This window comes from Mus musculus, chromosome 4 (assembly GCF_000001635.26).
Source record: "Mus musculus strain C57BL/6J chromosome 4, GRCm38.p6 C57BL/6J".
In the NCBI taxonomy this organism is placed as follows: domain Eukaryota; kingdom Metazoa; phylum Chordata; class Mammalia; order Rodentia; family Muridae; genus Mus; species Mus musculus.
This window is the reverse complement of record NC_000070.6, coordinates 13,887,188-14,031,366: the sequence shown is the minus strand read 5'-3', so window position 1 is coordinate 14,031,366 and position 144,179 is coordinate 13,887,188. Positions and strand designations below refer to the sequence as shown.

At 38.8% G+C, this 144,179-nt stretch overlaps 1 protein-coding gene and 1 long non-coding RNA gene across 14 annotated transcripts in view; one reads left to right on the top strand and one right to left on the bottom strand.

Moving 5' to 3' along the window:
- The first annotated feature begins 36,173 nt into the window (after window positions 1–36,173).
- On the top strand, window positions 36,174–111,413 carry Gm11823. Its single transcript, XR_390418.1, has 3 exons — window positions 36,174–36,563; window positions 64,132–64,272; window positions 109,667–111,413. It is a non-coding gene; the product is annotated as a predicted gene 11823 (long non-coding RNA).
- Window positions 111,414–136,310: 24,897 nt separating this feature from the next.
- The window catches only part of Runx1t1 (RUNX1 translocation partner 1), a 152,429-nt gene continuing 144,560 nt past the window's right edge, over window positions 136,311–144,179 (bottom strand). For all 13 annotated transcript variants that reach the window (XM_030253116.1, XM_006537568.4, XM_030253120.1 and 10 more), the window contains one exon: window positions 136,311–141,755. In XM_030253116.1, the coding sequence (XP_030108976.1) occupies window positions 141,480–141,755 (276 nt within the window). In that variant the 3' untranslated portion in view covers window positions 136,311–141,479. The remainder of the gene's footprint in view (window positions 141,756–144,179) is intronic.

Sequence of the window (144,179 nt, the reverse complement as noted above, 5' to 3'; positions counted from 1 at the left end):
CCATGAATGTTAAATTTCTGAAATAATAGTATTAGTACAGAGGCACTATGATTGCATTTGTTCTCATTGAAATTACAGACTCTGAAGTATGCTGTTATCCACTAATTCGCAATCTATCCAAATGCCTTTATGTTTTCCTGCAAAAGAGCAAATACACCAATGGAAAGGATTGATGGAAAAAACAAAATCCCTGTGATCAAAAGTTAATTGCCAATTATGTCATTTAGCTAGAATAATAGCACTTGCCAAACTTCTCCAAAATAGAGTTTCTTTAAAAACAAGTTAAAAGCTCTGTTTGTTTTCTCTGTTTATTAAGATCTCCTGGAAGCTTCAGAAAAAGGGATATGTTTACACCTTCCCTGAGTACTCACTTTGGTCCACTTACCAAAAGCATGGAAGCCATGTGAAAAGTCATGGCTACCATAGTTTAGTCATTGGTATCTGACAGTGTGGAGAATAGAGTTACACTGTTATATAAGTTGTCCAGATTCAGACAAAGATTATCTATAGATTCTTTATAAAACTGTCTTAAATTTTTTTTATTTTCTTTCATCTTTTTTTTCCTATTGTCAATTGATGTTTCTTTTTCAGTTGGTTTTATTTTATTTGAATATATCAGCAATAATCTCATTCTCCTGGAGCAGCAGAATTTATCAAACAGTTCCTTGGGAGATTTCCAGTGTGTTCCAACAGCCCTAGAAGCAGTATTTGCCAAGTCACATCTGCTACTATGTATATTCATCATGATTTTTATACCATGAGTGTAATGCAATGTACCTCATTAAGTCAAGAGAGAGTAAGAATTGAAGTGCCATGATAATTCACTTGCAGTATGAGGTGAGCTTGGGAGATGGGAACAAAGGAACAGCACAAGGATAGATCCGCAGTCCAGTGGAGACTAGCTGAGCCCTGGACAGTAGGAAGCAGCCCTTTGGGGATTATTCAAGAACAGAAATCAAAGGATCCCAGAAAGTACAAACTAAATCCTAAGTAAAATGACCAGAAAGTTCTAGAATAAGCCCACTGTTTATAAAATAAGCAAAATACTTATGCATTCATTGGCATTATTTCTACTGAAAATCTTTTAGAAGTAATGACTGAAAGATCACAATATATACCTCAAATGCGTACCAATACTTATCTCACTGAATAAACGCTTTACCTAAAGACTTGAAGTCAAACCATGTATTAGGAGAAGAAGCAAGCTCAGGGGCTATGGCGAGTGTACACAATGCATACAGCACCACTAAAGTATGAAGCCCTCCATGGTGAACCAGACACAGCAGAGGTCAGCCTCACACAAGGAAAAACTCCCTGGGAATTTCTTCTCAATCAAGTCAATAGAAAACATGGATTTCCCCTTAAAAATTCTTTAGAAACTTTTGTTCATATAATATTACTGACAGGTTATTATATAGTCTTTTATGTTCTTAATGTTCTTTCATGTGCCTTAGATACTTTTGTTTCATATAACATCACTGACATATTATATAAAGCCTTTTGTGTTTTTAATGTTCTTTCATGTGCCTTTGTTTTTCTATATAGATTGCAGGCCTGTGGAGCACACTTCATCTCTCACAACTGCTGTGTAGACCATAGATACGTATGAGCTCAATATAGCACTAAATTTATTTAGAAATCCAATATGCTTATTTCCAACTTGAGGCTTTATTCATAGAATATGACTAATAGGCATTCCATAAATTTTCTTTTACTTGGATAAGCTTTCAAAAAAGTCTTGCTGTCACGATAAAACATGATATATAATTATAATATAGAATTAATATAATTAAATATATGAAAAAAATCTTGAAGAAGGAAGGTTCAGTTTTGCTTCTTTTTCCCAGTTGGCAGGAAAATCAAGGTGGCAAGAGTTTGCATAAAGCATAGGGCAACATTGCACCTACTAGAGGCAAGGAGTAGAGACCACTGAGTGCCGGGGTCCATCCACCTTTCTTCATTTCACTCTTCCCAAAACTCTAATTCATGAAGGAATGTCACCAACATTCAGAAAACATATATATGTATCGAAAAGATTGTATTTATATATTTAAGAATACACGTTGTGTGTGTGTGTGTGTGTGTGTGTGTGTGTGTGTGTGTGTGTGTGTGTGTTACAACAAAGGGGGAAAAGCCATGAACTTGAATGAATTCAAGGGACTACATGGGAGGGTTTGGAGGAAAGGAAGTAAAGTTGGGAATCTTTGCAACCACATTTTCCTAGAGTCCAAATGATCTCATGATAATTCCTGATTATTTCTCCCTGCCATTTTTCTGTTTATTTTTAACTTGTTTGCAGTGCTCAGCAGGCACTCATAGTTGGGTGTACCTAATTCTGTGTTGAGATCTAGAAAAGTAAAGAGAACAGAGCTACCACAGATCCCACCCTCATAGGACTGACACTATGCAGGAGAGTCATAGCTACCAACACTGGAAAAAATGAGGTGCTATAAGAGCAAAAACATCATTTAGTCTCACAGACAGTTATCGTGGAATGTTCTAGAACCTGAATAAAAACTTTAAATTAGTCAGAGAGAGAGAGAGTGTGTGTGTTTGTGTATGTGTGAAAAAGAGAGAGGGGGGGCAAGGACAAAAGCAAGAGCAAGAACAAGAACAAAAGGAAGAGAAAATATCATGGGACATGGATGTAAGGAAAACTGAAACTCCAGAGATCAACAAACCTAGAGAGGTGTTTAAGAGGTGGTCCTTTTAACTCGATGCCATATGTAGGGAGTGAGATTGGAGCTGGGGCCAGGCTGACACACATCAAACTTCAGAATACAGATCAGGGGTCACGGTCTTTGTCTTAAAGTCATCCATAGACAAGGATTCAAGTTGAAACAGTTCGGTGTTTAAGAAAGAGCACTGTAGTCCTCTCTTAGAGAAGTACAAAACTGAGGCAGAGATTTGAGTAAATAGGCATGGTAGTGATACAAGTCCAGGCTCACAGTGTCTACAGTTATGTTCTTAAGACTGAAGCAGATACTTAAGCTGAGGAGTTTATTGTCCATAGACAATGATTGGGAACAAAACTATGATACTCTGGAACTCATTTGGTTACCTCAGTCCAGTGAGCATTTCTCCCTTCTGGGACTTTAGAAATACCTCATATCTGAACAAAGAATTCTCACCTGAGGAATACCGAATGGCTGAGAAAAACCTGAAAAAATGTTCAACATCCTTAATCATCAGGGAAATGCAAATCAAAACAACCCTGAGATTCCACTTCACTCCAGTCAGAAAGGCTAAGATCAAAAACTTAGGTGACAGCAGATGCTGGCGAGGATGTGGAGAAAGGTGAACACTCCTCCATTGTTGGTGGGATTGCAAGCTGGTACAACCACTCTGGAAATCAGTCTGGCGGTTCCTCAGAAAATTGGACATAGTACTACCGGAGGATCCTGCAATACCTCTCCTGGGCATATATCCAGAAGATGTCCCAACTGGTAAGAAGGACACATGCTCCACTATGTTCATAGCAGCCTTATTTATAATAGCCAGAAGCTGGAAAGAACCTAGATGCCCCTCAACAGAGGAATGGATACAGAAAATGTGGTACATTTACACAATGGGATACTACTCAGCTATTAAAAAATGAATTTATGAAATTCCTAGGCAAATGGATGGACCTGGAGGGCATCATCCTGAGTGAGGTAACCCAATCACAAAGGAACTCGCACAATATGTACTCACTGATAAGTGGATATTAGCCCAGAAACTTAGGATACCCAAGATATAAGATACAACTTGCTAAACGCATGAAATTCAAGAAGAAGGAAGACCAAAGTGTGGACACTTTACCGCTTCCTAGAAATGGGAACCAAACACCCACGGAAGGAGTTACAGAGACAAAATTTGGAGCTGTGACAAAAAGATGGACCATCTAGTGATTGCCATATCCAGGGATCCATCCCATAATCAGCTTCCAAACGCTGACACCATTGCACACACTAGAAAAATTTTGCTGAAAGGACCCAGATATAGCTCTCTCTTGTGAGACTATGCCGGGGCCTAGCAAATACAGAAGTGGATGATCACAGTCAGCTATTGGATGGGTCACACGGCCCCCAATGCAGGAGCTAGAGAAAGTACCCAAGGAGCTAAAGGGAACTGCAACCCTATAGGTGGAACAACAATATGAACTAACCAGTACCCCGGAGCTCTTGTCTCTAGCTGCATATGCATGAAAAGATGGCCTAGTCGGCCATCACTGCAAAGAGAGGCCCATTGGACTTGCCAACTTTAGATGCCCCAGTACAGGGGAACGCCAGGGCCAAAAAGGGGGAGTGGGTGGGTTGGGGATTGGGGGGAGGGTATGGGGGACCTTTGGGATAGCATTGAAAATGTAAACGAGGAAAATGCCTAATTAAAAAAATTAAAAAAAAAAGAAATACCTCATAAGCTGTCCCTGCTTGCCATGTGAGCAAACTCTATTTTAATTCTAGTTATCTATTTATACCTTTGTATTTAGCTAATTCCATACTAATAAAATGTAATGATACCTTGATTGGTATATTAGTTGAGTGTCTTTCATCTGTGTTTTGATGTTGGCCATTTCCTATTTGAAAGCAGTTCTGACTTCACCAGCAGACATAGGTTGTCTTTCCTCTAAGTTCATTTTGAATTGTACAAACTTCCATCATTACAATGCTTCATTGCAATTGTCTGAGTCTCTGATCTATTTGTTATACAATCTTAAGGGACAATATCTTCTTTTTTCCTATATATCACGTATTAAATCATATGGTAGAAACACACTATGCTGATTTCATATATACTTTGATAATATTTCTGTTGTTACTGCTAGAATCAAAAAAGAAGACTTTTCCTGTGTGAAGGAAGGGCTATGGTAATAGAGACTCCATGTTTCTCAAGTCTATTAAAGGTTTGTATTAGTTTAAAAAGAGTAAAACTGTGACAGGAAATAATGCTTATGACTTTCTATAAGGCAAGCCCTTTGTAATTCTCTTCATGTCTATGTAGGCCTTGCCAATCAGAAGCTAAAGCTGAAACACTATGATTCATTCAAAGTAGCTCTGACACCCAAACCATTCAGAAGTCCTCATCTGCATAACTGAACGTGTTATTCATTTTCTCTCTCACTCAGCCACTCCTCCCTCTCTACCATAGTAGACCAGAAGCCTGAAAAATCAGAGTTTGAGGGTCTATAGAAAATCCACAAACGAAAATCCCTTGATAGAGGCATCCCTGTCTTCACATCCTTTCCTGCCAGCCTGGCCTTCCGTTTATGTCTGGGTGCTCTTTCTATCAAACTTCTGTCTTGTATCAATTTTTAGCAGCATGGATAATTTATTGCATCTAGGATGATAGAAAACCAGCTTTATACATCATTCAGCTTGCAAAAGATGTGTAGCTTCAGCTCCTTAATGGTGTCATTTTGGCTGAATGCTATTAACAGATTACCCCTGCCTAGGGCAGTGGAGCATGTGCGGCAGAAAGATAACCTTGTGTTCGTAATTTAATATTAACTGTTTTCTCCATAGTACCTCTTTCCAGTACATTAACAACAAACCAATATGGCCTTGTCCCCTGCGGTCATAGTCTTCAGAAAAAAAAAATGGATTACATGATAGCGAGTTCCTGAAGATTTCCAGTGAAGTATTACAAATCACTCAACACCCGATCTGTAGAAATGAAAAATAAACAGGCTTAGATTCAATCAAATTTAATTCCTCCAATTTAGCTTTACCGCACTTCAAAGGGCGCTCTTATTAATGTCTTGGTGAACAAATTTAACAGTCATTTCCCCCTTCTTATACAAAAGCCTCCAGTTGTGTTCAACATATAGTGAGATCAAGAAACTGTTTTATTTTATTTTATTATTTTATTTTATTTTTAGCAAGTACTTTGTCACAGTTTGATGTAAAAGTGTAAGCCATTTACAGAAAACTCTTTATGGAATTTTTTATCCTATTCCATTCCCTGGAGCTAAATTTATATCCTGCATTAGCTATCATAGCACGGGAGTATTAGTCTTCTCGCTCTGCAAGCAGTTCAGGGCAGTCGGAAGCCCTATCGCTTGCCACCACTCACATACACAGGCATTATGAATTTATCTCATCTTCTGCAGCAAGTACCAGGTCCAATTCATTCCTTTAGGCTACTTTACTAATAACCTATTCCTTATCAGGGCCTCTCCACCTCAGCTTGTGATCAAAGACCCAATTAATGGAATGGAGAAAGGTGAAGCATTCAAATAATGGAGACAGCTGTTTTTCTCTGTTAGAGAAAAATCCATTTGTATTGTTATCGCACACGCATGTTCCATGGCTCCTGTTTAATTCAGCCTTCCTTCTATTCCTGCCACTGATTTTAAAAAAAAAAAAAAAAAGACACAATGAACTCTGAAGAGAATGGCAGACACATCCCTGTGTTTCAACTCAGCCTGGGAGTTATCAACTCGAAAGTAAAACACAAGGTGATAAAGAGAAGAAATATCCAACAAAAACTGTATCAAATTTTTCTTTTTTAATCTTTGTAAGCAGCATTCTCTAGCCATCGTTCAGGGGATTTTGTGGTTCTTCAGTTTCTTCCATAATGTTATGTGGCTCAGCTGTCTACTTCAGCAGAGCAGACACTGATAAGATCTGGGGTTCCACATCAGTTGAAAAGTAATTAAGGCAGAGAATAATCATAATTGGTCGTCGAGGACATTTTTATGAATGTTATGCACTTCCGGGCTCAGGAACCATTTTTCATCTGACTTTAAGGAGACGATTTCTCCTGTACTTATATTATTTCTCCTAAACTAGGTTTTAACTTCTGGTTCTGTCTTTAAACATCTTAAACATTTCCTACCCCTCAAGGATGCAAATGACTTTTTTACCTGAGTCCCAACATGAAAATATTTTATCAGTGATTCTCAGGGAAAGAAAAAAAAAAAACTTGACCAGAGCTGTCATTCCTCTGCTAAGAAATTTGACTTTTATAAGTGTTTTTTCCTTCCTGCCTGGCAAGGGAACAGGAAAGATCTGACCTCTTGGTTTTAGAGTGAATGCTACACTGTCTATATTTTCTCTTGATAAAAACAGGTCAGATGCAAACCTTGGAAGAGAAACAAAGACAGCTCTTAGCTCAGACTGCTGTGGAACATATTTCCTTGTAAGGGTCTAAACCCAGGGTTGCCTCTGGTTTTGTCAAATACGAAAAGAAACATGTGCATTGTTTATCTCCCCTCAGGAGAATTCCCTTGGAAAGCTAGAATGAGAACCACATATTTGAATTCCTGCCTGAACACATATAACTAGCAAAATAAACATGTACAAAGCTATAGTGTATGCAAGGAATAGAGACAGCAGAATCTTAAAGAGATGTTCTCCCAAGCTGATAGCTCACAGGGGATTCCCATGTGTGAGAGAGGGAGTGTGTGTGTGTGTGTGTGTGTGTGTGTGTGTGTGTGTGTGTGTGTGTTGTATTTGCCTGTAAAATGAACATTTAAAACAAGATTTGGAGGGAAATAAAGAATAATCTGTACACAACATGAACTGGTTTTCCTATTTTTTTTCTTGATTTCAGCCTTTAGAAACAAACGAACACAAATTTAATTGGCCTTTTAATCTGTGTTGCAAGAAAGTAAAACTTCCTTTATTTGAAGGCCATGTGTTAGTTTATCATTTTCTTGTCCTTAAATCTAATGCAGATAAATAGAAAATAAAAACAAATCACCTTTCTAAAAAGACATAAAACAGTTAAAGCAGAACTATCAATAATTTCCCTCAGGTATACTAAACTACAGAAACACCGATGTCAATGGAGTAGAAAACGCAAAAGCAAATATGAAGTGAAGCTTCAGTCGCTTAGCAGCAAAGGAAACATCTGTAAACCTCTGGATGTATTTTAGCTTTACCTTTATGAAGGCAATAAAAGATATATAATCCATTTTCTCTATCAATCAGAATTACAGGCTAGGTGCCTCCTTTTTTTACTGGAAGGATCTTATCAGTTATGAAAGCTGGTGGTATTGGGTGACAAGCACCCACAAAAATCTCAGTGCTTGAAAACATTTGTTTCCCAGTCAGTGGACTGAAAAGGGTGTGTGGCTATGTGTTAGGGACATTAAAAGAGCAATGTCCTGTTAATCCATGATGTCATCTTTCCTACACAATGCTTTGGGGTTCATCAAAACAGATGGAAGACTGTGGCAGCGTGTCAAGTAATAAAGAATACTCAATACAGAAAGGATCAACATCCTTCCCACTCACAGTTACTGGTCAAAATAAGTCATATGGCCACAGTGAATGTCCAGGAGAGCCTAGGCCCTAAGGTAGAGCCAGGAGCGTTGGTGAGTAATCCTGTCCGCCAGAGGAGCTTCTTGTTCTTGTTTCAAAGGTTAAGAATGGAGGACAGACATGAGAGTCTGACTTCAATGTCCCATCACATCAAGATGGCATAATATCATGATTTTGAGAGAGCCACATCCACATTTTCTCTTTTCAAGATAGATACAGGATATTGAGGAGATGGGATGTTAGTCACTACCACCTGCTCAGTGATGAAGAAACAGTCTTTGTCTTGCAGCTCTGCCTTCCTGAACAATATGAAAACCTTGAGTGTGCGTATAGAGATGTTTCCTGATTCAGATCTGCTTGGTTTATTGAATAAAATCAGATCATGCTCTCTATAATTTTAGCTAGATAATACCATGGTTGTGAGGTTGTAGAGTGTCCTGGCCTAGAATACTGAAATCTTAAATCAATCATTCCTTTGCTCCCGTCAGTGCCATAGACAGGACTAAAGACCTAGCACAGCTAGACACTAACTCATTTTCCATATCAAAGATCAGAGAGAAGTGTGTTCCCAGCCCTCAAGAAACCCAATTTAGGGAAAGAACTAGAATGCAAATGTCAACTACAATGTCTGAAGAAAAAGTGCAGAGCACTGAGCACCACCTGTTTTCCACTCTGCAGACACCACCAGTGATGGCAGCCAGAATCCTAAGCTTTCAGCATCAAGCAGCTCTGTCCATGCTCTTGTCTGATTTTCTTATGTCTATCTTTCATTTTTTATTATGTAAGTGATGAGAAACTTGAAGAAGTATGAAAATTTTTCTCTTCCAACCCAGGTCTATGTGCTCTTTCTCTTTGCTCCCCTCAATGGCTCTCCATCCAACCACTGACCAAAGAATACAGCCTATCACCCACATACTACTGCATCCAGCCTCAATTGCCTAGTATCTGGTCGTCCTATGGCTCTAACTTGATCTTCTTCTCTAGTTCTTTCTTTTATCCTCAATCCCAATATATACTCTGGTCTCTGTAGATTATAAAGTCTATGAAAACTTTGTTTATATTTCATTCATATGGTTCATACGATGTCTTGAATCACATTTTTACCCAACTTTACAATGTTTAGTTCAATAGAATCACACTCTGAATTTGGATTTTGTCTTAGGGTTTCTGCTGCTGTGAAGAGACACCATGCTCAAGGAAACTCTTATAAAGGGCAATGTTTAATTGGGGCTGGCTTACAGGTTCAGTATGCTATTATCAAGGCAGGAAGAATAGCAGCATCCAGGCAGGCATGGAAGTGGAGGAGCTGCGAGTTCTACATCTTGTTCCAAAGACAAACAAGAGAAGACTGACTTCTAGGGAGCTTGGAAGAAGATCTCTTGAAGCCCACCCTGACAGTGACACATTTCCTCCAACAAGGCCACACCTCCTAATAGTGCCATCCTCTGGGCCAAGCATATTGAAACCATCACAGATCTTCCTGAATTAGCAATGTATAATCCAGTCCTGTCTGGTGATGCTGAAAAGTGGCATCAAGTTGAAGTTATAAGTCAGCTATACCAAGATGAGGGGAAAATAATTTTTGTGTCTTACAGCACTGTGCTGCAAACTGAAGTGTGATAGAGGTCAAGAATAATGAATGCTCCTTTGCCTTACAATGGTTTCAACTTACAGTTACTTGAACTATAATTTTATTATACGTGTATGTGTATTTAGTAATATACAATTATTAATTATAACATAATGTTATATAGTTATTACTTATATTGTTATTAACATAATATGTTAAAAATGATTGTCTACTGACCATAATTTATATGGTCTTTGGTAGCTTAAGAAGCCAAATACGCTTTATGTCTTTTTCTATCACAGTATAACACCTGGTTATGGTCCAAGATCTAAGTATTATATTTTATCTCCAGTTGCTTAAATCTATTCTTGAATAGATGAGATTTTGAGGGTGAATCAAATCAGATAATCTTCCCCTATAACCAGATCTTTCCACAAAATTCTTATTCTTCCAGTGTGTCATCCATTCATGAAACATGAGTCACTTAATCATTTGCACCTAATTGTCAAATACTTTGAGATCCTTCCTATAAGTTATTTTTCTGACTTTTCTTCCATCTACCATTACTGCCACCCAAACTTAAATACTTTACAACTCTATTTCTAAGTGGGCATGTCATCATGTTTTATGCCTTTTATTTTCCTTATCCCTAAATACCTACCCTATTATGCAAATTAAAATTTCCTTACAAAAAAGTTATGTTACGTCAATTGGATTATATTCATATCAGTGGCTGTGATGGTTATTAATATGTGTTCATGTTGCTTGGCTTTGGGATGCCCACAAATCTCATAAAAGGTGTTTCTATGGTGTCCGTGGAATGCGTCTCTAGAAAAAGATAGCATTTGAATTGGCAGGCTGAGGAAAGCAGTTTTCCCTCCCCCATGTGGACAGACATCATCTAGTTTGTTCAAGTCTGAATACAACGCAAAGACAGAAGATGAATTGACTCTGTCTGGTTTACTCTTTGCCACATGCCATTGGGCTTCAACCATCCTTTAAGGAGACTTACATCATTGGCAGCCCTGCTAGTCAACCCCTCAGACTTAGACTTTAGCATATGCACCAGTCTTTCCTGAGTCCCTCATCCTACCAGTGGTAGATCATGGTGGGGAGGGGCACATCTCAGCCTCCATCATCACTTGATACAATTTTTTGCTGTAAACCTTTTGGATTGGTTCTATTGCTCTAGAATACCCCTACTAATGCAACAACTGAAAACAATTTCCCATTGTTTAGAAAGTTAAGAACAATGTGTGTGCTCATCTCTAAGAGCATCCCTTCTGACATCACCAGGAGTTTCTCTTCCTTTTCCTTTCATGCACTCAAACTCCCTATACCATCCAGATTATTGGCTCTATTTGAGTTGGTTATTAGAAAAATGGAGTTTATGCTGTGTTCCATTCTACAAGTCATTGCCTGTGCCATTTTAGGGGTTGAAGAATTCCACCCCTTCTAAAGTACAGTTCAAACCTACTGTTTAAGAATCTTCTCTATATGGAGTATTAATTTTGTCCATATTGCTTATGGACTCTACTACTCACTGTCATCCAGATCCTATATTGGTTCTTTCTTATTCAATATTCACATCTTAGTTATTTCGATGCAAGCCTGTGCTATTTATATAAGCTATGAGACGCTAATAGGTTTTGCTCAGTAGTTCACATTTCTTTCTCACCTTTTATAAGAGCCACAAAATACTCTACATGAGATGCATAGCGTTTGTTGAATGCATGCTAAAAAAAAACCATATTTTTCAACATTTGAATCACATTCCCATAAGTCACGATATTTATGTTTAATTTTAATTGATGAGTATCATTTGAATCAGTTAAGTATACTATCATATCATCTGCAAATAGTGATATTTGACTTCTTCCTTTCCAATTTGTATCCCTTTGACCTCTTTTTGTCTAATTGCTCTGGCTAGGACTTCGAGTACTATATTGAATAGATAGGGAGAGACTAAGAAGCCTTGTCTAGTCCCTGATTTTAGTGGGATTGCTTCAAGTTTCTCTCCATTTAGTTTGATGTTGGCTACTGGTTTGCTGTGTATTGCTTTTATTATGTTTAGCTATAGGCCTTAAATTTCTGATCTTTCCAGGACTTTTATCATAAAGGAGTTTTGGATTTTGTCAAATGTTTTCTCAGCATCTAATGAAATGATCATGTGCTTTTTTTCTTTGAGTTTGTCATGATTACTATTTGAAACTACACTCTTTCAGCTGGACATGTTGGCTTACAACTGTAATCCCAGCATTTGGGACTCTTTGACAAGAGGATCGAAACCCCTAAGCAAGTACTACAAAATGAGACCATGTCTTAACAAACACATAAAAATATTACAGTATTTTTAACATTAAATGGGGACTGTGAGAATAAAATTTAAAGTGTATAAATACAGTGTGTTTTAAATAAAGTTTTTAATTTATATGTATACATAATAGATCTCAAACATACAGCTCTCCCAGGACACCCCTTCCCCAAATTCATACCATTTTTAAAAAGGAGCTACTGAGTCCAATTACTATTGTACATATGCACGTAGGTAAGACCAACCACTGGGGCATGGGTATCCCATAAAGAAGGACTATACTCCCAAAGAAATCTGACTCTGTTTCCTACCAATAATCAACTTCAAATAGCTTATCAGATGAACATGGGCCTTGGAAGCCTCTAAATGATCATGCTAGAATTTTTAGATGTCAAATCCTGTATAGGTTTGGGGTAGCTAACCACAGATGAATTCATGTTTACAATAAGTATGTCATGTCATGTCCAGAAAGTAGCATTTCGCCACTTTCCTGTCCAATGCTTGGCTCTGCATTATTTCTCCATTCTCCTCTGCAGTGCTTCCTGAGCCTTGGAAGGGAACGCTACTGATGCTCTGTCTATGTCTGAGCACTCACCTCACGCTCACTTGTTCTTGTTACTTTGAAGAGTTATGACTCTCTACAATAGCAAGTGTCTCTAACTAAAGTTGAGAGCCAAAAAACATATGATATTATGTTTTTGATGCATGCCTGTAAATATAAATAGTTTGAACTTAATTTGACAACTTGACAAGTCTGAAAAACAGCAACCATAAGTTGACCTCTTGACACTAACCCCGAACAGCTGTCTTTCCTCCCAACTGTGGAAGTCACTCTTTTACTAGATGGACAGTGTCCAGTATGAATTTTCTATTCAAAGAGTCTCAACTCCAATTAGAAAGCAATTGGTAACTCCTATAATGGTCAAGCAACTATTTCACCAGGGGACATATCATACTTACAATATCAGAATGGCACTATATAGGTCCAGGACTGACTTTGACCATTGATGTCTTCTGCCCCACCTCCAGTAGCCTCCACAACACCTTCCAGTACTATGAAAGCTATCCAGATGGGAGGGGATTTCCTGGTCAGTTTTACATTGGCTTATCTATGAACTGAATCTAAAGTGTGCATTGTCTTCAGCAATAACGGCTTACAAAGAACACAACAAGAATATCAATATATTCTAGAAAAAATATAAAAATAAGATATTTGCTACTTGGGATTGGCTCCAAATATCTGAAGTTTCAGATTTCTGTAACACCTCCCTTCTGTGGTGACAAAAGTGACAAGAGAACTCCTATCCCCAATACACCATGGGAAAGTCATTTTCGTGTACAGAAAACTGACAAACAAGAGGAGCTTGGAGTTTGGGACAATAAAGGCCATTTTTCTTTTAAAGTTAGATATTTATACATTGCTATAACTGTTCATTTTTGTTTCTATCTGAATCAATTTTCTTTTCTTGTGGCCATCACACTGTTATTTTAGTCTTGCTCATTTCTAGCAAATTATTCTGTTCTCTTTAAGAGCCTAAATTTGTTCTGGACACTTTTATACCCGGTGTACATTTCCATATACATACACAGTCATGTATATTTAAATACACCATGCATTTATTATTGCTTGATTTTTACCAAAAAAAAAATGTATGTCACACAACCATCCTATTTCATCTAGCAACAGACATGGAAAGGATTTCTTCCTACACACAATCTGCCTCATGTCAAGGATCCCATCCTCTGTCAAAGAGACTGGTGTATACTCTGGGGAGATTAAGAACTAAGTCTCAATATTATCAAAGCCTGGGAAAGCCCCACTTCTAACACAAGGCATTCAGCTGTCAGTTGATAGGCAGTTGTCAGTGGATAGTCCTATCAGACTCTGCAGAAGAAACTGTTGTTGTGTCTCATTAGCCTAAACTATATTTGGAGACCAATGGCCATCAATGGATTCTGTCTTTGGCTCTATTTGGTCCCCATCAGTAGAAGGCATGAGATTCACTATTCTTAGATACCATTTTGCATTCACTACTTGTCCATATTGCACTTTCGAGCAAATCAGAATAAGACATGCATCTTTGAAAGAACTTCTTTTATTTTCTAGTTTTCTATGTCAGAGATTTGTAATACTCTGATTTCGTTAGATTAGCATATTCTTCTGAAACCTTTAAAACATCTTCCTATCAAATACACAATTTAATGTCTATTATGTAATCTTTCATACATATTCTTGCAAAGCATACAACTGCACATCCATGTGTGGAGTGCTCCTGAGTTCAGGCATTATCAATCTTCTCTGGAATCTTGCATCATTCCGCTCTCTCATCTTTACTGAGCATCTCAGTCTTGTTCTTAATAAAGATGAAAATTCTACTATTTCTAATCAAGCAGAAGACTAGCTTTAGGTTCAAGTTACCCATAATTTCATAACAAGTCCAAAATTTCTATCAAGACTGGTTTGGTAGTAAATTTTCTTTAAAAAAAAAAAGGAAGAGAGATTTTTTAAAAAATTTTATAATTTGTAAAAAGATCCATAAATAACTTAGAAATACCCATTAATAGATCATATATATATATAAAACCAGTGGCCCAGGAATTTAGGTATCAGATATTTAATCTAGAGATAAGTAAGCATATAAAGATATGTCTATAAGTTTATGCAATATAAGTGGAGACACTCCAAATTGCTTAAACACTCTTCATTAATGGATTCATTAAACTAATTGTGTATATCCACTTAGTAATAAGCAAGCCTTGGGAAGACTAAATCATGACAGTAGTTGTAAATCAGCAAAGATATTTCAGGATTCTTTAATACATTCATTTACTCATTTATTTATAGTTACAATAAATATCTATTGAGTGTCTTCATCATGATAAATACTTTTCTAGGTATGGTGGTGTTACAGAGAAAAAGATAATTAGAACCTCTGCTAGGTCAATCTTATACGTCATATCTTATACATCATGAGAAAGGAGGAAATTAATAATAATATAAAATGATGTGTAGCGATATATGGTGAAGGAAAAATAATGTAGGGTGAGCGAATTGAGAGGGAAGGAATCAACATCAACATTGCTCTGGGTAAGGTCATAAGAGAAGGCCCTAAGGGAGGACTACATCTGCGGAGACTTGATGTAGATGAGGCAGTGGGCAACAGTGCAAGGTATGGGTGGGAAAACCAACTCAAAGTCAAGTAAAGAGGAAGCTCCCCCAGGTAAAACAGTGCAAAATCCTGTATTGGGAGCTTATAGAAGAGAGTTTAGATCAGGAAGGGAAAGAGAGTTTGATATGTTTTATTACATTATTTGAGAATTTCATATATGAGTGCTATTTTTATATCATTTTATAGTCTACATTCTCTCCTCCAGATCCTTGCATGTTCAGTCTGCATCCTCTCAAGCTCTCTCATATCAACATAAATATATGAATCTCTTTAGTGTTGCACATACGTATATGTTTTAAGGGTGAGCACTCGGGATTAGATAACCTATCAGGTGGCTCGTCCTTGGAGACTTATTTTCCCTCTCTTAGAAGCCATTAATTTTCTGTACCTTTTCATCTAGAGGTAGAAGTTTAGAACTTTTCCCTTCCATACTTGGATGTCTGTTGATGTTGAAGTTTGGTGTGTTGTTTTTTACCAGAAAACTTAATCTCACTTTAAAATGCATAAAATAATTACATATGAGTCAAACATACGTAATTCCAGTAAAAGTTACTGATGTTTCTTTTCATTCACGTAAGGGCCACAAAGAGCACCTGAGGGTCTCATGTCAATGCTTCTCCATCAACATCTGCAAATGTAATTTTTGGACTAGTAAATAATTGTATGTTTGCTAACCTGTGTGTTTAAGAGTGCGTCTGTAAATAGGTGGCAATCTATTTGTCCATGTGCTTGCCTCTCGATGTCAGTGGAAATTTTTGAGTGTCCTTCTCTATTCACTTTTGCCCTTAAGACACTGTTTCTCACAGAATCTGGAGCTAGGCAATGTTACCACGGTCTCTACCTCCACCCAATGCTGTGTTTACAGCAAGCATATAGCAGATTCTTACAAGACTGCCTGTGGCTTGGTTTTAGTCCTACAAGCTTCTGAAACAATTGCTCTGAATGACTGAGCCATCTCTCTAGCCCCTGCTATGGCCTTTGAAATTTTAGATTTTAAAATAAAAATCGAGTTTTATGACAGTAAATGTTTTCTTCTGTGTATCTTCCATTTCCTAACCTATAAAATAACCAAATTAATATGTACCTTCTATATGATACCCAAGCGCTTCTGAACCATCAAATAGAAAACTGATTAAAGAATTGAGTGGTATGCTGGAATAAACTCATTGGGGCTCACAAAAGTCAACTGTAAAATTTTCATGGATTCCTTAAACAGTAGCTAAACCATTTGTGTTAAAAAATGCAAATTATCAAACACTTTTTATCAGGGCTAATTTTTTTTAATATAGTTAATTTTACCAGCACAGTTCTGACTCTGGATCTATTCTTGCAAGTTACATAATGGTTAAAACTGAATTGTTGCCCCTGAGGCTCATTTGAAAAAAATCACAATTCTTCACAGAGCTCATGTCTTCCATCTATCTAACCACTGTCAGAAATTCAGTCACAATTAGCCAGGGTAGGAATGGGTACGCCTCATCTCGCCTTGCTTCGCCTTGCCCAGTCCCCCCTCCCCTCCCCTTTCCACCCTTCTCTCCTCTCCACTCCTCTCCTCCTCCTTTTAATTTCTTTCTCTTAAGTGCTTTCAAAGGAGAAGAGTTTAAAAATCGTAGTTCAGTGTATAGTTCCTTTTTGAGGCATATATTTCTTTCTTCTGCCTCTGCAATTGCTACCTGAAGGTTATATTGCCTTTTAGATTTTGGTTCTCTGTATCTTACAGAATCAGAGTGCTTCTAAGTAGAAAAAAAAATTTTTTTTAAATAGGTCATTACTGAAAGTAACCTAGGGTCTCTTGGGTAGGAAAACAAGGCAGAACCAGGTAACAATACCCTTTACTCTTCGTGTATTTTCAAAGTATATAGATAAAGAGTCAGAATCTAGAGGGTGTGCCTGAAATTAGCAACATCTTATCTTCTAAAAGCCAAATTGATTAAGACCAAATCTTTGCTACCTGGGAATATGACCCTACTCAGACAAAAAAAAAAAAAAAAAAAAAAGCTTTAAAAGATACAATTACACTTAGATTAGTTTATTCTAAGTGAGGATAGTTTCTAAACCCAATGGGTAGTCAGTTTATTTACAAGAGAATTTACAAGGCAGAGTGTTTGACACATAGACAAGAGGCTACAGAAAAGATACATGAGCTGTCCTTTGATAGGAAGGGACAGAGTACATTGCCACAGTCACGAGCCAGACATCAAGAATGCTTGTCTAATTCCAGAAACAAAGACCAGACAGGTGAGATTTTTCACTACAGATATCTCTCAGAGGCTTTCTATAGAACAGTAAAAAGCCGTGGCTTTAGACCACAAAATTTGTGGTTACATCTTCCAGGAGCTAAAACGACTAATAAGTTGAACAACTTTTTAACTTTTATTCATGAAGAGACCAATAAACCTCACAAACTAAAACTGTGATTGATTTTCATCAGGCAGAGCATGCTTTCCAAAGGAGCTGTAAAAACATAGTTTATGCATTAGATTAACCTGAGTTCTTCACATATTATAAATAACTAATAATTTGAATGAAAAAAATTTTTTGTCAGAAAAGTGCTGAATCGCCCCATGTTAAATATCACTTTAAAGTCAACCATGATTGAGATAAGAAAAATGGAAAGGAAAATGTAAGCCCACTTTGGTTTTCTGGGGGAGAGGGAGAAGGCATGATAAAGGTTTATTTGTCAAAACAGAAGTATAGCTAAAAAGAAATCTGTTTTTGTGAACTCCAGAGAACAGAGAATACGCAATGACCAGCACAACATGGGTTTCCAATAACCAGGGGAGGGAGCCCGACTATGTTCCTCTCAGCTGTGTTACATAATTACTGCACTGAGGGAATCTTTTTTATTTTTTTTAAGATCAAGAATTGTTTATTCATTAGTCCAATGCAAAGTTAGGCTTTATTGAGACACCACCACAGCAAGTAAGACTTTTGCAAGACCACAGCGGGAAAATACCCATGTTGCTGTTAGAGCGGTAACATAGCAACATTGTTCTCAAAAAAAGTTTGACATTTCTTAAATCATGAAACTATCCTAGAACCCAGAATATGTACCCTTGGAAATTTATGTCATCTAAATGAAAACACTCTTGCACCAAAACCTGTACATAAAATGTATAGTGGTATCATTACTAGTAGTTTGACCTGGAACACCCCAGGCACCACGCAGTTGTGAAGAATTAATCATTTATAGCCCTGATGTTACCCAGCAAATAAAGGTGCAGACTATGGAATTGTCCAAGGGCTTGGACCAGGCCCAACTGAGAAGAACTTATTCCCACTGGCCATGTACTGGATGGAACTATTTATATAACATTCTTGACATGATGAATCTAAAGAATATAGGACAGATTTGTGTTTCCTGGAGCTCATCGTGTAGTAGGCACTGGATATTTGCCCATTAGAAAAATACTTAATTGAAACTCACGAAATCTTGCTTTAAGACTGAAGTAAAATTGGCTGGCTCACACAAACGGCAAATGGGTGAGAGGAATATATACAGGAAAAATGATAAACAGTAATAGACTGAGTGTGAGGAATAGGTATCCAGGGGTGAGTCAAAAGACTGAGGTTTAGACTGAGTCCCATTTAATACCAACTGTAACAATTTGCAAGAATAGCGTCCATTCAGTGGGGTCATTAAATTACTACAAGATACTGATTAGGTAATGCCTAGAACCCTAAGGAAAGTGGTAATCTTGTGGGCTCACTGAAGTTCCAAATAGAGGCATTACAGAAGATAAGCTTTTTGCCATGAAGAGAAGCAAAGATGAAGTGCTGGTGTGTAGGGATGGCTGGAGGAGGGTTCAAGCAGCAAGGGAGTCAGTACTTAGTTACTAGCAAAATGATACACAATGGTGCTAAGACCTAAACAAAGACTTGGTGATGATTTAGCAACCTCCAATTGTCTTGTAGTGCTGGAAACTCTATTTAGCTGTGTAAATAAAGTCAAGTAAAAAAATCAAAGAAGTGGAATTTCTCAGATTTGCCTCAAGAGTTTAACAATCAGTGAGAACCATTACAATTTATGTACCTCGTCAAGATCTTCCAGGAGATTATAAATGGAATCATTGCTGCCATATACCTTAAAGAAATATAGTATGCCTTTCTGGTGAACAAGGGAGGGTGCTTATAATGAGTGCTGTACAGATGGATTCAACTCAAGAATCTGCTCGAGATATATGTTGAATAGGTGTTCACCGTATATAATAAACATTTATGTAGTTACAGGACATTTATCAGAGAACAAAATGTAAGTTCATGCTTTCATGACAGACATTGGAAAAAGGTCTAGAGCACAAACAAACTAGTTCAGAACAATAGGTAGGCTGGGGTGGGCAGACTAGTCAGGGAGAGCAGGGGCATAAAGCAATAAAAAATTAATGGCAAATTAAAATTAATACAAACCATACATAGAGGTATGGTCACTATTTTCCAAGAGTATGAGACCATCATTGTAAAGCTGTGATTTTGTGGCATGTTTTGATATGTACAGGAAACAGCTAGGAGGCCACCATGAAGGCAGAACAATGGCTTTTAATCTAAAGTCATCAAAGCCCCCCCTCCCAAATATATATAGGACAGTTTAACTATTATCTCTCTTGAACTTATTTGAATCATGATCTAACTGCAACTACTTCGTAGCATAGAGGTAGAGGAGTTTTAAAATGTGGAGAGTTCTGAAATATGAAAATGTTGATTTTTATACCCACAATTCATTTGATTTAATGTACCAATGACTCATCAGCAGGTCTTGGGTCCTTACTTAAAATAAGAACATTTTCACCTAAGAATATGACATAAGGTATTTTTTGGTACATCTTATGTACAGTCATCTCATGGATGCTGCACGAAACAGATTTTAGTTGTGGGAAAAACAAAACTTAGAGGAAGAGAAGCCAAATAACTTACTGATAGCACTGACACATTTTGGTAGCCTAAGCCAGGCCCTGGAGTCATCCTGCATCCTGGCGAGATCCAAGAACAAGGGGAAGGCTGTGGCTGCTGACTGCCAACACTCTGAGAATGGTTGACTCTGAATGAATTCTCTACCAGACTTACGCATACAAAGACTAGTTATAACAGGCCTTCTGAGCAGTAAGGCATACTTTCAGGGCTCCAAAGCAAGAAGCAGTGCTAATAAGTGTATATACTTAAGACCAAGTTCTGAACTGGTTCTTCCTGAAAAGTGATACCAGCCCAATGCCTTGCTATCTCTTTTCAGTTAGCTGAGATGTCTCTCTGTTATGCCACCAAAAGAAGATAACAAATTAGACTCTAGAGCCATTTAAATGTGTCATCAGCTACATGGTCCCTAACTACTACACCAAAACAAAACAAACAAACAAAGAAAACCATAAAAAAAAATAGCGATCTGATGGGCTTCCATTCATTTGCTTTTCCACACAATTTTATTTACATTAATATCTCTCTCTCTCTCTCTCTCAGCCTCTCTCTCTCTCTCTCTCTCTCTCACACACACACACACACACACACACACACACACACACACACACACACACACACACACACATGTATTCAACAGTCAAGAAACAAACATATATGATTAAAATCCAGGAATGCCTTAAATCAAGCTCCGGGCTAATTCACAGATTCTGAGAAGTGGGTATAAGCTTGTCTTGTCTCTCATCTCTGTACCCCACTAGCCATGACAGTCTCAGCATTCTACTTTAGATGAAGAAGACTCGAGATCTGGGATGGAAGATTCTTTTTTTTTATTAGGTATTTATTTCATTTACAATTCCAATGCTATCCCAAAAGTCTCCCACACGCTCCCCCACCCACCCACTCCCACTTCTTAGCCCTGGCATTCCCCTGTACTGAGGAATATAAAGTTTGCACAACCAATGGGCCTCTCTTTCCACTGATGGCCGACTAGGCCATCTTCTGATACATATGCAGGTAGAGACACGAGCTCCGGGGTACTGGTTAGTTCATATTGTTGTTCCACCTATAGGGTTGCAGATCCCTTTAGCTCCTTGGGTACTTTCTCTAGCTCCTCTATTGGGGGCCCTGTGATCCATCCAATAGATGACTGTGAGCATCCACTTCTGTGTTTGCTAGGCCCAGGCATAGTCTCACAAGAGACAGCTATATCTGGATCCTTTCAGCAAAATCTTGCTAGTGTATGCAATGGTCATACAGTCAGCGTTTGGAAGCTGATTATTGGATGGATCCCCGGATATGGCTGTCTCTAGATGGTCCATCTTTTCGTCTCAGCTCCAAACTTTGTCTCTGTAACTCCTTCCATGGGCGTTTTGTTCCCAGTTCTAAGAAGGGACAAAGTATCCACACTTTGGTCTTCGTTCTTCTTGAGTTTCATGTGTTTCACAAATTGTATCTTATATCTTGGGTATTCTAAGTTTCTGGGCTAATATCCACTTATCAGTGAGTACATATTGTGTGAGTTCCTTTGTGATTGGGTTACCTCACTCAGGATGATGCCCTCCAGGTCCATCCATTTGCCTAGGAATTTCATAAATTCATTCTTTTTAATAGCTGAGTAGTACTCCATTGTGTAGATGTACCACATTTTCTGTATCCATTCCTCTGTTGAGGGGCATCTGGGTTCTTTCCAGCTTTTGGCTATTATAAATAAGGCTGCTATGAACATAGTGGAGCATGTGTCCTTCTTACCGGTTGGAACATCTTCTGGATATATGCCCAGGAGAGGTATTGCAGGATCCTCCAGTAATACTATGTCCAATTTTCTGAGGAACCACCAGACTGATTTCCAGAGTGGTTGTACAAGCTTGCAATCCCACCAACAATGGAGGAGTGTTCCTCTTTCTCCACATCCTCAACAGCATCTGTCACCTGAATTTTTGATCTTAGCCATTCTGACTGGTGTGAGGTGGAATCTCAGGGTTGTTTTGAGTTGAATTTTCCTTATGATGAAGGATACTGAACATTTTTTCAGGTGCTTCTCAGCCATTCGGTATTCCTCAGGTGAGAATTCTTTGTTTAGCTCTGAGCCCCATTTTTAATGGGGTTATTTGATTTTCTGGAGTCCACCTTCTTGAGTTCTTTATATATATTGGATATTAGTCCCCTATCTGATTTAAGATAGGTAAAGATCTTTTCCCAATCTGTTGGTGGCCTTTTTGTCTCATTGATGGTGTCTTTTGCCTTACAGAAGCTTTGCAATTTTATGAGGTCCCATTTATCGATTCTCGATCTTACAGCACAAGCCATTGCTGTTCTATTCAGGAATTTTTCCCCTGTTCTCATATCTTCGAGGCTTTTCCCTACTTTCTCCTCTATAAGTTTCAGTGTCTCTGGTTTTATGTGGAGTTCATTGATCCACTTAGATTTGACCTTAGTACAAGGAGATAGGAATGGATTAAAGTCGCAATCTTCTACATGATAACCACCAGTTGTGCCAGCACCATTTGTTGAAAATGCTGTCTTTTTTCCATCGGATGGTTTTAGCTCCCTTGTCAAAGATCAAGTGACCATAGGTGTGTGGGTTCATTTCAGGGTCTTCAATTCTATTCCATTGGTCTATTTGTCTGTCGCTATACCAGTACCATGCAGTTTTTATCACAATTGCTCTGTAGTACAGCTTTAGGTCAGGCATGGTGATTCCACCAGAGGTACTTTTATCCTTGAGAAGAGTTTTTGCTATCCTAGGTTTTTTGTTATTTCAGATGAATTATCAGATTGCCCTTTCTAATTTGTTGAAGAATTGAGTTGGAATTTTGATGGGGATTGCATTGAATCTGTAGATTGCTTTTGGCAAGATAGCCATTTTTACAATGTTGATCCTGCCAATCCATGAGCATGGGAGATCTTTCCATCTTCTGAGATCTTCTTTAATTTTTTTCTTCAGAGACTTGAAGTTCTTATCATAGAGATCTTTCACTTCCTTAGTTAGAGTCACGCCAAGGTATTTTATAATATTTGTGACTATTGAGAAGGGTGTTGTTTCCCTGATTTCTTTCTCAGCCTGTTTATCCTTTGTGTAGAGAAAGGCCATTGACTTGTTTTAGTTAATTTTATATCCAGCTACTTCACTGAAGCTGTTTATCAGGTTTAGGCGTTTCCTGGTGGGATGGAAGCTTCTACAGCAAAGTCATTTTCATCACCTTCTCTAAGGAGCAGCACGGAGGAAACAGAATCTCTCTCTGCAGTCCAGGCTGACTTCGAACTCATAATCTCCCAAGGACTGGAGTTGTAGGTAAGTGCCACCATGCACAGCCTCTGGATATTATAACAACCTTTCAAAACATATTGAATATTTGTGTAGTACATGATTTTTCTCAATGTCGTACAAAAATAAATTCTATGAACTAATTAATCCTGTACTCATAATAAATGTCTAAGAAGGAAAGCACCACTCCATTCTGCAGAAACTTGCCTGATGTTGAATTCTTCCTAAGGGATGAGTAGAGAGTTTTTATTGAAAAAGAATATTCAATCATGTTTTGCCGTTGCTGAGGACTGCCCCTCTTCCACTTCCAAGCTGCATGAGCTCAGTGACGCTTAGATTGCTTGGATCTCAGTCTCTTCATCTATAATATGGCATGACAATAACAATTATAACAGATAGTGTAATAAAAACAGAAAATTCTTTAAGAACCCGCTAGGTTCTGTGAAATTAAACAACATTAAACAAAACAAAAACATTTACCGTGGAAATACACACCAAATAAATGTTAGCTGCTGCTACACTGTGTTATAATCATTTCGCTATCTATATTCCCAAGTGTACAATAAACTTTCTGTAGCCCCAGTGTTTGACAACTAGTAATCATTCAGAAACTATTCATTAAAGGAATGTTTTCTTTTTTCTTTGGAAGAAATTCCTATACATGCTTCTTTGAGAAGTCCTGCTCTCCCTAAGAGCTCACAATGTTACACTTAATGACTCCAGAGAAGGCATCGATACAAAAGCATCCCCAGTATGCATTGTGCCATGATGGACCAGACAGCATGCTCTGCCTCTGCACACATGTCAAGTCCAGGCTTTCTTTCTCCACAATTCTTCTCTAACTGCTGCTGCTCCATGTACAATGTGCCTGTTGAATACAGGCTGAAAGGGGAGACTGAATGGAGATAATTTGCTAAATTATTTTGTAGAATATAAAAGATAATTCCCACATTCCATCCCGGATGTCCACACAAAGTGAGGTTCTTTTTTCCTATGATATGCTTGTCAAAATGTTATTTTTCTGCATATATATATATATATGTATATATGCAACTTTTCAAAGTTGTTTTTCATAGAGGAATGATATGGCTCCAGGGAAAATAATGGGAGATGCCAGGTTTAGATTTTTGTTCATAACCAGTTAAGGACAGCTCAAGTCACCATCTTAATATTACTGTTAAAACCAGTCTCTAAAGTGGGACAAGATGTAAGTCTTCTCTCTCCCAGTCACTAGCTATTTCCTGTCTTTGATTCTAGTACTTTGCTAAGGCTTTACTTATGAGTTTCTGCTGTCGTCTCACTAATGGGATGAACTGTACTCTGACATTTGGAAAAAGTGTGTGTGTGTGTGTGTGTGTGTGTGTGTGTGTGTGTGTGTGTGTGTGTGTGGTGTGCTTGTGAGTGTGTGTGTGAGAGAGAGAGAGACAGAATGTGTGCATGTGCGTATTTGTGCATGTTCTTTTGTGTGTGTGTGTGTGTGTGTGTGTGTGTGTGTGTGTGTGATTGTTTACAGAGTCTCTTTTGGGAAGTCAGGTGTTGGAGAGAATGGAAATCATTAGTGTTGCTTTAGCTTCATGAATCATAACAAGGGAAGTTTCCCGGCTCCACTGCAACTTGCACACTGTCCTCACTGTCCCTGTAAATGAAGATTAAAACAAAAATGCTTCTTCCACTAATTTTCAGACTACTCCTTTCAAAGAATTTAAACAGACATTGAGTGCAGAGGCCCTTCAAAACTGCAGTTTCTGTTGCAAGGTCATTTACAAAGTTTATCTAAACTTTTTTGCTGATATGATCTAATTTGATTATTTGAAATGTTGGGCCTCTTAGATTGCAAATGAACACTTAATCACTGGGTTGTTTAAATTGTCTTTTGCTATGTAACTTGGCTGGAAGATCCTTGGGACTAGTTCCGAATGAAATGTCGATGTTTATGAGACACTAAAACTCAAAGTCAGAAGTAACATGTGGTAATAATAGTCAGGGTGGACAAAGCTTATAAACATTGGTGCCAAAAGCATCTATAAGTGATATTAAACATTTAACAAATGCATTTACAGAACAATATAAAAGAAATGAAAGCACAGAAAACCCTCCTGGTGCTCTTCAGGAGGAATGCCTGACTGCTCCTTTATCATGAAACTTACTTGTGAAAATGGTTGTTACATCATGCAGTGCTGCTAGTAAATGTGGAAAAGCAAAGCTCTTATACTCTATCCATATTCCAGACTTTCATTATTGCTCTACATTTAAAGGTCAGGGTGGAATTTTGTTATCTCAGATAGTGGATCATTGTAGGATGCTCTAACAAGGCAAGGCCAAGAATTCCTGATGGAGCCAGAATACTGAATTGAGGAGACAACAACCTATTTAGGCAGAAAGATGTCCAACAGCAAGTTATGAGTTACAAAGACCCCACTGTATCACTGATCTAAAGCCATCTGACTCTATCAAATAATTTATCTCTTCATACAATGCTTTGTCCTCTACACTATACCTCAAAGCACCATATCCCAAATCCTAACCTCATCTCTCCTCTCCAAACTGACCTGGACCCCTCTCCCTCTCCCTCTCCCTCTCCCTCTCCCTCTCCCTCTCCCTCTCCCTCTCCCTCTCCCTCTCCCTCTCCCTCTCCCTCTCCCTCTCCCTCTCCCTCTCCCTCTCCCTCTCCCTCTCCCTCTCCCTTTGTGTATAGTGTCTGTCTCTCCATTTCTCTCTCTCTCTGTTTCTCTCTCTGTTTCTCTCTCTGTTTCTCTCTCTGTTTCTCTCTCTCTCTCTCTCTCTCTCTCTCTCTCTCTCTCTCTCTCTCTCTCTCACACACACACACACACACACACACTTTGGTTCACAGTTCAAGATTAAAGTCCATCATGGTGGGAAATGCATGGAATCAGGAGTGGCTTGGAACATGTGTTGGCTCCATTCTCTGGGATATCTGTACTATTTCCTCTTTGAAGCAAATTAGTCCAATGATTTTAAATTCAGTTTCTCTAACATATTCAGGACATCGGCAAATTTTAGCCAAATTCTTTACCAGAATGTAACATAAATGATCTCTAACTCAATTTCTAATAGCTCAATTCCCTGGCCATTATTGTCTATATTACCATCAGCATTCTGGTCTTTGGAATTCTCACCAAGGTGGCCTATTCTGTTTATAATACTCTAGGGTTTCTTTGGATAATACCACCCAAATCTTTCATATTCTTCCCTTAAACCAGTTCCAAAGGCCTAAAGACAACATAGACAACTTGATTACTAAGAAACTACCCTACTTCTCAGTGCCAATTTCCCAAGCCTATTACTTTTTTTCATTATTGTGAGGACACACCTGACAAGAAGCAGCTTAAGAGAGAAAGGATTTATTTGGGCACATGGTTTGAGAGCACAGTTTATCAACTGGGCACTGAAGAGGCATGGCAACGATACCTCTGGTGGTGGGGAAATGAAGCTGATGCTTACACTTCATAGAAGTCAGGAAGCAGAAAGCCATAGCTGCCTTCTTCCACCTGCTGAAAAGTCTTATCCTTCAGTATGGCATGTACAGGTAATTACTACTGTGCAAAATATTCCAGGGATTTCCAGTCACATAAATGAACCCTTCCACTGAGCTCTATCTCAGTGCAGACTTGGATGTAATTGTTCTTTAGTTTTCTGTTTCTCTATATAAACAGAAAACAAATCTGCTGAATCCTTTCTCAAAGCTAAATGCCTTCATTTTTGTCATTAATTGTATTTACATATATTTATTTGCTTCTTCATTAGGTATTATGACACAGTCTCAATGTAAAGTTTATCTTTGCTTTGAAAAAGGTTTTATATTGCCAGAACTATTGTTGATCTTTGGTCTCCATGTTGCAGATTGAAGAGGTCCTAGAGACTTTAAGAGGTCTTTAGGTTGTTAATTAGGCTTCACCTTGTTCTTGGAGTAAGCGCTCTGTAGCACAGGATCAGATTAGATTCTATAAGAGGAGGTGGATATGAAGTGAGATTTATTTTCCCTCCATTGTCATGTGACCTTCTGCCAAGACCTGCTTGCTCTTCTGTTCTTCTTGCTATGCTAGAATTATGAAATTGTAAGCTCTCAACCAATTTTCTCAGCAGATCCTGAACTTCTCAACCTTGAACAACTGCCCTCAAATACAAATCAAATCCTTTATAATGTGCCAGTCTTGGGCACCTTGTCATAACTACTAAAGTAGTCTAATAATGTTTGGTTTTTGTTATGTCTCCAAAACTGGATGTAATATATGACATGAATATATAAGTAAATGTTAGAATTGTGACTAAAAGAATAAATGTTAAATGGTGACCAAAAATAAATAAATAAATAGATAGATAGATAGATAGATAGATAGATAGATAGATAGATAAATAAAGGCATAACAGCTTATATGGACATCTTATAGTCAAATTTGTCCATCCTCTACAGAGTTCTCCAGTCTTCTCTGATAATGGGGCTTATATGGGAATTTCTTTTTCTTAAGTTCCAGGAAAATACAGGCTACCTCAGACCAACTGAATCCATGTCTTTGGAGTAACATGCTCTATGGTCTGATCATGTTAATAAATATGAACTATATCAAAATATCCAGGAGTGCTCACTAAGCCAATAGGTCCCAAGCTGCAGCTGAGGAACAGAGAGCTACATAGTAAAAACCACTAACTGATAAGCTTATGTAAACACTAGCATGCTCAATTTCCTCACATTTGCACAAGGTAGAACACTAGAAGGAGTATTTTTGTGGAGGGAAAGAGAACTGAAATGAAAATATCAGGCTGCTTTAGGCATAGTTTCCAAGCTCTTCCATGCTTCTCAAAACTGAGAAGAGATGCCAGAATCACAGGAAGCCATTCAGCCAATGATGAGAGCCTATTCAGGAGAGCCTATTCAATGGCAACTGAGTGTATGGTGAAAATAATTACAAGAGTAAAAAACCCAGGGCAGGTTAATGAATAAAAATAACACCAAGAGTTGGTAACATATCACACCTATAACAGATAGCCTATAACATCTCCACTAATGCAAGCAACGATTGAATTCTTATATCATTGATATTGCTCTACCTTTGAACAAACTAATCTCTGAACGTGATTCTTCAGAAGTGGCATTACAGTACACAGCATGTTGGTTTTTGGAAAGTTAACATGCACTTGAAGAGGCAACTGCCTATGCCTCTGCTTTAATGTATTCCTTACCACTTACTATTTATGCCTTATTCTGAGTGTTTTGGCAATTTAAGGAGGTCGTTTTCATGGGCAAAGGCAGGGAATGTGGTACACCTTGGAATGCAGCCGACCTGCTCACTTAAGAGCCTCAGTACATCATTTTGCAATCACATAGCTCAGAATAATTTATACAATCAATTAAAGAGCATTATCAAGGGATGATTTGACAACTGTTGCCATGCCAACCAGTGAAGTAGACAGTGCCTCCATGTTTAAAGGCTGCACCTGGTGATGGATGTAGCAGATTTTGAGGACTCAGACAGAATCACAGATGTCCAAAGGTGTGGAGGGAACATGATTTAAAACTTTGATGTTGTGCCATTTTTACTGGCAAAAGGGTGTTGATGGCATGTTGTTCACTTTCTCATTAAAATTCTGTCATTTTTCACAGTGCTCTGCATTCATAGCTGAAAGCTGAAGTGAGAATGCACTTTACAGACTGATAAAATATGATAGCAAAATGGATGATGTTCATTTGCAGGCTGAATTAATTTTAAAAAAAAAGTTTGTGTCAGTGCATTTATGAAAAGCCTGTTAATCAGGCACAACTTTACCAGCCTTAATGGATATATTTTTAAATACTTGTACATTAATAATTTAAATTTTGGATGGCAAATGGCTTCCAGTGCAGTGAATAGAGCAGACAGTACTTTGCAGTGCGAGATGTTGCCTGGCTTCCTGAAGCCAATGGATATGATGAAATCGCTAAGCCTTAGTGATGGCAGGAAAGACTGGTGTTTCCTCTCCCTGAGTTTTCTCTGAAACCTAGAAAATGCTACATATATTCCTGAGTATAGACCCTATAACTAATGAGCAACAGAGAGGAGAACATAGCCTATATCAAAATGGGTGGTAAACCAGAATGCTATACATTACCACTGTATTACACAACACTCAGGTTGTGCTACGCTGCCATGATATTGGTTTAAAATTGGGATGGTTGTAACTGGGATTCACAGGTACTCTTTGCCTACTCTATACTTGCTTGATGATATTGGCAATTTTTTTAACCTCTCTGTTTTTGTTATTTCATCTATAAAATGGGAATAACCATGTCCACTTCTCGCAGTAGTCGTGAGGCTTCAGGAAGTTAGAATGTATAATGGCTTAGGTCAGCACCTGAAGTGTTTATTTTCATGGTTATTGGTAATACGATGTTCATCATCATTATTTGATACAACCTTTCTGTAAATAGTAGAACATTAGTTGAGGTTCCCTATAGAGTAAACTAATGATGTTCAGAAAGAATCGAGTGGTCGTAGGAAGTGACATTGGTATAAAACCATTTCCTGGAAATTAAATGCAGTAGAAAAGGGTGTGTATGGGGAGAGGACAGAGAAATCTATGATACCATGGTGTGTTGTTCTATAGTAAAAAGCTTTCTTCCCAGCACCACTTCCTTTCTGGGCTATAATTCATACCACACAAAGACAATAGACAGGAGTGTTTTGTAGGACAAAGAAACAACATGGACTTCTTAAAATAGAATATCTCAGAGTTATGCTCAGAAGTCAATTTATCAATAAAAGATGATCACTGAGCAGCTTAATCTGAGGTTGGATCCTGAAGGCCTTCTGTGTTCTTTGTCCCCTACTCTCAAGAGTTCAAGGACATTCTTCTCTACTAGAGGAAGGGCAGATGAAACCAAAATATTGATACACTCTGGCTTGAGACTGAGCAGTAACAGACCAAAAAAAAAGAAAGAAAGAAAGAGAGAGAGGAAGGAAGGAAGGAAGGAAGGAAGGAAGGAAGGAAGGAAGGAAGGAAGGAAGGAAGGAAGGAAAGAAAGAAAGAAAGAAAAAGAAAGATCTAAAACCTTCCCTGAGCCCTACAGAAAGAGTGGGGCATTTTCAAGGGACCTCATGTAACATATTCTCGTCCATGTACATGTAGCTAGTGAGAATATATGTGCATCTTAGGACTCACAAGATGATTTATGATTATTTAATAAGTGTGTTATATAAAATATTTCTCTAGAAATTAATTTCTTCTAGCTTGAGTTTTCTGCATATATAATTTCTCTTTTTCTCTTTGTTTTAATTTTGAGCAATTATTTTACTTCCAGTATTACTTCTATGACATGGCCAAGATCCATATTTTTTCTTTGATGCAAATAGAAGAAAATAGATACCTGATTCTTTGTGCCTGTTCATCAGTGGTATAGGGTTTCTCTGTTTAAAGCCCTTGGACAGGAAGTTTCCTTCCTACATATTGGTTGCTTTTTCTATGATAATTGCCAATACCTTTTCATGTGGGAATAGAAACTTCATTCATTTATTGAATAAGCAAGCATTTACTGAAAACATACTATGCAATGAGCATCAGTGTTATAAAGAAATGTCAGCCAAGTCTCCTGCCCTTGAGGAATAAGCATTTTAAAATAGAAACCAAGAATGCTTGCAAAACAGATATTGATCCTCAGAGGCCACTGCATTTTTGAATATTTAAAAGTATCTCTAAATATTCCAACTCTTTTGGTCTTTATATTGGCTCATTAGTGTTTGTTTGTCTCTCCAAATTTCTTGGCAACAGTGAAAGGTTTACCAATTATGAAAATTGGAGTCAGGGCCTTCAGTATTTACTCATTCTTTCCCTTCCACCATCTTCCTGTTTCTTCTTGCCTTTTTAAGCCTTTCTTGTCCTTTCAGTGAATCATTAAAAATACCTCCCTTAATTTGTGGAAAGACTAAGGTAGAAAAGAGGTAAGAACCGTCCTGAAGTGAGAGACACAATTCCTAGAAGCCACCCTGCAAGGAAGGAGGGATGTGCTGTAGCAAAGGCCTGGCTGCTGCTGAGATGAATCGGTTGTTATTCATGAATCACCAGTCTCTGTTCAAGACAAAGAGATCATATGCCTGCAAGTCAGTGTCGGGGAGGAAGGCACCAGACCAATGTGAAAGCTCTAGGCAAAGGGATTTCAAAACCAGTGGTTAAAGGAAATGAAACACACATGGAAAGATATAGATAAAGTATGAGTTTACTTCAAAGTTACTTTACAACATACAGATGATGTGACTTAAAGAGAGCTGAAACACGGGGCAATTATGAATTTGCTCATAAGACCAAAGTGTGCAGAAGTACTAGCAAAGATGGCAGGCAGCCTGCTGACTCTATCTCTCCAACTCGTGGATTTTTCTTCTTTTAACTTCAGCATAGCTTGGGGGTGGGGATAGGAGACTGTATGACTGTTTCATTATTCATCTCTGTAACCTTTGCTTGATTTTTTTTCCCCTCAAAGATTAAAGGTCATGAGTACTAAAAGTCTTAACCCATTTTCAACATCATCATACCAGGCATATCTAGCAGGTCCTTTTAATTTCTAAACTGCCTCTGAAACATTATGACTAAGTCATGATTTACTAAATGCAATTTGCATGCTTCCCTTGGCTAGTATAAAGCTGGAGCTTCCTGGCCAAAGAGTTCATGTTTGACATCTAATGGATGTAATATTTGCCATCTTAATTTATATGCAGAATTTCGGGCTCTGCAACAGACCCTCTTACAAGTGAAGTATATCAACAATAAATGAGGCATTAATAACATACATTGAGCATTTATGTACAGTGTGTTAAGCATTGTGCTTGGTGTTTTCCTTATATGGACATAGTAAGTCCTTATGCTAAACCTGTGAAGAAACTTTTATTGAGGCCACTGTTTTACTCTATAACTCTATTTACTTATCTAAAACTGTGTAATAGTAGTAGCTTACTTGTGTGTGTGGTGGTGGTGGGGGATGAGGATAAATTGGCTTATATAAATGTAATGTGCATTTATGTAAGAGTTTTTAGGATAATAAAATTGCACAAGAATGCTAGGTTCTTAGGGTACTTCAGTATGTGATGTATATTTCTCTTGGTATTGATGTCATCTTTCAGATCTCCATTTTACACATGGAGAATTGAAGCTCAAGGAAGCTAAATAATACAAGTAGATTAAATAGTTAAGTGAAAAGTTTAATCCACATCTAACCAATTCAAATATCTGTATTATTATATCTTCTGAAATAAAGGAGAAGAATAGTATTTATTAACTAATTTAACAAATATTGAGTTCTTAACTTTTCTGTTTCTAAACTTGACACATTGGTGATTTTTTAAAAAACATACAAAGCACTGTTTTAAGAGACTCATGCACCAATGTAAATAGTAATAATGTATGTTAAATGACAATAAAATGACAGGTGATACATATTGCAAGGCAGGACAAATTCATGTTTCAGTGAGTGATGGAGACAATGTGTTCCAATGTGTTTCAATGTGCAACAATGTGTTTGAAAATAATGTAGGAGAGAGTTTAAATTATTCTGACTGTTGAAAATAAATTTTACCATTACTACAGCAGCATTGATTCCCAGAAATACTGATATAATAAACCATGACAATGTTAGTATTACATAGTGCATTGACTTACTCCAATTACAAGGAATTGTTATCAAATATATAAAACCTAGAAGCTTTGTCTTAGTGGAATGGCCCATGTTCTGTTCTCCAAAAATTACTAAACAGCAAACAGGCAAAGAGTTCAAAGGCAAAGATTTAAAAAAGAAAAGACTGGAACAAAGTACACTTCACAAAGAACAAACGATAAACAATAAATGGTAGAAATCTCTTACAGAAATCAATGCCCCAATGGGTGGGCATGATGGTCGTATTTCATGTGCACAATCTCCTAATATTGCAAGGGTCTGTAGCAAGCAATGGGTAAAGTTAAGGACAGGGAAGGGTAGACTAAGGACTCAAGAGGTTTTCACCTAAGTCCCAGGAACAAGGAAGCAGAGACCCTTCTATTAAAGTTATGTCAGAGGAAATGATGTTAAGAAGCTTGCTTTCCAGTGTTATTTTGCTAAAAGTGTGACAGGGAAGCTATAGGATGCAGTCAGGCTTGCCTAAAGTTTGTGCACATGAATGTCCCATAGGGAACTGCAGCTTCCCTTCTTTAAACAGAATTCATTATCCTCACCAAGAGTCCATATGTTTGTCCTTAGCACAATCCCGAAATATTTCCTCTCCTCTTCCTCATTCTCTCACATGGTGTAAGTATTTGGGCCCATCCTCTCTGTTCCTGTATGCCTCTCTCTTTGCACATCTCAAGTCCCACTCAGCAGGCTATAAGGGCAGGGAGAAGGTTTTTTGTTGTTGTTGCTGTTGTTGGGTATTTTTGGTTTTTCATATTTTTGTTGTTGGTTTGGTTTGGTTTGGTTTAGCTTTTTTCGAGTCAGGCTTTCTCTGTGTAGCCCTGGCAGTCCTGGAACTCACTCTGTAGACCAGGCTGAGCTCAGACTCAGAAATTTGCCTGCCTCTGCCTCCCAAGTGATGGGATTAAAGGCGTGCGCCACTACTGCCCCGCTTTTGGTTTTGGTTTTGGTTTTGGTTTTGGTTTTGGTTTTGGTTTTGGTTTTGGTTTTGGTTTTGGTTTTGGTTTTGGTTTTGGTTTTGGTTTTGGTTTTGGTTTTGGTTTTGGTTTTGGTTTTGGTGGTTTTCGTTTCCGTTTTCGTTTTTGTTTTTTGTTTTTTACTTTTTGTTTTTTGTTTTTGTATTTGTTTTAATCAAATCATGAACGAGACCATCCCCGTTTGCTTTGTGATAAAACCTGAACCAGTACCACTGCCAAGAATGTTCACCACTGGGCTTCTCGAGAGCCATCTTTCTTTCATAGCATAAGCAACTCATGCCAAAAGCCTGGCCATGCTCCAAAGGGGCCAAGGGTTTTTACCTCTGCTTTGTTTATCCAGCTCCATTGGTCAGACTGACCTTCCCCTGTGTGCATGGTGATGAGGCAGTCAAGTCAGTTGTAAGACTCAGACTCCTTGCTGCTCTTAGCTGTCATCCCTCACTGCCCATCTGCTTCTCTGCCCTCACTGTACCTCGAACGTATGTCTGCGATTGCACTTTAGTAGACTTTAAATTTTTTTTTCAACCTATATTCTTTGAGTTCCTTGAGGTTACAAGTTTTACTTATTCCAACTTGCACCCTTGATATCTTAGAAAGTCCTGAACTATTTCAGTTATCAATAAATATGAATGAAATATTCAATAAATTACGAAATTAGACATGTGTTTGAATATTATTCATACTGTAGATGCACATATATTTATGTATGTCTGCATGTGTGTGTGGTATACAGATGGATATGTTTCTGGCTTGTGACACTGTAAAGCTGTCTCATTCCAAAGTATTCTGAGGGGCTAGGAGGCATATTATAACAGTGTAATAAAAATTAATTTGTTCATAAACATGTAACTACAATGTGTTTGGTCATTATAATGTTACTTATATATGCACGATTTCGGAGATGACTACTTGGTATTAGATAATTAATTGGGAGACTCATCCTGGGGACGACTATTTTTCTCCCACTCACAACATTTAACTTTTAAAGAAAAGGAGGCCAGAGGCCATGAATTTGAAAAAGACCAGTAGGGTGACTACATGGTAGAAGATGTTGGAAGGGAAGGGGAAAAGATGTAATTACAGTATTATTTCAAAGATAAAACAATTTAAATGGGCTTGTTAAAGGAAATTGGGAGTTGTTTAATCATAGCAACCTGAGGAACAAGGCTCATGTGGTCAATTTTTAAAGGCAAATTGTTGCCTGAGAAAACCTACGGGTTTACCTCGCAGAGTGACCAGAAGATAACGTAGCGTCTTCCTCTGTTGATGAGAAATGAGATCTGAGGACATGATGAGAAAGTTTGAAATGTTTCCACAGTCTTCCATCATGCTGCATAGCAAAGGAGGTCTCTCTCCAACTGGAATCATATCACACACAGGGGAGCTGACTCATTCTGGGAAGGATTTTCCAGAGAAGGACCTGACTGCAAGGAACTGGGTTCATTTAAAGAAAATGGAGCAGAGTTGATCTTGCCCTGCCAGAGAAGCCCTGAAACACTTCCTTGCCTTGTCAGCTCCCTGCTGCTTTCTCTGACTTCCTATTTCTAAGAAATAAGGTTTTTTGGTTTTTTTTTTTAAAGGACTAATGTATTTTTTAAAGGATGCAAGAGGGTTCTTAGTCATTGAATAGCTCTTACAAAATAATATCATGATGAGTTAAGTGAAAATTAGAACCACGTGCCCGAAAATTCCCCGAAAAATACACACACATATCCTTTAAAATGGAGGAGGAAAGTGCCAGGAAAAAAATATGTTTTTAATTTGTTTGAGTTAAAAACATTGGAAACATATTTTGAGGAGTTTGCCAAGGATTTTCCAAAAGCCATTGGATTTCTCATAAACTCTGAAAGATGTCTTTCTTTTGAGGAATAGCAGGGTTTAAGCAGCTCAGGTTCTCCAGGCCTGAACTCCCATTTCTCTCAACTATTACTATCTCTTTCCACACTTCTTAGTTATAAAGTTGGGGTCAAAACTAAATTATATGTAAAAATCACCATGGGAATCGAAAGGAAAAGACTTCATCTTGTTGCTTTTTCATTTCTAAGACAGAAAGAAGGACTGATCTTAATTCAGAGTCAGAGCTAGAGATACATGCAAAGAAGACAGCAGTGGCCATGTTTATAGATCAATCAAGTGTTAAGGATAGACGTGACAGTTGCATGCTTCCCAGAGCTGCCATAAACTCAGTGGTTAAATTTCTACCACCGATTGTCTGATTTTTAAGTTTCTATGATAACTATGAAAAATCAGAGTAACAAACCAAAAGGAATGTTCGTCAGAGAAACCTCAGAGAAACCTGCTGTTGGATTTTCATCATCTCCAGTTTTTTTCAGAGAACAGCTCCCAAGCTTAAGGTTTGATTCTGAGAAGAATGTTTCAGAGTCTTTACATTGCAGATCTACATAGTTCTTCCAAGCCATGGTATGGAGAACTCTCAGAATAACTTAAGGACAGCATATGAAATGATGTGAGTATGGCATTATGTGTTGTTTATGTTTAAGGGTAAAGGCTCTTGAAGGAGTAAGGGATTGGGGGGGGGGGAGGATAAATGACTTCAAGGACAAAGGATAACTCTACTTTTTAACTTCAGGAATGTCTGTGAATAGAATCCCATATTCTCTGGTTTAATTAAACCGAGGGCCTCAGAACCCAAATTAATTTCTAATTTTAACAGCATAGATTTGTCTATATTTATCTTAAATATACCAGCCATAATAATTCTTTTTCCATACACATTATCTTCAAAAGCATGCTGCCCCACGCCAAAGTCTGTGGTGGTCAAGTAGCACTACAATTTGGTAATTTATTCCCCTTTAATGCAAGTTTCTGGGCCAGAAGTAAACATTTGATCCAATGGCAACCAATCACAAGAAGACTCACAAGGCCTGCATTAAAGAAATCCGGTAATTTCTGGCTTATTCCCAAGAGCCTGGCTTAAACAACTAAGATGTATCAGTCATCTCTCTCAGTTTCCAAAATCAGCCAATCATTGCTAAGAGCCAGTGCTCAGCCTTTGCATATAAAGCTGAAACTGGAAGAGCTCTAGGAACCTCAAATTGTACTAAAGGATGCTATACACGGTAGATAAAGGAAGGATAATGGTGTCACATAGCTTACAAAGCACCTGAGCAAGCCCTCCCTCTGATACCCACAGATGTACAGCACAATGCTAAAATCCACTTTCATGACCCCAGTTAGGAATTTAAGGACTTGAAGTTCTTTGTTCATCACAAGATTTTTGTTGCCAATCCATGTAGATCTGAAGAATAATTCCTTCTAGTTGATATTCCTATGGGGCTAGGATTTTTATTCATGACTATATACTTCATAATAGAATGTCCTTTCAGTAAAGAGACTGTTTCAGACTTTGGAGGCAACCATGTGAAGCAGGTCGTGAGTCTGCTGAGGCAAGGTTCCTCCCATGAGACTGTCAAACCACAGACTGAGTTCAAATATTTAGCTAGCCATCTTTCACTTTCCTGCTTCATGTGGGTTTAACCTCTGCTCCCTGAGATTTCTTGGAGTCTTGTCTTTGTTCAAAGATTCTTCCATTTTCCTTTTCTTTCTTTGCTAGTCTCTCTTCTACCAGCCTTGAGTGGCTTGGGCTTGGGGGCCTTCCCAGACTTCATTCTTTCATGCTCTTGTACATTCTTCCATGCAAGTCAAGACAGAGGATGACCCACTCTGAATTTGCCTGGAATTATCATTGCAAGAACAAAAGAATCAGTGACACTCCTGTTTAAGGACTGGATTTTTACACAGACAACTCCCAATCTCACATTTCTTTGTGCTAAGCACAGAACCCACAGCCTGGCTAAGTAGCAGAAATTCAGAGGAATCATAACATTGTTCTAGTCTTTAAAAGAAAAATAGATAGTCACAGCAACAGCAGCAACCAATTGAACTATCTTAAACTATCTTAAACTGTACATATGACTAAGCCAACGCATATGTCATTGACTTTTCACACATTATTAATGAATTTGTTCTAAAATGAGGATGTATTGATGTGAACCTCTAAACCTAACTTCCAAACCAGGAATTGTAATTTTAGCTCTAAATTAGTTCTCTGGTTAGCTTTTAGATTTACTACTGAATTGAGTTTTTACTTTATTTTCTATTGAACAGTCACACCCATTTCTTCAAAGGTTTCTGGCACTAGCTGCAGTGTCCAGATTTCACAGACAGGAATAGATTTCCCTTGCCTTTGAGGCCCTGTATTCTAATAGAACTGGTTTCTAAGCAGTCTGTGAATTGCCTACCCTTTGACTAATAATTATAACCACCTAACTGCCTGTTTAACCAATGATTCATGCAATGCTATGTTCCCAACAAATGTTTGTGAAGCATAGAGACTTGAAGATAGCTGAAGTTAGGAGTCTTCATGTCTTCAGTCTCTGAACTTTCAGGAACAGAATGGGGGAAATGAGACAAGAAGAACTCTCAAAATGGTCCAGCACTTTACGGTTTATAGCAGTGGTCTTCTTCATCTTCAAATTAGAATCACCTAGAACAATTTAAAACAACTAATGTCCATCTTATCCATAGAGTTACTATTTATGACCCAAGGATTAAGACTTTTAAATGTCTCCCATATAATTCTGCGTTGCAGCATTTGGGAACCTTTCATTCCATGTTTCTCTACTCCACTGCCTAGACATTGCAGAAGCTAGCAGATACTGTTCCATGTCTTATATCTGAATTAACCAAGCAAATGCATTGGCTTTATAGTCAGCTATCCTGATTACTATAGTCATGAAAGACTTGATAACACTTAGTATTTGTAAAACACAAATAAGAACCTATCTGTTAGGAGTCTTTGGGATTTTAAATTAAAGATAATTTTACCACTGCTTTGAACAGTAAATGTTTTATAAAATGTTAAGTATTTTTAAAAAATATTTATTGTGTTTATTTACAGTCTACATGTTTAACAGAAACATCCTTTTAGGTCATCCACAGTGTACTGGCTAGTTTTGTGTCAACTTGACACAGCTGGAGTTACCACAGAGAAAGGAGCTTCAGTTGAGGAAATGCCTCCATGAGATCCAGCTGTAAGGCATTTTCTCAATTAGTGATCAAGGGGGAAAGGCCCCTTGTGGGTGGGACCACTCTGGGCTGGTAGTCTTGGTTCGATAAGAGAGCAGGCTGAGAAAGCCAGGGGAGGCAAGCCAGTAAAGAACATCCCTCCATGGCCTCTGTATCAGCTCCTGCTTCCTGACCTGCTTGAGTTCCAATCCTGACTTCTTTTGGTGATGAACAGCAGCATGGAAGTGTAAGCCAAATAAACCCTTTTCTCCCCAACTTGCTTCTTAGTCATGATGTTTGTGCAGGAATAGAAACCCTGACTAAAAATAAATTTGTTTTGGTGATTTTAACCAAATTCAAAGAAGCAATTGTTCAATATTATATATATATATATATATAAACAATTAATGTATTTAAATCAATAGCTATTCTATTTATATAAATATTATAATTAATATTTCAATCAAGCATGGCTAGTTATAGTGTCAGTGTGCACTCAGATCTAAAGTTTTGAGCTTCCTTTTATTGGTGATTTACTTATTGTGTTATTAGCAATATTTATATTTATTTGCTATTATTAAGTGCACATTCAAATTTACTTATTGAATGTCCTTGGGTATGAACCAGATCATATGTTTTGAGTCCTTTTCAGATAAGTCTACATCCTGCCCCGCACTACTCCAAATCCCACAAAATGATGTTTTATCAGGATATGCATTACCTTGAAAAACTCTGTTTTTATAACAAGCTTCTTGTTCCATTTTGAAAGTGGAAGGTCACTGGGCTCCAGGGTGGACCTGAAACAGCAGCGTCTACCCTGCTTCAACCATGCCACACACTGAGAAATGACTTACTCTTGGAAGTAGGAAGAATGCTGCCCTACACATTCATCAAGGGAAACTGATATAGTAGGGGCACAGGTGTATTAAAATCACATCAGACAAGCCAAGTCCAAGACATTATTGGACATGTCAGACACAGGAAGGAGTGTAACCCTCTCAACTGGCCCCCATAAAGTGGTATACTAACAGTCTAACAGTCAGACAATATCACATATCATATAGCCTGTGCCTCAAAGATGGACAGGCAGAGAATTCCTCTAGATGTTTTATAAAGTGTTAGTATTATTTAACTCTATCATAACCACATTGCATTTCAATTGTACCACCCATTTCCATCACTATCTTTTTGGGCCCTCATTGTGGTAGCTTTTATGTTTGTCTTCCTAGTAGCGAGCATAGAATTTGTTCCAATAAAGGCAAGTAATTGTAACACCTCCTGTGAATAACTTAATAGATAAACCTAAGCCATAAGCAGAATAAGTAGAAAGGGCAGTGTGAAAATCAACTGCTAGGCTTTGATCTGTGCCTCTCATTTCTTACATCTGTGGATACTGAAATTTCTACTGCTATGTGAGGACTTGAGGATTGTTTTCATTTTTTATTAGATATTTTTTATTTACATTTCAAATTTTATCCCCTTTCCTCATTTCCCCTCCAAAAATCCTCCTTTCTTATTCCCTCTCCCCTGCTCATTAATCAACCCACTCTCCCTTCCATGTCCTGGCATTCCTGTAACTGGGGCATTGAGCCTTCACAAGGCCAAAGACATCTCCTCTCATTGATGTCTCACAAGGCCATCCTCTGCTACATATGCGACTGAAGCCTTGAGTCCCTCCGTGTGTAATCTTTGATTGGTGGTTTAGTCCCTGGGAGCTCTGGGGCTACTGGTTATTTCATATTGTTGTTCCTCCTATGGGGCTGCAAATCCCTTCAACTCCTTGGGTCCTCTCTCTAGCTCCTCCATTGGGGACCCTGTGCTCAGTCCAATGGATGGCTGTGAGCCTCCACTTCTGTATTTTCCAGTGGAGAAAAGACAGCATTTTCAACAAATGGTGCTGGTTCAACAGCGGTTAGCATGTAGATGAATGCAAATCAATCTATTTTTAGCTCCTTGTACAAAGTTCAAGTCCAAATGGATCAAGGACCTCCACATAAACCCAGATACACTGAAATTAATGGAAAAGAAAGTGGGGAAGAGCCTCGAGGACTTGAGGATTTAATCCGTAACTGACAGATAGTCAATGACTCTGCTCACTCAGTTGGTGCCCTGCTCCATGCTAATATTCATGTTGTAGATATTAGAGACAATAAGATGAGCTAGGCACGTGTCCGTTCAGAAGTTATTCCCTATATCATTAGGAGGAAAGTTTATTTCCACCACTTCCCTTCTTCCTGGGTGAGGAGTGTTAGATCAAAAATTGCTAGTAATAAAAAAAACACTAAGACAGACAGACAGACAGACAGAATTTATATCAAGACTCCTGGTGCCATATCTTATCTGCCATCCATTTTTCATAATATTAAAAGGTAGCAGAAACAGCACAGTCTGAGCTCTGTGAGATGCAAATATCTCTTACACTAATCCTGTGAATAAATCATAGTTTTGAAAGGACCTTCCATATCCATTTCATTGGAATGAAACCTTCACATTTTTATTTTCTGTGCATAACAAGACAATAAAACCCACACAGTGGTTTCATGTAGAGAATGACTAGTTTATAAGAAGTCTACATATTCAAGAAAAGGTCTGAAGATACCTGAAATTTTACCTCCAAAGAACTGTCATCTGGAATCAGTAAATATTCAGTATTACTTACTCAAATAATTGTTTAAATTACTAAAGTCACGGGAAAGAAAGAAAAACGAGTCATTGGCATCTTGACTCTCTTACATAAAGCCTGTAAATAATTTCAAGTATGTTTTGGTCATGCTGTTTGTTTTCCATCAACAGGATTAAGGTCTGTACTTAGAAGATTTTCTTCCTTTGTTTGCCTAATATTCCTTCAACAGATGTCTTAGAAAAAAAGCAGATTCAAAACCAGATTTGAATCCAGGCTCCACTCCCGATTTTTTGCTGTCTAAGCAACATCATCAGTGATATTAGAGCTTACCACACTGAGGTAGAGTGACTATGTATAATGAAAAATAGTGCAATATTTAATAATTTATTTATATAATTTAATAAAGCACACATCATGCGAAAACATCTGAAGTGTTCCACAAACATGGATGCTTTTTTCCATAATGAGCTCCTTAAATACTTCTCACTGTGTCAGATGATAAATGTTTTCTTGTTTGTTTCCTTGTTTGTTGAGACAATCTGGTGCTCCAAGAGTTAGCCATGAACTCACTGTGTAACCAGTAAGGATGGCCTTGGATCCTCCTGCCTCCACATTCCCAGAGCTGGGACTACAGATGTCAGCCATTACACCTGGTTTGTGCCATGCCAGAGAATATATCCAAACTCATGCATGCTAGCAAGCACTCTATCAAATGAGCTTCATCCCCAGGCCTGAACTTTCTTTAATGGATTGGTTCACCCAGTGTCTACATGATTTCTGCCTCGATCATCAGATCATTGACATTCTCACATCTGATCCCAAACCACAGGCCTCCTCAACTATAGCTCACAGATTTTTTCCTCCTCAGAACCTGTCCTTTGCTTTACATATACCAGATATCTGGGCTGTCCACCCACTTTAATATAGTCTCTATCTTCTGTATATCTATCTATGCTTCTTTTCTTGTCCTTGTAGCTTCATCTGACATCTTATGTAAGACTAGAGTTCATCATGTAACAAGAAAATATATACATATGTATGTGTATATGTGTGTGTGTGTGTGTGTGTGTGTGTGTGTGTGTTCGTGTGTGTTTGAAACAGTGTTACCAGGATCTTAAAAACAAAGATACTGTCTTAAATCTTTTTGTGTTCTTTCCACCTCTGAGCACGGAATATCACATGATCTTGCTAGACAGCTTGCTGAATTCAAATCATTTGTTTGACATTAAGTAAGCATATCAATAAATCAAACACATCTTCTTCATTTTTAAATTAGTTTTATGAGTTATATTAACATTGACTCCAAAGTTTACTTGTAAGTAGTATACTTAAAAGTAATAGGACTAAAGAAACGAATGATCATTGGCAAAGGGGCCAAGAGAATCTACCTAGTGTTATCAGAAGAAAGAAGGGGTCCTGGGAAAATGGCTAAGTTTCTAACTTGCTTGCTGTGTAGGCACAGGGATGTGAATTTGAGCCACGGTACCCATGAAAAACCTGGATATGGCAGTGTTCATCTATAACCCCCTCACAGAGAAAGCAGAAACAAGGATACCTGTAGCTTGTTCCCCAACGGGTCTCGCTAAATTAATAAGTTTCAAGTTCAGTGAGAGACCCTATCTCAAATAACAACAACAACAACAACGTCAATGTGGACAGCAACTGAAAATTATATCCAATGTTACCTTTAGCTTCTTCCTCTACCTGCCCCTACATGAACACTCATTTATATGCATATATCATATACATAATTTTATACATGTGCACACACATACACGGGCAGGAAAAAAAAAACGCACTTATCTGCTCTCTCCTTTAAAAAGACATGAAGTTACCTGGGGTGAAATGGAACATAGGCTGGTAATTTGTTACAGGAATTCTAGAGCCATATTGCCTATATTTAAATTACTCTACTAGCTACTGCTCAGAACTGTGGATGGGTGACTGGACTGTGTATCCACTAGCTACAAGAATGAGATTTGGATGATGAATAAAACGTTGATGTGTGTGAAGCATGCAGGACAGTGCCAAACACACTGAAAGTGCTATATAAGTGTTTATAAACAAATAAGGGACATGTGTCCTAGAGGAAGTCCCCTAGGAAACACAAGTCAAAACACAGACAAAGAAGTGATAATTGATGAAACAAAGATATAGAGGAGGGTTGGGATTTTTATATATAGTGTGAGCTCCAATCTATATCTGAATCTTCGTCAGGCTTAGTGAATGCAAAGCATTGGGCCCAATACCAGAACTACTGATTAGACTTTATAAGAGGAGTGTGCAAATTTAGGAAGTTAAGTTTGAATAACAGTCCCAGGGAGTCTTGATAAGCTTTAATAACATCTTGGTCAAAGTCATGCTGGGAAGAGTGTCTCAGGACCAGGCACATCATATCAGCATCTTTTTAATATTAGAAAATCAGAAACTCTCCCAGATTGGGAAAAGATTATCAGCAAATTAGCAGGATATTAAAATCAATGGCCAGAAATCAGAATCTTAGATTAGGAAATGGCTCGGAGAATGAAGGGCTTCTTATGGGTGTGATTACACCCACATCTCTAACCCCAGAAAAGGGAGGAGGTGGGGTGAAGACAGGTGTTGTCCTAGTTTGCTATTTATTGCTATGTTTTTAAAAATGACCAAAAATAACTTGGAAAGTAGAGGGCTCTGCTACATCAACTCCAGTAGTGACTTGCTTGACAGGTTTAGAAACCTGGAAGCAGTCCTGAGGAAAACTTAGTCTCCTGGAACTGTGGCATCCCATAGCATGTACGCTCCAATTTTGTCCTTGCGAATGAATCTGTGTGCTTCCTTTCAGTATTGTTTTGTTATAGGTGCCTCCAAGCAATGACTTGCCAAATACCTAAGCAAAATCAAACTTTGCTTCCTGGCCTTCATCAATGCCCTAGGTAGTCCTTGAGCCGACCCTGGGCTTGGAATTCAGTAAGAATGTTGCCTATTCAGTAACATTCAGAATTGCCTCTAGTATTGTAAGAGAGATAGTGAAAGAAATCAGGCTTTACTATCTACTACATAGTGTTAGAAATCTCAGGGCAAGCTTAGCAAAGTAAGTTTAGAATTCTTATTATAGTTATGTATGGCAGACTACATTACTTATTAGTAGAAATCCCCCCCCCCACTATCACTTAGAATAAAAGCCAAGTCAGTCGCTCCCATATACAGGAATTTACAATGGTTTAGGAAGTAGATCTGGCTGTGGTTTTAAAGTATTGCATTATTCATGAGATGGTTAGCTAGAGCGGAACTCCCTAATTAGAACCATGACTTGGGCATGAAAGCCCTTGCCCTGGAGTGTAAAGACCTTACACTTGGTTTCTAAGACTATAGCTGACCTTAGATAGAGCTGACTTTGTCTCAGTTGTTTTATTGCCCAGTTCCTGCCAGTCTTTGTGTTTGCATTTCTCTGTTTTGTTTAAGAGTCATTAAGCACCCAAGGAACTAAAGGGAACTGCAACCCTATAGGTGGAACAACAATATAAACTAACCAGTACCCCGGAGCTCTTGTCTCTAGCTGCATATGTATCAAAAGATGGCCTAATAGGCCATCACTTGAAAGAGAGGCCCATTGGACACACAAACTTTATATGCCCCAGTACAGGGGAACGCCAGGGCCAAAAAAGGGGGAGTGGGTGGGTAGGGAAGTAGGGGGTGGGTGGGTATGGGGGACTTTTGGTATAGCATTGGAAATGTAAATTAGCTAAATACCTAATAAAATAATGGGGAAAAAAAGAGTCATTAAGCATCCGGTAACCTTATTGTACCTTGCCAGTGTGTCACCTAATTTCCCTATTTTCTCCTGTATAAAAAGTTTGATGCTCAATTTGACATTACATTCAGATCCACACTCCCTTGTGTTGAGTCTGTTTGTTACCCAATTCTTGCTGACTCTATGTCCATCTGTCTAAGACCCTTATTCCCACAGATTGAAGGGGGCTGATTGAGCCCGGTCCGTGGCAGGGCTCATTTCGCTTAGGTATCTTGATCATATTCTATTATTGAAGGAGCAGAAATTAATGCAGAATTCTGAAGGCATAAATATCAAGCCATAGAAGAATACGGCTTACTAGCTTGCTCTCCAAGAGTGAATAAGTGGATATTCATAGTCATGCACACTCCCCTACACACACAACACACACACATACACACACATATATTGATTAAAATTAAAAGCACTGAAGTAATAAAATGAAGGAGGTGCTAGTAGATGAGAAAAGCTTCCATGCTCAAAAATCAACAGCATTAATTTTCCACAAATGGCTATATTACCAAAAGGCATTCACAACTTCAATGCAATCCATCAAGTTCCCATGTCACTGTTCAGAGAATTAGAAAAGCTAGTCCTAAAATGCACATGAAAGAAAACAGAACCAAATGGCTAAAGCACTTCTTAAGCAGGAAAAGCAACACAGGAGATATCAAAATATCTGATTTCAGGTTACACTACAGAGCCATGGTATTGGCACAAAACAGACACATAGACCACTGGAATGAAATAAAGGCCTTACAGATAAATGCAACTAAAATACACTGACTTTCTGGCAAAGGTGTCAAAATATACAATAGAGAAAAGACACCTTCTTCAACACATGGTGCTGGCTAAAATAGACATACACCTGTAATGAACTTTTACCCCTTTCATATAACTGCAAAAATAAGTATGTAATTGAATACAATTGATATAGCCTGAAATTCTGAAACTGCCTGAGGAAAATACAAGCCAAACATTTCAGTCTTAAAGGACAGATAAGGAGTTTTTAAAAAGAACACTATTAGTACAGATATAATCCCAAGAAATAACAATGGAAAGTACATGAAATTACAAGAAAGCTATTGCACCATCAGAAGAGGGAGAGACACCTGAGAGTGGGAGATCCTTTCCAAGTACATACAATGATACAATCATATCTAAACCATATAAAGAACTCAAAAATTTTGAGTGCTCAACAACAAAACAGTTGATGAATAAACAAGCAAATACAATGGATAATTCTCAATATGAGAAATACAAATAGTCAATACATACATTTAAAAAGTGCATTATCTTTTAGCCTCATGAATATAAATTATATTAAACTACATTATATAAGAAATAGATATATGCATATATATACTGTATTAAATGCAAAAAAAGACATTTGAGAAAATTAAACTAGCTCATGAAAATGTTTTAACAATATCCACTACTCCTTCACATGTTAACTTTAAATTTTAATTTAAAAATAATTACACCAAGATTCCATCTCAACCTCAACGTGAGTCCTTATGTGGAAGGAAACAAATGATACCAAATGCTGATAAGGATGTGGGTGGAAATAATTTTTATGCATTTCAGGTAGGAAAGTAAATTGTGTAATTACTATGGAAACCAATATTAAAGTCACCCCCCTCAAAAAAAGCTTAAGATAGAATTATCATATAATTCAGCCATATCACTTGGGTATGTACTTGAAAGATTCTAAGTAAGTCTACCACATATAATTGAGTCTCGCTACTGATAATATAGCAATCAATAGATGAGTGGATAAGGACAAATATGATATACACATAACAGGTTTGGTGACCTCTAAAATAAGGCAAACTATAACATTATATAAATGTAGTTGAAGTTATATCATGTTAAGCAAAATAAGCCAGACTAAGAAAAGCAAATATTTCATCTTTTCTCTTGCATGCAAATTCTATATTTAAAGGACATATATTTTATACTGATATGTATTTTATAAATATATGTGATATGAAAGTATAAAGAAACTATTGGGTGAGAAGAAGGGTTCAGTAGAAGTGAGAAGACAAGAGAATGTAATGTATAATGATTGTGAGCAGAGTACAAGAATATATATATGAAGCCTTCTGGTCTGTTGGGGCCGGCACCCTGAGCAGACCTTGGGTGCAAATTCTGCAGCCAGCCCCACAACACCCAGACACAGCTCTACTCCCAGGTGCTTTAACATGCCCAGGATTAGAGGATTACAGGATCACAGGAGCTTGGCACACCAGGATCTCAATGTCTCAAAGGAAGCTTGACTCCCAGGAGCTCGGACACACCCAGGATCTCAGGATTGCAGGATCCCAGAATTCACAGGATCACAGAGACAGCTTGACTTGAAGGAGTTCGACACAACCATGATCACAGGAAGGACAGGCTTCAGTCAGACATAGTCAAGTCAAGTAGCACTAGAGATAATCAGATGGCGGGAGGCAAGCATAAGAACATAAGCAACAGAAACCAAGGTTACTTGGCATCATCAGAACCCAAGTCTCCCATCATAGATCCTGGATACACCACCATACCGAAAAAGCAAGATTCAGATCTAAAATCACTTCTTATTAAATCACTTCTTATGATGATGATAGAGGACATTAAGAAGGACATAAATAACTCCCTTAAAGAAATACAGGAGAACACAGATAAACAGCTAGAAGCCCTTAAGAGGAAACACAAAAATCCCTTAAAGAGTTACAGGAAACATAATCAAACCAGCAAAGGAAAGGAACAAAACCATTCAGGATCTAAAAATGGAATTAGAATCAATAAAGAAATCACAAAGGGAGTCAACCCTGAAATTAGAAAAACCTAGGAAAGAGATCAGGAGTCATAAATGCAAGCATCACCAACAGAATACAAGACATAGTCGAATCTCAGGTGCAGAAGGTACCATAGAAAACATTAACACAAGTCAAAGAAAACACAAAAAGCAAAAAGCTCCTAACCCAAAACATCTAGGAAATCCAGGACACAATGAGAAGACCAAACCTAAGGATAACAGGTATAGAAGAGAGTGAAGATTTCCAACTTAAAGGGCCAGTAAATATCTTCAACAAAATTATAGAAGAAAACTTCCCTAACTCAAAGAAAGAAATGCCCATGAACATACAAGAAGCCTACAGAACTCCAAAGAGACTTGACCAGAAAAGAAATTCCTCCTGTCACATAATAATCAAAACACCAAATGCACTAAACAAAGAAAGAATCTCAAAAGCAGAAAGGGAAAAAGGTCAAGTAACATATAAAGGCAGACCTCTCAGAAGTACACCAGACTTCTCATCAGAGACTATGAAAGCTAGAAGATTCTGAGCAGATGTCATACAGACCCTAAGACAACAGAAATGCCAGTCCAGACTACTATACACAGCAAACTCTCAATCACCATAGACGGAGAAAACAAGATATTCCATGACAAAACCAAATTTACACAATATCTTTCCACAAATCCAGCCCTAAAAAGGATAACAGATGGAAAACACCAACACAAGAAATGAAACTACACCATAGAGAAAGCAAGAAAGTAATCTTTCAACAAATCCACACAAACATAATTCTACCTCTAACAAGAAAATTAACAGAAAGTAACAATCATTTTTCTTAGTATCTCTTACCAACATATCCTAAGAGATTGAAATTCAAAAATATGAGGAATTAGAACTTTGTCAGCTGTCATCCCATGGTCTCTCTAATTTGGTAATGGGAGAAATAGGTCCAATATTGTACAATCCATATACACTTTCTGCTTGTTTGTATATGACAGGGTCTTGCTGTGTGCTACATAATGGTCTTGAAATCATGCTTCTCCTATCTCAGCCTCTCTATTAGTAGGATTGTTTATTTGATATTTTCACACTATACTATGGTTAACAGAACAGCTTACATATTTCAAAATTATTTATACAGCCAAAAAATAATGTAGACAAGTAATTTGGGAGGTGGCTTGTAAGAGAACAGCAAAGAGTGAGGCTTTGCTTGATATTTGTAATTATTGTTATCAATTTTGAAGAAGAGGACTTTATAAGTTACTCTTATTCTGAGATGAATGCTTTTCAAAATCATCACAGCCAATGAACCAGAATCTTACCCTCACCTAACATCTGTGTCACCCTCCAAGCAAAACCATTCTTCATTGAAACAGTTGATGAATGACTTCATGGATAGACCATATTAAAACACACACCATTTCTTAGATGAATGTAACCTGTTCCCTGCTGGCTGAGAATGACAACAATCACTCAAGTCAAATAGCTTTGACCATAGCAGGAAATCTGTATCCAAAAATCTTGCCTACAATTCATTCCTTGGCACAGCAGAACTGTCAACTCTTAGCTTATCTACTATGGAGGTAAAATCCTTTGGTGATGTGAGGGACAAGTACAGCCTCATAACAATGAACTTCTATGTCCAAAAACTGTTCTGATTTTGTGTTTGTATACAATAAGCTAAGATTTTAAGCTCTACTAAAAACAAAACAAACAAACAAACAAACAGAAAGACTATCTATTTATGTTCATTTAAAAAAAACCTAAGAGTGATATATTATCTTACAATGTCATAAAGTTAATATATTTGGAGTTATTTAAAATTTATATTGAGAGAAACATATATATTTTCAGTATTGCTGTAGACAAGTATTTACATAAGACTGTTCAATTGATTGTTTTTTATCAAACAACTTTTATAATACTCATTTTTATTGTTACAATATTTTATAAATTTTAAAGAATATGATAAAAAACGAATGGAATTGCAGGTTTTGAAGGGGGGCTCTCTGGGAAGAGTTGGGATACAAAAGGAAATGAAGAATGAGATGTAAGTCTATTTACTCAAAATATGTTTTTGATTGTTAACAAATTCAGATAAATTAAATGCAATAAAACTTGAATCAAAGAAAAAAACATATATATATTTATATATATAAACATCATAATAAAAGCCATTATTTGTTATGCTAACGAGAAATAAATACATAGGCACAGAAATGCAGACCTTCAGCAACCACCCAGACCTGCTATATTGAAATCTTCATTTTCACAAACTTGAATAGTTATAGGTATATTAAAATTTGAGAAGTTGTCAGTTCTAGAAGATAGGTACTTTAGAGACTTAAATGTGTTAGTTAGCTGGGATATTATCATCTTGTACCACTTCATTCCCATTAATTTACAGAGCAAATGCTGTCTTCCTCTAAGCTGGAGGGAAATAAGTGATAGGAGTTTTCCATGAACACTTATCAACTGATGTTGTATTGGGTTTCTGATCCAATCCAGGCACTAGCTCTGTTCTGTAAGAAATACCAGTCGAGGCATTGGTATGAAAAATAAATCCTGAAGTCCCAGAGATCAAATCTGTACAAGTTTATTTCTCCATAGAATCTAAGTAAATGGTCCTGTTCAACAAGTGGGGTTGTGTTGCAGTAATGATATCATTTATCTAAGGACTCCTCTATGACTCTTCCCTTTAACCACTAGGTACATAGTCCCCTTCCGTTTCCCCTGCAGAAAGCAGGCTGCTAGAGAAGCAGAACTTAGGGATCTCATGGGTGGTATCCACAGGCCCTGACTGAAGATGGTGTGCATCCTTTCTCCCCAGATGCTGTTGACCACAACTCAAACACATGGTGACCATATCTGAAGCAAGGAAACAGACTTACTATGTGGTTCCAGATGGGGAGACAGTGTAATTGGGTGAAAATGTGCCAATGTTTGTCCTGATAAACTTCCTATGTAAAAGATAGGGACACAAGTAAAGAACCAGACAGAATAAAGTTAGTATTGGAAGCCCTTAAGAAACCTGAATGAATTGACATTTGATGTATGATTGAACACTTAGTATGAAGAAAAAATTAAAATGAGTAGTTCATCTAATTTTTTTTCTGAGTATCTAGAAGGTGACAATCAGTACTTTTTTGGTTGAGAAATGGGAAACCCAAGATCCAAAGATATTAACTACCTCACCATATTGATGCCAAGATTCAGATTTCTCAGCACATACAGCTGGGGCTGTGTTGATATCTGTGGCCAAGGTTAGAGCAGATGTCCATGATCTGCACTGCTGCTTAAAGCCATATTGATGTTTGTGGACCATGCTAACCCTGAGAGCCATGTCTGGGTCAATGATCCTTCTGGAGCCAGGGCCTGTGTTGTTGCTCTTGGTCCTTGTTACCAATGAGGGCATTTGTGGCTATGTGTGGTCTACGATGTCACCAAAAACCACATGGAAGTCAATGGTCCTTGCCTCCCACTGGCTAAAAAGAGCAAGAAAGCTACCTTTGCAATGGTATTTATCTTTATCAATGACTTAATCACAGTTGAGAAAAAGGGACATAGAAGGCTTCTGTGACAACCACATATCCCAACCCTACCCTAAGTAATAGCTTAGACAGGAAACCAACTGTCTAAGAAAACTCTTTAAAAATGTGATAAGGATGCTGAAGTGTAGCTCTTCACATCAATGTCTTCTGGCAGGGGTGAGGGTTAGGAAGGACTCAGTTTTCTTTTCTCTACTAATCTATCTACTTATTCACTCTACATCCCAATTGCAACCCACCTCCTCCAAGTCGCCCCATAGCTCCTCCTCCTCTTACCCCCTCATTCCACAGATAATGGGAGGTCCCTGCTGGATAACAATCCACCATTGTACCTCTAGTCACTGAAGGACTAGGCAGTCCTCTCTCACTGAGGGTAGACAAGGCAGCCCAGAACAGGATCCAAAGGACAGCAATAGAGTCAAGGTAAGCCCCAGCCCCAGATTTTTGGGGACCTACATGAAGACCAAGCCGCACATTCATAGTACATGTGCAGGCTGGAGGGGGCTGAGTGGACTAGGTCCAGCCAATGCATACTCTTTGGTTGGTGGTTCAGTCTCTGGGAACCCCCATAGGTCCAACTTAATTGAGTCCATTGGCACTCCTATGGAGTCCCTATCCTCTCCTGCCTCTGAATTCTCCCCACTGCTCTTCCACAAACTTCTCAAGTTTCATTCAAGGTGGGTCTCTGCTTCTACCTCAGTCAGCTTCTGTGTGGAGCTTCCCAAAGGACAGGCATGCTAGGCTCCTGTCTGCAAGCACAACAGAGCACCATCAATAGTGTCAGGGACAGGTTCCCACCCATAAGATGGGTCCCAAGTTGGGCCAGCCATTGACTGGTCATTCCCTCAGTCCCTACTTCATCCCTGTCCACATGGTTTTCTTTAGGGGTCTAGACACTGGGAGTTCAGCCATGCTCCAGTGAATATAAGGGCAACACAAGTTGTTCTTGAGTGTTTTGCTTTTTTTTTGAGGAGAGGGGTGTCACAATGGTGGGGGACAGACATGGAAAGACTGGAAAGAGAGTTTGTGAACAGGTGAGATATTTGCAAAAGAAGCAAGGAAACAGAGAAAGATAATAAAATTTGCTATCAGGTTAGCTAGTATTATGAACCATGTCTAAAGAAACCATAAAAGTATTTCAAAGATCCTTACTTGAAGGACACCAGGATGGTACATTTTCATCTTCCCTCTTTTAGCCAAGAGTAAGAGAACCTCATGAGAATGGATTTTTCTACTTGGTAGCTATATCCTAAGTTAGGAAATCCTAGGTCAGAAGAAAGAAGAACATCCTATAGACTAAAGAGATGATTCAGGTCACAGCTGACAGGTAAGATAGAAGCCATAGACTTTCTACTTCAGAGAACAGAGAGGAGAAAAAGGATGCAAACTGCCTTAGTAGATGTAACCAATATAATCTATAGCCTGGATGGAAAGTAATTACTGAGGTTACCAAGCAACTAGACTCATTCCCCTAATTGAAGACAGGGAGAAGATTTTTCCTTGATGGTACAGTGGTCAGAGAGAAAATAAAGACATTTGCAGTAACCCCAAGGAGTCAGCTAAGTGGTGGTATCCTTCAAGATGAATGGATTAAGGATAACCAAATGTCTTCTTTTCTAACAACATTTCAACCACATGAATATTGATTACTAAACTTCTGGTCCCATAAGGTTATTATATGCAGTGCTCAACCCTGAATGACTAAAATGAATGCCATTTTTTCAACATCACTTATCTTCAGTCTCTATACTTTTGTCCCTTGATTAGAAGGCTTAACACAAAGCTCTATGCATACATAATGCACACAATTTTTTCATATGAAGTGTTCTTGATTACAGAAGGATAACAAGAAAGATTTAAATAGTGCAGGGCAATCTCTCTGAAAAGTCCACTGGACAAAGATAATTACTCTGCAACTTAGCATTTGAGAAAAGTGTAGCCCTATGAACTGAATGCACAATGAAATAACTGTTTTTTCAACTGTTAAACCATGGCTGAGCACATCTGGAAATCAAAACTTAGAAGAAAAATAGATGGAACCGTATTCTCTTAACAGAGACCACGAAGGAAAGGGCCAGAGAAGGGACAACTGGGAGATATTAATCAATTTCAGAGTTATTGTCTCTGAGTGGGTTGAACCTGGTCAAACATATATTCCCTCTTCCACCTTTACATATCTGACTATAAACATAGAATTTCTGGTCTGGTCGTGGAAGTTTTGGAATCAGAAAAACATCCCCTTACTTAAAGTAGACCTGTTTGGATATATAAAATATATGTAAGAACAGCTACAAATGGCCTCAGTAAATTTGAAATTAGGATACCTGGTAAATTATAGACACTACCTGGGTTCCATAGAGTCTGTGGGACAGGAAACAGATGTTTGCATCAGCTCTCTGTGGGCACCAAGCAGAGGGTTGTTTATATCAGAGCTCGCTGTGCTGACCACAGATGCATAAAGGGTACTGCATTTTCCAACTACTTTTTTTAAGGGGCAAAATAGTTTTGTCAGATAATTCAATTATATGCATGAATGACAATAGCAAGCTCCTCACAAAGAACCAAGTATAGGTACAAATTTGATATTGGGAGGGAGATCACAAGAGTAAAGCTGTCTACTGTTCTGTAAGTCTTCTGGGTTCCAACCGTTCACACATTTTTTCCATTTATTTTAGTATTGCATCCAGCATTTTGTCTCACCTGCAATATAAATAAAGTGATTTATCTATAAAATGACTATATCAATACAAACTACAAAAGAGAGGATTGAAAAGGGTCACTGACCGCATTTTCCTTTCTGTTCCAGAAATTATTCTTCTCAGTCCTCAACAGATACAATACAGTCAAAGGCTAGGGACAGCCACTTCTTTTTATTCCCTGAGCGAGGCATCAGAGCAGGAGAAGGTAGAGAGAGTACAGGAAAACCTCTCACACCCAAGTCTTATACATTTCATAAAGATTTGAAATACTGTTCTTCCTCTATTAAGGTAGAAACCCATGAAGGTTTTTACGTACAGGATTGACATAACATGATATATCTGTCCACTTGTATGGAAAATAGACTTTCAGGTGCAAACACTGGAAGAAAGGGATAGCTATTATGGTGGCTCAGGTGAGAATAAGAAGAGACTGGAGAATTCCTCTGTCACTTTCCTCAAATGAATTTTTTTTCCAAAATTAATAAATCATACTGTAACTGCATTTATGTCTGTTTCTTTGCAATCTATATAAATGGGAGCCACTAATATTAGAAGTACAGTTCATATTCTAACCCATCTGAAGACTCCAGCCACAGCAACCATCTGACTGAAACACGTGAGACTCAAAATAAACAGTGACCATAAGAACCAAGCAAACTACAGCCCTGAAAGGCTGTGACAGTCAGCTTTGGGTGCTTTGTGGCATGCATAAAAACTATCTGAAATGCACAAATTATAGGACTTTTAGTTAATGTTAACACTCAAATCTCTGTTATTGACTACTCTCCACATTGAGATCCATTCATTTTTCTTTACCATAAACTGTTTTTATAACAGATGAAGACAAAAACAGAATGATGTTGAGAATTTTTTATTACACTTAACCTGAGAAATAAGTTAAACTTTGAGACATACATTTTTAATTGAAAATATGTTTTTTCATACATGGTCCCGCACCCAATTCCTTCCAAATCTTTCCCATCTTCCCACACACCCAAATCCACACCTATTCTTTCTTTCTCATTAGAAAACAAATAATCTAAAAACAAACAAAAGCAAACGAAAATGAAGAAACCAGAATAAGACAGCAAGCACACAGAGAAAGAGAGAGGGAGAGAGAGAGAGAGAGAGGTGCATAAAGATGCTCACTAGATACAAGAGGACTGATATACATATGAACTCACAGAGACTTTGGCAGCAGCAAGCAGTAGGACCAGAACAGGTCTAAACTAAATGGGGTCCTGATTCTTGGAGGGGAAGGACTCAAGCTCCCACCTTTAATCTAGAAGCTATCTTCAATTGATAACCATTCTTTCAATCTATGTGTTGAGTACTCACAGGCTACAAGTACCAAATGGAGCAAAACAGGAAAGGGTCCCAACTTCCATTTCAAGAGAACTAAAAGAAACTGAAACAAGGAATAACAAAAATACCAGGGACACTGCTAAGACTCAGATCAGGAGTGGTCTGATGGTAGTGAGTGGTCGAAAGATGGGTAACAGAGCATGCAGGGTGGGATCTCACTAATGTGACTTCTACTGAGAATGACAATGGTCACTGTTAAAGTTTTCATAGTAAGCTGTAGGCCATGATGGTGCTTGCCTGTAACCCCAACCTATTCTACCTTCCGATCATACCCAGAATCTAACAGTTTGGATCACTGTAACTGCCACTACGCTCCCAGGCAATACTGTCTTTTAAAATTCCTCCTAACTGACCCACCCCCCACCACCAGAAGAGTCTTGTGAACTTTAAACCTTCTGTATTGGTCCTTTCCAAAAGCTGCTGTAACAAAATTTTACAAACTGAATGTTAAAGCAGTAGCTTTCTGTGCTTCCGGGGCTAGACATGAAATCAGAGTGTGAGCAGTGAAGACCCTCTGAGGGCCTTAAGAGAGAGGCATCCATATCCCTTTCGCGTTTGTGATGTTTACCAGCCCTCCTTGGCATCCATTGCCCTGTGGCTGCATCTCTTCTGTCTCTTCCCTATCTGCAGATGCCATTATCATCTCTGCATCTCCAAATTCCCATCTTCTAAACTTCTACACTAGGGTTTACAGCCTCATCTATACTTGATTAGGCCTTCAAACACCAAATATCCAACTATTTGCAGAAAGGGCTATCTTTGAGAGAGATACAAGGCACGATTCAACCAATTGGATTTAGCTTAGCTCAGTTGTTTAGTTTGGTGATGTGTTTCCTTCTGTGTTCTTTTGAAACAACATCTCAATATGTATCTCTGGCTGGCCTCAAAGTGTCTATGCAGTCTAATTTCACGTAGGGGTTTGTGATCCCCTACAGGATTCCTCCAAGGACTGGGATCACAGGCATGCACCACCATGTTCATTTTATTATGCAAGCTTCATCAGTGTCCGAAGTCAGTCATACTTACTAGTAGTCGCATTAGTGAGCTCACACCCTCCAAGCTGTATCTGAGTTACTCTTCTTTAGATCTCTTAGTGCCACCCTCCCTTTATGACATACCTGTTTCCTTGGCCTTTTATCTTCTTTCTTGAGACCCCCTTGGTTCTCTTTCTCTTCTTCATGCTCTGCTCAGCAAGGCTTTCTCAGATTACTGTTTTTTAAAATTCCTAGGCTAACCCCTCAGTCTGGCAACCCTCTGTCCCTCTTCTTGGGACCCCTTTTCTCCTCTCTACAAAGCAGTGGCTGTCACCATTATCTCTGCCCAGGAAGCTACAGTATACAGCTCAAGATTACAAGGCAGGAAGTAGAGAGGCTGCTCCCAGGAGTTACTCCGGGGCTTGGACTCCTGCTCTGCGCAGTCCCTGAATGATGACTGTCTGCAGTTTATTCGTAACCCACCTGGCTAGGTGATAAAAGCCAGGATCAGTGACAATCAACAGATGTCCTCATATTTTCAGCTCTTTTTGTTTTGTTTTGTTTTTTGTTTTGTTTTTTTGTTTTTTTTTGTTTGTTTGTTTGTTTGTTTTTTTTTTTTGTTTTTCGAGGCAGGGTTTCTCTGTATAGCTCTGGCTGTCCTGGAACTCACTTTGTAGACCAGGCTGGCCTCGAACTCAGAAATCTGCCTGCCTCTGCCTCCCAAGTGCTGGGATTAAAGGCGTGCGCCACCACGTCCGACTAGCTCTTTTTTTTTCCTTTTTTTTTCTTCTCTCTCTTTCTCTCTCTCTCTCTCTCTCTCTCTCTCTCTCTCTCTCTCTCTTTGGTTTTTTTTTTTTTGGTTTTTTTTTTTGTTTTTTTGGTCAATGTTCATAAAAGACTGGTTCTTAGGGAAAGCCTTGGGGTGGAAATTCTGAGGTGAAGGCATAAACCAAGGTTGTTCTTTTTGACTAATGATCCAAAAAAAAAAAAAAATGCTCACTGGTCAATAAAGAAGATTTTTACTTTTTGGAATTCCCTTTGCATCTTTGAACCCACGAGATGCTAAGGCCTGCAGAAGAGTTCAGATGTTAAAGTTACTTTATTCAGCATACATGTTTATATAAAACAATCAGATATAATTGTCAGCGATATCATTCCCAAACAAACTCATCTAATGCTATGATGTCATATAGACACACTTTTATTTTATTTTTATAATCACACACACACACACATGGGTTTTTTTTTAATTTTTGTTGTTGTTGTTTTGTGGGGTTTTGATATTGTACAAAAAAAAATCAAAGAAACAAACAAAAGAGAATCATTTGTAGAAGAGGAGTTTCAGAAAATTACCCAGTGCTAGGCTTAGTCTTCAGTTCTGAAGGTGAACCTTCCGGTAGGGCTCTACTTAACTATTAGCCGATTACTGTGGAGAGTGCTTTTAATGGAGTACTAATTTGTTCTCCATAGCCATGCAAAGACAAGAATCTTATCTCTGCTTTCTAGATGAAGAAACTGGGTATTTGGAATATTTAATGACAGGAACTAATGTCAGATGACCAGAAAGGATGTGAAGACCTTTCTATAAGACTACACACTAGTAGTATGCAAAGATCATCAAATATATTCACAAGTCACAATATTATTCATAATTCACAATGATATTCACCAATTCACAGTGCGAATACACACATGCAGGAATCGTGGTGTTGACTGCTTGTACACACTGTCTGCTCTGGAGCACATCTGCCCTGGCAGTTAATTCTTCAGTCTGAGTGCCTCTCAGCTAAAGTTCTTGAGAATGGAAAAGTTTCGTATTTTTCAGAGTTTTAAACACCTGTATAAATATAATAAAGTACATTGGAGATGAGGGAGGCCCAAGGTTGACTTTGAAATGTGTGTGTTTTGTATACACCTCCCCCCCCCCATTAATTTATTTATTGACTTCACATTCTGATTGTAGCTCCCTCTCTTTCTAGTTCCCCTCACATAGGCCCTCTGCCATCTCACCTCCTTTTCACCTCTGGGAAAAGGGAACACATACCCTGAGTTACCAACCCACCTGGCACCTCAAGTAACTACAGAGCTAGGGATATCCAATCCCACTGAGGCCAGACATGACAGTGCAGGTAGGGGAACAAGATCTACGGACAAGATTTTACTTCTACTTCTGAGTGAAATTCAAGCATCCTCCCTTGGGTCTTCCTTGTTATTCAATTTTTGGGGGTCTGTGGACTGTAGCAAGTACAATTGGATCAACAACATAAAACTGGATATACTAAATCTAATAGAAGAGAAAATGCGAAATAGCCTTGAACCCATTGGTACATGAGACAACTTCCCGAACAGAGCATCAACAGCTCAGGCTCTAAGATAAACAATTAATATAATAAATGGGAGCTCATGACGCTAAATGCTTCTGTAAGGCAGAGGACACACAAATAGGACAAAACAACAGTCTACATATTGGGAAAAGATCTTCACTAACCCTATATCTGACAGAGGGTTAATATCCAAAATAGTTAAAGACCTCAAGAAGTTAGACACCAACAAACCAAACAGCCCAATTTTTTTAAAAAGTGGTGTACAGAGCTAAATAGAGAATTATCAACAGATAATGGCCGCTTCTCTAATGCTTCTCTAATGGCCGGGAAGTACTTAAATAAAGAAATGGTCACTGTTCTTCATTATCAGGAAAATGAAAACCAAAACATCTCTGAGATTCCACATGACACTTATGAGAATGTCTAAGATAAAGCAAAACAACATCAACAAACAAACAAACAAATAATCCTCAAAGGACAGATAATGTTATCCAACATGTGGAGCAAGGGGAACACTCCTTTTGCATTGCTGATGGGAGGGAAAACTTACACAGCCGCTCTGAAAAATCAATTTGGCAGTTTTTCAGGAAAATAGGAATAATTCAACCACTAGTCCCAGCTATACTACTCTTGGACATATATCCAAAAGATGCTCCATCCTACCACAAGGACATACGTCCCACTATGTTCATATTAGTCAGAAACTGGAAACAACCTATATGCTCCTCACCCAAAAAATGAATAAAGAAAATGTAGTTTATTCATACAATGGGATACTACACAGCTATGAAAACCAAAGACATTATATTAATCTTTTATATACAACCTAAAGGTAATTTTATACAAGGTTTTAACTGTGCCTGTGTTTTCACCATGACCAATAACAATAAGTAAAGTGTGAATTTTTTCATTCAAAATAATTGGCAATCCAAAGGTGGTATTTTGAAGCAGTTTGGATTTCAAAGTTTCAAAATAATGGTTTTTAAACCATTGGAGAAGAAATGACTTTCAAGAACCCCAGGGCGTTCCTATCTTGAGCAGTCCTCAAAAAGAATTAAAAAAAAAAAAAAGTGGCACAAACATTATCCTTCCATTATTTTGCAAGTTATCTCAGATTACAACTTTCTATCAAGAACCCAGTAATGTTTCCAGGAAAAGGATGAGTTGTCAGGACTGAATATGGGACATTAAACCTTCCATGTGAGGAGGGGTGTGTGTGTGTGTGTGTGTGTGTGTGTGTGTGTGTGTGTGTCTGTGTGTGTGTGTCTGTGTGTGTTGTGTGTCTGTGTATGTGATTATGCAAGTGTACATAGTGTGCTAGTGTGTGCATGTGTATAGAATAGGATTCAACCTATTCTCTGAAGTCCTCTGGAAACATCTTTTTTATTTATTGTGACAGAATTTCTCACTGGAACCTGGGGAGTTTAGGTTATGCACCCTGGCCAGTGAACTCCAGCGATCTCCTTGTCTACATGCCCAGAGACTGGCATTGCAAGTGTTTGCCACCAAGCTTGGCTCTCTTCTCCTTTCCTTGGGTGCTAGGATCACACTAACTTGGGTCTTTATGATTGTTCTGCAAACATATTGTCATCTGAACTAGCTACTTATCCTCACACTGGACCTTTTCATAAGTCACATGTGAAAAACTCTTTCCTCACACCAGGTTTACAAAATTCTGTACCACAACTGGCAGTACAGATGGCTGATCTCATCGGATTTGTATTGATTTTTATTAGCTTCAACACAGAGCATTTAAATTATCATACCAGTGTCCCACAAATCTGGAAGACTGCTTTTTCAGACATTTGAGTTTTCATGAACTGACAACATGTCTTATGACTAAGAACCAACCTTGGTATGTGAAGAAGCTAATTAAAATATGCTAACTGGTCTGAATTCTACTGGGTACTGTTCTGTAACAGATTTACAAACAGTTATTCTTTTGCTGAAGGAAGAGAAAGTAAACCTCTTTGAAGAATTATTATCTTTAAACCCATGTGTCAGCTGCTACGGCTCCCTCAACAAATGTGGCTTTCCCCAAGATAAGACCCTATCATTCATCATTATATTCTCCACACATATCAATGAAATTAGCACTTAATATGCTCTCAGTTCGCACGTGGAGATTAAATGTAATTCTCTCTAGAGGCACTCTCTCTTTCTGATTCTTGGATGCCATGAACAAGAGCTGTTCTACTTTGTCAAACCCTCTCCACCACGGTGAACTGAAACCAGGAGATAAAGTGAGCCTCCACCTCCAGTTATTTATATCAGGATTTCTGCCACAGTAGCCAGAAGCTCACCCAGGAATGAGAAAAATAGAACATTATTTTTGTTGTTACCTTTTCATATTGTTGGATCGGGGATTTTAAAATGGAATAACTGTGACTCAGTGATTTGTTTCAGTGTAACCAGCAATATGGTGATTTGTTTAAAATAGAGTCATGGAAACAGAAGACGTGGGGTTACTTTAAGTGGAGGCTGGCTTGGTCTGCATAGTGAGTTTCATGCTAGATAGCAATACCTAATGAAACATATCTCTAAGGAGAAGAGGAAGTAGAGAGGAGGGGGAGGGAGGGGATGAGAGGAGATGATCAGATGAGCTTAATGATGCATACTTGAGAGTTTGTAAAGCAACTAACGGAAAGACCTAATGCTGACCCTGACCGAAGGCAATACTAGGATGGTCATACAATTAAGGCCATTAAGGGATGAAATGGGCAACCAATAGGGAGAAACAAGAGGTTCTCAAATGGCAGGAGGTCTCTGAAAAGAATTTACAAACCCCTTGTACTTAGGTAAACAGTAAAGAGTCTGGAAGGCAGAAGCCTTGTTAGACATTGCTACTTTGTGGTTTTAGATCTTCTGGGTCTGAGCCTGAGAAGATGACTAAAAATGTAAGAGTAGCTGCTGAACAACCATAAGACCATTTGCCCAAACTCCCAGCATCCAGGTAAAAAGGCCAGAGTTATGTGTGCCTGTAGCTCCAGTGTTTGGGGTATAGATGTGAAAGGGTCACTGCAGCCTGGCTCCAAGCTCAGAGAGTACTTCTGTCTTAAAGAAAAACTTGTTGATGGTGGGGGGGTGCGTATTATAGAGCAAGACAGTCCTCCTCTGGTCTCCACACGTGCACAGGCATACGCATGTTCACACACACACACACACACACACACACATAGGCATGCACAAGCTTGCACAGGTATACACACATGTACACTAAATAAAAGAAAAACAAAGAAAAAAATTCTTCAGAGTTGTAGATGTGATAGCAACTTTTTATAGGTGAGAGTTTACATTTCCCGAATAGACCTCTATATAGCTCTCATTTCTGACAGCTGACAAAAGGCCAAGTGCTTTTTGGAGCAAGGTGAATGAAATGGCACATGGTTATCTTCTGAGTCTACAGGGCTATCTGAAAATGTGGCAACCATGACCAATTGACATGTGCAGTTTCTGTTTCATCAAAAACTTTTAGTGAATACATCCTCCAGAAGAAGTGAGCAGAGGAAAGTCTAAGAAATACATTAATCAATACTGCAATGTGTTCTTTCCTTCACCATATTGACAGTACACTAAGTAGTCCCCTGCACAGACAGGTTGGAGATTTTCATCTGTGTCGTTTCTCTTTTCCTGGGGTATCTTGTGACACAGTTTAAAGCCATTCTTCCTCAGGAGTTTTTTGGCCTGATCAAGGTCAGCCTCCCATATCTCTTAAGAGAAATCATGGACAAGACATGTTTATCTTCTGAGACAGTCTGTGGGGAAGCAGAATGTGAGAGCTCTGCCAAACATTTGCTAACAAGCAAACGGTTGAGACACCCAACCTTTGTATCACAGGCGATTTTCTCTGAAACATCATCTTTGGATGACTATCAATTCATTGAAAAGTTTTAGAATAACTGCAGTTCCCTTTCGGAGAAAGTTCAAGGAAAGTGCTTCTCGGGAAAATGAAGATTAACTGTGCACGAAGAGCTCATGCAGCACTGGGGAAGTAAGAAAGCAGTTTCCATCCATGCTGTGCTTGGGAACTGCTGTAAAGCGGCTGTAGTCACAGCGTGGATGGAAGTAGATAGCACTTACAAATCCAGAAACCGAATGCTGCCCACGATGCAAAAGAGATAACACACGTGATTTAACTTAGATATATTTGCTCAATGCCTACAGCTGTGTCTATATTGTTTAAAGAAACTGCTTGTAAATTTTAACAAAGTATAAGATGCTAAGACAATAAAAGCTTTACCATTAATTCTGAATGGTACAGTCACTAAGAAATTAGTTTTTAAAAATGTTATCACGTATTAATAATAGATATTTCTTCAACTAAGCAAGTCAGTTCTTCCATACATACAGCTAGCACACACTGACCATATACAACTCCCATTTTCACACCCTCATATACACCTGCTTCCTTAACACCTTTCTGAGTCTCTAGTGATCACTGTTCTACTTTCAGATTGACTTTTTTAGTTTCCACACATGTTACTTGCCTTTTGGCATGTGGCTTATTTTACTTAACATGGTATCCTGCAGTTCAACCAACTTTGTGACAGGTTATAAGACTGCATTTTTCTTTATAGATGAGTACACTTAGTTTTACACACACACACATACACACACACACACACACACACACACACACACACACACACACACACACTCCAAATTGATCTGCTCATCTGTTGAGGAGCACGAAGGCTAATGCCATACCTTAGCTAGGGTGAGTACTGCAATAAACATTGGCAAGCAGGCATCACTGCAAATAGTAATTCTAGGTTTCCAGGGTTTATTTTATTTTTGACTACATATATTAGTTATGTATTATTTATTTATATGTACTTTTATATGTAGATATGTAGATATGTATGTATAAATGCATGTGCGTTTATGTGTATGTTTGTATGTGTATGCACATGGAAGTGCAGATCTACAGAGTCCAGAAGAATATGTCGGATCTCCTAGAGCTTGAGAGCTGCCAGCCTCTTGGAGAGACTTATAGGCCACCTGACATGAGTTCTGGGAACTGAAGTTTTGTCTTCTTGAAGAGCAATATGTCTTAAAATCAGGTACTGTAATAACCCCAGCCAAATGTGCTTGTGTGTGTGTGTGTGAGTGAGTGTATTGTGTGCGTTAGCTATGTAAATTATTTTTTTGGTTCCATATTAATTTTATAAAGTTTTTTATAGTTTTGTGTCAGTATTTTAATGGAGTTTAATATGTAGATCACTGTGGATATTATGAACATTTGGGAGTATTCTTTCCCTTTCAATGTTACAGAACAGTTTGAAGAATTGGTGTTAATTATCTTAAAGTTTGGTAAAATTCAACAGTGATACCATCTGGTACTCTTCCTTGGCAGAAGTATAATTACAGATTTAACCCCATTCACTTGTTATTGGTTACTTATAATTTTGTTGTTGTTATTTCATTTAAGAATTTAATCAATCACATTAAGACATTCAGGCTATAAAAATGCCTATGTAGTATCTTAAAAAGCAGTGCCCATTCCTGCCAAAGTGACTCAAACACACAGTTTGCACTCTCATTCCTAAACTCTGCTGCTCACAGCCCACCTCACACAAATAATCTTTGAACACAAAGATGAGATATCCCAGAGGCCTTCTGCCAAATGCAGAAGTCAATCACAGAAACCACTGATTGTCTGTAAAAATAGTGTGTGTGTGTATATGTATATACACATATGTACATTTTATACACACACACACACATATATATATATACATATATATATATACACACACATATATATATATACGCATAAACAATAGCATATATGTGTGTGCATGTGTGTATAGGTATATAAATATATGTATATAGTACATATAAAAACAATAGCATATACATATATAGATAAATATATATATATATATGTGTGTGTGTGTGTATGTGTGTGATAACTGTTTCACAAAATATACAAAGTGCTAGCATAACAACAAGCATTAAAACCTACATCTAGCCGGGCGTGGTGGCGCACACCTTTGATCCCAGCACTCAGGAGGCAGAGGCAGGCGGATTTCTGAGTTCGAGGCCAGCCTAGTCTACAAAGTGAGTTCCAGGACAGCCAGGGCTATACAGAGAAACCCTGCCTCAAAAAACGAAAACCAAACCAAAACAAAACCTACATCTAGAATTTTCACATACTTCAGAAAGAAAAGCATATACAGTGTCCTAAAGGATGGGGCACAGTCACATAATTGTGTAGTGAACAATGGGACAATATTTTCAGTTGTGTCTTCAAGAGTACAAAGTAGGCTTCCCCGTCTCCTGAATATCCCTGGGACAGTAACATTTGTAGCAATTTCAGAGTTCTTGCTTTGACTGAAGGACTTCATATGGGGCTGGAATGCTATATACATTTCAGGTAAACATCAGTGGCGGACCACTCTCTTGTTGGAGATATTAACGGCCCTGAAGCCTTTGCCAAGAAATGGAAGCACCCCCTGGGCATATGTTTTAAAAAGAAGCATAGCTGCAGAGGTGGCTCCTTGGTAGAACACTATAGTGTGCAAGAGTCCTTGAGTCCCATGCCAGGGCTGAAGAAATTGCAGTTCACTTGAATCACGAAGGATGTGGATCTTTTCTATAGCCACAGTCATGATTATGATGTCTTCATCAGTCTGACCTGTTTTCTCCTCAACAGTTTCATATCTCAGTTCGTCAATACTTGTCACCCGAGGCTGAAAACGCAACCTAACATAAGCTACAAAAACAATATTAAATAAGAACACGAATGAAGAACTTACGTGTATAACCTGAACTGAAAATGTGTCTAGAGATAAAAGTCCAGAGAGCCAAAACTGGGCTGCAGTATGTACCCAGAGCAGACACTATGTGTCCTCATGAACAAGGGAACCAGGTATGTCAGGCATTTAATAAGGACTAATCGTGACCCTGAAATTGGCAACTCCACCCAGCCACCATTATCAATGTCAAATAATATACATCAATTTTGGCTTAACAAGGGCACAAGTTTAGACTAGGAGATGTAATTTGAGGGTGACAAGAAAAGGATAACTCTGGCTGGAAGGCAAGAATCAAGCAGAGGAGCAAAGTAACCACATTTGCTCCTGAGATTAGGAGAATGAGGGGGGGGGGTGCATAGATGCAGCAGTACCTGTGAGCCTGTCGCTGGCACTATTGACTCCTACTCAAAGCCACTTGCTTGTCCCCAGTCAGCTCTGTCTTTCCTTCCTGCATTCAGTGGGGCAAAGAGCACACTAGAATGAGAGGAGCTGAGACATCTTCCTACCTCTCCAGTCTTTCTCCCCACTTCCAATGGGAGGGGCAACACAAAACAAAACAACAAAATCCATGGGCACCACAGTACCCTGCTTTGCTAAGTCAAACAAACATATAAAATATGCTGGGTGGTGGCTCTTCTTAATTATTTATTTTGTTTGTATAAAGCATCTTCATTCTTTGTGGTTTTTTATTTGTATTTTTTATTATTTTGGCTTGCTTTTCTAGATCCTTGATAGAAACAGTTAGCCTGCTTGTTTGAAACTGTTCTTTTTTAAATGATTATTTATTTATTTATTTGTGTGTTTTATGCATATGACTACACTATTTGCACATATACCTGCACACCAGAAGAGAGCATTGGATCCCATTATAGATGGCTAAGAGCCACTATGTAGTTGTGAGAATTGAACTTAGGACCTCTGGAAGAACAACTAGTGCTTTTAACAACTGAGTCACCTTTCCAGACGTCCTCCTCCTCCTCCTCCTCCTCCTCCTCCTCCTCCTCCTCCTTTTTTTCAAATCAGACACCCATTGCTACCAATGCCCTTCTTAGTGCTTATTTTGTTGCATCGTACAGGTTTTGTATGATGCATTTTCATTTCTATTTTAATGTTCCTTCCATTTCTTCAATGATCCACTCTTCATTCAAAAATATTTTTTGAATTCCCATGTTTTGTATAATTCCTAAAATTCTCTTGTTCTTACTTCTAGATTCATTCCAAAGTGCTCAGAAAAAAATGTATTTAGGATATAACATCATTTTAGAGTTCAGTTCTCTGAACATAACAGTCATTATCATCTTAATCAGAGCAGCTATGGTAACTATAAGTGCTCTTCAAGAACAGATCAATTGATGTTCCTTCATAGAGAAAGAAGGGCGCTGTTAAATCCTCACCTGAGGTTCCAGCCACATCTTCCTAAACCTCCTTCCCAGCTATATATAATCACACTAGCTGCCTGTGGTCTTTTGGTCTTGGGGGTCTATGAAGGCAATGGAGTCTATGCAGATGTTTAACTGAAGTGAGAAACTCCATCTATGCAACTAAAGGGAGGCCATTATCCATGAGGAGATGAGACCTTTTGGTCATGTTTGGTTGGGTTTCACACACACTGTCATAAGCAAGCCCCTACATATGCTCCTATAACTAAGTCCAATAGACTCCTTTGTCTACTGGTGGTATCCTAACTGTAGGCAGCAGACAGGTATTCATGTCTCCCTGGAAAAAGCTAATGCAATATATTGTAATGGTTTTGAATTTGTTAAGAATTAATTTAATTTCTAACATGCAATCTATTCTAGAGAAAGTTTTATATGCTGAGGAAAAGAGCATGTACTCCATGGCTGTCTGAAGCTATTGGCTATCATGTTCTACACGTCCATGTTAATTCCATTTGCTCTATAGTATAGTCTCACTCTGATGATGATAGAAATCTGTGGCTTCTGTATTAGGTGTTGTGGCTTTTGATGAGTGTAGGCTATAGAAGCCCCTTCCTTCCCAGTAGTCTTGTATTTGAGCTTATCTCTCTCTTTAATCATATACTGGTTTTTCTGTACAGCTGGGATCTCTGACATTAGACTCAGTAAGATTTACAAGGATTAGATCTTTGTGCATAGTGAGTCTGGGTATCTTAAGTACCAAGCGAAAATGGGTAGACCTACTATCTCTATGGATCATTCAAAGTGTGGACACTCAAAGTTCAGGAAATCATAGTACAGACGGAAGAATACATAAGATACACACAGCTTGGCTACTCTTAATGTGTGAGTGGTGTCCTATACCAAGTGCTGGGGTATCTACATGATGGAATATCCTAAAGCCCTGTTGAGGCTGACTCTGGAAGGTAATTCACTAAAAGGAAGATCATGGCACCCTGATGCTGGATGGTATGCAGAAATTTTATGCTCTATCTTATTGTTCTCAGCTGAGTAATCAAGTGATCACAAGATTGATCTAATCAAATTGATGATATAAACTTTTTATTCCTATAGCTACATGACATTCAGAAAACATTCTAGGTATTTATGGATGAATAAAGTAAAAAAAAAATCTTACTTAAAATATGGTTTTTAAAGTATGAGTCAAATCAAGTTTGTAAAGAAAAATAATTTTTGATGTGTGGCAAGCTCCAATTCCCTGTATAAAATTAAGTCATTCTCTTGTCTGGAGTTTTGTTATTTTCACTAATGGCTGTCTAGGTTGGCTTAACATAGCCTCTGTGTATCTCAGTGAAACACACTTACAGCTACCATAGGCAACTGGCATCTTTATTTGAAAACCTTCCAGATGAAAATGTGTGAATGTATCAGTCTAGTTGTAGTCCATAGAATTACAGACTTTAGGACCCTGGCTATTGATAAGCATGAAAGATTAAGAGAACCTAGAATTTTTTTGAACAAAATCTTGGGCATCCTGAAGACAGTACTTTAGACCACCTTAATGTTGGTACCCAGGGTGTGGCAGTAGTCATCAGCTTAATTATTTACTTCTCCTATAAGGCGTATCTTATACGTCTTATATAACACATATATATGTGAATGTACTCTTCACACCATTCATCTGAGATTGAACTCAAGTCTCAGCTTGCATGGTAAGTTCTCTTTACCTGCTGATCCATCTCTTTACACCATGAACTCATTTTTTTCCAAAGTGGCATACAGTATAATGGGATTAATTACAGATATTAGTATTAATAGCTTTATAAGATCTTGTGGGATGAAAGAGACTCCTCCACTGTTTTAGATAACATCTGAGATTCAAGATAGTCACGCAGCTTTGTAGAAGAGTAAAATTCCATAATTTCTTTCTCACTGCTTAATATCGCCACTATTCCATGATGCCTTTTGGGCCAGAGGTCTCTAGTGTTTAGGACAACAGTTGCTGTTTTAGTCATTCGACCACAAGGCACATCTGCAATTCTGTCGGATGCAATGTCCAAAACCATGAAAATGTAGATTTCTGTCTCCGCCCTTAACCTATTCACTCATCTGAAATTTTTCTATCAAAATTTTGTTTGATGTAATCCAGAGACATATAAAAACACCCACATGAACTTTCAAGTCTGACTAATGGAAAAAGTGTCTTTCAATGTTTGAAACACTCAAGCCCACACCCAGGGGCTTACACTTGAATTGCCACAGACATCAAGGACCTGAGAATTCTTGTAAGTACTAGTAGCTGGCAAGAGAATGCAGAGAGAGACTCCAAAAATATAGACACTAAATCCATGGAGAGACTAATCAGAAAAGGAAGCGCATCTTATTTCCTGATAAAGATTTGTGAAGTGGACAGCAGCCAAGAAGATTTTTTTTCTCCCTTCCACCCCTATCCAAAATGATGCGACTAATTCTGGAAGTCTAATGGGGCTGGCCACTTTCTGGATCCATCTGTGCTATGTCTGGATTCTCTCAGCCAAAGAGACTTGAGGTCTGGTTCTATTCAATTGTACTTTGCTCTGTGCTGTCTTTTTATGTATGCTTTAAATAGTTATTTTAACCATAGCACTCATTTGGGGAAAAAAAGATACCTATCTTTTATTATTTGGAAATATGGAAAGAATGTTTCTTCTCTCACTGCTTCTCAGGCATTTATAGCCATTAAATAATGAGAAGAGAAATTCCATGGGGTTCAGCTACAATAAACATGTGCAAGTTAAAGATACCTGAACATATTTTGTACTTGATATAGGTGGTTTAATATCTGAAATGCCTAAGTAAATCCGTGATATTTTATTGCAAGCTATGTGGCTTTTATAGAGTCTGGAGAAAATATATTCTAACTTTGCTTCTTTAGATCAAAGGTATATTGAACTGAAAAAGATAGCTTACTTTCTAAATGCACCTTGTCATATTGAAAGTATAAGTATTCAACAATATTTTAAGGTATATTCTTAAACTCAAAGGTGAATTTGTTCACATATATCTTTTCTTGATGTTAAACATGGGTAGAAATCTGCAAGTCTAAGGGTGATAAAAATGAACTTCATGTTGTCAGTGTATGGTCACATGAGCTCACACTTGGAGAGGTAGAGATAGGGGTGAAATGAGCAGGGGGGAGGGCATAAATGCAGTTCTGCTGGCCTGGAATATTGGACACACTGCTCTCATTTCAGGAAGGGGAGCTGTATGGTTTTTAATGCCAGTTCCATAAACATAAGAATCATGTCCACTCAAGCAAGCATTTAACTTTTCAAAATCCCAACAGCATCCCATGTAAGTTAGGAAAAACAATTGTATCAGATGGTTGAGGTTATGACATAAGGCACCAAGCCTGAGTTCTTATTTAAAGATGGCTTTATGGAATCATGGCTAATAATGTCTGACCTGAGAACATCTAAGATACCAAGTTATCTTTGCTACTTGTTGTCTGTAAAATTATCTGACATACTGGGTTGTCTATGCTGCTGCTGCTGCTGCTGCTGCTGCTGCTGTTTCGAAGCAGAGTCTAATATAGTCTAAGCTGCCCTCGAACTCACTATGAGGCCAAAGATGACCTTGAACTACTGATTGATTCTGATTCTCTGACTTGTACAACTTCTGAGGTTACACACATGCATGACCATGCTACATGCCACTCTGAACCTTATCTTCTTTAAGCTTTGATTTCCTCTCTGGAAATGTAGAGATTGTATATAAATGTAGCACTGTTTGTGAGTTGTATCAGATAACTCTCTAAAGCAGAGGCATGCCTAAGGTATAGCTAGTGCTCAAAGTGTATATACCATTATAATAAAATAAAATATTAATATTGTTATTGTTATTAGAGTTTCTAAAATTGTTCTTGGAAAGCATCAAAGACTGATAAAAGACACACTTATGTTCACTTGTTTACCTGGCTTGCTCCCATCATGAAAGCCAAAGAAATATCCTTCTTCCATCCCTTTTCCTTTTAGCTTTCTGTCTTGTCTAAAGCTACTTGCCAACAACAAACACATACTTTATTAAACAAGGATACAATGTAGCCTTGCCTCTGCTCAGGGCTGGTCCATGTGGCTGTGCCTCAACCTCATTCACTTACATACAATTTGGCTGAAAGAGGAAAGGAAATGCTTGCACTCGCTTTAGTGGTGGTTGGGTGAGGAGAGATGCATATTAAGCTGGCTTGCATCATGAGTCACCTACCTAACCATGTCCCCTCGATACAGTATGCAGTGCCTTGCAAGCTGTGAAACCAAATGGTTGCAGGTACATGCCTTTTCCTGACGGATGTTGCAAAGAGCTTTGCACGTCAGTCTGTTTCTAAGAGATCTTGCTTGGGCTTTCATCTTTAGTCACAAGAACAGTGGATGTGGTCTCCATGCTGAGGAGAAGTCATCTGGGGTTCAGCATTTGGCAAAAGGGATTTTACTGGATCATGTCTTACTGAATAGTACAACTAACAGCATAATTGTCTATAAGTGAGTAGTGTTTGAGGCACAAACACATGGGCCAGTCCTGAGGAGAGACAATGCGGCACTGCATCTTATCAGTTGAGTAAAGCATATGTTCACTGTCATCAATATTTATTTCTTTAAAAAATACATATGGTCAAAGGCATGGTTCTTTAAATTCTAGCATATTAAGCCATTGAACACAGAGATTCAGTTGTATCAACATAAGGAACATTTTACACAAATGTTAGCCTTTCCACTCATCACCCAAGGACCTCTTGAGTAACAAGCCTGGCTGCCTGGCAAGTCTGTGTCAGTCTATACTGCTGCATATATAAGTCAGGGTAAATACAGGAGAAAGGGGGCTACAGAGACCTGTGTAGAGCTAGGTTTCAGGAGAAATCAACTGTGTAAAGAACTTTTCTCTCACCGAGGTTTCTAAATTACAAAGGTCTAATTCCTGGAGCAATGGAATCAATGTTCTTCAGAAATTGGATGTCGGTATCTTTTTTTCCTAACAGTCTTAGCAGCAAAACCCATTCTTCATCTAGGGGTAACTATCATTTGCCCAGAGTAAGAGAACTTTTTATATATTGGTCTTACTCCATGACTTTCAATGCTAAAAATGCAAGACCCAGGTTCTTTAACCAAACAATGAGATCATATTGTGAAGTGAATATTCTGGGGTGATAAAGTAAGTCATTCCATATGCACACGGACCCACGAGCCCTTAGCACTGGGCTCCTGCTTTTCTTATTATGTCCTTGGTCTTTTGTCTTTTGATTCAATTAGGCCAGCCTCAAGAGAATTTGTCTTTTTTAAAAGAGACAGAATGGAAAACAGACTGGAGTTGAAGTCAGAACACTCCAGGTCTGTCCACTTGACATATGGTGTTTATAGATCTCGCAGAGAGAACCAGGAGGAACGCTTCAGATTAGAAAGGCTCTCCATGTCAGAGATGGTTTTAATTTGTGATCGTTTTTAAGTCCTTGGTCCTAAACTAGTTCTTATTAGTCAATAAAGTGATTAGTGAAATGAGGGTAAAATATAAAACAATTACATCCCTTAAGTAAGATTTCTATATCTCCCTTGGTATGCAAATATCCTTCTTTAGATTTGGCTTTTACTTGCTTTCTCCTGGTGAAGGGGGTACATTAGCCAAGAAGAGGGGGCTTTTCTGTACCTAGGGGCCTTTTCTAAGGTACATCTGGGGAAGCTGCTGCAGTGGTTGAAGCTACCTAGGAAATCTTCCCTCTGAGGCAGGGTGGAGAGACAGGCCTTTGACTGCAGAGGAAAGCCCATCCTCTTTTTTAAAGCCTTTTTGGCCCAGACAGTCCAGCACAGATGGTGTGAGCAATTCTGCCAAGCCAGCCGGCGAGAACAGGCAGGCAGACATCTGCAGGTAAAGGCCAGGAGGGAATCACGGCTGGAAGGTCATTGAAAGTCAGTGCACAGGAAGGCTGTTTCCCCGGCAGCAGAAATTAGCCTGCAAGACCTCTGCAGGTCCACACAGGCACTGGGCCAAGAGCACTGGACCACATCCTTAGGCTGTCCTAGGAGGCAAATCCTGAGCCTGCTGTCTGTTAAAGCCCTGAACCTGAATGGTGTCTGAGGCTAAGATTATAACAAGCTTCCACCTGAGCTTCTGAGAGCTTCACAGCCCTAGAAATGAGTTTGTTAGCACATTAAACTCAAATGAAAAGGGGTTTTCCTCGTAACTAAGTTCAGTTTAGGACTAATTAAGTATCAGCACCAAACTCATCAAAAAAGATAATTCTCAAATACAAACCTGGTTGTTACTTGACACAGGGATTAGATGGTATATACCTATACTCCCAGACTCCAAATGATACAAGGAGGAACCAGAGTTCTAGGTCACCATGGGTTACATAATAAACTCTTTGCCTACCCTGGAATGTACAAGATCCTCTCTCAAAAAATTATACATACATATATATATAATATTTTAATATATATTTTATTATATATATTATAAAATATAATTTTAGGCCTGACCACCCAGTTCTCCCAGAGTCTAGATCACCAAGCAAAGAATGGACCTGGAGGGATTCATGACTGCAGATACATACATAGCAGAGGATAGCCTCACCTGATAGCAGTGGGAGGGGAGGCCCTTGGTCCTGGGGAGGTTTGATGCCCCCGCATAGGTGGTGGGGCAGGAGAGGGTGGGGAGGGCACCCTCATACAGGCAAAGGGGAGGAGGAAAGGCAGATGTGGGATGGGGTGGTGGTGGAGGGGTAACCTGGAAGTGGGGTATCATTTGAGATGTAAATGAATGGAATGATTAATAATAATAATAAAGAACAATGTGTTCCTGTTGAACCATCTCTCCAAATCCACTTTCAAGTGTCCTTTTTGAAAATAACCTGGAATTCTATATATAAAGTAAAAGCTTAAAATATTTAGAGCTTTACTGAAAGTTCAGTAATGCCTAGTTTAAATAAAACATTTCTGAGTATGGATGAGATGGTATTTCCAGAAATGATTAGATTATGAGGGCACAACTGTAATGAACTGGCCAATCACTTGATTGATTCGTCCTTTGATATCATCATTAGAAGGTGCAAAAAGGTAGGCAGCCGGCCTGAGTGGGTGAAGCAAGTTATTAGGGCCTGTCCCTGCAGCTGTGTCTTTCCCTAGCCTCTGCCCATTTGATCTTTTCTCTACTTCCCTGGCTACGGTGAGTTGAGAATTTTCTACCCATCACCATGATGTTCTGCAAGGTAATGAGTCCAGAAGACCAATATAGCCAATGGAGCTCTCTGAAACTGAGCCAAAAATAACTTCCTCTATAAGTTATCAGGCACATGGTCACAATGATTTTAAAAGTCAGCCAATGCTCTCTAAACATAGAGGTTCTCTGTAGTCCCTCACCCTAGAAACTTTGATTCATTTTGTCTGACATGTAAAGTAAAAATCATTTCCTCTGAAGTTCTTTGAGATGATTCTGATGTAAAGGCCTCTCCAACTGGTGTCTCCCATCAGTGACTTGAAACGTTTAGCATATTCCTGAACCAGCTGTGGGGCTTGTCGAAAAAGATTGCAGTCCTTCATCTAGAGGTTATGATTCAGATACTACCGACTAGGACACATGAACAGCTAATATTTTCCCACACTGTGCAGGCAACTGATGGTCTTGGACATCACTTCAATAAAGAATCCCTCAAAGAATCTTGTGTGCTGCTTCATAGTTTTCTTAAATTAAGATCCTTACTAGTAATTAAAGCTCAACATGATGCAAGATGATAATCTTACTACCAAAAACCAGATTGTATTGCTTTCCAGTGTGAATTTACCTAAGAGACATGAGTATGTTTTACCTTTTATACACACTTTTCTGCCATAACTCAAACTGTTCTTAATTATAATAAAAATATTAGAAGCATGCATTATAACTTGCAAAGCTTTAGTATTGAAAGACTATTATAAAATGTAGCCTAGTAAGGGCTGGAGACATCCCTCAGAAAGGAGGAAATGGTTCCCAGGCATGTAGGGGCTCACAATATTCAGTAACTCCAGTTCCGGGGTAGGGGAGAATCCAGAGTGAATATCAAAATACACTGTTTGAAATTCTCAAAGAATTAATAAAATGTAAAAGAAAACTAGTATTTATAACATATACAGAAGTATTCAAACTCAGTATAATAAGAAAGGAAACAACCCAGTTAAAGATGGATAAAAGATTCAAGTGGATAGTTTCTAAAGTAGACACACAAATGTCTCTATAAGCACATGAAGAACTTTCCAGTATCATTTACCTATAGAGAAAGCTCCACTTTAAAGCCACTAAGATGGCTACAAATAACACATGCACACACATACACACACACACACAGAGAGAGAGAGAGAGAGAGAGAGAGCACATGCATATGCAGTGAGAATGAGTATAGTGGAGAATATATATATTTTATATATATATTTTAACTTTTACATCACTGGCCAGAATATAGAGTGGTTCAGACTCACACTGGGAAACACTTTAGCATTTTCTTTAAAAGTTAACAATAGTCCGTTTAAAACCTATGGGCCCAGGATAGTTGATTCTATAAGTTTTCTTATGGTTTCCTTGACCTCTCTGGGTGCTTCAATCTGTCATCCCCCTTTTCCAAAGATTCGCCAAGCTCCACCTAATGTTTGGCTGTGGGTCTCTGCATCACTTTCCATCAGTTGCTGGGTGAAGCCTCTCGGATGACTTGCTCCTGTGTGCAAGCATAGCAGAATATCATTCAAAAGGTCAGGGATGGCTTTCTTTCATGCCATGGCTCTCAAACTAGGGCCAGTTATTGGTTGGCCATTCCCTCAATTTCTGCTGCATTTTTATCCTTGCACAACTTGTAGGCAGGAAAAATTGTGGGTCAACAGAGACTGAACCACCAACCAGAAAGCATGCATGGAACAGACCTACACACATATGTAACAGATGTGCAGCTTGGTCTTCATGTGGGGCCCCTAAAAGCAGGAGCAAGGGCAGTCTCTGACTCTGTTGCCAGCCTTTGAATCCCTTTTTCCTAACTGGGTGGCCTAGTCTAGACACAGTAGGAGAAGATGTGCCTAATCCTACTGCAACTTGCTATGTCAATGATTGTTGCTATCCGTGGGAGGCTTCCCTTTCTTTGAGGAGAAAGGTGGAGGAGATGGAGGAAGAACAGATGAGAAGAAGGGCTGGGAGGAGAGGAGGGAGGGAAGCTGTGATAAGACTGTAAATTGATGCACTAATGGAAAAAAGCTAAAGATAGTGTTACCATATCACCCAGTCAACAATTGTATCCCTATGTGTGTAGTCAAGAGAAACAATGTATATGAACACAAAATCTTAAGTATTATTGGTTGTGGGTACTCTCCCATTCACATAATAAAGAAAGAAATTGGACTTGGTTTATTTTATCTACAAAAATAATTTCAAATTGTATCAATGATTTATATATGAGAGGTTAAACTTGTATTCAAATCTTTAAAAATTTAGGTGTCTTTGTGACTTTGAACCAGGTAATAGTTTCTTAGATATAGCAGAAAAAAATAACAGAAAGAAAAAATATATTAAGAGGGCATTGTCAAAATTAACAACATTCAGACCTCAGAGGAAATTACAATATTATGAAAATACAATCTTCAGAAAAGTCTATTCAGCTCATAAAACAGGTGATTACACTCCTACATGTACACTTACGAGAAAGTATACATGTTCATGAAAGAACTTGCATAGACAGGTTAATAGCAACATTAGTACAGTAGCCCCAAATTTTTCCTTTGAAAATATGTTCATAAATGTACATTGCATTGATCCTTCATTGCTTCGTTAGTGTTTTGAGTTTGCAGAAAAACTACAGTTCCACATATTTCCACTGTTGGTGCAAACAAGCAGGCTTTGCTTCAAATGGATGTTTCTATTAACACTGTGCCTAATTATTGAAAATAAACATGTGCAAATGCAAGCTTGTGCTGACTGCCTCTCCACCTATCTTTTCCTCTTGTTGGCTCATGCAGGGGGTCCTCAGCTTATTGAAATCTGCCAGAGACCCCGATGAGAATGTGCCCTTCATCAGCAGGAATGTGCAAGTCCACCCCGAGAATTCTAATTTAAATGACATGTCCTGTCTTCCAAAAAAATACACATGAACATGTACTACAGTAAAGCAAATGAAGAAATTTTTATTCAAAATAAAAATGTCTATTTTCTGCAAGTCTGAGTTTTTAAGAATATTTTCCTTTGATGAATATAAACAGAGTTTCAAATTAAAGATTCCAAAGCTCAAATCATGAATTTAGGGGACATTGTGTCTCCATAACAGAATAACTTATACCTGAATATAGAAGCGTGTGATTATAATTTCAGATTTGGGGATGCAGGCTCCTGCAGAATCATGACTTTGAGGCCAGCCTAGAGACATAAGGTGGAAATGAGCTCATTAGAGAAACTGCTAGATACCTAACCAAGTATTGTATATGCTTTAATCACAGCTCTGGGGACAAAAGATGGAGGGTTTGAATGCAAAACTAGCCTTGGGTAGATAGTGAGTTCTGGGCCAACTTCACCTATATAGCGGGGAAGATACTGTCTCAAAAAACAACAAAGGAGACAACAAACTCTTGAGATTTAGTAAGCTCTGATCAACTCCTGTTGGTTTCCATGCTTCCACCATGTCAACCCAACTCTGTATCCTATAATCTCCAGTTTAAATTACCTCTGAATATGCCATAGAATGCTTCTACCTCTGCTGTCACATGCTGTGTCAGAGTACTTCTAATAATAATGGCAATAACCATCAGAACTCTCTAACAAAATGTTCTGGCAGGCATAGTACATAATCCTTAGGGGCTTTCACCAAACAGAAAACAGATAGCCCTTTGTAACAAGGAACCATGTAAGTTATATAGAAACAAGAAGCAATCGAGAGCAGTTTCCCTTCAGTGTTTAGATGTTAACAACACACTGGAAATGAAACATTCCTACAAATTATAAAGTAACAAGCAAAAATTAATATTTGTAGTAATAGAAGAAATAGTTTCTGGAATATATTCATTATTTATTTGCATTTCATGGTCTTTGGTAATTCTTCAAGACTAGGATGGCTGCATGATCCTAAAGACATAAAAATAGAAATCACGTCACACTTACTAATATTTGCAATCATACACATTACAATTTTCCTAGAGAAAAAAAATGTAGTATCTAACATGCTTTGGTGGTAAAGAGATTATATTACCAAGCATTCTGAGGTCTAACAGATCATCAATAAACAGTGATAACTATGTTCACTTCTAAGTAAAAACACCCAACCTCTGCTAATGAGAGTCTGTAATGTAATCTACAACCAAATTTGACTTTATTTCATTCAGTGACTTCACAGCCCCTCAGTAAGGAGCTCTTGTGAACTTCCACATTTTAGTGACTACAAGCTGGACCAGTGGCATTGAGTTACTTGTACAAATCCATGGTATCAACTGTATAAACAATTTAAGGACTGCAAATACTGAGCAAGTATGTTTTTTAATTGAGTGCTTAGAAATGGATACCTTTTGAGAATGGATACTCTGTTTTATGTGTGTTTTGTAAGGTGAAAACTAGTAAGTTAGATCAAGTTCCATTACTTGGAAGAATAGAAGTCCTTAAAGAGAAGGAGGGAAGGAGAGGGAAGGAGGGAGGAAGGGAAGAAGGGAGGGAGGGAGGGAGGGAGAGAGGGAGGGAGGAAGAAAGGAAGGACAGAAGAATCAAAGAGAAAGAAAGAAAGAGAGAGAGGAGAAAGAAAGAAAGAAAGAAAGAAAGAAAGAAAGAAAGAAAGAAAGAAAGAAAGAAAGAAGGAAGGAAGGAAGGAAGGAAGGAAGGAAGGAAGGAAGGAAGGAAGGAAGGAAAGAAAGAAAGAAAGAAAGAAAGAAAGAAAGAAAGAAAGAAAGAAAGAAAGAAAGAAAGAAAGAAAGAAAGATAAGAGTGGAAGGAGGAGTAGCCAGCCCCCGAATTTCAACTGATCTCTTCTCTCCTCAATGAACTTTTTATCTAGAGATGACAGTGTAACTTTTAGCAACAATAGCAACAAACTAAATTACCTGTATTAAGCTAATAGAGCTGATAAGAAGATAAAGATGGCTGATACTTGATAGCTATCTTCATCCTCAAAGAGTTAATTGGTCATCCAGGCATTGTTAAGCATAGGTTTCTTCTCATGCCAGGAAATGGTAGCTGGATGGCCCAGAGACAGAGGGTAGAACCAAACACAACTGGCCAAAAAAAGTCAATGAAATGACTTTTAATCATAATCTACTATAAATCTACTATAAACCAGTGCCTAAGCCAATCATCTTCAGAGATGCTTTCTCCAGCAGCTGATATGAGACAATGCAGAGACCCAAACATTAGGCAGAGCCTAGGGAACCCCACAGAAGAAGGGGGGTTGATTTTAGGAACCCAGAGAGACCAAGGATGCTAGGATGACATAGCCCACACAATCAATTACCCAGGGCTCATAGAGACTGAAACAGCAATTACAGTCTGCATGGGTCTGTGCTAAGTCCTCTGCATACATGTTGTGGTTGTTTAGCTCATGATTTTGTTGTTGTTGTTGTTGTTGTTGTTTGTTTTTTTGTTTTGTTTGTTCTGTTTTGTGGGACTCCTAACAGGGAGAGAAGGGGTGTCTCTGAATCCTCTGCCTGTTTGGGGGATCCTTTTCCTCCTCCCGGATTGCCTTGTCCAGCCTTGATATGAGGGTTTTGCCTAGTTTTATTGTAAGTTATTATAATGTGTTCAGTTAATATTCCTAGAGGCCCACACTTTTCTGAGAGACAGAAATTGGAGAAGCAGTGGATCTGGAGGAGAAGGAAGGTGTGAGGGGTGGAGGAAGGGGAGGCTGCAGTTGGTATGTATTGTCTGAGAAAACAATAAAAAGGGAGAGGAAGAGGAGGAGGAGAAAGGAGTAAGGGTTAACTGAAAATTAACTCAAACTTGTTTACCTAAACAGAGCCAAGTTTTGGGAAAAGGCAAGGTTGAGTAGTTTCTTGGCCTGAGGGAAATATGCACTTGTTTCCATTTTAAAGTCAACAACTTTTCTTTTCTTTTCTGTTCTTTTCTGTTCTGTTCTGTTCTTTTTTTTTTTTTATTAATAGTTCACTAACAAACCTGGTTGAGTAAGTAGGTCTAGGTTGGTCTAGAACTCACAGAAGTCTGCCTACCTCTCTGCGTTCCTAACGCTGGGACTAAAGGCCTGTGCCACTATGCTCAAGTTCCCTTACTGTTGTCTTTTTCATGAGAAATAACACACTTAAGATTTATTAGATTTCTCCAGAAATCTCAGGTGATTTCTCTTTTAAATTAAAATTCCTGAAAATAGTTGTCTCAGAATGGTTCTGTAAGGAAAAACTGATTAAAATATAAAGCTCTCTCATTTCTTTGTTCCAGTAGCAGTGCAATACATGCAATTCCTGCAAGATCTAAAACCATGAACTACAAGAAATGTAAATATTTTGTATGCTTACAATAAAGTGCACTGATGCCGGTTAATCTATGGCACATGCCTTCTTATTGTTCAACATTTTTTAATTAGAAAGCCCTTGGAGAGTTGTTTGTACATCAATATTTAACAGCACACTCACATCTAAGACAAAAATAGCAGTAATATAAATTTATTATGACGTTCATAAATCATGGCATGTGACTGTCAACCCTTTATTACATTTTTAGTAACAAACATAACATAGATTTATTTTCAGGACATTTCCTTTTTGAGATACTATAAAGCATGTGGTCATTGTCATAGAAAAATATGTTAATTTTCAAGCAATAAGAATATATGAAGTCATATCTATTTTCATAGGGATGAATATTGGCTTCCTGTTCTCCTATGTATTCCATTGCTTTTTCTATATCTTTCTGATAAGCAACTTTCTTTTGAACTCCGGATAGTAGGAAGATATATTCACAGCATTTTGCTTGGCATTTGAACTCAACACACAGCTGGCTTGATTGAAATAACATCAATATAGACAACCGTGACCAAAATTAATTCCTAGTCTGATAGTGACTAACCTACCATTACTGGATCCTAACCATCAGTTTTAAGGTTTATGCTATTTTTTGCTTGTTTGTTTGTTTGTTTGTTTGTTTGTTTTTAGTATGGAATAGAGTTTATTTAGGGCATGAAGCAAAATGTGACTCAAAATTAATGAAATCCAGTTTTATATTTGGATTAGAGTAACTATCATTAAGATGTTTATAGCGGAACAAGCATCAGTGTTGCCTCAATCACTTAATACTGTGTAATTACGCAGACACTCTCAACCCCTGTCCCACATAAAACTGAACTTTTGTACTAGTATCTACTGCAGAGAAGTATCTTAAGGCTTAAAGGCTGCACAGCAGTTCCTGCATAAGCTGTCCAGTGAACATCATATTGTGACTTTTATCACAAACATCTTTTTGGTTCTTCATAGTCACCTGAGGGGTAGGCAGAAAGAAAATATTATCTGCACTTTGCAGCTGGCAAAAGTAAGATCAAACCAATTATAATTATCCTGGGATCACAGACTCAGCAAGTGACATGGGGACAGTGTCACAGCTCTGTTTCTCTTTCCACACTTAGAGTTTCTACCCTCCATTTTCTTATTGAATTAACTTGAATATAATAAATATGATAAAGGCATACTGGGTAGTTTTGATGCTCTTGCACCCAACTCCTCTTTCTTACAGTAACTGCAGCACTGCTTAACTTTAAATCCAGGCACTTGAGTTAGTTCTTAATTACTCCTTCCAGGGACTGGGACAAAAGGCCTAGATTTGCCACTCGGAACTCTGAATTCCCCTGGCTGCAGAAATTGATCCAAGAATAGACAGTTAGATCTGGCCAAGTCAGTCAGAATAAATCAGAGTTAATCTTAGGGCTTTTACTTGAGCAACCAGCAAGGGCTATTTAAACAGAAAGAACAACACCCCCTTCCTTTTGGCTTTAACTTGAGGTGTAGGCTGGAGCAGCTGCTGCCATCTTGTGACCACATGGACCCTAAAAATGAAGCAAAAACATGGAAGAAAGTATGGCCAAGCTGGGCATAAGACCCAGACGAGCTACTATATCCAATATGTAAGCTGCTGAATTCAGATGCACTTGGATTTAGTCCTTTTTAGTTTCTCAGTTATATGAATCAATAAAATACTTTTCTTTGCATAATATCAACCTTTGCCTCCTGAGAAATAGAGCTCTAAAATGGAGCAATAGGAGCATAAAGCCATGTGCTTAACTGGCACATGGGTGTCAGTTCCGTGGCTAACTCTCTTTGTTCAACAGTTGCAAGATTGATCAAGGCGTGCTGACTGAATACCATCAATCATTGTGCACACAGTTTCAGAGAAGGCACATGTTTACTGCCTCATCCCTACCTACTGGCCAGGGACCCTGAGAGATTCCAGTATTATTTATGCTAAGCAACACAAAAGAAAATTTGGGTTTTAGATGCTATTTTATTTAATTCTCTTTTGACCTAAATGCCACACACTTGGAATTGTTTCTGCATAACTGAGTCTTTATGATTGGTGTCATCATGGGCATCCCAGAGAACTTAACAACAATTTGATCATTTGAATAAGTACTAAAAAAAAAACAAACAAAAAAAAAAAAAACAAAACAAAAAAAAAACAAAAAAAACAAAAAACGATATGCCCACACATTTAAGGATCTCTCTTTAATTTCCATCACTACAGAGGAGCAGTGATTTTTTTTTATTGATTTTTGTCTTCCTATAGCATTTTAGCTTAAGTTGTAGCTTTAACTTAACATTTTCAAACCATCCATTCTAGCTACTAACCCACATGTGTTGCAAAAAAAAAAAAATGTACACAAGATGATGTGTTCAAAAGAAAGAGATTGTTACTTCACTATACACATGGAGTTTTGTTAGTTTTTATGTCTAATTATACACAGAGCAGATAGTACATCTGCTTAGGCACTTGGGTTCATTAAGTATGGATATTAGCATACATGTCCACTTCCATTTCATAGATTATTTCTATTTACCTATGATTGCAGGGCAAAAGTCCAGGGGAAAATGAAATCTTTCCTCAATTTGTAACAGAAAGAAAGAAGAGGGAGAGAGTAAGGATGGAGCTGGTCCATCATTTACCAGCCTTCTCCCTGCACTGCTTCTAGTTCCATTCAGGCTCCCAGATGATGAGCTGATACCACTCATGTTCAGAGTGCATCTTCCCTGCTCACTTCTCCAGCCCTCCTGCCACATGTCTCTGGAATCATCTACACAGATGCCCCTAGGACTGTGCTATTCTAGTTTTCTAGGCATCTCGAAGCCCACTAAGGTTGACAACCAAGATCAGCCATGGCAAGTAAGATGGGAACCATGCATGGCATTTGAGCCCATGTGTTTAGAGTCAGGCACTGGGACCCCTCTGCACTGACGTGTGATGTCTAGGCTTCAGCTGTCACCCAGATCAACTAGCACATACAGGAGAACAAAAGACCTTAAAACAAAATCTTGGTAGGCTACATGGCTCAGCACATAAAAGAGATTGCTGCTAATCCTATGACTTGAATTTGAGAAATGACTCCTTTGAATCATCTCCTAATCTTCTAATGAATACTGTGATACATGTGTGCCCCTACATCAGGAAAAGTCATTAATTAAACACATACACACACAAAGAAGGAAGAAAGGAAAGAAGGGAGGAAGGAAGGAAGGAAGGAAGGAAGGAAGGAAGGAAGGAAAAAGAAAGAAAGAATAAGATTCAGACATATATTTTCTTTGCAGTCATAATTGCTACTGACTGTGTTCTGCCAATATGGCAGAAGAAGGGTTTAATTAAGGAGTCTTGACAGCTTGCCATTGACTAAAATGGGAAAGGGAAGAACTGGTCAGCGAGCCTTTTCCAGCCTTCATGAAGCTTTCTTGGTCTTGTTCATTTTCTTTCCCAAGTTATGTCATCCAGATGCAGGATCTTGGTCTCCTAGCTACCATGGAACATTCAGTTTCATAGAAGAACAGCAGTGGAGTAGTAGGTAACCTTCAGTTCTCACATTTAAAATCTCAGTCAATAAAGAGAAGCCCACTTCCCATTACAACTCACTGCATACAATAGCTCACTTGTATGTCTATATAAGCAGAAATAAGGTTCTACAAGTGCTGATCTTTTATACATGTGATTACCTCTGACACTTTTATTTTATTCTATTTCACTTTTATGAATCTTCTTCATTGTGATGATACTTTGTTACATACGACCATTCTCATACAATACATATCTCCCTCACGTTAGTTCCCTTTGTTCCCCTAGAAAGTCTTCTTTCTACTTGCATATCTATTAATATGCATACTCTTATTTATCCAAACAGCCTGATAAATGAGCTAAAACAAATAGACATTTCTTAAAAATCTAATATACAAACAACCAGTAGACACATAAAATAAATGTTCAAATTCACTAGCCATCAAAGAAATGCACATTAAATAACATTGGAATTCCATGTTCCCCAGTCAGATTGGCAGTATTTGAGGAAACAGGTATCAACAGATGCAGTGGAGATGTGAAGAAAGGGAATATATACACACTGGTCAGAGGAAGATAAACTAGTTCAGCCACTATGGAAATCAATATGGAGATGTCTCAAAACACTGACTCCAGATATAGTATATGACTCAGCAACGCTATTCAACTCAACATAGTACAGAGATATTGAGTGGCTATTCTAGCACTGTTGACAATAGCTAAGTGCCCAGCAAGAAAGAAAGATTCTTAAAATGTGGTGTATATATAAGCATGGAAGTTCTTTCAACCATAAAATTCAATGACATAAAATTATGTCATTGGAAGAAAAGTGGATGCCACTGGATATAATCATACTAAGCAAATAAAACAAGTCTCAAGTTGCATCAGGACTAGGCGTACTTTCTCCCACTTAGGCCAGATTAGAGAGCATAGCTAGGGGAAAGGTAACCAAAAGAGTCAACAGAATCAGATGCTGTTACTATTGTTAGAGGACCCACAAGGAGACCATGGTGCACATCTGCTGCATATCCAGCCCATGCATGCTCTTTGTTTGGTAGTTTGGTCTCTGTAAGCTCCCATGGTCCCAAGTTAGTTGGCTCTGTATGTGTTCTTGTGGTGTTCTTGACCCCCTCCAGTTCACTCAATCCTCTCTCACACTCTTCCACAAGACTCTTTGAGCTCTGCCTGATGATTGGCTATGGGTCTTTGTATCTGTTTCTATTGGGTGCTTCTAAGAGAAGACTTATACTAGGCTTCTGTCTGCAAGCAGAGCAGAGTATCATTAGTAGTTGGGTTTGGTGCTCTTCCATGGGGTGAGACTCAAGAAGGGCTAGTCATTGGGTGGCCATCCCCTCCATCTCTGTTCCATCTTTATCCCTGAACATAACTTAATAGTGGGTATTAGCCATAAAGTATAGGATAATCATGCTACAATCCCAGACCCAAAGAAGGGGGACCCAAGGGAGGATAATTAAATCTCACTGAGAAGGGGAAATAAAATGGGAAGCATATCTGGGACAAGGCAGAGACTGGAATCTGGGAGACTCCCAGAGTCTATGCATGTGACCCCAGCTGAGACACCTAGCAGTGGGATATAAAGGCTGATGTAGCCACCTCATGTAGCCAAGTGGAACTTCCAGTGGAGGGAAGGGGACACAAACCCACCTACAATACCCTCCATCTAAAAGTTGTCCTGGCACAGTTTTCTTAAGGCTTCTATGATCAATTCCAAAAAATTCCCAAACTGAAAATGACAACAAATAGGGAAACAACATCATCAGTCCAAGTAATTTCAGGAGACATCACCTTGGATACTTAAGGCAACATGAAAAGTAAGAATGTCACCTCAAACACTAACTGGACACCACTCAACAGCTCTTGTTGTTTTATCCAGAACTCTGTGACTTAAAGAAAGAGGTCTATGAGACCTGAAGGGGAGACTCAAAAAATGGGAGAAAGGCTCAGTTAGGAAGGGAGAGGGAGAGAAATACAGGAGAGAAGAGGGCGAATGACAGTAAGGGTGACCGAAAAAGGTTGTAAAAAATCAAACTATTTGCCTAATAATATTTATATTACATGTAAGCCTATATGTAAATATACACACATAGTTTAAATGAATTGTTTCCACTTGGGGTGACAATGATCCCTCCTCAAAAAAAGGCTGAAAGTAGACTATCTAACAAAACCCCAGCACCAGGCATTACAAGTCCTCTTTTGATCTGTTGGTCAAGGTTGTCCAAGAGATTCCCCCCAAACATGCAGGCTATCACTATGGACTTAGCTGTCTCCCAAAGGAGGAAGGTAAGATTCTAAGGCTGAAGATACCAGACATTTCAAACAAAAGACATAAAGGTCCATGAATTGTAATTGACCTGAAAGCATACCTAAGGACTAGCTTTCATACCAGAAGATGTCACACAAGCTTCCAAAGGAGTGAAGAAACAAACAATCCTACCCAGCTATGATATGTGTGCTGCGAGCCATAATGACAAGCATGACAGAATAATTTTAAGTGTGCAGTAGTAGTACATATATGTTGGTGGTAACCAACACCCATCTACTTGGATTTAACACCTGATCAACAAGAGAAAGACCACACCTATTTCTGGAAACCTATCCAACTACTTAAGGCTATTTAAATTATAGATCTTGAAGGAGAATCTATAAAAATCACTTTAATAAACCAACATAGCCATTATCTACATCCTGAACATTTAAGGCCACAGATTAAGTGCAGTCCTCATCCCTCATCAAGGAATCATATCTTTGCAACAGAATGAGATCATCACAGAAAATCACAACCAATCAAAACAGAGAATTCTAGAGCCCAGTTCCAAGTGTTATACCTACAACACAACTCCTGCACTTAAGGCTCAGAGATCATTGTAAAAGAAGAGGCAGAAGGATTATGTGACTAGAAGGAGCTGAATGTGAGATTGTATTCTAGAAGTGTTAGAGAAATTACATCCATGAAGTTTCATCAATAGGGCTATCTAAAAAGGCCTTAACAAGATAACAACAGATACGCTGGTGTAGATGAGGTGAAGCTCGGAATGCCTCAACTGTACACACAGAACCACAAGCAACTAAGGGATGCTGAAGTTGGAAACAGTTTTCCCAGGGAAGAGCATACCAATTGGTTATTCAATACCAAATAGTCAACCATAGCAAATAAATAACTTGCTCAATCCATATAAGGCTGCTTTATATTTTGTGTTGTATTCATGTGCGTGAGTGCATGCACATGTGTGTATATGTGTGTGTGTGTGTATAATATATATCAAAAGCTGCCGTGAATTTGTAAGAAAGCAAGGGTGATAGAGATTGAGGGGAGGAAAGGGAAGATACATTGTGTGACTACATTACAATCTCAAAAAATAATAATTTAAGTGAAGCAAGGGGAGATATTTATGTTATAATTATATTAACCTTGTTATATGACTTATGTATGACATTATTTGAAAACTCTATGATAAGAAGAGAGAAAAATGTAGATGGCTTCTGGCTCTATTCTATCAACTTATTTTTCTTTTTACAAGAATTCATAAGCTGACAACCGGCCACCTTCCTGGTGAGAACACAGGGGTCCGCCTGGCCCGAGAGGTTTCTGCCTCAGGCCCCAGCGGCAGGAGCCTCCTTGGCTCCGGGACTCCGCGGAGGGCAGGCTGCACGGGTGAGAGTGTGGAATACAGAGGCCAGCCTATTCAGGGACAGGCGAGAGCCACAGAGCTTCTGAGGTGGCGCCATCTTCGGCTCCAGACAACCGGCCACCTTCCTGGCCAAAGCAACACAGCTTCTGGGAAAGATCCTGTTTTGGGCCTTCATCTTCAGCCAGGAGGAGGTCCAAACACCAGATAACTGTGCACCTTCCCTGAAAGAGGAGAGCTTGCCTGCAGAGACTGCTCTGACCACTGAAACACAGAGGAGAGAGCTAGTCTCCCACGTCTGCTGATAGAGGGTAACAAAATCAACAGAGGAACAATCTCTAAACAAAGACAACTATAACAACTAACTCCAGAGATTGCCAGATGGCGAAAGGTAAACTTAAGAATCCTACTAACAGAAACCAGGACCACTCACCATCATCAGAACCCACTTTGCCCAGACGAGGGCATCCTAACACACCTGAAAAGGTAGACCTGGATTTAAAAGCATTTCTCATGATGATGGTAGAGGACATAAAGAAGGAATTTAATAACTCACTTAAAGAAATACAGGAGAACACTGCTAAAGAGTTACAAGTCCTTAAAGAAAAACAGGAAAACACAACCAAACAGGTAGAAGTCCTTATAGAAAAACAGGAAAACACATCCAAACAAATGATGGAAATGAACAAAACCATACTAGACCTAAAAAGGGAAGTAGACACAATGAAGAAAACCCAAAGTGAGGCAACGCTGGAGATAGAAACCCTAGGAAAGAAATCTGGAACCATAGATGCCAGCATCAGCAACAGAATACAAGAGATGGAAGAGAGAATCTCAGGTGCAGAAGATTCCATAGAGAACATCAGCACAACAATCAAAGAAAATGGAAAATGCAAAAAGATCCTAACTCAAAACATCCAGGAAATCCAGGACACAATGAGAAGACCGAACCTACGGATAATAGGAGTGGATGAGAATGAAGATTTTCAACTCAAAGGACCAGCAAATATCTTCAACAAGATTATTGAAGAAAACTTCCCAAATCTAAAGAAAGAGATGCCCATGAACATACAAGAAGCCTACAGAACTCCAAATAGACTGGACCAGAAAAGAAATTCCTCCCGACACATAATAATCAGAACATCAAATGCACTAAATAAAGATAGAATACTAAAATCAGTAAGGGAAAAAAGTCAAGTAACATATAAAGGCAAGCCTATCAGAATTACACCAGATTTTTCACCAGAGACTATGAAAGCCAGAAGAGCCTGGAAAGATGTTATACAGACACTAAGAGATCACAAATTCCAACCCAGGCTACTATACCCAGCCAAACTCTCAATTATCATAGATGGAGAAACCAAAGTATTCCACGACAAAACTAAATTCACCCATTATCTCTCCACGAATCCAGCCCTTCAAAGGATAATAACAGAAAAAAACCAATACAAGGATGGGAACCATGCCCTAGAAAAAACAAGAAGATAATCCCTCAACAAAACTAAAAGAAGACAGCCACAAGAACAGAATGCCAACTTTAACAACAAAAATAACAGGAAGCAACAATTACTTTTCCTTAATATCTCTTAATATCAATGGTCTCAACTCCCCAATAAAAAGACATAGACTAACAAACTGGCTACACAAACAAGACCCAACATTTTGCTGCTTACAGGAAACTCATCTCAGAGAAAAAGATAGACACTACCTCAGAATGAAAGGCTGGAAAACAATTTTCCACGCAAATGGTACGAAGAAACAAGCGGGAGTAGCCATCCTAATATCTGATAAGATTGAATTCCAAACCAAAGTCATCAAAAAAGGCAAGGAGAGGCACTTCATACTCATCAAAGGTAAAATCCTCCAAGAGGAACTCTCAATTCTGAATATCTATGCTCCAAATACAAGGGCAGCCACATTCATTAAAGAAACTTTAGTAAAGCTCAAAGCACACATTGCACCTCACACAATAATAGTGGGAGACTTCAACACACCACTTTCACCAATGGACAGATCATGGAAACAGAAACTAAACAGGGACACAGTGAAACTAACAGAAGTGATGAAACAAATGGACTTAACAGATATCTACAGAACATTTTATCCTAAATCAAAAGGATATACCTTCTTCTCAGCACCTCATGGTACCTTCTCTAAAATTGACCACATAATTGGTCACAAAACAAACCTCAACATATACAAAAATATTGAAATTGTCCCATGCATCCGATCAGACCACCATGGTCTAAGGATGATCTTCAATAACAAAATAAATAATAGAAAGCCAACATTCACGTGGAAACTGAACAACACTCTTCTCAATGATACCTTGGTCAAGGAAGGAATAAAGAAAGAAATTAAGGACTTTTTGGAGTTTAATGAAAATGAAGCCACAACATACCCAAACTTATGGGACACAATAAAAGCATTCCTAAGAGGAAAACTCATAGCTCTGAGTGCCTCCAAAAAGAAACTAGAGAGAGCACACATTAGCACCTTGACAACACACCTAAAACATCTAGAAGAAAAGGAAGCAAATTCACGCAAGAGGAGTAGAAGGCAGGAAATAATCAGACTCAGGGGTGAAATCAACAAAGTGGAAACAAGAAGAACTGTTCAAAGAATCAACCAATCAAGGAGCTGGTTCTTTGAGAAAATCAACAAGATAGATAAACCCTTAGCTAGACTCACTAAAGGACACAGGGACAAAATCCTAATTAACAAAATCAGAAATGAAAAGGGAGACATAACAACAGATCCTGAAGAAATCCAAAACACCATCAGATCCTTCTACAAAAGGCTATACTCAACAAAACTGGAAAACCTGGACGAAATGGACAAATTTCTGGACAGATACCAGGTACCAAAGTTGAATCAGGATCAAGTTGACCATCTAAACAGTCCCATATCACCTAAAGAAATAGAAGCAGTTATTAATAGTCTCCCAGCCAAAAAAAGCCCAGGACCAGACGGGTTTAGTGCAGAGTTCTATCAGACCTTCAAAGAAGATCTAATTCCAGTTCTGCACAAATTATTTCACAAGATAGAAGTAGAAGGTACTCTACCCAACTCATTTTATGAAGCCACTATTACTCTGATACCTAAACCACAAAAAGACCCAACAAAGATAGAGAACTTCAGACCAATTTCCCTTATGAATATCGATGCAAAAATCCTCAATAAAGTTCTTACTAACCGAATCCAAGAACACATCAAAACAAATATCCATCCTGACCAAGTAGGTTTCATCCCAGGGATGCAGGGATGGTTCAATATACGGAAATCCATCAATGTAATCCCGTATATAAACAAACTTAAAGACAAAAACCACAGGATCGTCTCGTTAGATGCTGAGAAAGCATTTGACAAAATCCAACACCCATTCATGACAAAAGTCTTGGAAAGATCAGGAATTCAAGGCCCATACCTAAACATGATAAAAGCAATCTACAGCAAACCAATAGCCAAAATCAAAGTAAATGGTGAGAAGCTGGAAGCAATCCCACTAAAATCAGGGAATAGACAAGCCTGTCCACTCTCACCCTACCTATTCAACATTGTACTTGAAGTCCTAGTCAGAGCAATTAGACAACAAAAGGAGATCAAGGGGATACAAATTGGAAAGGAAGAAGTCAAAATATCACTTTTTGCAGATGATATGATAGCATATATAAGTGACCCTAAAAATTCCACCAGAGAACTCCTAAGCCTGATAAACAGCTTCGGTGAAGTAGCTGGATATAAAATAAACTCAAACAAGTCAATGGCCTTTCTCTACACAAAGAATAAACAGGCTGAGAAAGAAATTAGGGAAACAACACCCTTCTCAATAGTCACAAATAATATAAAATACCTTGGCATGACTCTAACTAAGGAAGTGAAAGATCTGTATGATAAGAACTTCAAGTCTCTAAAGAAAGAAATTAAAGATCTCAAAAGATGGAAAGATCTCGCATGCTCATGGATTGGCAGGATCAACATTGTAAAAATGGCCATCTTGCCAAAAGCAATCTACAGATTCAATGTAATCCCCATCAAAATTCCAACTCAATTCTTCAACGAATTAGAAAGGGCAATCGGCAGATTCATCTGGAATAACAAAAAACCAAGGATAGCAAAAACTCTTCTCAAGGATAAAAGAAACTCTGGTGGAATCACCATGCCGGACCTAAAACTGTACTACAGAGCAATTGTGATCAAAACTGCATAGTACTGTTATAGTGACAGACAAGTAGACCAATGGAACAGAATTGAAGACCCAGAGATGAATCCACACACCTATGGTCACTTGATCTTTGACAAGGGAGCTAAAACCATCCAGTGGAAAAAACACAGCATTTTCAACAAATGGTGCTGGCACAACTGGCGGTTATCATGTAGAAGAATGCGAATTGATCCATTTCTATCTCCTTGTACTAAGGTCAAATCTAAGTGGATTAAGGAACTCCACATAAAACCAGAGACACTGAAACTTATAGAGGAGAAAGTAGGGAAAAGCCTTGAAGATATGAGAACAGGGGGAAAATTCCTGAATAGAACAGCAATGGCTTGTGCTGTAAGATCAAGAATTGATAAATGGGACCTCATAAAATTGCAAAGCTTCTGCAAAGCAAAAGACACCGTCAATAAGACAAAAAAGGCCAAAACAGATTGGGAAATGATCTTTACCTATCCCAAATCGGATAGGGGACTAATATCCAATATATATAAAGAAGTCAAGAAGGTGGACTCCAGAAAATCAAATAACCCCATTAAAAAATGGGGCTCAGAGCTGAACAAAGAATTCTCACCTGAGGAATACCGAATGGCAGAGAAGCACCTGAAAAAATGTTCAACAACCTTAATCATCAGGGAAATGCAAATCAAAACAACACTGAGATTCGACTTCACTCCAGTCAGAATGGCTAAGATCAAAAACTCAGGTGACAGCAGATGCTGGCGAGGATGTGGAGAAAGGGGAACACTCCTCCATTGTTGGTGGGATTGCAAGCTTGTACAGCCACTCTGGAAATCAGTCTGGCGGTTCCTCAGAAAATTGGACATAGTACTACCGGAGGATCCAGCAATACCTCTCCTGGGCATATATCCAGAAGATGTCCCAACCGGTAAGAAGAACACATGCTCCACTATATTCATAGCAGCCTTGTTTTTAATAGCCAGAAGCTGGAAAGAACCCAGATGCCCCTCAACAGAGGAATGAATACAGAAAATGTGGTACATTTACACAATGGAATACTACTCAGCTATTAAAAAAAATGAATTTATGAAATTCCTCGGCAAATGGATGGACCTGGAGGGTATCATCCTGAGTGAAGTAACCCAATCACAAAGGAACTCTCACAATATGTACTCACTGATAAGTGGATATTAGCCCAGAAACGTAGGATACCCAAGATATAAGATACAACTTGCCAAACGCATGAAATTCAAGAAGAACGAAGACCAAAGTGTGAACACTCTACCCTTTCTTAGAAATGGGGACAAAACACCCATAGAAGGAGTTACAGAGACAAAATTTGGAGCTGTGACAAAAGGATGGACCATCTAGTGATTGCCATATGCAGGGATCCATCCCATAATCAGCTTCCAAATGCTGACACCATTGCATACACTAGCAAGATTTTGCTGAAAGGACCCAGATATAGCTCTCTTGTGAGACTATTTCGGGGCCTAGCAAACACAGAAGTGGATGCTAACAGTCAGCTATTGGATGGGTCACACGACCCCTTATGGAGGAGCTAGAGAAATTACCCAAGGAGCTAAAGGGAACTGCAACCCTATAGGTGGAACAACAATATGAACTAACCAGTACCCGGGAGCTCTTGTCTTTAGCTGCATATGTATCAAAAGATGGCCTAGTCGGTTATCACTGCAAAGAGAGGCCCATTGGACTTGCAAACTTTATATGCCCCAGTACAGGGGAACACCAGGGCCAAAAAGGGGCAGTGGGTGGGTAGTGGATTGGGGGCGTCGGTATGGGGGACCTTTGGGATAGCATTGAAAATGTAAATGAGGAAAATACCTAATTAAAAAAAAAAAAGAAAAAAGAAATATGTAGTGTTGGATAGGGTTTGAGGAGGGGAATCTTCTAGATTTGATGACTATAGTCGAAATGCTCTAGAGTGGAGAGATGGAACCTGTAGAAACCACCTCCAATAGATACACAAGATCCTCAGTGGAAGGATGGGGTCACTAACTTACTTCCAGTCTATTGGCATTCTGTGGTACCTAATGTCCTTGAACTTACAACTAGATGTCTTATGTCCTACAATCTTGCTTTTAATTTCTTTCTTTTTTTCTCAATTAGCAATGCTTTTATATATTTTACATTACAAACCAGATCTAAATAATTGTGAATTTTTGTATAATTTTTTTTGCTTTGTTGCATTTATATGATTTAATCCTTATGGTATTCAAAAAAAAGCGAAATATTTTTTAATTTAAGTTATTTTTCTTGTTATTGAAATCCAAAGAGCTCAAGAATACTTCCAGTAGATACTATTCCAAATCATGTAAAATTAGGAAAAATAGAGAGTATGATTATTCTTTTCTATCATCTCTTTCTAAATGTCAACTTTTTATTGAAAGTAGATGAGAATATGGAATTAAAGAGAAAGTTCTCACAGTTGGATATCAAAATATTATGCTGCTACAGTTGCATTCACATATTTAATAAATGTTTGTGAAATAGTAAAAAAAATTTCATAAGCTATAATCCATAATGGTTAGACTATTTAATGTTTTATTTATTTGGCCCCAAATTATAAACACCTTTTTTTTTGTTTGTGTTTTTTTTGGGTTTTTTTTGTTTTTTGTTTGTTTGTTTGTTTGTTTTCCATTTTTTATTAGGTATTTCCCTCATTTACATTTCCAATGCTATACCAAAAGTCCCCCATACCCACCCACCCCCACTCCCCTACCCACCCACTCCCCCTTTTTGGCCCTGGTGTTCCCCTGTACTGGGGCATATAAACTTTGCGTGTCCAATGGGCCTCTCTTTCCAGTGATGGCCGACTAGGCCATCTATTGATACATATGCAGCTAGAGTCAAGAGCTCCGGGATACTGGTTAGTTCATTATGTTGTTCCGCCTATAGGGTTGCAGATCCCTTTAGCTCCTTGGGTACTTTCTCTAGCTCCTCCATTGGGAGCCCTGTAATCCATCCATTAGCTGACTGTGAGCATCCACTTCTGTGTTTGCTAGGCCCCGGCATAGTCTCATAAGAGACAGCTACATCTGGGTCCTTTCGATAAAATCTTGCTAGTGTATGCAATGGTGTCAGCATTTGGATGCTGATTATGGGGTGGATCCCTGGATGTGGCAGTCTCTACATGGACCATCCTTTCATCTCAGCTCCAAACTTTGTCTCTGTAACTCCTTCCAAGGGTGTTTTGTTCCCACTTCTAAGGAGGGGCATAGTGTCCACACTTCAGTCTTCATTTTTCTTGAGTTTCATGTCTTTAGGAAATTGTATCTTATATCTTGGGTATCCTAGGTTTTGGGCTAATATCCACTTATCAGTGAGTACATATTGTGTGAGTTCCTTTGTGAATGTGTTACCTCACTCAGGATGATGCCCTCCAGGTCCATCCATTTGGCTAGGAATTTCACAAATTCATTCTTTTTAATAGCTGAGTAGTACTCCATTGTGTACATGTACCACATTTTCTGTATTCATTCCTCTGTTGAGGGGCATCTGGGTTCTTTCCAGCTTCTGGCTATTATAAATAAGGCTGCTATGAACATAGTGGAGCAAGTGTCCTTCTTACCAGTTGGGACATCTTCTGGATATATGCCCAGGAGAGGTATTGCTAGATCCTCCGGTAGTACTATGTCCAATTTTCTGAGGAACCACCAGACTGATTTCCAGAGTGGTTGTACAAGCCTGCAATCCCACCAACAATGGAGGAGGGTTCCTCTTTCTCCACATCCACGCCAGCATCTGCTGTCACCTGAATTTTTGATCTTAGCCATTCTGACTGATGTGAGGTGGAATCTCAGGGTTGTTTTGATTTGCATTTCCCTGATGATTAAGGATGTTGAACATTTTTTCAGGTGCTTCTCTGCCATTCGGTATTCCTCAGGTGAGAATTCTTTGTTCAGTTCTGAGCCCCATTTTTTAATGGGGTTATTTGATTTTCTGAAGTCCACCTTCTTGAGTTCTTTATATATGTTGGATATTAGTCCCCTATCTGATTTAGGATAGGTAAAGATCCTTTCCCAATCTGTTGGTGGTCTTTTTGTCTTATTGACGGTGTCTTTTTCCTTGCAGAAACTTTGGAGTTTCATTAGGTCCCATTTGTAAATTCTCGATCTTACAGCACAAGCCATTGCTGTTCTGTTCAGGAATTTTTTCCCCTGTGCCCGTATCTTCAAGGCTTTTCCCCACTTTCTCCTCTATAAGTTTCACTGTCTCTGGTTTTATGTGAAGTTCCTTGATCCACTTAGATTTGACCTTATTACAAGGAGATAAGTATGGATCGATTCACATTCTTCTACATGATAACAACCGGTTGTGCCAGCACCAATTGTTGAAAATGCTGTCTTTCTTCCACTGGATGGTTTTAGCTCCCTTGTCGAAGATCAAGTGACCATAAGAGTGTGGGTTCATTTCTGGGTCTTCAATTCTATTCCATTGGTCTACTGGTCTGTCTCTATACCAGTACCATGCAGTTTTTATCACAATTGCTCTGTAATAAAGGTTTAGATCAGGCATGGTGATTCCACCAGAGGTTCTTTTATCCTTGAGAAGACTTTTTGCTATCCTAGGTTTTTTGTTATTCCAGATGAATTTGCAAATTGCTCCTTCTAATTCGTTGAAGAATTGAGTTGGAATTTTGATGGGGGTTGCATTGAATCTGTAGATTGCTTTTGGCAAGATAGCCATTTTTACAATGTTGTTCCTGCCAATCCATGAGCATGGGAGATCTTTCCATCTTCTGAGATCTTCTTTAATTTCTTTCTTCAGAGATTTGAAGTTTTTATCATATAGATCTTTCACTTCCTTAGTTAGAGTCACGCCAAGATATTTTATATTATTTGTGACTATTAAGAAGGGTGTTGTTTCCCTAATTTCTTTCTCAGCCTGTTTATTCTTTGTATAGAGAAAGGCCATTGACTTGTTTGAGTTTATTTTATATCCAGCTACTTCACCGAAGCTGTTTATCAGGTTTAGGAGTTCTCTGGTAGAATTTTTAGGGTCACTTATATATGCTATCATATCATCTGCAAAAAGTGATATTTTGACTTCTTCCTTTCCAATTTGTATCCCCTTGATCTCCTTTTGTTGTCTAATTGCTCTGGCTAATACTTCAAGTACTATGTTGAAAAGGTAGGGAGAAAGTGGGCAACCTTGTCTAGTCCCTGATTTTAGTGGGATTGCTTCCAGCTTCTCTCCATTTACTTTGATGTTGGCTACTGGTTTGCTGTAGATTGCTTTTATCATGTTTAGGTATGGGCCTTGAATTCCTGATCTTTACAAAACTTTTATCATGAATGGGTGTTAGATCTTGTCAAATGCTTTTTCTGCATCTAACGAGACCATCATGTGGTTTTTGTCTTTGAGTTTGATTATATAATGGATTACATTGATGGATTTTCGTATATTAAACCATCCCTGCATCCCTGGAATAAAACCTACTTGGTCAGGATGGATGATTGCTTTAATGTGTTCTTGGAATCGGGTAGCGAGAATTTTATTGAGGATTTTTGCATCGATATTCATAAGAGAAATTGTTCTGAAGTTCTCTATCTATGTTGGGTCTTTCTGTGGTTTAGGTATCAGAGTAATAGTGGCTTCATAAAATGAGTTGGGTAGAGTACCTTCTACTTCTATTTTGTGAAATAGTTTGTGCAGAACTGGAATTAGATCTTCTTTGAAGGTCTGATAGAACTCTGCACTAAACCCGTCTGGTCCTGGGCTTTTTTTGGCTGGGAGACTATTGATAACTGCTTCTATTTCTTTAGGTGATATGGGACTGTTTAGATGGTCAACTTGATCCTGATTCAACTTTGGTACCTGGTATCTGTCCAGAAATTTGTCCATTTCGTCCAGGTTTTCCAGTTTTGTTGAGTATAGCCTTTTGTAGAAGGATCTGATGGTGTTTTGGATTTCTTCAGGATCTGTTGTTATGTCTCCCTTTTCATTTCTGATTTTGTTAATTAGGATTTTGTCCCTGTGCCCTGTAGTGAGTATAGCTAAGGGTTTATCTATCTTGTTGGTTTTTTCAAAGAACCAACTCCTCGTTTGGTTGATTCTTTGAATAGTTCTTCTTGTTTCCACTTGGTTGATTTCACCCCTGAGTTTGATTATTTCCTGCCGTCTACTCCTCTTGGGTGAATTTGCTTCCTTTTTTTCTAGAACTTTTAGATGTGTTGTCAAGCTGCTAGTATGTGCTCTCTCCCATTTCTTCTTGGAGGCACTCAGAGCTATGAGTTTCCCTCTTAGAAATGCTTTCATTGTGTCCCATAGGTTTGGGTACGTTGTGGCTTCATTTTCATTAAACTCTAAAAAAGTCTTTAATTTCTTTCTTTATTCCTTCCTTGACCAAGGTATCATTGAGAAGAGTGTTGTTCAGTTTCCATGTGAATGTTGGCTTTCCATTATTTATGTTGTTATTGAAGATCAGTCTTAGGCCATGGTGGTCTGATCGGATACATGGGACAATTTCAATATTTTTGTATCTGTTGAGGCCTGTTTTATGACCAATTATATGGTCAATTTTGGAGAAGGTCCTGTGAGGTGCTGAGAAGAAGGTATATCCTTTTGTTTTAGGATAAAATGTTCTGTAGATATCTGTCAGGTCCATTTGTTTCATAACTTCTGTTAGTTTCACTGTGTCCCTGTTTAGTTTCTGTTTCCACGATCTGTCCATTGATGAAAGTGGTGTGTTGAAGTCTCCCACTATTATTGTGTGAGGTGCAATGTGTGCTTTGAGCTTTACTAAAGTGTCTTTAATGAATGTGGCTGCCCTTGCATTTGGAGCATAGATATTCAGAATTGAGAGTTCCTCTTGGAGGATTTTACCTTTGATGAGTATGAAGTTTCCCTCCTTGTCTTTTTTAATAACTTTTGGTTGGAAGTCGATTTTATCTGATATTAAAATGGCTACTCCAGCTTGTTTCTTCAGACCATTTGCTTGGAATATTGTTTTCTAGCCTTTCACTCTGAGGTAGTGTCTGTCTTTTTCCCTGAGATGGGTTTCCTGTAAGCAGCAGAATGTTGGGTCCTGTTTGTGTAGCCAGTCTGTTAGTCTATGTCTTTTTATTGAGGAGTTGAGACCATTGATATTAAGAGATATTAAGGAAAAGAAATTGTTGCTTCCTGTTGTTTTTGTTGTTAAAGTTGGCATTCTGTTCTTGTGGCTGTCTTTTTTTAGTTTTGTTGAGGGATTATCTTCTTGTTTTTTCTAGGGGGTGGTTCCCATCCTTGTATTGGTTTTTTTCTGTTATTATCCTTTGAAGGGCTGGATTCGTGGAAAGATAATGGGTGAATTTAGTTTTGTCGTGGAATACTTTGGTTTCTCCATCTATGGTGATTGAGAGTTTGGCTGGGTATAGTAGCCTGTGCTGGAATTTGTGTTCTCTTAGTGTCTGTATAACATCTGTCCAGGCTCTTCTGGCTTTCATAGTCTCTGATGAAAAATCTGGTGTAATTCTGATAGGCTTGCCTTTATATGTTACTTGACCTTTTTCCCTTACTGCTTTTAGTATTCTATCTTTATTTAGTGCATTTGATGTTCTGATTATTATGTGTCGGGAGGAATTTCTTTTCTGGTCCAGTCTATTTGGAGTTCTGTAGGCTTCTTGTATGTTCATGGGTATCTCTTTCTTTAGATTTGGGAAGTTTTCTTCAATAATCTTGTTGAAGATGTTTGCTGGTCATTTGAGTTGAAAATCTTCATTCTCATCCACTCCTATTATCCGTAGGTTCGGTCTTCTCATTGTGTCCTGGATTTCCTGGATGTTTTGAGTTAGGATCTTTTTGCATTTTCCATTTTCTTTGATTGTTGTGCCGATGTTCTCTATGGAATCTTCTGCACCTGAGATTATCTCTTCCATTTCTTGTATTCTGTTGCTGATGCTCGCATCTATGGTTCCAGATTTCTTTCCTAGTGTTTCTATCTCCACTGTTGCCTCATTTTGGGTTTTCTTTATTGTGTCTACTTCCCTTTTTAGGTCTTAGATGGTTTTATTCAATTCCATCACCTGTTTGGTTGTGTTTTCCTGCAATTCTTTAAGGGATTTTTGTGTTTCCTCTTTAATGTCTTCTACCTGTTTGGTTATGTTTTCCTGTAATTCTTTAAGGGATTTTTGTGTTTCCTCTTTAATGTCTTCTACTTGTTTAGCAGTGTTCTCCTGTATTTCTTTAAGTGAGTTATTTAAGTCCTTCTTGATGTCCTCTACCATCATCATGAGATATGCTTTTAAATCCAGGTCTAGCTTTTCAGGTGTGTTAGGGTGCCCTGGACTGGGCGAAATGGGAGTGCTGGGTTCTGATGATGGTGAGTAGTCCTGGTTTCTGTTAGTAAGATTCTTACGTTTACCTTTCGCCATCTGGTAATCTCTGGAGTTAGTTGTTATAGTTGTCTCTGTTTAGAGATTGTTCCTCTGGTGATTTTGTTACACTATATCAGCAGACCAGGGAGACTAGCTCTCTTCCCTGAGTTTCAGTGGTCAGAGCAGTCTCTGCAGGCAAGCTCTCCTCTTTCAGGGAGGTGCACAGTTATCTGGTGTTTGGACCTCCTCCTGGCTGAAGATGAAGGCCCAAAACAGGATCTTTCCCAGAAGCTGTGTTGCTTTGGTCTGCAGACTGCCCGCTGCGGAGTCCCAGAATCAAGGTGGCCCCTGCGGAACGTGAGGCAGAAGCCTCCCGGGCTGTGCGGACACCTGTGCTCTGACCAGGAAGGTGGCAGGTTGTCTGTAGCCGAAAATAACGCCGCCTCAGAGGCTCTGTGGCTCTCGCCCGTTCCAGAAGCTGCTGGCCTCTGTGTTCCACACTCTCACCCGCAGACCGCCCGCCTCGGAGTCCCGGAATCAAGGTGGCCTCCATGGAACGTGAGGCAGAAGCCTCTCGGGCCGGGTGGACCCCTGTGCTCTCACCAGGAAGGTGGCCGGTTGTCTGGAGCTGGAAATGGCTCCGCCTCAGAGGCTCTGTGGCTCTCGCCCGTTCCAGAAGCTGCTGGCCTCTATAAACACATTTTATTTAACTTTGAATATAGTAAACCAGATGAGCTCTTTATCTTTTTCCCACATTTTTATTAGATATTTTCTTCATTTACATTTCAGATGCTATCCCAAAAGTCCCGTATACCCTCCCCCTGCCATGCTCCCCTACCCACTCACTCCCACTTCTTGGCCCTGGCATTCCCCTGTACTGGGACATATAAAGTTTGCTAGACCAAGGAGCCTCTCTTCCCAATGATGGCCAACCAGGCCATCTTCTGCTACATATGCAGCTAGAGACACGAGCTCTGAGGGTACTGATTAGTTTATATTGTTGTTCCACCTATAGGGTTGCAGACCCCTTCAGCTCTTGTGTACTTTCTCTAGCTCCTATATTGGGGGCCCTGTGTTCCATCTTATAGATGACTGTGAGCATCCACTTCTGGGTTTGCCAGGCACTGGCAAAGCCTCACAGGAGACAGCTATATCAGGGTCCCTTCAGCAAAATCTTGCTGGTGTATGCAATAGTGTCTGCATTTGGTGACTGATTATGGGATGGACCCCCGGGTGGGGCAATCTCTGGATGGTCTATCCTTTCGTCTTAGCTCCAAACTTCGGCTCTGCAACTCCTTCCATGAATATTTTATTCTGTATTCTAGGGAGGAATGAAGTATCCATACATTGGTCTTCCTTCTTGATTTTCTTATGTTTTGGAAGTTGTATCTTGGGTATTCTAGGTTTCTGGGCTAATATTCACTTATCAGTGAGTGCATATCAAGTGACTTCTTTTGTGATTGGGTTACCTCACTCAGGATGATATCCTCCAGATACATCCATTTGCCCCAAAATTTCATAAATTCATTATTTTTAGTAGCTGTGTAAATGTACCACATTTTCCGTATCCATTCCTCTGTTGAGGGACATCTGGGTCCTTTCCATCTTCTGGCTATTATCAATAGGGCTGCTACGAACATAGTAGAGCATGTGTCCTTATTACCAGTTGGGACATCTTCTGGGTATATGCCCTGGAGAGGTATTGCTGGATCTAGCAGTAGTACTATGTCCAGTTTTCTGAGGACCTGCTTGCAAATCAAAACAACTGTGAGATTCTATTTCATACCAGTCAGAATGGCTAGGATCAAAAATTCAGGTGACAGCAGATGCTGGCGAGGATGTGGAGAAAGAGGAACACTCTTCCATTGCTGGTGGGATTGCAATCTTTTTTAATAGTTCTAAAATATTCATATCTACAATCTCAGTTATAGAAAAACAACATCTTAGCCTGTTACTGGCACATCTTCACTGCTGAACTATACATGTAAAATGTCCATGTTCATTCCATTCCAGTTTCTGTATATTAAGGCTCATCCATATTAACATTTTTATTTACAAATATCTAAGTTAACATTTTGCCTATCAAAAGGTCCCCCCAGTAAATTACAATAATATGTGAAGAGCATGTCATTTCTCTAGGGCATATGTCTAGCTACATTCAGTTAATATTGACATGCTTACCACATTGCAGAGAAAATTAAACTTAAAGATGTCTAAGTGGCTGTTGAATTTTTCTCTGGGGTTGAAAAAAATCCCTATAGCCACATTGTTAAAGGGCAATGCACACACACACACACACACACACACACACACACAGAGAGAGAGAGAGAGAGAGAGAGAGAGAGAGAGAGAAACACTGGTGACTGAGAAGAAAAACAGCTTCATGAAGATATCTGCCTTAAAGGTAAAACTGCAAATAGCTACTATAACTTGGCTATCTTCAGTCTTGGGAAGCATGATTGCCAGTACTGTCTGATCCCTTACAGTCGACATACATCTGATTGAAAGAGGTACTTGATGAGTTGTGACTCTGGGTACAGTTAAGGCTATATTGTTAATTCTTTCACACCACCTTAGAAATGCATGAAAAACCATCTCATTTGAATTTAAAATATGATCTGATTCAGTCACAAAGGTCTCATCTAAGCACATGCATATACCCAGATACTCAGTTACATTCTCTCACAAAGCTATCCCCATTATCATTCAGCAGTCAATTTCATTCTATATCTTCACATACATCCCAAATAAACAAATAATTTATATGTATATTTATTATGTAATTATGGATTTGGGGGATAAGGGGTAGGTGATAGTGACCTAAATTATAAAAATAATTGCCTTTTAATTGGTTATGTGCAATACAGCTTCATTCAAAATGGAAATTTTTTATTTATAATAGCCAGAAGCTGGAAAGAACCTAGATGCCCCTCAACAGAGGAATGGATACAGAAAATGTGGTACATCTACACAATGGAGTACTACTCAGCTATTAAAAAGAATGAATTTATGAAATTCCTAGCCAAATGGATGGACCTGGAGGGCATCATCCTGAGTGAGGTAACACATTCACAAAGAAACTCACACAATATGTATTCACTGATAAGTGGATATTAGCCCCAAACCTAGGATACCCAAGATATAAGATATAATTTGCTAAACACATGAAACTCAAGGAGAATGAAGACTGAAGTGTGGACACTATGCCCCTCCTTAGATTTGGGAACAAAACACCCATGGAAGGAGTTACAGAGACGGAGTTTGGAGCTGAGATGAAAGGATGGACCATGTAGAGACTGCCATAGCCAGGGATCCACCCCATAATCAGCATCCAAACGCTGACACCATTGCATACACTAGCAAGATTTTATTGAAAGGACGCAGATGTAGCTGTCTCTTGTGAGACTATGCCGGGGCCCAGCAAACACAGAAGTGGATGCTCACAGTCAGCTAATGGATGGATTACAGGGCTCCCAATGGAGGAGCTAGAGAAAGTAGCCAAGGAGCTAAAGGGATCTGCAACCCTATAGGTGGAACAACATTATGAGCTAACCAGTACCCCGGAGCTCTTGACTCTAGCTGCATATATATCAAAAGATGGCCTAGTCGGCCATCACTGGAAAGAGAGGCCCATTGGACTTGCAAACTTTATATGCCCCAGTACAGGGGAATACCAGGGCCAAAAAGGGGGAGTGGGTGGGCAGGGGAGTGGGGGTGGGTGGATATGGGGGACGTTTGGTATAGCATTGGAAATGTAAATGAGTTAAATACCTAATAAAAAATGGAAAAAAAATGGAAATTTTTCCAATATTTAATTAATATGCAAAACCAGTATCATTCATCTGCTATTTTTAGATATTTGCAAGGCTATTTAGTTAATTGGCTGTACTACAGTGTAATGGCAACCAGATAACAATTTCCCCGCCTTGTCTGGCACAAGAAGCATTTTCCCACAGTCCAGACATAATCATTACAAATTTCTATGGAGGAAGACTGAATTTATAGCAAGAAGCAAGGCTGATTCCGAAGCTTAAACAAATCTGGGTAATGAAAAGATCTGTTATAGATGAATTGCAAATAAAGCCTTCCTATGCAGCATTTTTGAATATATGAAAATCACTTTTAACAGTCCTTTTCTTCAACTCAAATTTAGAATTATTTTTGTTGTTGTTGTTATTATCATCCAAAGTGGTTAAGACATGTAAAACACTCAACTGATCCTCAATAAATGGCTAAAGACTCTAGCCTATTTCATGTTTATGTAAAAAATCTAGTCAAAGCAATAGCCATTAACAAAATAATTCTTTGTATATGTTTGTATAAAATTTTTCAACAAAATCATATTTAATGCAACATTCAATGCAAAAATATTAAAGCATAAGAAAAGCCTATTATGTGGTCATTTGAAGATCAAATAAATGAAAATGACAACAAAAAGTGAATATTTTGTGCTATGTTTTAATTGTGTTAAAAATCAAACAAAATGTATTTAAAAGAATAAATATAAATAATCAGCTCAAGTATATAAAAGCAATGAGGAAAGTGAAAATAACAAAGGTCATTGAATTTTTTTTTTACTTTTATTTACTTATTTTATATACATGAGTCTTTTGTCTGCATAGATGTCTATTTACCACTTGCATGCCTGTTGCTAGCAGGTCCCAGAAAAGGGTATCAGATCCCCTGGAACTGGAGTTAGAGATGGTTGTAAGCCACCATGTTGAACCTGGGCCCTCTGGAGAACAGTCAGTGCTCTTAATTAGAGTCATCTCCCAGCCCCTTTTCTACATAAAGTTTTAAAATACCTGTTGAATCTACCTTAAGCAAAAGTGATACTTTAAAAAAAATGAAACAGGGAGGGTGGACCAGGATGAGAATAAAATCTGCACTCCTGAGCATATACCCAGAAGATGCTCTAACACGTAATAAGAACACGTGCTACACTATGTTCATAGCAGCCTTATTTATAATAGCCAGAAGCTGGAAAAAACCCACATGTCCCTCAACAGAAGAATGGATACAGAAAATGTGGTACACTTATACAATGGAGTACTACACAACTATTAAAAACAATGAATTTTAGAAATTCTTTGGCAAATGGATGGATCTGAAGGATATCATTCAAAGTGAGGTAATCCAGTCACAGAAGAACACATATGATATGCACTGATAAATGAATATTAGCCCAGCAGCTCAAAATACCCAAAATACAATTCACAAACCACATGAAACTCAAGAAAAAAGAATATTAAAGTGTGGATACTTCAATCCTTCTTAGAAGAGGGAACAAAATACCCATGGAAGGAGTTACAGAGACAAAGTGTGGAGCAGAGACTGAAAGAATGACCCTCCAGAGATTGCCATCCCATATTCAATCATCAAACCCAGACACTATTGTGGATGCCAACAAGAGCTTGCTGACAGGAACCTGATATAGCTGTTTCCTGAGAGGCTCTGCCAGTGCCTGACAAATACAGAGGTGAATGCTCTCAGCCAACTATTAGACTGAACACAGGGTCCCCAATGGAGAGGCTAGAGAAAGGACCAAAGGATCTGGAGGGGTTTGCAGCCCCACAGGAAGAAGAACAATATGAATCAACCAGTACCCCCAGAGCTCTCAGAGACTAAACGAACAACCAAAGAGTACACATGAAGGGACCAATGGCTTCAATTGCATATGTAGCAGATATAGTCTTGTTGGTCATCAATGGGAGGAGAGACCTTGGTCTTGTGAAAGCTCTATGCCTCAGTATAGGGGAATGCTAGGAAAGGGAAGCAGGAGTGGGTGGGTTGTTGAGCAAGGGGGTAGGGGGAATATGATGGGGGTTTTTGGAGAGGAAACCAGGAAAGGGTATAACATTTGAAATGTAAATAAAGAAAATATCTAATACAAAAGAAAGAAAGAAAGAAAGAAAGAAAGAAAGAAAGAAAGAGAGAGAGAAAGAGAGAGAGAGAGAGGGAGGGAGGGAGGGAGGGAGAGAGAGAGGGAGGGAGGGAGGGAGGGAGGGAGGGAGGGAGGGAGGGAGGAAGGAAGGAAGGAAGATAGAAAGAAAGAAAGAAAGAAAGAAAGAAAGAAAGAAAGAAAGAAAGAAAGAAAGAAAGAAAGAAAAGTAGAAGCTGGGCAGTGGTGGCACACACCTTTAATCCCAGCACTTGGGAGGCAGAGGCAGGTGGATTTCTGAGTTCAAGGCCAGCCTGTTTTACAGAGTGAGTTCCAGGAGAGCCAGGGCTATACAGAGAAACCCTGTCTTAAAAAAAGAAAGAAAGAAAGAAAGAAAGAAAGAAAGAAAGAAAGAAAGAAAGAAAGAAAGAAAGAAAGAAAGAAGAAAAAAGAAAAAAGAAAAGAAAAGAAAAGAAAGGAAAAAGAGAAGAAAAGAAAGAAAAAAGAAAAGAAAAATAAAAACATTAAAAATAAAAAAAAATGAAACAGTTATTAGGACTTAAACATAAGAATTATGCTTATATTTTTCCCAGGTAAGTAAAGGAACAAACCTGATTTAGTGGCAATTAAAATAATTGAACAGTGTAGTTATTGAAAAAATTTTAACCAATGCTTAAATACCATCTACTACACATCAAGCTGGCAAGAATTATGAAGGAATTAGTTCATTGCTGATGAAAATATTGTGAGGGAAGCATTTTTGTACCTACAAGATGATTTAAAATTCTTAAGTTTTTCTTTAAGGCAGGTAGTATGCATTAGAATCTGAAAACACTCTTGGGATTGTGGACCACTTAAAATTCATATTTGTGGATGTGAATTAATGTCAGGGCAAATTGTATATATAACCACAGCGGATGTGTTAAATGTTAATAAAGAATAAAATGTCCCACATTACAATTTTGAATTTAGAAATATGAAATTAAAATACTGAAAGGAACTATGCCAAAATGTCTGCATTATTTATTGCAAGGTGATGACTAAGAATAGCTTGAGTTCCCATTCCTTATAACTATTTTCAGAATGTTTTTTTGCTATGCCTGTTTATTGGAAAGTACTATATCATGAACTAGCAAAAGCAAAGTCAGATCAAAACCAGTGATCTAGTCTTCCCTAGTGAGTGTGGCATGGTGTATGCCTATTTAACTCATCTTGTGTATCATATATGATTTCTTATTTATTGCTCTATTGCTGTTAAGGGACACCACTACCAGGGCAACTGTTATAAAAAATAAATAAATAAAGCATTTAATTGGGTTCTTTGTTACAGTATTAGAGGATTAGTCCATGATCATCATGACAGGGAGTAGGCAGGCATGGTGCTGGAGCAGGAGCTGAGCGCTTTGTATCCTGATGCACAGAAGCTGCACTAGGCTTGGGCTTTTGAAATCTCAAAGTCTGCTACCAGTGACATACTTCCTCTAACCAGGTCATACTTCCTAACACTCCTGACCCTTCCCAAGTAGTTCCACTAAGTGGTGACTAAGCATTCCAATAAATGAACTGTTGGGGAGCCAGTCTCATTCAACTACCACATAATGTAAAGCAATGAATTCATGTTTATGTCACAAGTAACATCAAAAGTACAGAAAGGCATTGCAACTTAGTAAATGACTATTTGAGTTAAATAATAATTGCTAGCTTATTGAAATATGAATTTATCAATTCATAATCATAATATTTATCTACGATTTTAGGTGATTTCAGATTTTGCACACTCACTCATTGCAATACAATGAATCTCTCAATTGCTAGAACAAGAAAAAAAGACCAGTGTCTAGGAATGTGACCATGTAACTGAATAACAAATTAACTTGGCTAAAAGATTTACATTCTCTAAAATAATGTTATTAACACCACTCATTACGTATATTTATGGAAATATATGACTAAAATATTAGCCACAATTTTTAATGAAAGAACAATGAATCAGATACACAGTTGTATTTTTTAATTTTGGATGAAATATTTGATATAGTTTAAATAACAAGTATTTCCCACAAGAAATTAGTGTTAAAGGTTTTGATTCCAGAGTGGTAATATTAAGAGATTGGAGATCCTTAAAGAGTTGGTTTGGGGTAGTTATCGAGATGTCTCAGTTACTTCCTTTCTCCCACCCCTTTTCTGTGCTGCTTCTTGGCTTTTGATCTGATAGGGTTCCTCTATCACATGCTTCTGCTATGATGTATCCCTGTTACAGAGGTCAGAAATGATAAAGCAGCTTGATTTGGGCCGATAACTCTTAGATTCATGATCAAAATAAACCTTTTCTCTTCATCTCTCAACCCTCAGGCATTTGAATATAGTAACGCAGGGCTGACTAACTCAGTATATTCAGTCCTAACAGAGAAAAAAGGCAACTCCCTTTGCTTTCCTAAAATCTTGATGAGTTGCCCTAATCTCATGTGCTTTTATTTGTGAGAAAATTGTGTACCTTATCTTCCTCCTGCAGCATATGAAACCAAATACAGACTTTCAACCAGATGTTAAGCAGACAGAGAGTCTTGGAACACATAGCTCTAAGTGAGATCTCTCCTGTCCGAGCTCAGGAAATCCCATGGAACAGAAAGCAGAAAGATTATAGGCGCCTGAAGGGTTGGGAAACACCAAGAGAACAAAGTCCTCTAGATCAACTGAGCAGAGCTCATACGAATTCACAGAAACTGAAGCCCCAAACACAGGACTGCACATGTCTGTACAAGGTCCTCTGCATATATATTGTAGCTTTCAGTTTCATATTTTTATGGGACTCTGGTGTATGAAGGAATGGGTCTCTGATTCTTGTGCCTTCTCTTAGAGCTCTTTTCCTTCTGCTGATTTGCCCCTTCCAACTTCAATGTGATGTTGTTGTTGCTTTGCTTATTATATTTTATTTTGTTAGGTTTTCTGTTATCTTTCTGGGACCTGTTCTTTTCTAAAGAGAGACAGAAAAGAAGTGGATCCAGATGGGAGGAGGGATGGGGAGGAACTGGGATGAGTATTGGGAGGGGAAACTAATCAGGATATATTGTGGGAGAAAAAATCTATTTTCAATAAATAGGAAAAATATTTAGATTATAGTGAAAACAGTATGTTTATATTAAAGAAATAAACATTCCATGAGGAAAGAATTTGTGATTATTTTGCTTTCCTAATAGTTCTGTCTTAGAAATGTAAACCGATTAGATCCAACAACGCACAGGGAAATTCTTATCTGGCCAACACAATAAGGCTACCATTTATGTTTCCTTGGTATTATTTCCTCCCTGCAGAGCATCAAGCTTTACCTTCTCATCTGTGAATTGTTCAGCGTTCTGCCTCCTCAAGGCCTACCAATTGTTCGTCTTCGTTTGTATTTAAAAGAGAATCAAAGAAATCATCTCCCTGAAATCAGCAAGAATTAATGGTGGTGATCTCTGTTGGTGAGGACATTAATCTGATGCTCTTACTGTGCAATATTCCATCTAACCAACAAATCATGCCAAAAAGAAAGAATCTTGTGTTAAATCATCACTTTATAGCTAGTATTGATACTATGTATGTGAAGGAAAACGAATACAGAGTGGTGCTTCTGAGAATATTAAATATGAGTAGGCGCCGGTCTCTTAACAGACCAGCTTACCATCTTTGCATCTGTGTGAAGCTGACGATGTCAACTTGGTTTGTCCTACCAGAAGGGAGCAAGTGAACTTGAATAACAAAATATAACCAAATGCTAAGCCGTCATCTCCAGTATCAGAGCTGCACAGAGTAGGTTCACAGATGTCTGGCATGTAACATACTGCCTGACTGAGTCACTAATGACCTTGCCACTGATATGTATTCAGTGCCACTGCACCTAGCAGAAGATGCTACATACAGTATTCCAGTTAGAGCTGTCATTCTGCTAACTATGTGCTGTCACAATGGTTGGAAATTAGATACCAAGAATTTGTTTGAAGTGTTTGTTGTCCCATAACAAAAGCCACAAATACTATAGAATGTTTTTATTCTATTAATTCAGTTTTTTAAAGTGGCTTCAAGATAAGAAAATGAAAATATTTGACATTTGGATATCTTGAAAAATGAGGAATTGAGGAATGAAATAAAGGAATAGTTCATTTAGATAGGAAATTAGAACTCAGGCAACCAATCACAAATATTTTCTATTTTACAAGAATATTAACAGCTTTCAAACATATAATTGTATAGCCGTTGGGTTGCAAAAAGTTCATAAGTTATTATACCTAGATTTCTACCACCAATATTTTTCTCCTACATGGATTAAACAAACAACTACTGCAGAAAAAAAGTTTGGTTGACTCTTGGTCGCCTTGCTCTGAAAGTTCTCTTTCCCTTTCCACACAATCAGATGGGAAGACTTTAGGAGTATGAGTGTGTTCACGGCTGCATGTGGCATTGCGTTGTGAACAATGAGACCAAGAGGAATTCCAGCCATCATATATTTTGCTTCACTAAAAGGATCACAGACCAAAACAGATTCAGAAACTACGATTATATTTGACATTTGCAGAGCTAAAAATTTTCACCATGTTTATTGGAGGCTCATGGAAACATAACAGCTAAAACTACATACCAGAAAGGGGTATAAATCCTTGCCATGTAATTCTCTCTGGTTATATTTTATATATTATAGAAATTACATTTTTATGCTACCTTGTTGCCTAAGGAGATTATAAAGAGATTTTTGTTATTTTACCCTTTTTCCTTTGTCTAAAAAATTAAGATTCATTTGTCAAAAAAAAAAAAAAAAGCACCGAAAAGCACCAGAAGCAACTATCTTATCCTTAAGTGTTTTAACCTTTTGGCTGGGGCTTTGTTAATATGTAAAGAATAATGTGTGATCTGTTTCAATTTCCCCAAGTTTTATCTCAATTTATTCACAAATGCATACTTGAGGGACAAAGTGAGCTCTCTGAACATCTTCAGCTTACAGCTTCACCGTGGCTAAAAGGGTCTGTGTAGAAGTGAAGAAAAAAAATTAGCCCCCATTGACTGCCAAACGTTTCTTCAGAATTGTTAAAAAAAAAAAAAAGTTTAATTGCATTCACTGATGACAAGTGTGGGTGAGCTTGGCAGACAAGAGGAGAGGACTTTGCTATGTATTTGCTGTTGAAAATTCCCCTCATTCTGCTAACACTTTCCCTCTTCATGTCATCAAAAATAATTTTTACTGATTATGTTGACACTTTCATAATGCCAGCATTTTTCTTACATTGTAGATGTAACTGTCATGATCTGCATTCGTGTGTTGTCTTTTTTATATAGTATATATGTAAAAAGAAATCTAGCTCGTCAAACGACCAAGTTCAAGTTTTACTTTGCTTTATGAAAACTAGTTCCTATCTATACCACGATAGATGGGCAACACATCCATTTTCAAGCCTCGGAAACTAAATTTATCTTCCTAAGCAGTTGATGTCTTAAAGGATATTAAAGCCATGTTAGCTTACAATTCAAAGTGGTGCAAAATAAGACAATTTTAGAAAGTGAATTACTTTGGTCATTTCCCGTGTGAAGGAGTTTCAGAATATTTTTAATTTAAAAGAAATATAAACCACACCCTCAAAAAAGGAAAACATTTACTGCAGGTTGTTTTGTAATAATTGTTGTCCTAAAACGTACCCGGAAACCACATCATATTTTTCCATCACTTATTTTATATTTAGAAGACATTTGGAGGCTCTTTTGCAAAGCTTATATTCAAGTCATTTCCATGGCACAACTCTTGCTTATATAGAGTTTCTGGCATCAATATCTCACTGAAGAGGCTCTTCTCAAATTTCCTTATTACTGGTGATGAAAAAGTATGATTTCATCTTCAGGTTGCTGCATATAATTTCCCTTCCTTCTTTTTCTTAATCTTTATTAGACTTAAATAGAAAACCCTTTACTCTTGTGATAAATTGGAAATAGAGGGTTAATGATTTCAGTAGTTGTATTGTCTAAGCTATATTTACCTGAAGATAATCATAACTAAAAAAAACTCCTACTTATCCAAAATAACTGAGCAATAAGATAAAAAAATAGGGCTTTGTGGTAAAGTGCTTCACACACACACACACACACACACACACACACACACACACATATATATATATATATATATATATATATATATGTCTCTGAATTCACATATCTGCATACATGTCAAAGCTACTTATGGTAGCACAGGTTTTAAATAAAGACTATAGTTGGAAGGGGTATGAAAGTGGAGGGCAGTGGAAGACCATCAGGACTATAGTTGGAAGGGGCATGAAAGTGGAGGGCAGTGGATGACCACTGGCTAATGAGTGCCTCAGAACTGTCAAATTTTGGGTCAGTGAGGGACCCTATCATACAAAAATAAGGTACAGGGCAATAGAGTAGAGGTGTATATCCAGCATCAATGCCTGGTCTCCACACATGCCTTACAAAATTGAACACAATCTTCACCTCTCATCAAGAAGTCTTTTCTTTGAAACAGAGATCATTAAAGGAAACCACAGCTAATCAATAAGCAGAGTTGTGGAGCCGAGTCCAAATGGCCCCATAAATATCAACCCTCTTACCTAAAGCTCAGGGAATATTGCAGAAAAGGGTGTGGAAAGATTATCGTAGCTGGAGATTCAGGAACTTTGCTCTAAGACTGTGTGACCACTAGTAACATCTGAAGGTATATGCAGAAAGTCTCACCAACATGACTGCCCAACCATGAACCAAACAAGGAGGACACCAACGAACAGGCCAAACTAGATGGGGAAGGGTCCACAAGGCTTCAACCACATACAAAGAAAAACAGGCAACTGAGTGAAAATGGGGGTAGGGCATGAAATAATAATTAATGAGAAAGAGAAAGGAGAGAGAGAGGAAAGAGAAAGAGAGAGAGAGAGACAGAGAGAGTCAATTCGAAGGAGAGCAGAAAAGTACTCCCATCTGGTTTCACATGTTAATTGGTAACTTTCTTGAACAGTTCATGTTTAGGCAGTCATGTTGGTAAGACTTTGTGGTTATAGCTTCTGATGAAATAAGGAGTCACAGTATCACACCAAAGACCCTGATATTCTGGCTCTTACAGTCTTCCTGCCCTCTCTTCCACAATTTTCCTTGAGCATTTGGCATGGGAGCATTTTGAAAGGGTTTGGAGAGAAGAAAAAGAAGGGAAAATGTTATAAAACTAAGTGCAATCTCAAAACTAAAAAGAAAAAATTAATTCAAAAATTATTTTTATTTTGGTTATAATTTTACACATATGTATACAATTAAATATTTTTTTAAAAGTTGAACCAACTCCCTCACATATGTTTACATATAGACACACAAAAATAAAGACAAATTTATAAATAGAAAATAAAGTTGGAGAATAAAATACAACAAGGGCAAAACATCAGAGGATGGTATTAAATATCAGATTAACAGAGGGTGGGAAATGGAGAGGGAGAAATAAAAAGACAGAAAGACAATAATTCTTAACCTTGCTGAAGGATAATTACAAGGGCAACATGGTGCCTACTCGAACCCATGTAAAATGCACTCCCCAAATCATTAAATGCACCTACCGAATCATGAATATATGTGATAGGCATCACAGCGGCTGCAGATGTAGCAAACAATGTTGACTAAGGTTTTTGTCTAATTGGCATATGCAGTTTGGTCAGTTTTCTCATCAAGACTTTCACAAACACAAATCTCTATAGTTTGTGGGTAATTTGTCTAGTGCTGTTTAGCCCTAACTGAATACAACCAAATGATATATCAGAGACTTTGTAGAAAGAGGATTTCATTCCAGGAGATACAATAAAAAGGAAGTAATACATCTCTGCCCTAGAGGCTCTAAAATATCTAAGTAGGTCACATTGTAAGACCCCCTTTTGGGGACCCTCACTCCAGTCTCGGGAGAGAGAGAGCACCCAAAGAAATATGAGAATCCTTCTTGATGCAAACACACGAGGCAGTTTAATGATGGAGCTCCGGGTCGAAATGTATCTCATGCAGAAAGACAGTGGATTCGACACCCTGAGGCTCGAAAGCTAGGGGTTTTTATGGAGTAAAGGGCTTAGGGGTGGGGAATTCAGCATAGCGACACACTATTGGCTTATTCAAACATCAGCAAAAGAATACGTGCAGGTCAGGGTTCTGTGAGTTGTTGACTCAGTTCAGATAGCCCTGTTATGTCTTCACATTCCTCTTTATCTTTATGGTCAAGCTGTTCTCAGGAATGTTTTAACTATGGGGCATGCCCGGGTTTGTTTTTCTTTGTTCTCAGCCCCAGGCAGCCTCTAGGCTCACAAACAACCAGCAATTTCTGAGTACTTATATGACTTACAGGTCTTGAAATTTTATCTTTCTTTCAACATCATCATACTTAAACAAGATACACTGTGTGAAAAAATGTACAGTTCTAAGATACAGTGTGAACAATTATTATATCTGACTTTGTGTTGATATTAGAGCTCAGCCTGGCATTATTTTTTAATTAGGTCTTGTCCATGGTGTACTTTGGTCATCTTCAGCCTATCACCTTCTCCTATTCTCTGACCTACTACTCTCTCTAACCCTCCCCTTTTTGAAACAGTCCCCCCTTTCCAAACACTTCATCCCTTTTAAGCAATCCCTCCTCCTCTTTCATGACCTGTGTTTTTAAAAGTCATTCTTTGTATACATTTGTGAGTATGTTTTCGTGTGTGTGAGTGTAGAGTATGTGGAGGTCAGAAAAGCACATTCAATTCCCCTAAAACTAGCTATAGACAGTTTTGCACCACCTGATGTGGATGCTAGGAACTATACTTGAGCCTCCTTCTGCAACAGAAGTATGTGCTGTTAACCACTGAGCTGTCTCTCCAGTCCTTCATCGTTCCTTTTAAAATTGGATCCTGTAACAGAGAAACTATAATATTTATCTATCTGTATCTATCTTTTCTGCTTTGTATAATATGATAATCAAAATGAAATAATATTCTCTACGACTGGCTAAAACTCCAGTTTGCTTATGTGGTGTAGTTTTACTATCCATTCACGTGTTACTGGGTACCTAGGCTGATTCTATAGGTTGGGTGTAGGAACCACTGCAACTGTAGCCATGCATGTATAGGTATCTCTCTTCCATGCTGCCTTTGATACATTTAGATATGTAAACCAGGAGTGTATGGGATCACACTGTAGTCTCTATCTGGTTCTCAGAAAGCTCCATACTGATTTTCAGGGAGGATGCACACATTTGCATTTTCACCACCACTATTTAGGGGCACCTTTTCCTCTACATCTTCACCAACAACTTCTGTACTTTGCTCTCCACAGCAAAGCTATTTTGACTGCAGTGAGATGGAATCTCACAGTAGTTTCTACTTGCAATTTTCTAATACCTGATGTTGCTTTCATTTTTATTTTTTTCAGGCATCAATTGGCCATTTGTATTTCTTTTCTTGTTGGTTTGGTTTGGTTTAATTAATTTATTTTTTATTCTTTAATCCTTTTTTATAGTTCAGACTTCATTCCTCTCCTCGTCTGCCCCACCTCCCCAACTGCTCCCCATCCCATACCTCCTCACCCCCCACTCATCTCCAAGAGGATGTCCCCACCCTCCACTCCAACCCCACCAGTCCTCTCCACTCCCTGAGGCTTCAAGTTTCTTGAGGTTTAGGTACATCTTCTCTCATTGAGGCGAAACCAGGCAGTCCTCTTGTTCATATGTGTCAGGGCCTCAGACCAGCTGGTGTTTGCTGCCTGGTTGGTGACTCAGTGTCTGAGCAATCTCGGGGATTCAGGTTAGTTGAGACTGCTGGTCTTCCCCTGAGGCTGCTCTTCTCCTCAGCTTCTTCCAGCTTTTTCCTATTTGTTTTCCTATATTTGTTCAAAGTCTCTGGTCTCACAGTTTATCTTTGCAGACAGAGAGCAAAAAATTCTTTTATTCCTCTGTACTTCCACAGAAGTGATTGTTAAAGAGAATGTCTCATTTCCCCCAATATAGGTTTTAACACCTTTGTCAAACACCAGGAGGCCACAGCTACAAGCAAGTATTTCTAGTTCTCTCTGAATGTCTGTCACACATCAGGTTTTGAGGGGGTAGCAAGCCTTTCTGTAAGATAATTTGAAATCAAGGTTTGTCATGTGACAACTCTGCTCATTTTGCTCAGGATTTTTTGGCTATTGGGATCTTTGTGTGAGTTGGCCAGAACCAGGCTGACTCCATGAAAGGCTGAAAAGTGGCAATTCAGGACATTAAGCCTGAATTTCTGTGTCCCAGAAATAACAAAGTCCGAAACAAGTTAATTCCAGAAATAAACAAACAAACAAACACCCCTCCTGGGCAGCCAATTAGGAGCTGCCAGAAGCTGCTCTGCCACCTAGCCTGAACCAAAAATAATAGTTAACCAGCAAGGGTTCTGAAAACTCCCTAAACCTCCCCAAAAGCCTAGCCCATTTCAGAGACACCCATACTTCTGGAGATAGAGCCAGCCAATCGAAGTAAAGAACAGCCACACTTCCCTCTTATTCTCCTAACACGCTTTTACAAAATGAGCTTAGAAGCTCACTCAGCATCTCCATTTTGGTGGATGGAGATCCGTGTGTGCTGGTAATTTCTGAAAAATAAATGCTCTTTGCTTTTACATACTATTTAAGTCTGAGGTATCATTCTTTAACAAATCATAGACCCTTGCATGTGTTTTCATGTGAATTTCAGGATTTTTCCTCTGTTTCTCTGTGGAATCATGATAGGGATTGAATATGAACCTGTAGATTGCTTTTGGTAATATAGCCATGAAGTGCACTACTATTCTTATATTGGAGCCTTTCTCATCTCTTGGTAATTACATCGTGGCATTCCTTGTCTCTTTAAAGTTTTCGTCTTACAAGACAGTTTATCTTGTCTATTATTTGAGTCTCAGGAATTGAACTCTGGTCATCAGTCCCGAGTAAACCCCCTTATACCTGTTGAGCTTTCTTGCTGGCCCGGCAAAACAATTTGGGGCATTTAGATGGACATAGGTGAGATGTGATGAACAGTAATTGCACTATTGTCTAAGTATGAAATAAAACATGGTGATGTTAAGTGTCTCAAATGTTATGGCTCTTTCTTGCATCAGCTACTCTACCTCAACTATCCAAGTTAATGTAACATAAGAAATAAATGATTATCTTACTCAAATTGTGTCTTCATTAAGATTCCTAGGTGATAAGCCAGTAAATAAGCCCCAAATAGGAAACCAAGTGCCTTCTTGTGATGTGGTTAGAACAGCTCACATTTTCTAAGCACTTTTCACATAGCAAGGAAAGCATTCTTACTTACAGATCATGAGAGGAAACCGAAATGATTAAATAGCTGAGTCAAGGCCCATGAGTATGTTTTTCAGCTCAACTCAAGTCCAACGGTGTTGCACTGACAATTCTAAATTGTTAAATTTGGCTATATTTCTCCTCAGTTCTGACATTCATCCTGTATCTCTTCAGCAAGTCATAGAAAACATGATCATAACATCAAACCTGCCTACTGGGTGATAGGACTCCTTACCCTTTGAGATCTAACTTTCTCAGCGTGTTAGAAATTATAGTTCTGAAATTTAAATCTGTAATCATTAAAGACTCATCTGGTAAGCAATATAACCTACTTAAGTTATTTTAAGTAGAAAAGCAGCTTGCTGATGGCATTAGGTTCAACATGTATATATACTCACAGATAGAACAATTTTCTAGTTTGCTCTAGGAGCATCACCCATAGAGGTGTTTGTGCATATCACGTATGTGCCCATCATCACTTTCCAGGAATCTCCTGCCATCACAGCCTCAGGAGTGGCTCAGTCTTCTTCTCCACTATGCTTTTCTTAGAAGATGGATTCTGTATGGTATTAGCTCCTGGCGTTTAGTGTTGTTTTCTCTTTAATAAGAAAATCTCAAAGAAGCATCTCTCTTCAATAAAGACTACAATTCATCCAGCAAGTGGAAAAGTGGGTTCTAACTTGCACAGTAAGTAGCTGGATTTTACCATGTGGGATACTCTTCCATTGTGAGCCACCTGTTCAAAAGATGCTTACAGACTATAACATGACATACTCTCATGAACATGACAACTCAAAGTCATACAGAAGCCAAGACTGGGAAAATAGGAATGATCTTCTTTTTACATGCTAGTTCGCTTAGAAAAGAGCAAAGATGTTGGCCAAAAAGGAAGAGCAGTGATCTCCAGGATGATAGACCTTCCTGATGCCCTGACACGAGTGACATCACTTTCTTGCTCTGATGTGGTTCCGTGTGTTTGATCTCTCTGCAGACTTCCAAATAATACACTCACAAACACAGGTTAAGCAGTGAACATCTCCAAATTGTTGACATCAACATCAAAAAGAAGGACTAACAGAGTTATCGTTTCAGAACTTAGCCATTAATGGTAATTTTTTCTCACCTTTCAACTGAAAGGTCCAAAACGAATAAATGGATTTTGTTTATTTAGCTTAAGTAGATTCTGCTAACACCTACTTAGTAATTTGAGAGGAAAAAGGCTTTCAAACCATGGATTTCCAGAAACCACTGGATACTTGGCTATATCATTTAGAGAAAGGTTGCTTAGAGAATCAATTTCCCATCTGTTTTAATTGTCAAGCACACACACATTTTCTTCAAAATTGCATAACGATTGCATGGCACCTGTGGATCACATTGTGCGGGCCATTGCTTCTCCTAACCCAGGAGTTATAATCACCACTACCCTTTTCACTTTCCAATGCTTGTGCTCAATCTTTTCTTAAGTAGTCTCATTGATCCTATTGATTAATCCTCCCGGTTTAAAAAAATGTTGAAAAATCGATTTGTTCTTCTAAACCTCGGCTATGAGTATGGTATTTGGAGTATTGTTCCTTCAACTCCGTGAGAGCTCTCTTTCCTTTCTGACTGATTACATCTGCAGATGGAAATCAGGTGTGAAAATCCATTAGACCACTTCACAACAGGACAAACTTTGACTCATATTGAACTCTCATATTCTCTCTTCCTTAATTAAGGCACAAGAATATTTTACCAGAGAGAGAGAGAATGAGATAGATTAGGCATCATACTCCTTCTAACGGCATGTGTCTCATCCAATTGGAGAATAATACATCTCTTACTTCCTTGCTTTGCAAAGAGCCACTTACTTGTTTTTCAGAGGAGAGAAGAAAGAGCTTGATTTCTGTCGTCCTCTCAGTTATCCATGCCACAAAACAGAAATGAAGTGTTCAGCTGTTTCCCCCAAATTATAACATTTTTTTTTCACTAAACATTTTAAAACCCAAATAAAGGATGGTGTTTAAATGAGTTAGCAACATTGAATCTTTTTTAGAGCAAGAATAAACCTTAGTGTGTGCAGTGTATAAAAGCAGCTACAAACACAGGCTTTGTTCTCAGATGGCCTGGATTACAGCCCTGCCTTTCCATGTCTTGGCTCTATGACCCTTGCCAATTAACAAAGCCTCCCTACTTCCTTCTGTATGCTGATAGTTGCAAAAACTAAAAAACAAAATATTACAGACAAATTTTAAACAGAAAGAAAAACGTAAAAACAACTACAATAACTGATTCATAGGCTTGTTTTGTGGCCTAGCTGAGATAATGCAGCCCAATGCTTAGCCACACTTGCTATTCATTATTTTATGTTTTACACACGGTGCCATTTTATCACAGAAGAGCAGAGCCAGAGAAAAGACAACAACTAAAAGTCCTTTGATAATTTCTCTTCATCTTAAGTAGTTAAATGAACCTCAAGCATTTCAGTTTCTGGGTCTGGCGAGACAGCTCAGCAAGTAAAGGCACTACCACTCAAGAGTTACGCCAGACTGACATCTGCGGTCCGTACCCAGAGCCTGTGTGCTATAAGATGAGAACCAGCTCCCACAAGCTGGCCTATGACACACTCTTCCCTCATATACAAATAAGCAAAATGTAATTTAAAGGAATTTATTTTCTGAACACTTAAATGAGAATGTGAAATTGTGTGTGTGTGTGTCTGTGTGTGTCTGTGTGTGTAGAAGGAGAGAAAATGCAGAGTTGATCAAGATTGATAGGCTAGTAAATAATCAAATAGTCAGAGCCCTGTCTAGGTGGTTCACTTTTCCCGACTTATTTTAAACCAAGCAACTACAATAGAAATACTGTAAAACAAAGAACCAGCATACAATAGATGGTTTTGCTTTGGCCGATTTTTCAAATTAAGACGATTACTAAGAAAACTAACACAGGATTGTATCTGTGATAAGATACACAAGCTTTCCCAGAAGCAGACACTTTGTAGGGCAAAGAAGTGATTTGGAAGCCCAGAAAATGCAAGTTAGATTTTGCCTTGTAAAGCATCACTTCTGTCATGCTAATGCCGTTCTAAAGAAGCAGACAGAAATGATGTATGTTGGCATTTCTTCCCTGCTTCCTGACTATGTTCTCTGCTGGTGCTTATCTTTAGATGTTTTAAATGGAGCAATAATGCTTTTCTGTGTCTATTGAGATGATTATGCAATTTCTGCCAACGCCGTTCATAACAAACTAGCATTAGAATAAACATAATAAGAACTATACACAATCGACCTAGACCTAAAACTGTAGTAAATGGGGAAAATGGAATATTTTCACTGAAATCTAGAATAAAGCAAGGGTGCCCACTCTTTCTATTCTCACTCAATAGAGTGCTCAGATTCTTAAGTGTGATAAAAGACAGTAATAACGGGATTGAAAGAGTAACCAAAGCCATACTATCTCCAGTCACAGATCATACTTAAGAGACTGAAGATTCTACCTAGAAACATCTTTTAAAAATTCAGCAAAGTAGCATGATAGAACCTAGTACTCTACTTTTTTGAACCAACATAATTGCTAAATACTTCTCTTTATACCCACAGATAACCGTGGCTCTTTCTACTCATGAAAGGAGCTTCTTTTCCCTCAGGCTGAGAACATTGCAGAAACATCACAACTAGGTCAATGTAAAGAACGTCTGACCCTAGGGACAGTCTACACCTAAGGCTCAGCAAACATTGCAGGACAAAGATAAGAAAGTTTGCAAGAACAGAGGACAAAGGCAAGTTTCAGGCCAGCCTGGTCTAGTGAGTTTCAAGAGAGCCAAGGCTACATAGTGAGACCCTGTTACAAAATAAGTATATAAATAAATGATACATAATAAATAAATGAAATTAATAAATATTCAAGATCATCCTCTCCTACATAGTAAGTTCTGTCACTCTGCACTACATGAGACCTTGTGGTATAAAGGTGAAATGTCCTTCAGGGGCTCAGGAGTTTGAAAGCTTATTGCCAGCTGTTGGCTGTGAAAGTTGTAGAATCTTTGGGAAGGGGAGGCTCACTATAGGAAATCAGCCAGTGGATAGCCTTTGAGGTTTAAAGCCAAGCCCCATCTACTGTTTGTTACAATGAACCAGCATGTTCTTATTCTTGCTGCCATCCCTCCCCTGCTTAGCCCCATGTGTTCCCTACTGGGATGAATTGTGAATGTCTGGAATTAGAAACCCAGATAAAGCCTTTCTCTCTTAAGTTGTTTTTGTCAGGTTATTTCATTACCACCATGAGAGTAACTAAGACACCCAGTGTGAAAGGCTTACTTGTCCAGGTTCATGGGGTTAACTGTGGTTGACCCTGGCTGAATCAAGAGCGGACTCTTAGCATTCTGCATTCTACTTAGTAAGACACACAGGGAGGGAGCAAGCCAAAGGTTTCCAGCTCCCTTATCAAGCATAATGCTTTGAGCTCAGTAACGATTCAGAGGCAAAAGCACAGTGGAAATGGCAGCTGGGGAAACAGATGTGTAGATAGACTGACTGCTGTATACTTCTCACAGCTGCCAGATGTGCACCAGGGGCTCTGATTCTTGGTGGCTAGCTTCCTCTCTTGATGCCAGAGCAGAATGACAAACTTGCTAATGAGACATTCACCCTAACATTTCTTCCTCTTAAGTGCTGGGGAGACAGCTAAGTCTTAATGTTAGTCAAAGTCTCTCTTGCAAATTGCTCCTGCCTCTGGGTCTTTTGGCCCCTGTGGATCCTATTTTAATCAGGCATTTGGAAGGCCTCCAGCTGAAAAAGAAATAGTATGTAATAGAAACAAAATTTCAAAATAAGTTCCCAGTAGAATGTGGGGTTTTCCTGCTTGCTGGAACTATGAGAGTCAGATAAACAGACAGGCAGGCAAGCATGTCGTCAGGCACACAGACAGACACAGGAAAGGCAGACAAAGAGACAGAGAGACAGAAAGGGTCAGAGACACAGAGCTTCTCAATGGTCACAATTACAGGTATGCACAACAATACAAGGATTTTGTGGAGAAAGCCATATCTGAATATATGCACATAGTATATAATCATTAAATCAGCATATCAATTAGCTCACATATTCATTTCCTTGTGGTGAAAAAATTTAAACCCTTTCTTTGCATGTCTATTCTCCATGGTATTTGGGCTGCACAAGTCAAAGACAGCCTGGGAAACTTAAGTGAGAATTCTGTCTCAAAAAGAGGGGGAAGGGAACTGTAGCTCTGAGGTTGAATGCTTGCCAGCTCGCCCACAAGTCACTTGGTTTGATTCCTAAGAATACAAAACAAAGAATGGAAAATTCTTTTAAGCTATTTTGAAATATACACAGTTTTAAGTAGCTTCTGTAATGTTCAACAGCATACCAAAACTTAGCCTTCTGATCTAACTTAAACACTGTATACATCAAGCAATTTCTCCCCATCCCCACCCATCCCCCCTACCCTCCAGACATTGATAAATTCCATTCTACTCTCTGTTTCTATGAGTCTGTTTTATAATATGAATGTAGGGATATTTCTTTTTTTTTTTTTCTGCTGACATCTTCTTTTGGATTTTAAAATACCTAGAATGTGAGGCATCTTATGCCACCCAGGTGGTAATAGTGAGTGTGTTTTCATTAGCTGAGAAGGTGCACAGAAAGTTGCTGATGCACTGGCAGTAGAGATGACTGGCTAGACATTTGCCCCTTGAATCTCAAGGCTCAATACCAGACACAACTGGATGGTGGGGTTTCTATGGCTAGGCAAAGCACAACCCCATGAAACCTTAACCACGAGTCTGCTTTCAATTCATTGTCTATTCTCGTTGTTCAGAGGAGACACAAGGCAAAGACAGGTTAGCTATCTTGTCCAAGTTTGAACAGTTCGGCAAAGTTGAGAAATGAATCTTTTTCTGTCCTACTATGTTCTTAACTATGCTTGCCTCCAACCTGCTAACACCCTCATGATGAGAAAGAAAAAATAATAATAAAAAGACAGTGTAGACTCAAAGTAAACAACTCAAAGATGCTCAAAGATGAGAACACCCTTTTTTTGTTGTTGTTGTTTTGGATTGAACGAAAAAACTGAGAAATGAGGTTGTGGATCCAAAGAGACTTTAATTAATATATTTAGTGATGACTAGTAGTAATTGTTAGCTTAATTAAATCTTAAATCGCCTGGGAGATAAGCTGCTCTTTGGGCATGCCTATGTGGGATTATCTTGGTTGAATTATTTGAGGCAGGAGTACCTGCCACTATGGGTGGTACCACTGCCTGGCTGGGATCCTGAACAATATAAATGGAGAGAGGAACCAAAGTAGCAAGCAGGATGCATTCATCACTCCCTGTTTCCTGTGAATACAATGTGACAGACCAACTGTTACTTCCTCTGCTGTAATGGATTATGATCAAAACTAGGACTCTGAGCAAACCCCCTTTTCCCTTAATTTGCTTTTGTCTGAGTATTTTATCATAGCAACAGAAATAGATATAGGATAGAACACACTAATGGATTTCACTGTAAGATTTTCATGCATACTGATTAGTGTGCCTTATTCTTATTTGTGCCTACATTGTCTCCCCCTGCCCCCCATTACTCACTTTCCCCATCTTCTAGTCCTCACAATGCCCACACTTCTTTCTACTCACGTATCTCTAAGGTAGATATGAGAGAAAGCATGTGGTATTTGCCTTTCTTCCGTTAAGCCGTTTGTTCCCCTCACCCTTCTCCCTTTAAGCATCTTTCCTGGTACTCAAAATCATCTAAGGATCTTAGGAGATGTGTTCTTCACTGTTCTCTTGGTATTGAGATGATCTTTGCTCTTCCTATGTGCTCAGAGTTTCCTCAAGGATGTTCTAGAGTGCTGACTCGGTGATGAAGGACTATTTTAATTTGTGCTTGTAGTTACAAATGCCCTTATTTCTCCATTAATTTTAAAAGATGGCTCTGCAGAATATAGCAATCTTGGCTTGCTGTGTTTACTTTAGCACCTTGAAATCTATCATTCCATGTTCATCCTTATCTGGAGTGGAAAAAGTTACTGGTGGGAAACCACAGATTATTCGGATTTTCTGCCTTTGTAGGTGAGTTACCACTATTTTTTTTAAATGCTTCCTTTTTAATGCTGGAATTTGTTTGTTTGTTGGTTGGTTGGTTGGTTTGGTTTCGTTGGTTTTTTGTTTTTATTTGTTTGTTTTTGTATTTATGACATCTTAATTTGATGTTCTAGAGAGGTTCTTCCCTGGTTTTGTCAGTTTGGGGTTCTAAATGATTCTTGTGCTTATATCTATTTCTTTCTCTAGATTTCAAAGCTATTCTGTCATCTTGTTGAATATATTTTTTTTTTGCCTTTAGTTTTGATTTCAGATCTTTCTACTTGATGGACTCTTAAGTGTAGGAAATAAGGGTGGTAATAAAAAGCCCATTCAAGCAAGATGGTAGCTAAAACAATGAAATAGTTCTAATATAAAAGTATAAAGAACAAAGAAGTCTCTGATTTTTTGGAAGCTGCGACCATGTTCTTCAATTTTAGTTCCCTTTATTGATCACCATGACCTTGCCTTTCATCTCTCATATTCCGTTTTCAGTTTCCTTTTAACATTTACTTGAACTTTCCACATGTGGTTTGTTTTTTTTGTTTTGTTTTGTTTTGTTTTTATGTTTTTTTGTTTTTTTTTTGTTTTTTTTCTGTTAGATTGGCTCATTTTCAGCATTCCTGTTTGTGGCTTCCTCAGATTCTTCCATTGCTCACTGAATCATTCTGCTGTGCTTTGAACTTTTCATTCATATTGCCAACCTTCTCACCCACCTTAGGATTTTCTTATCTAAAGACTAAACTGATTTTCTATCGTGTTCATCTTCTTGTTTGAATCCTGCACATGGCCATCAGACCTTGTTAGATGTGGGAACCTGACCTTTTTCTGGCACTGTATAGACTCTGTCCTCTTTGGCATCAGCTGAGACCTGTCCCAAGTGTCGCAGCTCTCCTAGTGGCTTCTGTTTCACGATTTTTGTGCTGCTTTCTTGTGCTTTGCATATGTGTTGACATAAATGCATCCTGCAGTTAGTCTTTCTCTTTTCTATTTCACACTTTTTCCTTGTGTGTTTGTTTGGTTGGTTGTTTGTTTTAGGAAAGTCTCCTTTGTGTTTGTGACAGTCTTTGTATGATCTTTGCTGCTATTTAGAAGAGGCAGCAGTAACAGAAATGGTTCTCACATGCAGCCCGGTTGTTAACAGATGGCAAAAAGCATGTATGTTCTTAATAACACCCTTGATAAGGTTCAGAAACAGAGGAGCTAAGATGCCATTAGGATAAATGTAGTTTAAAGGATTTTAAAACTGAGGGCTCTGATGATTAAGTAGTAAAAAGAAGCAGGAGTGGGGGAAAGGAAATAGAGGGACCAAAGTAGGAATAAGAGGGAAAGAACATGAGTTAAATGAATGAGAACAGGAAAAAAGCTCTAAGTACAGAAAAGAGATATCTCGGCGTTGAAACCTAAAAGACAGTCATATAAGCCTACTAAAGCAAGATCAAAACCTGAAACATGGGGAACAGTTAACATTTTTAAAAAATTAAAATACTAAAGTAGAATAAAAATATTCTATCATCATATTTTGTTAGGATGAATATATTTCCCTACACTGTAAAATATCTTTTGCAGCTGAGTGCAGGTGGAAAGACAGATATTTCACTATTTATAACTCAAAATAACTTAAAGCAGATGTCTTCTTCCTACTGGGTTAGGTTGCTGTGCAAGGATCTGTCTCTCCATAGGAGTTTTCCAGGCCCCAGCATTGACTTGTCACATATATCTTGGCATCTCCTTACCCCAGCGACATCCTCCCCTCTGGTATTCAAGTTGATTAGATATCCAAGGGTTGTTTTCAGTGTCTAAGACTAGCAAGGAGGGTAGCTGTGCTTTTGTTGACCTTAGCTGCTGGGTGTTCTCTAACCACCAGGGCCTTTGTCTGCTTTATGGCTGCACTTGTCTGGGTCCTTGTCAGCATGTGCTGCTGGGGGGGTGGGGTTGTCTCTGGGGTTAGGAAACACTTTAATGTCAAATGCTCTCCTTTCCATGGCAGCGCTGTTTAGTGACAGAGTATCTCTCAAAAATGCCATCTTCCTCCTTCCTCTCCTGGGATGCAAGACCCCCTGGGCTTGTGCATCACACAAGCCCCATATAGATCTCTATCCCAAGATTTCTGTTGACTTTGTTTATGGAACCTCCTCTTTTTCATCTGTAGCCCCAAGCAAGGAGATGTTTCAACCACAGAGCACCATCCAGAAGACTCCAGTCACTAATCTAGTGGTTATAATTGTAGAGAGAGAAGCTCATTTGTTAAAACCATAAGCGAGTAAATAGTGTTCTCAAGAAAATGTGAGGGGAATAATCAATTCTTGAGGAAGAAAAAAAAAAGATAGGAGACCTTTATTCTGAAGGCAACTGCTATGTGAATTGTTTGTGACTTCCTTAAATTTTTGTGTTGGACCTTAATCTTCAAAGTTAAGAGTATTAATGGTGGGGTCTCTGTGGAGATAGTATCCTTAGAATAGAGGACAAACACTGTCTGTTGGCCTAGTCTGTCATGGGCTGGCACATAGAAGTCATCTCTGCCAGCAAGTGGACTCACCAGACACTGGATTTGGCCTTCAGTTGTAGACTTCCCACTTATCAGAACCATGGGCAATAGATTTTTGTGGCTCATCAATTACCCACCTAAGGTGATTTTTGTTTTTGTTTTTGTTTTTTCTCTCACAGCCTGAATCACACAAGTGACAGCTCAGCTGCTGGTGCCAGATATGTTTTTGTTGAATGTTTATTTGTTTGTTTTTGAATTTCCTTTTGGAATGGTAACTTGGGGGAAATTGGCTTGGTAGATGGATGAAGTTTGGGGTGATCCAGAACAGACTTCAATCCTCCTTCTGCACCATAAAGGAAAAGACTGACCGGATTCAGTCCTTTGTGAGGTTCTAATTACAACACATGAGAGAACAGAGAGGGGGCTGTTTGGTAGATGTGCCTATGAAGAAGTGCTGTGAGTGTACTCAGATAGGTTGGCGGATGTCAGCTACACCGAACTACACGATTATTCCAGTGCTAGACTTTTGAGATCCTTATGGGAATATAATTTATAACATTATCCATATGTTAGTCACTGAGTGCTTTTCAATGTTTTCCCCATGGGGGGCCTGTTAATGACTTCTAATTCAGAGTTCCAGTGAGTGTGGTTTGAAATCTGCTGAGTTACTTACGTACCAGTTACTGCTTAGGATGCAGCACTTACGAGTAATTTCTACTCCCGCTTTGCTATACCAGCCTCAGACCTTTTTGAGCATATTGCTATTCAACTTAGTGGTTCTGAGTCAGAACCATAAATAGAGTTACTTAAATTAATTTAGGTTACATTATAAAAATATTTCATGATAGTAGGCAGATCACAATTTGTACTAATATACATATAGAGATAGGTATTATAATCACATATTTACATATATTTATGTCTGTATTAGTACACAAATAAGTATGTATGTTGTATTCAACTCAATTCCATAAAGCTCAATAGTAATTATTAGTTTACATCTCCTTTATAGAGTGCATATTAATTAAATACTGAACACTCTTTACAGCATTTTCCTGTCTTTCCTAACAGAGTGAAAAAAAGAATGTATTACTTACCATCGAGAAGGGTGGTTTGCACTTGCCTTAATTTTACTGTCTGTGACTTTGTCAGCAAAACACACAATTTATAAAAGGAACAGCGAAAGGCTGTTGTTGGTTCTTTCTAGACTCCATCTCTCATCACACTTAAGACAGGTTTTAAGTAGCAATAGTGCCATGTAAAATGAGCTTGCCAAAAGTTTAGTCAGAATCTTGAAAGTTCTCTTTCTCAAACATAATCCTGACCCCTTTATTTATTTATCTATCTATCTACCTATTTATTTATTTATTTATTTATTTATTTATTTATTTATTTGAGACAGGGTTTCTCTGTGTAGCCGTCCGTGGCTGTCCTGGAACTCACTCTGTAGACCAGGCTGGCCTTGAACTCAGAAATCCACCTGCCTCTATCTCTCAAGTGCTAGGATTAAAGTCATGCACCACTACTGCCTGGCTTTCTTTTTCTTTTTAAATTTAATTTTCTTTGTAATTAGTTTTTTACATTCCATATTCCATTCCCCACCCCTCCCTGTCCACCCTCTAACTGTTCCACATACAGAAGCATACAGGAGGAATGTCAAGCCCTCTGGGTTCTGCTAAGAAATGTTATTATTACAAAACTCCCCCTCCTCTAGAGAAGATCCCTATCTTTTGAGTCATCCTAGTTCCCGGCTTCATTTTCCCCAGGTGAGCCTTAATGCTTCTGGCATCTGTGCTGTCTTCTGGAAGTCATCCCTCACAGGAAGGTCTCTCCTTTACACCTCACTTTATGTGGATCTCCTTTTCTTCATTCGTTTGTTGCTTCTTCTGCCAGACCTCCTTGATGCAAGTGCTGGGTCCCCAGTCAATAAGAGAATCATTTGTAAAGCTTAATAGCCACTGCCCTCTACTCCATACTTATTATGTGTCCCAAGTCTTCAGTCAGATACTTTCAGGTCCCAAATAAGCACAAGAGTATAAATAAGGATATAGCATTACCATCAGTGGTTCCTGAATGAAGCTGCATATCTCACATAGGACCAAAAAATTTTCCTGATGGTCTGTGAGCAGAACCTATAGCCTGCTTTGCTTGGACTCTATATAAACCACCATCTTTATTAAATAAGCCACCAACAGTTCCACAAGCACTCCAGTCTGCCTTAATCTTAAAGACTTAATGCTTGCTTCTTCTATGTGGCATGCAAATTGTAGGAGAATTGTAATCCAGCACCATAACTGCTCTGGCAAGGGATCATGTACAAAGACCTAGGTCCTTGTGATCAGAATGCAGATGACTGCTACACACCTTTAATCCCTCTGACTGGAATACAGACACATCCTTAGTACATATCTTTAAGGTAAAATTAGTTTGCAGAAGGAAGCAACCATGTTTGAAAGTGATATTAGATTGAGGGGTAGACAAAGTGATGGGTCAGAGAAAGATTTGACAGAATGAGTCAGAAATAGGATATACCCAACTCTCATGAGAACATCACAGGACAGAGAAGTTATTTAAGAGCAGGGCAGGGAGAAAGTCAATCAGTTGGGAGTCAGTGCATTGAGTACAGTGCAGTAGAGTTGAATTTGTTCATGAGCTCATGCATTTCCATGTAGGTCAGCAGAGGCAGTTGAGGCCAGTGAATAAGAAGGAACCAGAAGATTAGAACAAATTATCAGAGTTAGTTTGAGGGCCAGTAGAGCAATTCAGTGAGAAGCTGAGAGAAGACAGATGGAATCAGTCAGCTTGGAGAGAAATTTGAGCCAAAACAGCTGAGATAAACCAACCAGCCAGAGTTCAGAAAGAACTAGAAAGGTTGAGCTTATTCAGTAGTAAGTCACAGAGGCTGAAACATTCTAGGCATAGGTTAGCAGACAGAGACTAGAAGCTGAAGCCTTCATGGTCCAGGGTTACATTAGATTATATGGAGGCTACAAGCTTCCATGCCTAGGTCTAGGGAGAGTTAGATAGAAATGCTCTGGGCTCAGCCTACACCATTTATTCATAAAGCTTTGGTATAGTTCTCATTTCATCATTTCTTTTGAAGAAATAAAACCAATTTTTACATCAACTTCCTAGCCTCAGAGACAAAGAGACAAAGTTCAGAGCAGAGCCTGAAGGAATGACCATCCAGAGACTGCCCCACTTGGGGATCCACCCCATAAACAACCACCAAACTCAGACACTAGGCAGATGCCAACACAAGCCTGTTGACAGGAGCCTGATATAGCTGTTTCCTGCAAGGCTCTGCCAGTGCCTGGCAAATACAGAAGTGGGTGCTCACAGTCATCCATTGGACGGAGCACAAAGTCCCCAATGAAGGAACCAGAGAAAGTACCCAGGGAGCTGAAGGGGACTGAAGCCCCATAGAAGGAACATCAATATGAACTAACCAGGACACCCAGAGCTCCTTGGAACTATACCACTAATCAAAGAAAACACATGCTGGAACTTGTGGCCCTAGCTATATATATAGCAGAGGATGCCCTAGTCAGTCATCAATGGGAGAAGAGGCCCTTGGTCCTGTGAAGGCTCTATGCCCCAGTATAGGGGAATGCCAGGGCCAGGAATGGGAGTGGGTGGGTTGGGAAGCAGGGGGAGGAGATAGGGGATTTTCAGAGGGGAAACTAGGAAAGGGGATGTACTGGCTGGATTTGTGTGTCAACTTGACACAGGCTGGAGTTATCACAGAGAAAGGAGCTTCAGTTGGGGAAGTGCCTCCATGAGATCCAGCTGTGGGGCATTTTCTCAATTAGTGATCAAGGGGGAAAGGCTCCTTGTGGGTGGAACCATCCCTGGGCTGGTAATCTTGGTTCTATAAGAGAGCAGGCTGAGCAAGCTAGGGGAAGCAAGCCAGTAAAGAATATCCCCCCATGGCCTCTGCATCAGCTCCTGCTTCCTGACCTGCTTAAATTCCAGTCCTGACTTCCTTGGTGATGAATAGCAGTATGGAAGTATAAGCTGAACAAACCCTTTCCTCCCCAACTTGCTTCTTGGTCATGATGTTTGTGCAGGAATAGAAACCCTGACTAAGGCAGGGGATAATATTTGAAATGTAAATAAAGAAAATATCATTCATATATATATATATATATATATATATATATATATATATATATATATATAGAGAGAGAGAGAGAGAGAGAGAGAGAGAAGAGGGCCCAAAGAGAAGAACAAGTTAACTGTGTATAACTGAGTATAAAGTATAATTGCGGGCTGGTGAGATGGCTCAGTGGGTAAGAGCACCCGACTGCTCTTCCGAAGGTCCGGAGTTCAAATCCCAGCAACCACATGGTGGCTCACAACCATCTGTAACAAGATCTGACTCCCTCTTCTGGAGTGTCTGAAGACAGCTACAGTGTACTTACATATAATAAATAAATAAATCTTTAAAAAAAAAAAGTATAACTGCCTATGCAAAGGGCCTAGAACAGAACAATGTGGCTCCCTGGTTGTCAGTTCAGTCTCTTGAGGCTCTATGTGTTAGTTGATTTGATGGGGTTTCTTTTTTTCTTTTCTTTTCTTTCTTTCTTTTTTGTTTTTTTGTTTGTTTTTTTTTTTTTTTTTTTTTGGTTTTTTGGTTTATTTTATTTTATTTTATTTTTGATTTTTTGTTTTTTGAGACAGGGTTTCTCTGTGTAGCCCTGACTGTCCTGGAACTCACTCCATAGACCAGGCTGGCCTCGAACTCAGAAATCCGTCGATGGGGTTTCTTATAGTGCCCTTGACCCCTCTGACTCCTACAATGCTTCTTCCCTATTTTTAGCAGGATTCCCTGAGCTGTGCTTATTATTTGACTCTTTCCATCAGTTACTGGATTTAGCTTCTCTGTTGAAAATTGGGCTGGGCTCCTGTCTATGAATATAGCAAAATATCATTAGGAGTAAGTTTATTCTTTTTTTCCAGCATGTTTGGTTCTATCCTAGGGCTTTGGGTCTTGGCCCTCTAGGAAATGTTAGAGATAGGAAGGACACTTCATGCTCATCAAATGAAAAATCCATCAAGATGATGTCTCAATTCTAAACATCTAGGCCCCAAATACAAGGACACTCCTATTTGTAAAAGAAACAATACTAAAGCTTCAATCACACATCAGACCCAACATATTAATAGTGGGAGACTTCAACACCTCACTATCATCAATGGTCAGTACCTTCATACAAAAAGTAGACTGAGAAATAATGGACGTAACAGATGCTGTGCCTCAAATGGGTGAAACATATCTACAGAACATTTCACCCAAACACTAAAGAATATACCTTCTTCTCATCACCTCATGGAACCTTCTCCAAAATGGACCACATACTCAGTCCATAAAGCAAACATCAACAGACACAACAAAATTCAAATAACCTCCTATATCCTATCACACCACTGCAGACTAAAGCTGATTTGCCTCCTTAATGAAGCCCTGTGTCTTGGTGAGCTTCCCTCCAAGGTGGAAAGGTTTAATCTTGAAGAAAACTGCTAGATAACAATTTTTTTCTTTCTCTAACTCCAGAACAGAAACCCCAGTAATATAGAGACTGGTCTAATTTACAAACTTCTATCAGGAGAGTCTGATTTACTTCTCTCAACAGCCAGATAATCCTTTTCTTTTTTCATTTTTTTATTAGATATTTTCTTCATTTACATTTCAAATGCTATCCCTAAAGTCCCCTATACCCTCCCCCCACCCGCCAGATAATCTTAAAGCAATGAGGTAGAGCTGCTCTGAGAAGGTACTCAGGAGTAGCAAACTCTTCTCTAATCCTGGAGTAATTCTGTTGTTAGAAGACTCTTAAAATCCAATTGTTTCTGTTAGTTTTTATTAATTTTTAATTAAATTTATTCTTTTTGAAGCATAAAACATAAAATTGTACCTGTTGATGTATAATTAATATGAAATGTGGAATTTGACACACGTATACATTGCATAACTTTCATACAAAGCTAAGCACATCTATCCTAAACATTTCTTATTTATGAAGAAAACTGAAAATATTTCTGTCTTAGTTAGGGTTTTATTGCTGTGAAGAGACACCAAGACCACAGCACCTCTCACAAAGGACAACATTTAATTGGGGCTGCCTTACATTTTCAGAGGTTTAGTCCATTATCACCATGACAGGAAGCTTGGCAGTGTAGAGGCCTACATGCTGCAGGAGGTGAAACCTAGAGATCTACATCTTGATCTGTAGGCAACAAGGAGAGACTGTGCTACACTGAGCATAGGTTGAGCATAGGGGACCTCAAATCCCACCTACAGTGACACACTTTTTCTAACAAGGCCACACCTCCTAATAGTGCCACTTTCTATAGGCCAAGCATTCAAACACGTGAGTTTATGGGATCAAACTTATTCAAACCACAACTTGCTTCTACTTTCGGGGGCTGGTGAGATGGCTCAGTGGGCAAGAGCACCCGACTGCTCTTCCGAAGGTCCAGAGTTCAAATCCCAGCAACCACATGGTGGCTCACAACCATCCGTAACGAGATCTGATTCCCTCTTCTGGAGTGTCTGAAGACAGCTACAGTGTACTTACAAATAATCAATAAATAAATCTTAAAAAAAATAAAATAAAATAAAAATAAAAATATGCATACATAATCTTTAGGGACATACTATATAGAGTCACTGCTGTTTAGTTAGGTCTTATTTGGATTTTCTATTATTCTTGGGATTAAATCCAGGGCTTTCTCTGTGTTAGAAAAGCTCCGAACTATAATCACAGTCCTTTTGTTGTTAGCTTTCAAGGGAAGAAGGTCTTTTCCCCCAGATCAGAGCATCCAGGGGAAATAGTGGCGCTCTTGGAAACCATCTGAAGCACAGGAAAACTCCAGAGTAGGTTGGAAAGCCAGAAGTCCCAAGGGAAATTATCATCGCCACAAAACTGAGAGCAGCTATACTTTGAAGAAAGTATATGCTCCAGTGTTTCTGGACCACAATATATAAAACACTGTCACAGTAGTAACATGTGTGCATGCATGCTTCCACCTCGGTCCTCAACATATAATGTTTATCTGCTGAGGTATTCCTTTCTCTCTCTTTCAAGATGGTTCCTACAAGAACCTTCAAGGGCAAGCATGGGGTCTGATAGAGGAAATATTGAGGTAAAGGAAAATATTAAAGGATTTAATATTTTTTCTAGAATGGATATAGGAGAGGAGATGGGACACTTTGAGAGAATTCATGGATTCAGAGGGAATACAGCAGGGCAAATGTGGGGCAATGGGCTATGCACAGACAGCCTGGTTTCCAGTAGAGGCTAGGTGTGAACCCTGGAGAAACCCAGTGGTGTTAATTCCCACCTACATGGGACAGAAGGTCTCCTGGACCCCTCGCTCCTGTCATAGTTACCGCCCCCACAGGAGAAGTGTGGCTTTTAGTCACATAGACAATGTCCCAAGCTTCTGGCCTTAAGGCTAGCCGACTCCCAGTTACCTAGCCACAACAAGATAACAAGCCCACCATAAGAGAGACTGCTTGGCCCCTCCTCACTCTCTTACTCTCTTAAGCTTTTACTTTCCTTACTCTCCCTCTAACTCTCTTCCTCTCTCCCCCTTCCCTCTTCCCTCCATATGGCCATGGTGGGTCTCTCTCTCGTTCTACCTTTTCTCTTTCCCCCTGCCTTAAGTTCTAAACCATAGACTGTCTCTGCTCATCAAGGCCCGCTGTGCTTGGATGATGGGATAGGCTTTCTCCTAATGAGCTGTGCCTAATCTCCCGTCAGAAGGCCTTCCTGTGCTCCAGCCACAGACTGGACTAAGGACTCTCACTTGCATGGGAACCTCTCTCCCTCTGCCCTCTTTCCTGTATCTCCAGCACTGAGGGTGTCGCCCTGGGGCCTCTGGTATGGGGGAGGGGCTGCCCCTTGTCCCCCCACTGCTGAGTGGGGTCAGTGGCTTCACACAGCCAGATGCCCACCTGGGGCCAAGTGGGAAGCGACCAGCAGTCTTCCTGCATCTACCTGCCCAGAGCACAGGAACTCTGGCAGGACACGGGTTCTCTCCTTCTCTCTTTCCCCTACACCCAGCAGCCCCACAGGCAAAGATGTGAAGCTAAAAAGCTAAAAAGCCCTTTGTGGCAGATAGAGGCCATGAGATGGCCACTGTTCTTACTCTGGACTGTTAAGTACATGAATCTTAAAGTATTTCTAATGTCTTAGTAACTAAGCCTTATGTAAATCAATTAACACATAAATTATAATAAATTAACAGAGAACCATGACAATTAATTAAATATGTGTTTGTCACCAATAACCAGGTACTGTTATGTGGTAAAGACTTGCCTGCTTTGGTGTTTATCAACTGTGGTATTTGTAAACAATGGCCATGCCTCTGCTTTGTCAAGGTAGGAGCTGCACATGGCTTTACTCATCTTCATGCGTTCTCCTTCTCAGGTGATTAAATCATGGCCCTCATGTTTTTTGTTTCTATAACCAACTGGGTTATTTCTGAGAAACTGGCAGCACATTTTCCAGCTGCAGATTCACAGTTGTATTTACAATTAATATTTATTGAGTGTTAATTGGGTGCCTGACCTTGTACTGGGGACTGAAAGGGGCTCCAGTTGCTCTTGATTTATGCAGGTACTCTTTGGACAGCTCCATATACTTCCACTGTCTCATATTCCTATAGGATAACTTGTCTCTCATCTTTTGAGTTTTTGGTGACACAGAAATTGAGCTTGTTTGTGACATACATTGAGAAAGCTCACTCCTAGACAGTGACATGTAGAACCCCAACCCTGTACTGTTAGCATTGGGAACTAAAAGTGGGTACTCGTTCACATACCCACTTGAAGTCTAACTTCCCATTCAACTCGTACATTTATTACAGTAAGTCAAGCATCGTGGCCTTAATAAACCCCCCATTGATTTCTCACATATTTATTTGGAAGTCTTTTAGGCAAATGTTTATTTAAATCAGAAAGTCCCAGAAGCAAAGGAAAAACAACTCCGGCCCTATATCCCCTTCTGTGTTTGTGGAAAATTTATTTCCTGGTTTTTGTCTGATTCATTTTTTTTAGTAATGCTGAGAAGAGATTGACCAGGGACCAGTTTAGGCAAGTACAACTTTATTCATTCACCTTGGAATAAAGATATAAACACCCATACAGAAAAGCACCTCTTTGATCATTTCTTCCCCTTCCATTTTGGGGAAATAACTTAGTGTTCTTTCATGGCAAACATCATTTTTATATTATCAAATACATCAATAACATTCTTTTAAAAAATGGTGCTCACCACCCAGAAGCTGCTGATTTTGCTCACATTCTTCATCTTAACTAAACTCATTACGCATTTGTCCAGCATATCCAGTCATACAAATATGTCACAGAGCTGTTTTTCAAGGACAGCTTATAAAGGGGCTACTTCAAGGCGACTCCGTTCTAGCCTCCATGTCTTCTGGTTTCTGGTCTGTTCCATTTTGAAAAGAAAAAGAAAATGTATCTGTACAAATAAGGAAAGGCTGGGCAGGCTTTTGAGTGGGGAAAAAAATTAACTACTTAATTAAATATTCAGCCTGTTTATTTTGTAGGGATAAGATATGCACTATCTAGGCTTTTAAACTCTCTCTGTCTCTATCTCTGTCTCTCTCTCTCCCTCCCTCCTTTCCTCACTCTGTAAAATAGGCTGCATTTCTCAATATCCTTGAAGAAGCCAGGTCTCAGGACAGGTATAGGGGCCTAGTTAGCATACAAAGGAAGCTGAAGATTACCCTCCCACTCATCAGCATCTCTGATGTCTCTGTCTCTTCAGATTCAGGCCTTGCATTTCCCTTTATCCCTTTAAACTAGTTTTTAGGCCATAGTGGGAATCTTTCAAGCAAACAAGAAGTTTTACCAGAATGTAGTGTATACATTCCTTTAAAAAAAATATGTTGTGTAAAGTACTCGAAAATTGACTGTGTTCCTAGGGTAGACCAATAGGTTCTCCAAATTCTAAGCTACTTTATAGCTAGTGCATGAAAAAATATATACTTATGTGTGTTAGATGGACATGGGTCTTAGAAACAAGTTGGACACACCATACTGTGTATTACAAGTGTACAAAACCAAGTGTGAACATGCTGGCAACATCTGATTAAAGGCAGTGAGGATCCAAGACGGATGGAGTGTCTTAGTGTGTACATCCTGCAGCTATGCATGGGAGCAACCTTCTGCATGTCAGAGCTTTAGAAGATGGTAAATGGACCTTTCTAGAGAAGGAGACCCCTAGACTATGCTCTCCTTTCTTATGGAGGACTTTGAGAGTCCTTCTACATTTGACTACAATGACCTCAGGAATGTCCTCTGTGCTCTATCATTCTCCCTCATCACTCAGGGATGAACTAACACATGTTAGAGACATACTCTGGAGTTGACTAGACTCCGGGCATGCTCCATGAAGAACTGCCCTTCAAGGCTAAGGTCCCTGAGTGGTAGCCTTGGCACACAGTAAAGATAAGGGAGACAGAATACAGACTTTTTTTTAAGCATTTTTATTACACAGTAAAGAGTACAACAATACCTGAATCATACTTTAAAGATTCACAGGTTGACAGACCATACATTACAGTCCAACTAAGGAAAAAAAAAAAAAAGGATAAACAAGAAACCACAGTTCGGACATAGTAGACTTAAAAGCTCAAGAGTATGCAGACAAAAGCGTGATGCCTAGCCCCCGCCCCCCAGTGTTAGTCTACCGTTAACTTGTGGCACGTGTCTGAATTAAGTATTGCACAACAACTTTAATTTTTCACAATAATGTCGCAGAACCCAAAATAATTAAAATAAAATTACTTCAAATCTGCATTTCAACAGTCTCCAATTTTTTTTTTTCTGTCCCTTGAGGAATTCGGACAACATGGAGTCGCTTTCTTTCCCTAAGTATTCCAGACATAGGCATGCTTTGCATAAGTAAACCAGCCTTGAAATTTTTAAATCCCCAAGACATGCACCTACACATTAAAAAAAAAAAAGTTCAGAAAAATAAAAATAAAAAAGACAGGTGGCCCTGTCACACACAGTCTCATGACAGAGAAAGAGAAAGAGAAAAGAGACAGAGATAAGAGATAGAGGACGCCCTATTCCTATCAGCGACCACCATTCAATTCTATCCAATGAAGATAACTTTTTTTTTAATGTGTAATACCTACAAATCAATACTCTCACATAGCCTGTATATAAGTGACAAGCAAAAAAGGAAAGTAACAAAAGTTTTCTTTTCTTTCTCTTTTTTAGGTTTATGAGGTCTGCATTGTTACCAAGAAGTGATATGGTTTGCAGCTGTATGACTTTTGGTATCCTGGTTCTTTTGTGCCCATTTGGTTTGACTAGACCAGTTTTTGTTAGCTACTGGTGCAATATACATGCTGTCAGAGGTAGAGTGAAACTTTTTGCCACTGAGGAGAATGTAGCAAAACAGGAGGAGAGGAAGAGGAGGAGGAAGAGGGGAAGGAGGAAGAGGAATTAGAGATAGAGCTCAGAGTTAGGGATTTTTTTTTTTTTTGTATTGGTTTTCACTCAGGGTGCCCTGAATTAAAAAGTAATGAGACGGACTGTACTAATCCTTACTTTACACACTAGTGTTCAGAATAACAGTGCTGTTCCACGTACATCACAGCTTCTTGAGATCGAGACGTGAGGGTATGACATACCTCATTTTTGGGATTATTTAACCCTTCGTAGCCTAGAACATAGAATAGCTCTAAGAAAGGACTGTCCAGTGTCACAAGCAGACTAGAAAGCAGAATGAGGTCAAAGGATTCTGGGAGCACCATGGTAAGATAGAACCCATTCAGAGCCTGCTTATGTGCTTCTCGTTGCCTTTAGCAGGTGTGCTGGCAGATGGACTTCCAACATGCAGATAGATATAGATGCATTTATTTGCTCATCAGAACTTCCTAAATTAAAAGGCCATTGAAAAGAAAAAAGAAAAAAAAAAAAAAAAAAAAAAGAAAGAAAGAACACAACACCACCGGAACAAAATCAAAACCGACTGGTATATGAAAATATGGGGGAAATGGTTTAAGAAAAATCTTAGATTTTCGAGACATAAAGCAAACCCAGGAGGATTGCCTCTATGCAGATAACTTAAATACAACCACTTAAAACTGTATCCAAGGGCTACATTACCCGCTCCCCTCCCCCTCCCGCAAGCTAATGGATTGTACTCAATTTGTAAAGAAATGCCTGGTGTATGGGTATGTGGAGAAGTGTCTTCCCAGCCTTGTCAACTTTGGTTGTCTACACAGCCTGCAGCACTGCCGACTCTTAAAGCACACAACCACATCCTGGGCTAATGTGTTTCAAAACTAACCAGTAGTTCTGGTCTGGACCCTGGACAACGAAGGGTTAATGGATTCACACTGAACATGTTCAACCTGCTGATCATTTGGAAAGTACCACTGGTGCTTTTCAAAGTTCCGATTTTGGTCCCTCAGATCAGTCTTTGGCTGATTTCCCTTTTGTAAGAACACTGTATTACCTGGCACTCAGCAGGGTTAAAGCTGTTCGTCTACACCTCAGCATTTGGAGCTCTAATGATTTTTTTCATTTTTTTTTTGTAAAATTAGAAATACTTAAACAACCTTACAGCAATATGCATGCACTGTCCTTTTTTTTTTTAAAGTAGGATATCTTATTTTATTTTTTTTAAAAAAGTCCCTAATAATTTCTTTTCATAAAAAAAGGATAAAAGAAAGAAAAATTCCACTACTACTCTATGCTACAGCTAAAATTGGTGAAATGGCTCTAGCATATTTAAAAAGTTGGTTTGAAAAAAAGAAAGCATGCCTAGGGAGTCATTGTGACAGTGCAAAATACATTTATGTACATCCCTCTTAAAACATCCATGTGCTAGCATTCCATGAAGCATGCTGGTTTCCAGGAAAAAAAATCCTATAAGAGAGTGAGTTAGCAGCTCCAAAAGATAGCTTTTTCTTTTCTTTTCTTTTCTTCTTTTCTTTTCTTGAGGACAACCAAAAAAGTTTTTTTTTTCTTTTTTTTTTTTTTTAACTACTAGAGAAATATCACTAATACATACAGATATAAAAGCAGCATAGAAAGATACAGGTTTCTCACCAACTAGGAATAAAGAGACTAAATGTGGGCATATGGGTAAACTACAACGCATCTTCACATTTGTCCAACACATTTACAAGAAAAACACCATTGGGAAAACCTCACAGGACAGAAGTGTTTTAATACCAAGAGAACTACTAGATTTTAATTAAAAATCCAAACAGGGTGGGGTTGAAAAATTTTGGAAAGGGGCTGGAGCTGAAGCCACCATTTTTTTTTAAATTAGTTTTCAATATAAAATGAATGAGCTGGAATAGACCCAATGTCTTAGTCTGTGGAACCTTGCAAAAGTGAAGAAATGTTGAAGGGTTATTTAGGGCAGCTGGCTGACTTGGAAGCTGCCAGAATGCTAATTAACTGCAGGCTGAGTCTCTTAAGTGTGTGTGTGTGTGTGTGTGTGTGTGTGTGTGTGTGTGTGTGACTATATATATAAAAAGGAGCCTTTGTATTATGGCATTTTTTTTTCTTGCTGCTGTAGTCATACACCGCACTGGAAATCATCTTTCATTTTTCATTCTGTTGACCTGGATATTATTATTTCTTTTTCAGAAACAGGAAAAAAAGGACCATCTGTGTCTCCTTCCAATCTGCTGCACATCTGCGCGTTTTGCAGCGGGTCTTCAAAGTTCAGTTAGCAACCCACAGACGCCATTCATCTTCTTGTTAAAATGTCTACTTCTGTATCCACCGCTCATGCCCTTGAGGAATTGCCTCTTTTTTTTTTTTCCATTATTGTATATAAAGAACACTGTGACTTTTAATATTAGCATTTTTGCTTTCAACAGCAATTAGCAATCTCTTGGTTTGCTGTTTGGTAAAGCACTGGTTAATGAGGTCATCTAGTTTAAAATCCCAGCTACTTGGAAATAACAGGGAGGAGGTCAAATCTAGCATTTCACGTTATATTCTTTCCTCTCTTTTCAGTTCTCTAAAGAAAAGATATCTTTGTTATCCACAGTAAGTCATTACGACCCGTTACTGGCCTCTGTGTTCTACTATCGCCTCAAAGATACAGTTAGGTTCTCTCTTGCCGAAGTACTGAAATAAGATAGATAGTTCATCTATAAACAAACAAACAGAAAAGGGACTTTGAGCATCTGAGGATGAGGAATTGCTTTCGTGTTGGTTGTGGTGTCTTTCCTCTGACAGTCTGAGTTTAGGTCTAGCGAGGCGTCGTCTCTATGGTAGAGGGGGTTCCCGGGGTGGTAGACCTCGGAGTGGCTGCTGGTGGTGTGTCCATTGGGCTCCCAGCCCCACTGCTGGGTGTGACTGAGGAGCTGACAGCGGGCGTGTCTCCCTGCTGTGGGGCCTGCAGGGTCTGTCCACAGATGTGGTGATGCTTCTCCCAGTCTTTATGCTGGCAAAAAGAGCCACAGTATCGGGCCGTGTTACAGCCGCTGCACGTCTCACTTGCTTTCCGGCCACAGTTCCAGCAACTCTGAAGGAGAAGGAGAGATCCCAGGTGAATATTCATGAAGGTAAACATCTAGTAAACAGGGAAGGCATCACTGCTCCCACATCTCCAAGAGCTACAGAGACAAAATGGACGATTCAGAAGACCCTGGCTGAACTTCCAGTCGCACCACAGCCCCACCCTCTCCCTACCTCTCCAACCTGCTGCCCTTCTCCCTGTCAACGCCCCCATCCCGCAATACAGGAGTGTGAGACGTTGCTGTGTTCCTCTCCAAAGGGTCATAGCTCAGGCAAGCCACCCTGATGAGACGATGCTGGGACATAAAGCGCTGCCCTGCCCTGGGTGGGCTACCTGGTTCCTACCAAGGTCTTTGGCTGATGGCCGTTCATCACATTGTTCACGTTACTGTTTCCTATCTATGCTAGCAGGAGGGACCCAGGCACCCTTCTGATTCAGACTTCACTGCTAGCATGCTGACCACACCTCCACGTGCCCTCCTAGCACTTTCTCACACACGGTGCTCTGTCACCCATATGGTCACATGTTAACATGTACTTCCAAGCAAGGGGAAACTTTCTCAGTATCTCTACTGGAGATACTGAAATGTCTCGATTCAGTCTCAATTGTCTCAATTTTCTGTCAGCAAAGACTATGGCATTGATGAAAATGGCTGATGATCTTTCCAGTGTTTGCCAGAAAAATCCCTTCTTCCTAGATTTGGCTTTCTTCATATGTAATTAATCACCTACTCTGTACTAACTACAACTTCTATTTCCCAACTTTTCTCCTTCTACCACCAATATTATAATGTCTAGATATGCATATACTACTCAGGGATAGAGGCTTTCTCTTTCTGGATACTAACAGGAATCACAAAGGAACTACAAGACCACAATATTGGAGTCAGTAGACCATAAGAAACACAGAGCATTCAGTACCCTGTTCTATCCCAGCCCAGACAGGCTAGAGCAGAATAGCGGTTCTTTCCATGCTATGCACTCAGAATGCCTAACAACCAAATGCCAGGTTAATCTTAGAATTGCATCCTTTACTTCAGCAAAGATGCTCAAAAAAAAAAAAAAATTTGGAAAGAGAACACATGAACTGATACCTAATTTACTCTTAAAAGATGAGAAATCCTAAGACTTGGTGAACGACTGTTCTACTTGGATACAACGTTTCCCAGCTGGTAGAGTTGCCCCCTTGCAACCTGGGGAACTTAGAATGGCAGAGAGAACTGGGACTTAACTATGCATCAGGAGAAGGAAACCCTGGCTCCGGAACACCAGCTGCCAGCTTCATGTGGCATCTTGCAAGACATGAGAAAAGCAGGAATGAGGTTACCTCTGAGATTTACACGCTAAGATAAACACCTCATGAATTGGAGCACAGATGTCCTAGAGATGCAAGAACACCTGTGTGGGAGGATCTAATGGAAGCAAGGGCACAGGGGTGGAGACCAACTGTGACAAAACTCTCAAGGATGCTTCCTGCAGGAGAGACAGAGCCTCCGAAAGCCATATCAAAATGTTCATCTCAGGAGGAAAACATGTTTCTAGTTCCTTAGAAAGACTAATTCTGCTGTGAAAAGCTGTGTCGGGTGGCTGTAGCCTTACATAACTAAGCTTTCTAGGACTTCCTTCTGTTTTTGCAGGAACCAGGGCCTTCCACAGGCTAAGCAAGTGTCCGCCCACTCAGCTACATCCTCAGCTCTTGTCAATGGCTTTGATTATTTTCTTGCAAAACCAGATCTTTAGTTAGAGTCCAATAACCCACCTGGCTGACAGTTATGGTTTCATCACAATTAAAACAGATTTTAAAGTAACAACTCAGATTTTTGCAAGGTTCCTTACTGTGTTTTCTGTTTATTATGGTTTCATTATGGTGAAAGTATGTTTAGAGACGGGCTCATGAGCTTATTAAAAACACAGCCAAAATGTCACACCGTTCCCCTGATATGTAGACTATATAGGGTTTTTCCAGGAATTACATTAGCTGGGTGATCTGGAGCCTACAAGGGGATTCTGGAGCCTTTCAAGGACAGGAAACAAAGAACTTGAACTCTGGTTTCAAAACTTCTAAAAGGACCAATGAGATAGCTCAGTGTGTAATTCTATGTTCTGTGTAAGTTGAATCTAAGTACACATGTACATGGGTAGATATTGTGGTACATCCAGATGACCAGGAGGTAGAACATACCTGGTGGAATATACCATAGCCCCAGAAATTAGATGGATTTTGCCTCAATGTGATGGAAGAAGAAACACCACTCCTGAACACTGTTCTCTGATCTGCACAGAGCATGCACACATGCACACACACACACACACACACACACACACACACACACACACACATTCATTTTTGAAAACATTCAGCTCTGTAACCTTAACTCTTAATCATTCATAAATTTCAGTGCTAGGAAGAAAAGCACAACAGAATCTCAAA